This window comes from Mesoplodon densirostris, chromosome 6, assembly GCF_025265405.1.
Source record: "Mesoplodon densirostris isolate mMesDen1 chromosome 6, mMesDen1 primary haplotype, whole genome shotgun sequence".
Lineage (NCBI taxonomy): Eukaryota > Metazoa > Chordata > Mammalia > Artiodactyla > Ziphiidae > Mesoplodon > Mesoplodon densirostris.
The window spans coordinates 2,269,448-2,407,637 of NC_082666.1; the positions used below are offsets into that span (position 1 = coordinate 2,269,448).

General features: G+C 58.4%; 4 protein-coding genes across 4 annotated transcripts in view; 2 read left to right on the forward strand and 2 right to left on the reverse strand.

Annotated features, from left to right (window-relative positions):
• Positions 1-12,768: 12,768 nt before the first annotated feature.
• On the reverse strand, positions 12,769-21,007 carry MYMK (myomaker, myoblast fusion factor). The gene is made up of 5 exons (XM_060101552.1): positions 20,873-21,007; positions 17,183-17,297; positions 16,178-16,326; positions 13,558-13,674; positions 12,769-12,918 (listed from the first exon to the last, which is right to left on the reverse strand). Exons 1-5 carry the CDS (start codon positions 21,005-21,007, stop codon positions 12,769-12,771), a joined length of 666 nt encoding a protein of 221 aa, XP_059957535.1.
• Positions 21,008-31,407: 10,400 nt separating this feature from the next.
• On the forward strand, positions 31,408-63,757 carry ADAMTSL2 (ADAMTS like 2). The gene is made up of 18 exons (XM_060101524.1): positions 31,408-31,497; positions 32,057-32,199; positions 33,022-33,097; positions 34,236-34,338; positions 34,854-34,999; positions 35,133-35,256; positions 38,299-38,379; positions 40,742-40,917; positions 45,921-46,269; positions 47,692-48,064; positions 53,202-53,299; positions 57,175-57,301; positions 58,464-58,677; positions 58,843-58,998; positions 59,415-59,585; positions 60,292-60,468; positions 62,723-62,867; positions 63,639-63,757. Exons 1-18 carry the CDS (start codon positions 31,408-31,410, stop codon positions 63,755-63,757), a joined length of 2,868 nt encoding a protein of 955 aa, XP_059957507.1.
• Positions 63,758-67,489: 3,732 nt separating this feature from the next.
• FAM163B (family with sequence similarity 163 member B) lies at positions 67,490-68,685 on the reverse strand. Its single transcript, XM_060101555.1, has 2 exons — positions 68,593-68,685; positions 67,490-67,888 (listed from the first exon to the last, which is right to left on the reverse strand). Exons 1-2 carry the CDS (start codon positions 68,683-68,685, stop codon positions 67,490-67,492), a joined length of 492 nt encoding a protein of 163 aa, XP_059957538.1.
• A 50,190-nt stretch (positions 68,686-118,875) lies between these two features.
• Positions 118,876-138,190, forward strand: part of DBH (dopamine beta-hydroxylase) — a 20,558-nt gene continuing 1,243 nt past the window's right edge. Inside the window, exons 1-11 of the mRNA XM_060101532.1 lie at positions 118,876-119,193; positions 121,487-121,633; positions 122,928-123,185; positions 124,150-124,326; positions 124,954-125,056; positions 128,939-129,105; positions 132,290-132,433; positions 132,917-132,955; positions 133,485-133,544; positions 137,436-137,563; positions 138,034-138,190. The exon at positions 138,034-138,190 is cut by the window's right edge and continues 3 nt beyond it. Of these exons, the coding sequence (XP_059957515.1) occupies positions 118,876-119,193; positions 121,487-121,633; positions 122,928-123,185; positions 124,150-124,326; positions 124,954-125,056; positions 128,939-129,105; positions 132,290-132,433; positions 132,917-132,955; positions 133,485-133,544; positions 137,436-137,563; positions 138,034-138,190 (1,698 nt within the window). The remainder of the gene's footprint in view (positions 119,194-121,486; positions 121,634-122,927; positions 123,186-124,149; positions 124,327-124,953; positions 125,057-128,938; positions 129,106-132,289; positions 132,434-132,916; positions 132,956-133,484; positions 133,545-137,435; positions 137,564-138,033) is intronic.

A 138,190-nucleotide genomic window follows, 5' to 3' on the forward strand; every position in this document is an offset into this window, starting at 1 on the left:
TATGATGGCCAAAGAGAACAGGCTGTCTTCTCATTTTGAATTTGGAGAATTGAGGTCCTTCTATCCTCATAGGTAAACCAGAGCATCATGGTTTTTGTTTTTGTTTGTTTGTGTGGCTTCCTTTGTTCTAAGGAACAGAGGACAGAGCAGACAGGGAGCGTGTTGGGGACCCAATAGAAGATGACCTCCACGCATCCAGGGTTCCCAAGGGCTCAACCTCAGCGTCCAGGTAAACTAGAAGACCCACCTGCCCTCTAAGTAAGGCTTCGGCCCTGCTACCGCAAGCCTTGGTGCTGAGGAGAGGAGGAGCAGGTCTCTAAGAATTCATAACCACCATCCGGCCCTCAGGTGCACGTGCAGCCTGAATCCATATTCCCTCAATTGTCCCCAAACCTCAAACAAGGGATTTTCCTTTAAAGCCTTCTCAGACTGCCAGCACTCTCTAAAGGAACCTACCTTCGTCTCAAGCTTTAGAAACATTTCACAAAGGCCCACAACCAATGAGCAGTTCAGAGTGAAGATTCACTACATACCCAAGAAAATAAGTCACCATGAGTGAGAGCAGACAGAAACAATGGACAGTAGAGTCAGATGGGCAAGAATTCGGGTATTAGAACTATCAGAGCCAGAAAACGAAGTGAGTGTGTTTTATAGAAGAAACCAAAGGGACTTGAATACATTAGGAAAGAGCAAGCCGACTCCTAGAAGCAAAAAAAAAATACATAATACTTGAAATTAAAAACCAAAGGATGGTTTAACAATGGCTTAGACACAGCTGAAGAGGAATTAGTAACCTGAAGGACAAGGTCAAAGAAATTAGGAAAATTGCACCTGGGAAATGTGAAAAAAACATGGAGGTTGGAGTGAGAAGGTAAGCATCTTGCTAACTGGAGCTCCAGAAAAGGAAGAGAGAGAGAGAATAGGGACAGAAGCAGTATTTAAAGAGGATTAAGGCTGAAACTGTGCCAGATCTAATGAGAGACAGCCCCCCCCCCAATATAAGGAGCCCAAGGAATCTCAAGCAAGATAAGAACAAGGGATCCACACCTCTTCACTGCAGAGTGAAAATGCAGAACACCAAAGGCCAAAAGAAGACCCGAGAAAGAGTCAGAGAGGAAACACAGATCGCCTTCAGGGACGCTTACGCTGAGAGCCTACTTCTCAGTAGCAACAATGGGAGCTCAAAAATAGAGACGCGATGTGGTCAAAATGCCAAGAGCAAAAGGCTCCCAACCTAGAAGTCAACATCCAGTGAAAAGTGGCAAAATAAAGACAGTGATAGGCAAATAAGAATCAATAAAATGTTCCACAATTCGCACTTGAGGAAGTTTTAAAGGACATATTTGAGGCAGAAGGAAAGTAACCCCAGGTAGATGGCAGGAATGTTAGAAAGGATGGAAATCAAAGACATTGTTATACATGTGGGCAAATCAAAATAAATGTGGATGGGGACCTCCCTGGTGGCACAGTGGTTAAGATTCTGCTCTCCCAATGCAGGGGGCCCGGGTTCAATCCCTGGTCAGGGAACTAGATCCCACATGCATGTTGCAACTTAGAGTCCTCGTGCCACAACTAAGGAGCTGGTGAGCCGCAACTAGGAAGCCCGTCGGCCGCAACTAAGGAACACACCTGCTGCAACTAAAGAGCATGCCTGCTGCAACCAAGACCTGGTGCAACCAAATAAGTTTAAAGAAAAAGAAAAAGAAATGTGGATGGTAAAAATGGCATGTTGGATTTAGATGAAGACAGTGCGAAAACACAAGGTAATACTGGCCTTAAAGGTGTGGGGGGAGGTAAGTGGAATGAAAACGTTCTAAAAAAGAAAGAAAAAGTATTAATTTAGGATCGACTTTGATAAGCAACTACTAAAAGAATAGAAATAGAGTGTGTAAATTCTAAACCAATGGAGAGGAACATAGAATGAGAAAACTCAAGAATCCAAAAGAAGGCAAGAAAGGAGAGAAAACAACACATAAAAAGACAAAAGAAGATGGTAGAAATCAGTCCAACTATATCGGTAACTACAATACATAGAACCTAATAGAATAGTTAAAAGTTATAGTGAAAGACAACGATTTCGGGCCAGATAAAAAGGACAAACTCCAGCTGATATTTATAAGAAATATATCTAAACATAAAGATACAAAACGATAGAAAGGAAACATTTATGCAAATACTAAGCCAGAGAGCCCTGGAAAGACTATCTTCACATCAGAAAAATACACTTTAAGTCAAAAAGAACTACTAGAAATAGTAGTTCATTCTTTGCTTAATAATAAACAAAAATCGATTTATTGGGAAGATATAACTGTTCTTCCTTTGAATGTACCTAATAACAAAACCTCAAGATATATTATAATGCAAAACTTGGCAGAACTACAAGGAGAAATAACAAATCCACCATTGGGGTGGGAGATTTTTTTGAAAAACAGGTTCAGATATATAATTTACACACCATAAATCTACCAGTATTAAATTCAATCAGTTTTTGTAAATGTACATTGGTATGTAACCCTCACTACAATCTAGTTTTAAGCTCCTTCCCTAAATTCTCCTGTGCCCATTTGTAGCCAAGTCTTTCTTCCTCACCCCCAGTCTTAGGCAGCCACCAATCTGTTTCCGTTTCTCTAGTTTTACCTCTTCTAGAAATTGGAGGATTCTATCTGTATGAAATGTTGTCGTTATGGGCTTCCCTGGTGGCACAGTGGTTGACAATCCGCCTGCCAATGCAGGGGACACGGGTTCAAGCCCTGGTCTGGGAAGATCCCACATGCTGCGGAGCAACTAAGCCCATGTGCCACAACTACTGAGCCTGCGCTCTAGAGCTCGCGAGTCACAACTACTGAGCCCGCGTGCCACAACTACTGAAGCCTGCGCTCCTAGAACCTGTGCTCCGCGCTACAAGAGAAGCCACCGCAATGAGAAGCCTGCCCACCGCAACGAAGAGTAGCCCCCGCTCACCAACTAGAGAAAGCCCGTGCGTAGCAACGAAGACCCAACACAGCTAAAAATAAATTAAAAAAAAAAAAAGAAATGTTGTCATTATGATTACAGCCATGCTAGTTGGTGTGAAGTGGTATCTCGTGTGGTTTGATTTGCATTTCCCTGATGTCTAATGATGTTGAGCATCTTTTCATGTGCTTATCGGCCATTCATAAATCTTTGGTGAAGTGTCTGTTGAAATCTTTTGCCCATTTTTTCTTGAGCTGTCTATCTTCTTATCATTGAGCTTTGAAATTTTATTTATATATTCTGGATGCAAGTCCTTTATCATGTATACGTTCTGCAAATATTTCCTCCCAGTCTGTTTCTTGTCTTTCTAATTTTCTTAATGATGTCTTTTGAAGGGCAAAAGTTTTTAATTTTGATGAAGTCTAATTTATTGTTTTTTTTCCTTCGGATGGATCACATGTGTGGTGTCATATCTTAGAAATCTCTGCCTCACCCAAGGTCACAAAGATTTTCTCTTATGTTTTCTGCTAGAAGCTTTCTGGTTTTTGGGGTTAATTTTTGGGATAGGGTGTGAGATAAGGGTTGAGGTTCCTTTTTTTGCTGTGGACATTCATTTGTTCCAGCATCATTTGTTTTAAAGGCTGTCCTTTCCAGAACAGGAGCTTTATTACCCCTCTCTCAATAATTGACAGCTACTACTTAGTAAGGATATAGAAGATTTAAATAAAACAACCAGCACGCTGGATCTGATGGACTCCTCTAGAATGTGACCAGCAAATATGCTTTGCAGGCTCCCACAGGGCAACTGACCACACATTGGGCCATAAAGTGACCGTAGCCCACTTTGAAGCATTGGCTGAACTCAGGACCAGTCAGAAATCTGTAATAATAACAACGGTAAAATAGCTTGAGAATCCCCTTATCTGCAACTAAGCAAGAACACATCATTGTGGAAATCAAAACAAGGGTGAGCACAGAGCTTGTCTCAGAGGGTTGAGCGGCCCAAGAGTCAATATATGCACAGCAGCACATGGAAGTTTCCGGACGGCGCGGTGAGAGCCAGCGCTTGGCCTTTTGTTCCCTCTGCCTACTCTCCTTCGTGCTTCCTCTCTGGCTCACGCACTGTCTGTTTGACGGGTGCTGCCTGCATAATCAGTCCTGCACCAGACATGAGGGAGACGGCCCAGAACCCCCAGCCAGCGGGGGAGTCACCCGTGCGCAACTGGGGCCATGAACCCAACAGCCAAGTTCCCCGAGCTCTCACAGCAGGATGCAGCACCCAGTGGCTCAGCTGGTCTGCAGTGAAGTTTCCGTGCCATCAGGAAGCAGGACAAGGGGGGCCGTGAGGTGCAGTGGACAGCAGGCAGGACTGGGAAACCCCACACCAGACGGGGTCACGTCTCAAATCTATCAGTGCGAGATCTCAGCTACACCCACACTCATCCGTCCTCCGTCTTCCAGTCTGTGCACGGTGATGGCCAGGAGGCATTAGGACGAGGAGGTGATCACAGGTGTGCGAGCCCCGTCCAGGCTGTGGAGCCCAGTGCGGGGGTGATGACGACCGTCCATAGGACATGGGCATCTCGGGGCCCATTGTAGAAGAGCGGGCGTTTGTGGGGGAGATAAGCCAGCCCTTGGCGGCCTCTGAGTTCACCTTTTGGGCCCTGCTGCGATGTGATGTCTGGAACTGGCTAGAGGCCTGAGGCCAGAGAGTGCCCCCGTGCCCTCTGCCCCTCTTCGCCCACCCCTGGCAGTCAGGGCTGTCGGTCTGAGGCCGGCAGCTTCCCGGAGCCGCAGCCGGTGGCGGGAGCTTATCAGTTGTTGCTTTGAGGCTGGTGGCTTCGGTGCGGGGGGCCCAAGGCTCTGCCACACCTCTTCCAGATGTGGCTACGGCTACCCGCTAGCCTGCCTCTGGCTGGGGCTCTAGGCCAGCAGCCCTGTTAGCCGAGCTTTTAGGAAAACAACCCCAGTGAAGGCACCAGGGGCCCAGCTTCCCTGAATGGAGAGAAGCGGGTAGTTAGGCTAGGGGCACAGTTCCAGATACGCGCTGGCTTTTTCCTTCCCTGCGGCCCGCTCAGCCTGGCCCTGGACTTGGGGTGGTCACAGCCATCTGCTGGCTGGGGACCTCAGTCTCCCCGGCTAAAGGGGCTCCCTTGAGGGCTGGATGGAGCTGTCATCCTCTGCTTCTCCACAGTGCACGTGGGTGGGTGGTGCTCGACAGTATGGCGCCTGTTTGCTGGTGGATGGAAGGCCCTGTGCGCCTCTGCAGGCCTTCCTGAGCCAAGATGGGTGGTCTGCAGTGGGGACCCATGAGGGAGGTGCCGTTTCCTCCAGCATCCCATTGGGTGGCCCCAGCAGGATAAGCAGGGGTCCCTGCCTCTAGAGGTGCTGGGAGCTGAAGGTCACCCAAGGTCACATGGCCCCTGGGGAGTGGGCACTGCAGAGCCAGCCCCTTTCCTGGCCCCTGGGCTCCATCATCCTGCTCATGGGGGACAGGTCAGCAAGGGGTCAAGCTAAAGCCTCGGAGGTCACAGGCTAGCCATTTATCACATGTGGGCTCTTCCAGGAGCCGTGAGCCTGCCCGTGCCAAGGCAGACACAGAAAAACCCACCCATTTATTGCTCTGACCTACATTTTTTTTTTTTTTTTTTTTTTTTTTTTGCGGTACGCGGACCTCTCACTGTTGTGGCCTCTCCCGTTGCGGAGCACAGGCTCCGGACACGCAGGCTCAGCGGCCATGGCTCATGGGCCCAGCTGCTCCGCGGCATGTGGGATCCTCCCGGACCGGGGCACGAACCCGTGTCCCCTGCATCGGCAGGCGGACTCTCAACCACTGCGCCACCAGGGAAGCCCTGACCTACATTTGTTAGGCAAGCGCGGGGATCTGGGTGCCGACGGGGTGCTCTGGCCAGCACGGAGCTCCCAGACTTCCGGAGGTCTCAGACGCCTCCTGGCCCCTCTGGCCAGGACGTCGGCGTGTGTGGTGCCCGCTGCCCTCTGGGTGCCTCACCTCTCTGTCTCCACCCCACAAAGGATGCAGGGGTACAAGGGACAGAGGACACTGGGGGTGACCTCGACTCTACGCAACTTTACAGAACCAGTGGGCTGTTCGAAAGCTTTGGACAACTTACCTTGACAACCCTCCCAGATGAGGGCAGCACCCTCCCGCCCCTGAGCATGCAGACACACCTCCTGCAGCCTGAGGGCAGCCAGGGGCGCCGGCCCTTGTTCAGGGCCACCCTGTCCCCCATACTCCCTTCCTCCGCCCTCGCCAGGACCCACGTTGCCTCCTCTGGTCTGCTTCCCAAACTTTGCCCACCTTCTCACAGCAGTGGGACCTGATGGTGAGGCCGCCCCCTCTCCAAATTCTCCCACAGCCGCAACAGCCTTCTGGACCATGGGCACCCAGCCCACCCACTTGCCACTTAGCCCCGCCCGAAGCCGTCCACGGGCACTTGGGCCCTGCAGTTCCCAGATGGACCCTGTTTGACCTTTCACCCTCCCCCTGGACTGCCGCCCCTTTCTCCTTCAGGTCAGTGAATGGTACCCCCTTTGCAGAGACTTTCCTGACCTCCATCCCTCACTCCTCATCCCTGTCTCTGTGGCCCCCGCTAGACTGTGGGAGCTGGAAGGTCTGGCTGGTCCCAGGTGAATCTGAGGGGCTGAGAAGCCTGCTTGGTGACCAGCCAGGAAGGAGGTGACATTTAACCTGGGCCCAGGGCAGCCGGCTTCTTCCTCCACCTCTGGACCTTGAAGTCACCAGGCCAAATCGTCTCTCTTGTCCTGGTGCGAGAGACATGGTAAAGGGACAAAGCAGCTGATTAAATAGTTAATCCCACTAGGGGATTTTACGTAAAGAAGAAAAGTCCAGGAGACCCCTGTAAGTTAATGATCACTCAAGAAAGCAGGTTTGCTTAACCACAAAGCCAAGCAGACTTGCTTAGTAACAAAACCATGCAACAGAAGCATGAGACAAACTCCAAAACAATAAAACAGTGGTGGAATGAGACCCACATCCTGTGCAGTGAGGTCAGTAAGTTACTGATTCCTAGGACACGCTCCTCTGCCCACACGAAAAACAGAAGTATAAGGAAAGGGTGACATTATACTGAAACCTGAGATGATTTACCATTTTTAGTATGTGTTCCTGCCTTTTTGCTCATTTCCATTGCGCCATGACAGTCCCGGCTTGACCACGTAGGGACAAGAAAACTCCTCTGCCTGACATGGAAGAGGAGGTGATCATGGAAGCTTGACGTCTACTCAACAGTGAGGAAGCAGGTGGTCCTCTCCCGCTCCCCATTTTTCCTTTGATTATAAAACAGTAGCCCACTAAATTCTCGGGGGTAGCACCCTCTTGCCTGCCCACTTGTAAGCCTCACAAGTGTCCTATTCTAATAAATCACTTCTTATCTATCACTTTGCCTGTCACTGAATTCTTTCTGCACTGAGACTTAGAGAACCGGAGCTCCTTGGAGCCCCCTGAGATGCATTTCAGCCGTTTTAGAGGCACTCATGCCAGCAGTGGAAGCAGGGACAGCCCAGCCGTTGGCATCATCTCTCCATCGGGTCAGCGGTGGTTTTCTTGCTGCTGTCGGGAAAGGTGCAGGAGCTCAGGGAGATGGTCAGTACACAGGGGACGGTCAGACTCAGAGCATGCCTCACAGGCGAGGACAGACAGCCACGTGTTTGCAGGCTCACACAGTTCCGTCCACTTGGCTTTTCTAGTTTCAGTCTCAAACCTGCCTCTTCCAGGCAGCCTGCCTTGCTTAATTCCTTCACCCATAATAAGCACTTGGTTGGAAGCATTTTGTTTCCTCTCAAATGGGGGTGTTTGAGGGTGAATGTCCCCTGAGGGTAAGGGTCCCTCTACTACATTCTAGAGACTCCCTTGCTTGCCCATGACCACTGATAATGAAAGTAACACTGATGCCATTAAAAAAAATGCCATTTAGGGCTTCCCTGGTGGCACAGTGGTTGAGAGTCCGCCTGCCGATGCAGGGGATACAGGTTCGTGCCCCGGTCCGGGAAGATCCCACATGCCGTGGAGCGGCTGGGCCTGTGAGCCATGGCCGCTGAGCCTGCGCGTCCGGAGCCTGTGCTCTGCAACGGGAGAGGCCACAGCAGTGAGAGGCCCACGTACCGCAAAAAAAAAAAAAAAAAAAAAAAAAAAGGCCATTTAAAAAATACTCTGCTAGGGACTTCCCTGGTGGTGCAGTGGATAATAATCCGCCTGCTAATGCAGGGGACACGGGTTCGAGCCCTGGTCCGGGAAGATCCCACATGCTGCTGAGCAACTAAGTCCACGAGCCACAACTACTGAGTCTGTGTGCCTAGAGCCCGTGCTCTGCAACAAGAGAAGCCACTGCAAGAAGCCCACGCACCGCAACGAAGAGTAGCCCTCGCTCACGGCAACTAGAGAAAGCCCGCGCGCACGGGCTTTCTCTAGGCAACGAAGACGCAACGCAACCAAAAATAAAATTAAATCTTTAAAAGAAAAAAATACTCTGCTAGTGTTCTGTATTCAATTATCTCATTTAATCTTGGCAAAACCCATGTGAAGTGGCTCTACTACAAACGGACAAACTGACGCATAGAGGAGTTGGGAGAACGCAGCGAACTTGCCTGGGGCCGGAGCGGGAGAACTACAGCCCAGGCCCTGACACCCCCAACTCCTCCCGGCCCCGCCTCTTGCCTCCTGCTTCTGCCTTTTTCACTTTCCCAGGATCTTTCCAGTCCAGCCAGCCTCTGACTTAATTCACCCTAACGGGCCTGAGTGCCTGGCGGGGAGAGGCAGCCGCTCCCAGTCAAAGGTGGGGGATCCGGGTGCAGAGATGGGAAGGGCCAGGCCCCAGGGCACAGAGCCTCGGGGAGGTGGGCGGGACAGCAGCCAGGTCCCCAGGTGGCACGTGCCCTGGGTCGCTGCTAACCAGGGTGCTCAGCTTGCTCTGCTCGCCAGCGAAGCAGCCAACCCCGGGGCTTCCAGCTGACTCTGCAGAATCGGGCTTGCCCACATACCTGGCCCTCCTCCCTGCCGCTCCTCCCGCCAAGACCCTGCGGCTGAGACCAGGACGAATTCCTACCACGGTGCCCAGCGCCCAGCGTGCCTCCCTAATTACAATCACAGCAGCTCCGAGAGTGGACCAGGATGAGGCAGATGGGGAGCTGTAAAGCCTTTTTTAAAGGGGCAATAAAAGTTTTGGGTTTCAGATGGTCTTACTGGGGAAGAGAATAACAGAGACAGGAAATTTCAGTAGCAGACACGACAAAGGCCACAGCACGCAGACTGCCCTCAGATGAAAACACCTCTGCTTGTGCAAACAGAGGACGTCCTGGCGGGGGCCCAAGCGCTCCCCCCGCCATGCCAACCTCACCCCAGCTCCTAGGGGAGGCGGAGGGGTCGCTACAATAGACTGTTTTGTCTACTTGTTGTAAATGTTTATAATACTTCTCCACCGGGGCTGCTGGAGGTGTGGGCCCCCCCTCCCCCTCGGGGCTCGGAGTGTGTGGGCGCCGGGAGGGGGCGTGTGCCTGGGCCTGGGGCTCGTGTGTGCTCGGGCCAGGGCATCAGCTGCTTCTTCTTCTTGCCCTGCAGGGTCTGGAAGCCAGGCCCAGGCCCAGGGAGGCTATTGCAGGGCTCCAGCGCGCCCCCCGCCCCCATCCCCCACCAACCACGCTGAGGCCACAGCCTCAACTGGGCGCTGCAGCCCCTCTGCCTGTGTCGCTTGGTTTCACCCAGGATGCCCAGACCCGCGTGTCCAGGGAGCTGCCCATCCTTTTGTGTTCTGTAGATGTGCTGCCCCATGGGCAGCTGCTAGCCACAGGGGCTAGATGCCGCATGAAATACCAGACGCTGGGTTACATTTGAACTTCTGAGGAATAGTGAGTCATATTTTAGTATGTCTCCTTAAGTATATCCCAAATTTAAGACGTACTGAGGCAAAATAATGATCTATTGTTTATCTGAAATTCAAATATAACCAGGCATCCTGTATTTCATCTACAACCCTCCACATGTGGCTATTTACATTTCAGTTCATTAAACTCAACTGACATTTAAAGACTCAGCTCCGCCAGCCACATTTCAAGTGCTCACCAGCCTGTGTGTCAGGCGACCGCCGTACAGGACGCGTAAACCTCTCCACTATTAAAGCAAGCTCTGTTGCACAGCACTGCTGTAGGCTTCCAGTAACATCTAGGACTACGTTTTCAGGGTCTCAGCCGCAGAGATCTCGGGACTCAGGGGCCCCTGGTCCTTCCCCCATCAGGGCTCGGTAGGGAGGGCAGTCCTGTCTGGAGCCCAGGATGGCCTCAGAGGTGCTTCCCGGCACCAGGTGCCTGAGTCTCAGCTTCCAGGGACAGGAAGGCTCCAGGGCTTGATGACACTGGGATTCGGAGGTGTTTGAGTCTGAAGACCGTGACCCTTGGCCCTTGTTAGTCTTGAGGTGTCGGGGTGGCTGCCTCCCTTTCCGTTCCCTTTCCTGGGCACTCCCCTCCTTGCCCTTGGGCAGAGCCCCCAAGATGCCAAGTGGGCCTTTGAGCCAGAGGAAGATGCCTCTGGGGTGACTGGCAAGACCCTGGGCATGGCCACCAACTCAGTGGTCAGTGTCCAAGGGATGAAGGCCAGCTGCCAACACCCCTGGCCTTCAGTGTCCTCATCTGCAAAGTGGGCTCAGGACCTGTACCTGGACCCGCCAAGGGGTCTCCGTGGGGGCCCACCCTGTTCAGGAGGGGTGCAGTCGGGCCCGGAGCCCGAGAGGCAGACAGGGCTGAGGGCTGCAGTGCGCCTCCTAATTGTCCATGACTTACAGACTTGGCCAGGCTCCCAGACAGCCGCATAAATCAGCGCGGCCACAGTGAGCAGCCTGTTGGTGCAGCCCTTACGGCTTGGCGGGCCCCTTGCCTCTCCCTGCTCGGGAGCATCTGCGGCCTCCAACTTTCCATGTGCCGCAGAGCTGGAGGTGGGGTACTCGCTGGGGGGGATGGGAGGGGGGCAAGAGGGAGGTGGTGGGCGAGGAGGGGGTTTGGGGAGGGAGGTGGTGGGAGAGGGCTGGGGGAGGGAGGTGGTGGGAGGGGGTTGGGGGAGGGAGGTGGTGGGAGGTGGTGGGGTGGGGGAGGGAGGTGGTGGTGGTGGGGTTGGGGGAGGAAGGTGGTGGGAGGAGACCAGCCACCTCGCAGATGCCGTTTCTGGAGTAGTGCCCCCTGGCTCCCGCCATCCCACCGTGGCCCCAGAGTCTGCCCCTTGCCTTACCACCTGGTGCTGAGACAGGAATCTCCTCTTGTGGGTATGGGAGACGGGACCAGAGGGGAAGTCCCTGGTACAGGGCCCAGGTCTCTTCGTGTGTATGTGTGCGTGGCGTGTACACGTGCGTCTGTGTGCTCACACCCCAACAAGAAGACCAGAAGCCCATCGAGGGAGCACTTGCACCCCCTTCGCCGGGCACAGAGCTGCTCGGTGGAGAGGCCCCTCGGGGCCCCGTGCCCTCCCGTGGGGACAGGTCTGGGTGATGGCCCTGAAGCTGTGAAGTCTCAGCTCCCGCCCCCCGCCCCACCATGGCTTGTTGAGGACCCTGATTGCTGGTGGGCTGCTCTGTCATTAACAGGCTGTGGGGACAGAAAGGGGCTGAGCCGGGGCGAGGCTGCCGGTGTCCAGGGCCCTAAGACATGGGACGGCTGGGCACTCAAGGAGGCCGACAGACGCCGCCCCGGTCAACGGGTCCGCCTTGTCCCCAGCCCTCGGTGCTGGAGCCAGATCCCTCCCGGGCCCCGACGTGTGGAGGAGGTGACTTCAGGACAAATCCTGGGCCATCCCACGCGTTGGGTGCGGATGTGGGTAACTGCACCGTCTGGAAACACGAAGAGGCCCCAGACAGGTGTAGGGAACTTCCTGCCTGACAGATGTGCCCGGATCGCTCTGCAAGCAGGAGGCTAGTGCCTGTGAGGTGATGTCTGGGAGGCCTGCTCCCGCCCGCACCCCTGGGCCGGTGTAGACAGGCCCCGGCTGGGAGCAGGCTGACCTCTGCCCTCGGCGGAAGGCGAGCCCTGCCCCGTGAGGCCAGCCCGGGGGGCCCGCTGGCCTCCGCTCAAGGTCCTGGCACCCAGGCCCACCTTCCCACGCTGGGCCGGAGCTCAAAGGCCCTGAGGGCGCTCCCACCTCTTGCTTGGGTAGCTCCAGAGCAAAGTGACTGGTGTGGTGTCAGAGCAGGGGCAGGGGGCTGGGGTCTGGCTCTGGGCCTCGAATATGCCATCATCCCCGACTTGTTTTGAGCATTAGCTGAAATGACGAGTGTGAAGAGCTTGCGCATTCAGTACATGGAAATGGCTTGATTCAGGGACCCGGCTGGAGGGACGCCAAGGGGCAGGCAGGCCTGGGGCGGGGACAGAGTGGCCCCGCTGGCCCTGGTGCACTGAGCCTGAGGGCAGAGGTCAGGAGTGGGAATACCTGTTTCCAAGGGAAGACAGGTGGCGTGGGGAGCACACGGGACTGGGGTGGCGGCAGAGCCCTTTTGTGGCTGGGACTGGGCGAAGAGGGAAGGGGCTGGGGGAGACGCTGGCTCCAGGGTTCTGCAGACATACCCACTCGTCAGGACCTTGGCCTAGGAGAAGGGAGAAAGTTCTTTTCTTTCCAGCATGGTGCTTAGAACCCAGTAGAAACCTAATAAGTGGATTCTCAAGAAGCCTCAGCGGGGTGCTTCCCACAGCCCTGGAGACCTCTCAGGATCTGAGGAGGGGTGTTTCTTCAGGTCGGGAAGGACGGAGGACTCTCGCCAGGCCTGGGATGGGGCAGGGCAGGGGCCTGGAGCCGGGGATGCACAGTTAGATACAAGCACAGCAGAGGGTGGAGCAGTGCAGCTTGGCGGGGGGCCCCGCGCTTCCAGCCTTCTTGTTGACCTTGGGCAGGAGCAGGACGAAGGCCATGGCCAGGGCACAGTGGTAGAAGCTGTGGACGTAGGTGTAATCCCAGTCCTGCAGGGGAGAAGGAGGACCAGTCTGTGGCCTCAGCCCCCGCCCTGAAGCCCATCTTCCCTCCAACGGCCCCTGCCCTGCCCTGGGTCCTCGACTCTGTGCCTCGGCTGCGGGCCTGGCGTGACATGGCACCTGCCAGTAACAGGGGCTCCTCCCCGACCCCCTGGCTTGTCCTCGGGAGTCTGGCCAAGTCCTCTCCTCCAAGAAGCCTCCCCTCACTGTCCAGCCCGTGGTGGTCTTTCCCTCCACCAAAGCCCTAGATCACCGAAGGTCTGTGCCAATTCACTGGGCCTTTCATGATGCGGCTGGGGCTCCTCCCTCCCCCCTCCCCCAGCACATCCCTTCTCCCCGTCTCCCCTCTCCCTCCTTCCTCCAGGCGTGCCTCCTGGCCCAGACCCCTTCCGGGCTCTGCACCTCATCAGATGCAAGTCCTCTGTACTGCCCCCCGACACAAGCCTGCGATGCCAGGGGTGCCAGGGTAGGACCAGACCGTGACTGGAGGGAGGCGCCGGAGTGGGGTGCTGCTGGAGCCCCCAGGAGGGGCGTGTCCCCGTTCAGCACCCGGCCACTGCAGGCTGGTGCTGACCTGCTGACTGGAGCCCTTGTGGGTGGGCTGCTTCCCAGTCCCCCGCCAGGTACCTCAAAGAAGAAGCGCAGCATGAGGGCCAGCGCCCCAAAGCAGAGGCCGGGGCCTATCTGCTGGGTGTACACGCTCTTGTCAGGATACAGGCGCCTCGTCTCCTTCATCTGCTGCAGCTGTGGGGAGAGGGGCCAGGGGAACGCTCTCAGTTTGCAGCCTTGGGCACTTGCACCCTGGGCATCCTCAGGTGGGAGATGGGGCTCAGGGAGAGGCCCGGATGCATCTGGTCCAACGGCTGCAGGACCCAAGGGAGACCCCACCTGGGTGATGGGCTGTGGATGCCCTGGGCATTTTGACCCCACAAGGACCCCCAGCCCCGTCTGCCTCTTGGGGTGAAAGAAGGCCACCCTTTCCAGCCAGAGGAGAACCCGAGGGGACCAGACACGCGGTTATCTACAGCAAAGGGTTGGCGGTGTGGAACCTGCCCGCCAGCATGGCCATGGTGGGTGGGAGATGAGTGTGGCCATCCCTGCGAGACCTCCAGTCACTTTCAGAGTCGACAGACTCATCGTAGCATTTATTAGACACACCCGACCAGCGTGTGAAACCTGCCATTCCTCAGATGCTGATACCTAGAGTAAGGCTCAAGTAGGAGTTTAAATACGTGGGTTCACATACACTAAAAAGATGAAGTAAATGCGGGTCCACATCCTGAAAATCCAAACCTTTGGGGCCAAGGCCTTTCAGCGCACAGGATGTTTTGGATTTCAGCAAGGTAAACGGTTGCACACATCGTAGATGGTGGATGCCCCGGCGGGTAGGGCTGCTCCCCATAATTGCACCCCCCCCACCACCACCAGTGGATCACACAGAGACCATGAGTAGCTTCATGCTGGGTCAGGGCAGGTTTTGTCACCAAATGAGTTCTGAAACGATGCCTGCTTTTTCAGTTTTCTGAAATTTTCCATTGCTGATGAGGAATCAGGACCTGCAATGTCGTGGGTGGTGTGTGGGTGCAGCTAAGGGAGCGTGACTCTGGGGGCAGCCGGCTGAGGCCCGGAAGCTGTCCTCCAGCCAACCCTGCCCCAGGTGGCACCCGGGCCCCGCTCCGCAGCCCCTTCACCCATCTCTCTCCACTTCCTGTCCCTGAGAGTTGCTCAAGAAGGGACAAGCCTCCGGGAGAAAAATCAGCCCTCATTCCAGGAAACAACTGCCCTTGAAAAGCCAAAATAAACTCCACATTTAATGGTCTAGAAAACACAATTTGAGCCCCAGATGCAGGGAGCCAGGAAGCCCTCTCGGTTCCCGTGGTGCTTCGTGGGGACACTGGCGAGTGACCGCTCTTCTGGCTAATTAGAATCCAGCCCAGATTCAGCCCTGGCCAAGGTCTGCTGGAGGATCGGCCTTCCAGGGCACAACTCAGAGCCTTTATCCCACTTCCTGCCAGGGAGGGAGCGAATTATCAGCACCGAGAGCGCTCTGTGTTTACGCATTCCAGAATGTTAATTAACGTGGTCCTTCCTGGTCCAGACAAGTCAGACCCCAGCACACTTCCGCCCCTCTCCGAGGGGCCTCCTGGGTCAGCGCGGGGCCAGCTTGGCTTCCCCAAGATGTGGTGAGAAAGAGGCTCCTTCCCTTCTGCTTGGAGTCAGGACCTGGCCTCACGCTTGTCCTGCCGTGACTTCTTGTTAAATTGCTGACCTCTGAGCCTTGGTTTCTTCACCAACCAACTGGCAAACCAAATCCTCCGCTCTCTGGGCGGAGAGAGGAGTGGGGCGAGTTTGGAAAGCTCACCACCAGAACTTTATGTTCCCTCCCCAGTCTGCACCTTCTGCACCAGCTGCCCAGCCCGACCTCTTTCCCCTGAGAACTGCCCTCCTGCTTCCCAGGGCTTTGTTCTGGTCCCTGCAAGGCTCAGTTCCTTCCCTGCCCTGGGGGGCCCAGCAAGTAGGCCTGGGTGCACCCTGCCCGAGCATCCCTCTTTCACTTGGGCTAGTCTGAGTGGGTTTCAGTCCTTGCAGCCAGGAGGGCCTTGTTATGACAGAGGGTGCGGGGAGGCCTGGGGACCACGTGTAGAAGGCCTTGAGGTGCCAGGCCCCTGGGTGCCCAGCGAAGGGCCATCAGCCTGACTCAGGCTGCTTCCATGCCCACGAGCAGTTCCATCTTCCGGTCGACCTCACAACACAGCCTCCCTCTTCATCTGAACCAGGCTCAAGCCTCAGCCCCTCCAGGACGTCTTCCCAGATTATCCCAGGCCACTTCCGATTGATGTTGCATCTCTAAACCAGCCATTCTCTTCAATAATAATAATAATGACCAGAATAAATAGTTCAGCACATTAGAAGCCAGGTTCTGTGCCAGTCCTTACGATGCATTATCCCAATTAATCTGAGAACCAACCCTATGAGGTAGGTACTGGACTGTAACACCCACTTTACAGATATGGAAACTGAGGCAGAGAGGTTAAGTAACTGGGGTCAGGTCCAGAGCTAGTGAGTACAGACGTAAAACAAACCCGGTTTGCATGGCTGGGGCACCCGACGGTCATTTTCTACGTGTTAGCTGAGGCCCTGTGTCCAGCCTGCCAACCCACGCGGCGGGAGGTAGATGGAGACCCCAAGGTGGAGGAGTCACCGTCAGGGGAGGGTGCCCCTGACCGTCGGCTCGCACAGTACGCACCCACTTGGCCGCGATGATGAGCACGGCTGTGCCGATGGGGCCCGAGTACACCCCGTAGCCCCAGCGGTCATGGTAGATCCGCACAGCGATGGTCAGGACGCCAAACATCACTAAAGTGGACCGCTTGGGCTCATCGAAGTCAGCCAATGCTGCCAGGGAGAGAGCCGGGTGAGGTGAGGGGCCTCCCGTGCCCCTCCTGGCCGCTGCTCCCCCACGGGCCCTCCCTTCGGGGTCCGGGTGTGGTGTCCCCTCAGCCAGGGAGACCCCATGGCCCAGCCTGGGCCCCCCAAGGTCTGAATTGCAGCTGTTTTTAAAGGACAAGCCAGCTGCTGCTTTCCCGTGGACAGAGCAGCCTGGGTGAGGCTGGCAGGAAGCTGCTCTAACACAGAGATCAATGTGCGGGTGTCCGGGAAGGAGTCTCTCCCATGGGACCACTAGGACGAAGACACAAAGACCACAGCTGAGATATGAGAAAGATCTGGGTCCTTCACAGGCCTGCGCCCGTAGCAGGGAGTCCCCCCGTCTCATGGGGACCGTGCGTCCTGACTTCGCCACGAGTGCACAGTAAGTGAAAAACAGTCACAGAACCATGTGGCTTTGAATGATCCCATCTTCATAAAAACCCGAGCTAAAAATTGGGTGTGAGCCTCAGGAACAGTCTTGGGGGCGCAAACTCTGAACCGCGAGCGGCGGTTCTCCGGGGGAAAAGGAGTGGGCCGGGCGCTTCCTTTTTTCCTCTGTACGCCTCTGCTCAGTCTGTCAAAACAAGCCTTTACTAAATGTGCAATTTTAAAAGGTTACGGAAAATGGGAATCAAGGCACTTAAGTGCTGCGCCTACTTTTTCAGACTGAGCACCACTCTGAACCTCAGGGTGAGGAAGGGGGCTCTCAGAGATGAGAGGGGCCGGGGAGGCCATCAGCGGGCTCGGCTGGCTGAGTGCATGGTGGGTGGCAGGGGACCCGGGTCCTGGGCGCAGGGCTGGGCTACCGGGGGCGGCCACTCACCCATCAGCGACACCCACATGCTCAGGGCCGTCCCGTAGACGCTGAAGTACTCCAGGATGTCGTGGCGCAGGAAACAGAGAACCGACAGGCCGGGCCCATTGCAGGCGTGGTAGAGCTGCCGGGAGACCCACAGATGGTCGGTCAGCAGGGAGAGGAGAGCTCTGGAGCCCTGGGGCCAGACCTGGGCCCTGAGCCACGGCCCCGTGAGCTGGGACCTCGGGCAAGTCACTGAATGGCCCCATGGCTCTTTTCCCCATCTGAAACACGGGGGCGCAGCGGACTACTCCCCCATAGGGTCTTGCGGATGAAGCCCGCCGCGGTGAGGACCCTCCCATGTGATCTACATATCCCTCAACACCCAGGTCTGCTGAGACCGGAGCCTTTTTCCTTGGGTACCGGTCTGCCCTGCACAGGCCAGTGGGGCCTTCTCTCCCACAATTTACTCCTCTGACTCCCGGGCATCTGAAGCCCTGGGGGGCTTGCGAAGACTCAGGTGCTGAGCCTGCCCTGTGAGTTGCCCCGTCAGCAGGTCGGCGTTGGGGGTCAGAGACTTGCTTCTTTAAGAGGATCTTGGGCTGATCTCGGGATGCCGCCAGAAGGGAGCCCGCTTTGAGAATCACCCGCCTGCAGCCCTCAGTTTGTTTCTCTAAAGTGAGGACAGATCGCAGAGACACCCCCGCGCCCCCCTCACTGGGCAGGTGCTGAATGCAGCCTCCTCTTTGCCCCCCTTCCTCCCCCACACTCCTATAGCTGTCTGCCAGATACCTAATTTAATAGTAATTTTAAAGCAAAATGTCTGTATTTTCAAAGCTGTCAACTTATTTCTGGACAACCGTCTCCTTTCGCTTACACATTTCATCATTTTAAGTAATATTTAATGACATGATATAATTACTTTGACAAGCTCAAGGGCATAAACAAGCTTGGAGACCAGCACAGTCGACTCTTGGTTAGCCCAGCTCAGCTGGATGGAGAGGCGTGCAGGAGAGCAACCCACATCTGGAGGTGCCAGGGATGCTACGGGTGTGGGGGGGTGAGAGCCCTGGGTCATCTGGTGAGTTGAGCAAGTTGAGGTCGATTTAGAGCTTCCACTTGGCTGCAACTTCACGTGAACTAAAGCTAAGGTGCACCTAGGAGGCACTAACAGAGATGTAGTGTCCAGAACAGGGGAGGAGATGGTACTGCTCCTCTCTGTCTGGTCAGACCCCGCTGGAGAGCTGAGTTGAGCTTTGGATGCTGCACCCTTTGAAGTGCCACTGGCAAAGAACAGGTTGGAGGAAAGGAATCAGGCGGTGGATATGACTGTTTAGCTCGGCAAAGAGAAGCTTCAGGTGGGGCACGATCAAGGTGCTCACATCTCCAGGATAGAGGAGGGAGAAGGACACTTGTTCCCCAGGGCTCTGGCAGGCAGCCAGGCCCTGTGAGTGACAGGGATTCTCTTCTCCTGCCCTCCTGCTCCTTCCAGGACTACTTCTCCCCCACGCCCAGCTGAGCCCTGCTATCTCTGAACCCACTGTCTCTCTTACGTAGCACAGACCACGATGTACGATGAAAAGCTTAATCACTGTGAGATTCTGGACGCGGGCTGTGCCCTGTCACCCGCCTCGTCCCAGCCTAGAGCTGGCTCACCATCGGCCAAGCGTTTGCCTATGAACGCAGTGTCGGGGAGGCTTTGGAGCGGTTTGAAGGAGAGCTGGCCCAGGAGGGGCCTTTCCCCCCAGGCCCTCGGTTCACCCCTGCTGGAGAGGTGGGGCAGGTGAGACTCAGGGGGGAACCACCTGCCAAGGAGCAGGGCGAAGCAGCAGTGGGCCCTCGGCCCCTGTGCCTGCGAGGCCTCCCTCCCTCTTCCGACTGAACAGACCTGGTTCTACGCGGTGCTGGTCGGGGGCATGGGTGGCAGGTGGCTGGGCGCCTGGCTGGAGGCCGGCCTGGCAGGTCCCGGCCGTGAGCTCTGACAAGCGGCTGACTGCCCCTAGGGCTGGGGTGGAGGGCTCCTGTCAAACGGGGACGAGAGCCCCTGTTCCGTGGGGTGGGCCAGGGCACTCCACGTGACACAACACACAGCCCGGGTCCAGCAGCTGTCACAGGACGGTCCCGGTGGGAACACAGAAGACTCCACACAGGAGGCAGAAGTGGCGATGGTGCCGCTGGGGGCTCTGGGAGAAGGGGCCTGAGTGTGTCTTTAGACCGGGGACACTTGTCACCAGACGCAGCTGTCCCTGCCACTCTGGCTGGGCGGGGCAGGGCTGGGTGGGCCTCTGAGGCCAGCCGCAGAGGCAGCTGTGGGGTCCGCTCAGCCCCGGTGGGGAGGGGTGGCCTGGCGGTGACTGTGGTTTCGGGGGTGGGGTCGAGCATAGGCCTGGAGGACAAGACCCCGGCTCCTCTCCCCGGCCCTGGGCCCTTGTACCCACAGAGAAGCCCCCTGTCTGCCTGGCTCAGGTTTCTCATCTGCCGGGCAGACCTCCTGGCCCTCACCCAAGCTGGGGTCCCGCGAGGAGCAAATGAAATGGCTTTCGACAAGATTCCTTGAATGAGCCAGGAGGCCCTGCTGCCTGGGGAGGGGGGCTGCCCGGGGTTGGGGGGGGCCACGCAGGGCTGGCACACTGCCACACAGAATCCGGGAACCCTCACCTCCCCCGAGCATGCTTCATCAGGGAGTTGGGTTTAAATCAAGGCTGGGTCTGATGGAAGATGATGGGGGAAAAGAGAGGGGGGCCCCTCTGGGGGTCCAGCGGTGAGGGTGGGTGGAAGGAGCCTCAGAGGCTCACAGACAGGGAGGCAGGAAGGCACTAAGATGTAGAGAGATGATGGATGGATGGGTGGGGGGATGGATGGATGGATGGTTGATCAGGCAGGTAGAGAGGTGATTGATTAGATATATGTATAGATGACTGATTAGAGGGATAGTACATAGATAAGTAGACAGACAGACAGACAGACAGAAGCTAGAGGATGGATGGATAGGGCCAGAGAGACACACGAGGGCAACAAAGCTAGGGAGGGACACCAAGAAATTTAGAAAGAGAGTAAATTCTGTGGGGATATGGCTCCAGAAATCAAGAGAGAACCAGACACAGAGCGAGCCAATATGAGAAACACAGAGGGAAAGAGACCCACAGGGAGATGGGGGAGGGGCAGAGAGAGAGAGGGAGAGAGACAGACAGCCAGACATATAAATAGAAAGAGAAAGAAGGACTCAGAGAGAGACGTAGGCCCCAAGAAGGAGAGACAAGCCGACGTGAGCAGGCCCTCCTGAACCGAGGCCAGCTGCAGAATCCTGGAACCAGATTCCCCTGGCCCTACACGGTCCCTGAGCCCAGCTAGCCCCCTCCTGGGCCTGGAGTACCAGGGAGAGTGGGGGCGGGGGCGCGGGGGTGAAGAGGGGGAGCTGGAGCCAGGAGAAGCCTTGGGTGGTTGGCAAGAAAAGGGGGACCCTGGAGGGGCTTGTGCCTGGCCCACTGTGGGCTTGGCCTCACTCACACCAATCCCAGAGTGACTTCCTGCCACAGTTGGGGAAACTGAGGTCCAAGAAGGTGAAGGGGGGCCCAGAGCCCTCTCTCCTGGACTACTACTACCCATCATCGCTTTTCTTCATCACCCAATACAGCAAAGTGGTGGAAAGACAGCCCCTGTCTTCCGTCTCTGGGAGGGGGCCCTGGGTGGGTCCTATCCCCAGGCTCCCGGACTTACCGCCACGAAGAACATGGTGAAGAGGTAGACCATGGCCTCCATGTGGAACTGCCTTTTGGCAGCAACGCTGACCGTGGGGAGGAAGGCTAGGCTGCTGAGCGTGGGCAGGAGCAGTTTGGCCACCAGAGTCCCCATGGGCTGGTGGGGAGAGGTAGGTGCCGGCCTCCCGGGTCTCCAGGGCAGAGAAGCGAAAGGGAGAAGGCCCGCTCCTTCCACCAGGGGCTCCGGTGGCAGCTGTAGTTTAAATGCCCTGAAGAGAGGCGGGGGTGTGCGCACACATGTCCAGTAGCACATGGAGAGGGTTCAACAGCTGATGTGCCATGTGATCAGCACTTGTCTCTGATTTTTTTTTTTTTTTGGATAGGTCAGAGTTGTTGATTCAAGGAGACGGTACTTCTTTTCTCTGAGGCAGAAACTTCGGAGAAGAGTCCCCATGAGCACAATCGCCGATGTCCAGCCACTTTCCATCCTGGCCCCCGGCCCCTCCCCGAGGTGCTCAGGAGTCCAGAATGAGAAAAGAGCAGACTCTGCTGCTTGAGTCACGCGTCCATAGGGGGCAAGAGGTTAGAGAACCCCAGGTTCAGCCGATTCTAATCACTAAAAGGACCCTGTAGATAAGTTTCACAATTTACCAGCCCACAGGCATGTCTGACTCCCCTGCTCTTGCCCCAAACAGGCTTCCTTGGTAACTAAACAAATGAAACTAACATTCTTTTCTATTTGGTTACATAGTTTCAAACCTGAAGTACATAGAACGGGACGATCTCTACCAGTGTCCCCAGCGCAAGGCTGATGCTAGACCTCTCAGCATTCCTTGGCCTTCGGGAAATAACCTTCCTTTGTTGAAGAGGCCTGGGGGAACTGCCCAGCAGGGTCCCCCCTACACCGCCCCATTATCCTCTGGCCAAGGAACATGGGAGTGTGTGAGCTACCCGGGCCAATTCTCTCTCCCTGGAGGGACTGCTTGATTAATTGCTTGACTGATTAATTCTTTTGTTTATCTGTTGCCAGCAAAAGAACAGCTTTTATTCCGTTTTATTTTTCATCATGATATAATGGTGTCGCCTACAACAAAATGCACAGATTTATAATGTACAGTTTGATGAGTTTTGACATGTGCTGTGTGTGACCACCCCTGCGTCCCCGTGACTCCAGGACAGCCCTCGAGTCCCCAGCAGAGGCAGCCACTGTTCTGGTTTCTGCCACACACTTGACTTTGCCTGTATAAATGGACTCATGCGGTGTGCACTCTTTCGGGCTGGCTTCTTTCACTGCCCCGGAATGTCCCTGAGATTCACCCACGTTGTGTCCAGTGGCTTGTTCCTGTGGTCGCTGGGTGGCTACGCCGGATTTTGTTCTCCTGGGAATTGGAATCTGGAGTACGGGAACAGTGGGGGCGAGGCCAGGAGGTGCCCATGCATGGCAGCGCCTCAAGGAGAGGCTGCCGGCTTGTCCCACGCCCCCTGGGCCCGCTTGACCCACCTTTCCTTCCATCTGGGAGCTCCCTCACACCTTTCCAGAAGTCTTCTATTTTATCATACGTTGGCTGGGGGCCATTTCTGCCGTTTGCCATGAAAAGTCCTATTCAGTACATGTGGTCACGTCATTCTTCTGCTCAAGCGCCTTCCAAGGCACCCGCAGCCCTCAGCGTGAAGTCCAAGTTCTCTGGGGGATCGTGGGGCCACCCCCGCCCAGCCCTGTCCCCCACAGCACACCCCAGCCTCCACGGTACGCTCGGACCCCGACCCTCCTCCCGGCCCGCCCCTCCCCTGCACACACACTTCCCCCTCCTCTGACATCTGTGGGGACGGGTCCCCACCCGGCTCAGGCAAGCTGGGATGCTCTGCGCTGGCCCCCAGCACGCCACTCGTTCCTGTCCGGGACTCCAGCCCTCTGTGCCGTGCGGTTGGTGCGGGGCTGCTTGGGGTGTGTGCCCACTGTTCAACTGGCCAGCTCACCACCCAAGCCCGGGGCCAGGCCTGGCACGTAGTGGGTGGTCAGCAGACACTGGCTGAATGAATGACTCTGTGAAAAGAATGAATGAAAGGCCAGGGAGGCGGGGCCGCAGGGCATTTCAGTCTGGCACTTAGGAGCCCCGTTCCCTCTCCAAATGGGAAAACCAGATCGTGCCGTGTGTGCAGCTCTGGGTGAGAGGCAGGCGACCCTCTGCAAGCTGGTCGTGGGAGCCCTGATCATCCCGGCCCGCCTCTCCACACCCCGCTTCTGCCCAGAGCCAGCCCCCAGCCCCAGCTTCCAGGAGGAGTAGAAATCGTGTGGTGAGGAGATGGATTAGAGACCAGGTGCGAGGAGAGAACTCTCCGGAGCCGTAAGCCCCACTCAGAAGCAGGAACACATTCCACAGTTGGTTTTGTGCATGACTCTGTGTGTGTGTGTGTGTGTGTGTGTGTGTGTGTTGCAGCTGTAAACTCCAGGGCCGGGGCTGCAAGCTTGGGGAGGGGAAAAAGAGAAGGAGGAGGTGATGGAGGAAGCAGGAGAGGAGCCGCACATGTGCTGTAACGATTAAGGACCAAGGGGGCCGAGAGGGGCTGCCCCAAAGCAGGGAGACAGGTGGCCAGCCTGGGGGCGGGGATGGCCCAAGGACCCCCCCCTGCAGAAAGGCTGGGACTTGAGCAGCCCTTTGTGGGGGGCAGAGCGTAGAATGGGGGTCGGGGTGCAGCCTGTGTGTGGCTCCCGTTGGAGACCCGGCCGCCTGGAGACAGGCCAGCTGGCTCGGGGGGAAGGCGTCCAGCTCTGAACAGGACTGAAAGGACCCTCGGTTCTCACTGGGGCCAGGGAAGCGATTGGCCTGGGGGGCTGGGTGGGGCAGAGTGGAAGAAGCAGGCCGGTTGCTTTGGGGGTGTTGTGCCCCCAGGCACAGGGTAGGGGGAGCCGGATCGGGCGGGGCTGGGACTCAGCAGAGACGTGCTCTGGCCTCCCCGTCTTCCGGGCTCCGGTGGTCCCGCCCGCCGACCAGCCGGCCTCCGGTACACCCTCCACCACCCTCACCTGCTGGTGCTTGGGCCAAAGCGGATGCCACAGGCGGCGCGCCCTCCTTCTGCCAGGATGCCCTTGCCGGGCTTGCCTCCGCGTTAATATTGTAGCCCTGGGCCTCTCCTGACCCCTGGTGCGGGAGGGCTCTCCATCCGAACCCCTGTGTGTGTCTTGAAAACCATTTACACACACAGACGTTCATTCAGGGCCGGCACGTGCCGAGCCCTCTTCCTACTTGGTCCCTTTGGGCCGTGTCAGCAGCTGGAGGCGGGGGGCGGGGGTGGGGGTGGACGTCTCTCTCTCCCCATTTTACAGAGGAGGAGACTGAGGCCAGGAGAGGAGGGGAGACTGGCCCCTGGCGTGTGCTCCTAGCCAAGGCCCCCAGGAGCATCCCTCCTCTCCCCAGTAGGTGGCGCTGGTCTCAATGGGACCTGGCAGGGCCTGTCCCGGGCAGGGTGGGGGCCGCTGGCGGGGCAGCCACAGCCTGGGGAACAGGGATTGGGAGCCGACCCGCCCACCCTCCCCTCCCTCGGGCCCCTCGGCATGGAGCAGGCCGGTTTTATAGAGGTGCTGAAATGCCCGGAATGCCACACGGCTCCCACCTCCCGGACAGCTGTCTGTCTGCTCAGCCGGCCCAGCAGAGCAGGGCCAGCTGCTGCATTTGCATCCTCCACGTTTTGAACACCCGACCCACAGCTCCAGATCACAGCACAGCAGCCCTTGGCTCTCTGTGTAGGGACCCACTGAGGCCCTCCTGCCCCTGGTGGGAGGGGGTCTGGGTATTGATGCTCCTGATTCCTCCCTTGGGGTCCCCAGGCTGGAGTACCATCCGGGGCCTCTGCAACTGGGGTTGCGACAACATTCCTGTTGTCCTCAGCTAATGACTGAAAATGAGCAGCTCCAGCTGCCTCTGGGCCCCTGAACACCAGCCAGGTGAGCCGGGTGAGGGCCCCGCCCCTTCCTAGCTCTGGGGCCTTGGTGTACCCTCTGTCCGGTGAGCCTCAATCTCCTCATCGGCAAAATGGAGCACCCCGTCTCTGTCTCATAGTGTCACGGAAGGCATAGGGACAGGCCCTGTGGCAGCTGAGGGGCTGTCCCGCAGGAGGTGATCCCCGCACAGCTGGGCTAGGCCTGCACGCCTGGGCAGGCTGTGAAATTCAGGAGCTCAAGGACGCAGCTCCCGCCAGCCCCACTGTCCCTTGCCTGGCGGTGGTCTGTCCCTGGAGCTCCCGCATCAGGCTTACTTCCCAGCCCTGATAGGGCCTCCCGGGGCCCCATCCTTGCTCCAGATTTGGGGACAAAGGAGCCTCTTTCTAAACACCCCAAGTCCCCCCACTTGAACCTCAAGACTTGGCCTAATAGAAAATGCCAGTGCTGAGAAAGAGGGAGGGGGAGAACTCTGTTTTGTGGTCTGGCCTGCTGACCTCCAGTGGTCTGTGGGGGTGGGTCCTCCCTGACGGCCAGCCCGGGGAGCTCACGGGGAGGGACTGGCTGCTGGGCCTCCCTCTGGAGCCTGGTCCTCTTCCAGTCCTGGCCAACCACCTCCAAACTGGCCACATGGTCCCTCAGTGGCCCAGTCCCTGTTGGGTACAAGAGCTCTGCTGTCAGAAGGTGCCCAGGGTTGCCCCAGGCTCTGGGTGGGCAGCAGGACATCGGGGGACAGGGTAGAGGTCATCACCCTCCAGGCCGTGCTGGCCGGCCTCTGGGTGCCAGGGTTGAGGACCCACTTCACAGGGGCTCTGGCTCTGGTCCCCGTCTTTCTGAGCTCTGTTTCAGACACTTGGCTGTACGGGACAGGGCCCAGCTCCCGGTGTAACTGTCCAACCACTGGGACCTCCCAAACTGGTCATCCCACGGCCCACTGCACCCCTCCCCCACCCCGTCCCGTCTCTTCCCCAAGTGGACTCTCCCCTTCCGCCTTGTTTTCCCACGCTTCCCCTCGCTTCGCCTCAGAAATGTGCCCAATTTCCTGTTTGCAAGCTCTTCAGACATCCAGAAAGCTCTGGTGGAAAGATAATCTCCTTCTGAAAAAACAGGTGTCCACAGCATCTCTAGCCAGGGTCACACAGAGAGTGGCGGGGATACCTCACCGTCACCCCGAAGGACTGCCAGACAAATCCACCCTTCCATGCACTGAGCACCTGGCTAGAGATGCTGGGCCCTGGCAGGTGCTAAGATACAGTGTGAACCAGGAGGAGCCCCCGCTCTGTGGGGTCGCAGCCATAGCCCAGGGAAGATCCCGCTCAGTGCGAGAAGCCAGATCAAAGTGCTGGGCCACCTGGTGGGCTTCCTGGAGGAGGTGTCCTCAGAAAATCATCTGGAGGGCCAAATCAAAGTGCTGGGCCACCTGGTGGGCTTCCTGGAGGAGGTGTCCTCAGAAAATCATCTGGAGGGCCAAATCAAAGTGCTGGGCCACCTGGTGGGCTTCCTGGAGGAGGTGTCCTCAGAAAATCATCTGGAGGGCCAAGCATGTCCAGATGGGTGTGAAAGAAGGGCTCCAGAGAGGGGACAGCGGGAACCAAGATGGGGGCGCCAAGCCATTTCTTTCAGTGACTCTCCAGGGAGCCCCGGGCACCATCAGAGCTGGGAGGCAGCAATTCCGAGGGCCGCTAGGTGACCTGTGGGGCTCAGTGCAAAACGGGGAGCCCCTTGTTCACCAAGCAGGACAAAACTTTCTCATTCCTCCAAGGGCCTCTCCCGAACAATAGGAGTGTTTTTATTTGCTGTTAATGTCGTGCTCCTTTGGGCATGGGGAGCTCGTGGAGTGAGTGCCTGGGACCCCACCAGAGACTCCGTCTGATCCTGGCTCCCCAGAGGGCAGAGGGCAGTCCTGAGAGGTGCAGGGGGTAGGAGGTTCCCCAGTTGAAGCTCTGTCTCTGCATCACTCCATCACCCCATTCCAGTGTTGCTCCGAGAACACGAATTGTAAGATAACACGATTAAACCTTCAACACGGTGACGGCAGAGCGTGGACCCCAGGCATGGCCTCTTCTGAGCCTGGGATGCTCTTCCGGTCACCCACTGTGCTGCTGGTTAGAGGCTTCTTAGATACTCTGGGTTCTGCCGTCCAGGCCTGGCTGCGACCCCATGAGGTGGGTCCCGAGGGCATCTAAGGCCCCGCCAGGAGGCCCAGACTGACCAGTTCTCCAGAACTGACAGTGGCTCTGCGCTTGGCACTTGACGAGGCCTTCAGAGGCACCTCCTGCCTGTGCTTGATTCTTTTTTTTTTTTTAATTTTTATTTATTTATTTATGGCTGTGTTGGGTCTTCGTTTCTGTGCGAGGGCTTTCTCTAGTTGCGGCAAGTGGGGTCCACTCCTCATCGCGGTGCGTGGGCCTCTCACTATCGTGGCCTCTCTTGTTGCGGAGCACAGGCTCCAGACGCGCAGGCTCAGTAATTGTGGCTCACGGGGCTAGTTGCTCCACGGCATGTGGGATCTTCCCAGACCAGGGCTCGAACCCGTGTCCCCTGCATTGGCAGGCAGATTCTCAACCACTGCACCACCAGGGAAGCCCCTGTGCTTGATTCTTTATCACCAGCCACCCCCTGCAATTCCTAGGGTCTTCAGGGGCCCTGGGGCCTTCCCTGACCCCTGATGTCTCCCTCCGAAATCCCCAGACCACCAGTGGACCAAGCAGTGGTCACAGCTCCCTGCGGGTCTGGAGTCTGGGGGCTCGCTGGAGTCCTTCGGGGTAGGGGAGCCCCGGTCGGCTTCTGGAGGTAGAGGGTGGGGTGAGGGTGGACATGTGGCCCGCCCAGGTCACACACCTGCTAGAGGTCCCAGAGCTGGGGGTGGCAGCCCGCCTCCCAGGCACTGTCCCGTTGAGCTAAGAGGAGGCGCTGGGGTGTTTGCGTCAGCTGGCTGTAGGGTCCCTCCCAAGGGAAACCGTTAGTCACCCTGGTGCTGGCTGGACGTGGATCCAGCAACGCCGAGAGGGCTCGGGAGTGTGCCCGGGGATGCAGAGCCCTGGCGCTCGGCGGGCGGGGCGGGGGTGGGGGCAGAGGCCCCAGAGTGCGAGTGACCAGCAGCGTGTCTGTGAGGGGTCGGTGAGTGTGTGTGCCTGTGTGTGCATCAGCGTGTGCCCCTGTGTGTGCCTGTGAGGTTGCGTGTGTGCGTGCATGCACGTGCACCAGTGCCGCGTGCCGGGTTCCATCGTGTCTGCGCTTCAGCATGCTGACCCCAGGGGGCAGCGTGGACCTGGGTTTGAGTCTTGGTTCCACCCAACCACCCAGGGGCCCCAGGGGGAAAATGAGATGGATGAGACCTGCCTCCCAGAGGGTCTGGGGAGGGTGAACGTGATATAAGAACCTCTGCCAGGTGGAGAGGACGTGCTCAAAAAGGACGCTGGGGTCCCTGATGCGCCACCACCAGACGTGCGACCCCGGGCACCACCCAGCGGTCTCGGAGCCTTAGTTCCTCCATCTGTAAAATGGGGAGAGCGAAGATGCTGACCTCCTAGCTCTCAGCACAGAGGGAGAGCCCGGTGCAGGGCAGCAGGCGTTGCTGGTTTCAGGATCATCTCTGGTTGCTCTCCTCCCCGACCGCTCCTGTTGGTGGCAGAATCTTCCCAGGGGTGGAATGATTCTCAGTCGCCCAGGGAGGCCACTGGCGGAGCTCGCCACAGTTCCTTCCGGCAGGGAGGGTGCAGGGAGGGGGCGGGCTTTCCAGGCGCCGCTGGGAGCCAGCTGCAGCGCAGAGGCAGGGGGATGGATGAAATGGCTTAGGGCCACCCCACTTCCACCCCCCCACCGCGTGGACGTGCTGGGAGGGTGGGCTCCAGGGAGCCTGGTGTGCGGGGCGGGCGCCTGGCGGTGTTTCCGGGGCACCTTGCAACGTCTGGGGTCCTCCCCGGGCGCCCGGGGGCCGGAGTGCGTGCCGCCGGCTCCACGCTCTGACTCAGCAGGAACACAGGCTGGAGCCCCACGCCGGCCTGCCAGGGGCTGCCCAGCTGGCCCGCGCCCAGCCAGGCTGGTGCTGAACATCTGCGGAGCTCCGCGCACCTCCCCCCACTGGCTCTGGCCGTCCTCGCCGTCTGGCCCGCAGGCCGCGGGCACTTCTGTCTCTTCCCCGGAACCCTCGGCTGAGCCTCGCTGAGTCTCCCTCAGTCCCTCCGCCTGCTCAGGCCTCCGTTTCTCAGGAGAATCTCTCCAAGGCTGGCTGGGTGACCTCAGAGCATGCTGTCCCCTCTCGACCTCAGTCTTTCCGTCCGTAAAACGGAGCTATCGGATTGGATGCCTCAAACATCCCAGACTCCATTCTGGGGAGTGGCAGAGACTGGGCCCCCCTCTGGAAGCAGAAATCCGACGGACCAAGCCTGCAGCTCGGCTTTGCCGCCGCCAACCTCCCCTGTGACCCCGGGCCAGTGGGCACTCCGTCTGGACACCCGGACTCGCAGTCCCACGTTCTGGACCTGGGAAGGCGGCCTCCCTGCTCGTGGCCGCGGCAGCAGTCAGCAGGCAGCTGGGCCGGCCTGGCCAGGCTCCAGAGGCGCGGAGCGGGTTAAAGTGTGCGCCAGGCCGGCCGGCGGGCGGCGGGAGGGGGGAGCAGCCTGGTGGGAAGTGTGAGTTCCTCCCTGTCTGCCTGACAGCTATAAAGGCCGCCGCGCCGCGGAGCTGCCACTGGGCTGCGCGCCTCCCGGGAACCCCCTCTCGTGGGTGCTCTTTGAAGTGGAGGAGGGAGGCGGCGAGGGGGAGGAGGAGGAAGGGAGAGAGGCCCAGCCCGCAGCCCTCTGCGCCCCGAGGCTCCCCCGCACCGCGCACCTGGCGCCGCCTGCCCGCAGCGGAGGCTCGGCCCCTTTCTTCCGAGGACAACCTGCTGACCCCCGGCCAGGTAGGCCTCCTCTCCACCGTCTCGCTTCCCACCGCAGCCCTGCCAGGGCACGAGATGCAGCCCCAAGTGCATGCATGGCATCCCCGGGCCCCTCGGGGGAGCCGTTATGTAACAGGAGCAGGGCTGGTGGGGAGGGGTCCAGACCCTCCGAGCGCGGGCGCGGGGGGCCCCTCAGCTCCTAGCCTACCGCGCCTGAAGCCCTTGTTTGCACGGCAAGTCTCTCCCGCCGGCCGGTGGCTGTTTTTGGACCCCAGGGAGGGATGGATCCCGCGTGAGCCGGGCCTGGCCTGCAGCCAGCGGCGTCTGGGAGCCTTAATGAAAACCAAGTGTGCAGCCGCTCAGCACCTGTCTTCAGCCTGCAGGCAGGAGCCGGGGCACAGACTAGCCAATGGGACGCCGAGGGGCCTCTGTGCCTGCAGGAGGCTGGGGGTGCGGACGGAGGCCTGCGGGGGAGGGGCGGCAGCCGGCTGGAGCGGTGGCGGGCCGGCGGCCGGGAGGTGCGGATCTCACGGGCTCTGGCTCCAGGCCCTGGGGTGTACTCTGCGGCCTCGCCTGGGGCAGAGAGAGGGCAGAGACATTCTTGGGGTGTGAGGGTGTCATTGGCCCGACTCTTGAAAATGTGCAGGTGCTGGAGCTGCGCGGAGAAGGGGGCAGATGTGGACTTGGTTTCAGGGCTGGCAGGCGTGGGGGAGGGGGGCTTTCCTGCCTTCTTTCCCTGGAATGAGTCCCTGAGTTTGCTCTGGGGGCTGGGGACTGGTCGGCCACCTGGCTGTATTGCTTTGGGCAAGTTGGCTCCCCTCTCTGGTTCCAGGCTCTAGGGAGATGGGCTTGATGGCTTCGGAAACTCCTCCAACCCTCTGGCCAGTGACACTCAGGACCTGAGACAAACCCTGGACAGAGGCCACTGTAGGCCCCACTCCTCCTTCTCAGGGACAGACAGGGGAGGCTGAGGGCCCAGGAGGCTGCAGACTCCCCTCGATTTGACCCCTGGCACGGAGGTCCAGTAGTGTTTTGGGCTGAGGGTGCCGACTTCTTGGGAGACAGCCCTGTGGTCATAGGCCACCCTCACCCGAACACTCCAGAGGCACAAGCTGTGTGTCTTCTCTTGGGAAGGAGGGGGCACAGATGCCTGGGCTCTGCCCAGCGTGGGGTCCCTCAGGGTGGGGGGAAGCTCCCCCTCAGGAGAGGGCCTGGCAGAGTCTGTGGCATCCATGGCCCCCTCCAGCAGCTCCATGTAGCCGATGGGAAGGATCGTTCTCCCACGTGGCCAGCAAGTGCTGAACAGATAAAAATCCCAAGGTGCTCTTGCTTGGGTGGGGTCTACCTGCCAAGGTAACGGATAGACCCTCAGCTCCTTCATCCAATGGAGGCAGCCTGGGCCTATAGGTGTCCCTGGGTTTCTCTCCAGGCGTTCTCCAGACAGCTCAGTTATTCAGAGGCAAAGCGTGGCCCATGTCCCCAAATGCCCTCAGATCAGGTGGTACAGGCTTAGCGTGCACACCACCACCCTAGTGTCTCAAGCCCGTGCAGGCATCTCTAATCATTCATCGAGCCCTCCCAACAGGGCCACCAGGCCGCCACTACCAACCAATCCCAGATGACCTCAGGCCTCAGCACTGGGTGGGCTCCGGGAGCTTTTCCCCAAAGCGGACTCCAGCCAGCTGCAAGAGGAGCTGGACCTGGCCTGGCAGTGACTGTGCCCTTACTTCCTAGGATGGATGGCAGATGGCAGCCTTCACGCTGGGCCTGGTCCCTACTGGCTCTAGCACTTGTGGCTGGGGGTGCATCGTCCACAGGGGCCATGGTGAGTGGGGAGCACGGTGCTCCGCCCAGGTGGGCTGACGCTGAGGGCTGGGTGGCAGACATGAGGCGGGGGTCCGGGGGTCCTGGAGTGCCTTCCCAGAGCCCCTCCCACTCCCAAGAACGTGCCTGACAAGCCAGTCAGACCAGCCCCTGAGGGCAGGGCTCCGGCCACTCCAGAGTCCTCGCCGATTCGGCAGGACAGGGGCTGAGTGCTCACCTTCTGAGAGAAGCCCTGGAGTGTGGCGTGTAGACGGGCAGGTTTGGGTCCTGCAGAACCCAGGCCGGGCCCCAGCCTGCTCGGGGGAAAGAAAGGATGGTTCGGTTCAGCCTCAGGGTCCCGCCAAGCTCCCAGGATATTCCAGATCCCCAGATCGAGTAGGACCTGAGGCCCACAGCTCCCTGGGAGGTCCCCCAGAGACCGCCCGCCCTGGAGATCTGAGCCCAGGCTTCGAGCAACCCACCCAGGGGGCTGTGTCCTCCTGTCCAGGGCACGGGGACGGCAGGCCCGTCCAGCCAGGTGCTCCAGCCTCCTTCTAACTGTCGTGGGGCCTCTCACCCAGGACAACAGCCCAACATCCAACAGCCTGGAGGCGGGCACCGATGCCACTGCCTACTGGTGGGGAGAGTGGACCAAGTGGACGGCGTGTTCCCGCAGCTGTGGGGCTGGGGTGACGTCCCAGGAGCGGCACTGCCTGCAGCAGAGGTGCGGGGCTTGAGCACGTGGCCCTGAGGGGCTGACGTGAAAGTGGGGCCGCCTGCACGGGAAAGGGAGGCCTGGGAGGTGGGGGCTGGGTCTCGGGCTGGGAGGGGTCTTCAGTTTGAGGCTGCACAGGCCAGGTGAGCAAGTCAGTCTTTTCATTGGCCTCCTTTGGGGACGTGGCTTCTGTTGGGTTCTAGGCAACAGTGTCCTGGGGTTCATCCTGCTCCATTTCTAGGGCTCTTTCAATGAGGGGTCAGGCCCAGCCTGGGCTTCTCTTCTGAAGACCTGAGTTGAATAAACATGGGGAAAGCATAAGGTGCAGTGGTTACTGTTGGCCAGACCTGGGTTCAAATCTTGCCTCGGCTACTTCCTCGCTGTGTGACCTTGGGCAAGTCACTTAACCTCTCTGAGCATCGGTTTCCTCACCTGTGGAGTGGAGATAATGCTCAAGCCCACCTGACATTTCTGAGAATACAAGAGACAGTGTGTGTGTATGCACGGCAGCACAGGGCCCATACATGGTAAATGTTGTTACTTTATTACTAACTCTGTGTCCTAAGACCCTCTGCTGTGTGCTGGGGATAGAGAGGTGAATTGGATCTCACCCCTCCCCCTAAGAAGGGGCTAAGAATCACCCTCAAACTACCTGAATACCTGTGACATGAGAGGGCTCTGGTGCAGCAGCGGGGCTTGAGTGAGGAGGAAGGAGGCCTCGCTCAGAGGCATCAGAGCAGGCTCGGGGGCGGGCAGAGTGGTAGACGGCAGCCCAGAGGCCGCCCAGGGGCAGGAGCAGGGTCAGGGCTGCAGCCCGTGTCCTCCCGCCAGGAGGACGTCTGTCATGGGCGCTGGGAACCGGACCTGCACGGGTACGTCCAGGAGGTACCAGCTCTGCCGAGTGCAGGTGAGGCTCCGCCAGCCGGGACCCCCTCCCCCTCCCCCTTCTCTGGCAGGTCTCAGGGCAGCTTGCTGGTGGCCCCGGGCCCTCTGGACACTCTGTCCTGGGCCTGCCACTTACACCCTGTTGAAGAGAAGGGTGGTGAGGGCCCCCGGGCTCAGAACTCCCCCTTCCTGCATCAAGTCAAATCTGTGGTGCCCACCGCGGGCTGCGGGCACCTGAGGGGAAAAGGACCCAGTTCTGCTGGTGGAGCTCCAGCACGACCCCAACACAGGCACACGCGGCCCCTGCGCTCAGCGTCACCCTGCTCGCGGTTCTCCCCGGGGGACTGAAGTCACCGGCCACCGCCCCTGTGTGCCCGCCTCTGCTCTCTGCACCCTCAGCACCCAACCTTCTGTGTCAGTCGCGTGCCGCACCAAGGTGGCCGGGTCTGGGCAGGAGGTGCCGACTCTGGCTCAGCCTCCGGTCACCTCTCGATGGGGCCAAAGCCAGTCTGCACCGGACCCCCGGGACGGGGAGCAGGGCAGAGAGATGATGCTGGGCGTCCCCATGTCCCTGTGTCCAAGTGTCTGTGTGCCTGTGTGGGCACGCGTGGGGAGCTAGGGGCTGGAGGGAGGCGAGCGGCCACGGCCTCTGTGCTGGCCTCACCGGTCAGCTGCCCTCCTGACGTGAGCTCGGGAGGGAGCCCTGGCCCAGTTCGGCTTTTGGCCGCGGCGTGAGCAGCTGGGCCCCGCACAGGCCCCTCCCCTCTGCCCCATGGGCTCCTCTTCTACGAAGTCAAGCCCATGCAGTCAGTGCCCGTGTCCCAGGCACTGTGGCTACGGCTGCGGACACGCAGATGGGCCTCTGCCCGAGGACACGGGGAGAGTGGGGACCCCGCGCGAGCACAGCCGAGGCTGGTGTCCCTGCTGCTCCATGTGCAGCCGGGGAGAAGGCCAGGGCGGTGGGGCTGAAAGGATCCAGCCCAGAGCACGGGGAGGGCCAGCACACGTGGGTGCCGGAGGCCTGGTCCTCCCTCCCTCCTTCCAGAGAGCCTGGGAGACCGAGAGCAAGGAGGAGAGCCACTTCCTGCTCTGCCTGGACAAAAATGCTTTTGTCGGGCGGTCCCTCCCAGAGCCTCCCGCCCTGTCTTCCCGCTTCCCAGGAGTGTCCGCCGGACGGGAGGAGCTTCCGCGAGGAGCAGTGCATCTCCTTCAACTCCCGTGTGTACAACGGGCGGACGCACCAGTGGAAGCCGCTCTATCCCGGTACTGTGGCCCGGGGCCACCCAGCAGGGAATTCTCTGGCAGGATCTATGCCTGATGGTCACCTCCTCGGGACTGTGGGAGGGAAGGTGCTCATCCAGTGGGCAGGCAGGAGGGGAAACAGGCCCAGAGAGGGGGGGATCTTGTCGAAGGTCCTAAGTAGTTCAGGCGGCAGCGTAAATGACTTGGCCTCTCCCGCTCACCGGGTAAGTGCAGGGTCCCCACAACCGGCAGCCCAGGGCCATCAAGTCGGCTCAGACCTCCTGCAGAGGGGACACTGCCCCCCCACTCACAGGGCGGCAGAGGCTGGACTTCCAGAGCCTGGGCTGGGCCAGATCACCTGCATCCTGGTCCGTTTCTGCCACTGAGACCCCAGGCAAGTTCATTCCATTCTCCAGGCCTCCGTTTCCCCGTCTGAGCCATGAAAGACGTGCTGCCCCAGTGCGGGGGAGGGGAAGTCCCTGACTCTGGCCGCTCCCCCCACCCCGGCCGCCCTGAGACCCTGTGTCCCCCATCAGATGACTACGTGCACATCTCCAGCAAGCCGTGCGACCTGCACTGCACCACCGTGGACGGCCAGCGGCAGCTCATGGTCCCCGCCCGCGACGGCACGTCCTGCAAGCTGGCCGACCTGCGAGGGGTCTGCGTGTCTGGAAAATGTGAGGTTGTTCAACATTGTAGCAGAAGTACAGCCGGTCTCCTAGCGCCGGCCGCCCACCTGTCCGCCCAGGCAGTGGCGGCCCCGGGGCCCGGGCCTCAGCGCCCTCCCAGCAGCCTCTCCGCCTCTCTCCCTGCAGCCCATCGGCTGTGACGGCGTGCTCTTCTCTACCCACACGCCGGACAAGTGCGGCGTCTGCCAGGGGGACGGAAGCAGCTGCACCCACGTGACAGGCAACTACCGCAAGGGCAACGCCCACCTGGGTAAGGGCCCCTGCTGCTCTGGGTCCAGGGCCTGTGGGATCCTGCCGCCGGCTGCTAAGTGACCGTGCAGGGTCCTTCCCCTCCTGGGCCCCCCGATCCCCCACCCAGGCCCAGCAGGGCTGGCCAGTGGCTCTGTAAGGCCCCCATTGGCTATAGGAAGAGGAGCAGCTCTGTGTTGAGTGCCTGCTGGATACCAGGTGCCGCAGTGCTCACACGGCTTGGAGACCACATTTGACCCAAGCGCAGCCTTCGGGGAGATGTTAATACCATTTTTAAAAGGGGGAAACTGAGGCACGTGTTCCGCCCTCACCGATGATATGAGATGGAGGTCTGGGCACACAGATTCTGGGGCCTAAGCTCTCAAACCCGAGTTTCAAGGGCTGAAGGGGTGCCCAGGCTCCCGCCAGCTGCGGGCCGACCGCAGCGCAGAGCCAGCCCCTTTCTCCCCCAGGCAGCGGCTTGTCAGTTTTCGCGGCTGTGCCCATTTGGCTTCATGGTTTTTTTTTTTTTTTTTTTTGCGGTATATGGGCCTCTCACTGCTGTGGCCTCTCCCATGGCGGAGCACAGGCTCTGGATGCGCAGGCTCAGCAGCCATGGCTCATGGGCCCAGCGGCTCCGCAGCACGTGGGATCTTCCCAGACCGGGGCATGAACCAGTGTCCCCTGCATCGGCAGGCGGACTTTGAACCACTGCACCACCAGGGAAGCCCCTTGGCTTCATGTTTGCATGCAGCTCTGGTCCAGCCCTCCTGGGGGTTGGGGGAGGGGCGGGCAGGTGTCTGTGCCTGTGATAGGACTTTGCACTTCTAGAAGGATGTTGCTTATAATACTCAGTCTTGAACTGAATACATTTCTGGGTCTCAGTTAATGCTTGTGGGATTAAACTGGGTTATCACAGCCTCCAGACTGGGAAAGGTAGGGCAGCTTGAAACCCATTTAACAGATGGGCAAATTGAGGCCCAGGGTGGGAATTGCCGGCTCGAGGTCCCCCAGTGAGGCCAGGCGCATCTGGACTAGAGCCAACCCCTTGAGAGCCCCCCAAGGACCTGGCTGTCGGGACCCCACGTGTCCTGGAGGTGCAGGGGATGGACAATTTCGTAGTTAGAGTTATAGGGCTTGGACGAGGGACCCAGGGATGGACATGCCGACTGAGCAGAGGCAGGGTAAGGAAGGGAGGGGTGTCCTTAGCGGAAGCCCAGCCGGACAGGGGTCTGAAGAAGGCATGGCGAGCACAGTGGGCAGAGGCCGCTTTCTTCAGAGGCCTCGCTATGGGAGGGGCACGGGAAAGAGACATCGCGCCTTTCCTCCCTTCCTTTCACAAACCTGCTTTTGGGGCCTTCTGCCAGATCCTGGGGCGTGGAGCTGGCAGAGGCAGGGTTCAGAGGGTGCGTCTCTATCTGAGCACCTCCTGGGTGCCAGGCGCTGCAGTAAGGTTCATGCCCGCCTGGAGCTCTCAGCTTGGGGGCCCGGGGCTGCCCCTTAACCAAGCCCACCTATAATTCTACCAAGTGCACTGCACGGGGCCAAGTGCAGCACGGTTAACTGGCTCCCAGCTCTTGACTCCGGGCAGGGACTCTACCACTGTTGTCCTTTTACAGATGTGGAAACGGAGAGGTTAAGAAACTAGGTTAAAGTCACATAACCAGAAGAGGCAGAGGTGGGTGTGAACCCAGACAGCCTGCTCCCGGGTCTGTGGTCCTAAGCACTGACCCACATGCTCCCCTGGTCGATGTGTGCGAGGTAGCTATAGTGAAGAATCTCGGAGCTGGGCACTAATATAAAAATTAACACATACAAACCTTCATTTAAGTAAATGATATTTAAGCAAAGTCATCATTTCCGAATCGTTTTACCTCTATAACTCTTGTGTCTGTCAGCTGGAAATACTAGGGCAGCAGGTAAACGACTGTGTCCCTTTTCCCGACTCTGCGCCCAGCGACACAAGCTGGCAGCTTGACATCGGCCACAGTGGGTGGAAGCGCTTGTACTCCGGAAATCGGCCAATACAGCAGGTCACAGCTGCTCCTGCCCTCTTGCGAAGAGAGCCAATGGTTAAGCATTTAGGGGCACCCCGCTGGCCGGAAGGACCAGCTCAGGGTCTTCAGGGGGCCGTAAAGGGGGGCGGCCGGCAGGAGCGGCTCACCTGGCAGGCAGGCCCACGTGCCCCTCGGGTGACTTGAGCATCGGCCCCAGCAAACCTGATTCGAGAACCCCCTTGCCATCTTCTCCCGGAAGGCTTTTCATGCTGAGGGCTTTAAAAAATCTCCCTCCTTCTCCCAGCAAACCCTCTACCACCTGCTGGCAGCATGGTCCCTTCTTCAGACCTCCGCCCCCCAAGACCCGTGGTCCCTTTGTTGGGGGCTCTGTGAGGGTCTCCGTGGCTGCCGCCCCACCTGACTGGGGCCTTCGATGACAGGCCCTGAGCTGGGGCCTCGTACTTTCTCGTTTACACCTTTGAAAGTAGCAAGCCTTTAAAGTCAACATGGTATGACAACGTGAGTTTCTAAAATAGCACCAGTGATGGCGCCCTCAGGGCCAGGCTCTGTGCTACCCAGAGTCTCCTCCGTCATCTAGAGTGGGGGCTGTCATCCCTGTACAGGCGAGAAAACTGAGGCCCGCGTGCTCCAGCAGCCTGCTCAGGGTCACCTTGGCGATAGTGGCAGAACAGGACCCAAGTATGTTGACTCCAGCAGACTTACGGTCCCTGTGGCCTGTGGTGTGCCTCGGGAGGAACAGGGCAGGTACCAGGGAGTATCACCCTCAAGCCTTGGTAGGAAAGTGTCTCGGAAGCGGGGAATGCTGGGGCCGTGCCGGAGCGGCGGGTCAGCTGTCCCGTGGCAGGGCGTGTTCCGCCAGGTCTTGGACTTGCCTCTGGAGCCCCAGGTGCACAGCTCTGGCAGGGGGGAGGGGCTGCCCTTAGACACTGCCCCTCACACACACCAGGAGTGCAGGAGGGTGGTGACTGCCGTCCAGCGTTGCCTTTGCAATCGAGAGGCAGTGGCCACAGCCGGCCTGCCGCTCACCGTTGTTCCGTGTCCCCCAGGTTACTCTCTGGTGACCCACATCCCGGCCGGCGCCCGAGACATCCAGATTGTAGAACGGAAGAAGTCTGCGGACGTCCTAGGTGTGTATGTGGGGCCTGGGTGGCTTCACAAGGGCTTATGGTTTTGCATGGGGTGAAACGTGTGGGTTATGTGTCGACAGGGGGCACTTGACCTTGGGTCCCTTCTTGCAGGAGAGGGATGGCCCCAGAAGCCAGAGCTTGACCTGGGTGGGTGCATGTGTGTAGCATGTGGCGGCCGGGGGGGGCGGTCGTAGGGAAGCTGACCTCACCCCCATGTGTGCAGTGGTCTTGCACTCAGAGTTGCTTAATAATGGAGGGGGTCATGACTCACGTAGTGAGTTCCCTGTCCCTGGAGGGCCAGGCACCGGCAAAAGCTGGAGGTGCTGGCGGTGGCCTCTCTGCTCCCCCCGCTGCCCCCCAGGTCCGGGGAGTGAGACTCGGGGGCTGAGAAGGTTGAGGCACAGCGAGAAGGAGCAGATGGCCAGTCTGAGGCCAAGGGTGGCGAGAAGCAGGGCTGCGAGTCAAACTCCCGTCTGGGGCCCTCGAGGTGATGTTTTGGCCACTGGACTGTGTCTGGTGGGAAGCTGGATTCAGTAGGGGTCCTTGACGTGAGGATTCTGGAGTCATGTGCATGGTGGCTGAGGCGGTGAGGCCCCATGTTGGTGACAATTTCTGGAAAGGCTCCCTGTGTAGTGGGAAGTTGGCGGGGCAACGCACCTTGTCTGCACCCCCGGGGGAGCCCCTTCTGGCCGAGGAGGGCAGGTACTGACATCTGTGAGCCGATCTGCGCAGGGCAGGTGGGGGACCCGGGCAGGGCTCACCTCCCTCCCTCTCAGGGCAGCTTCTCGGGGACCAGGGCTGGTGGGGCGCGATCACCCTTCTAAGGGGACGCTGGGGTGGAGGGTGGGTCTTTGCTAAAGGTCCTCAAGGTTGAACCCAGCACGGGCTCTCAGCCCTTCAGGCCCCGGGGGCCCCAGTGCCTGGGGCCCTGAGCTCCAGCCCCCAGCCGGCGGGTCTGCACGCTCCAGGCCCCAGCCCCTGCGGCCCGAGCACGGGGGCCAGGCCTCTGCCAGGCCGGTTGCTCTGTGGCCCGCTGGGAGGGTGGTGAGGCCAGGAAACACCGTGTTCCCAGAGCTGGCTGCAAAGCCATGGTTCTTGAAACAGACGCGTGGAAATACCAAGGGCGGCCTCGGAGCACTGGGAAAGCCGCAGGAAGGAAGGTCATTACTGTCAGGAAACAGGTTTTGGACTCGGGCCGGGGATTTAACCCTGTGCACAGACCCAGCCCGTCCGCGTCCCCCTCGCCCAACTCCCGCTCTTATCCCCGTTAGTTTTCGACATCGCCACACGGAGGGTGTTTTTCCAGCAGACGCGTCCTGCTTGCTGTGTCTGCCCGATAATAAATTAACCGCCCGTCTCCTCTGCTTGGAGTTGCATCAGGAGTTTTGGAAGCTGAACTCTTCCCCACCTTCGGGCCAGTTCCTGGAACGGGCTCTAAAGAAACCCTCTGGAAGACACACTGTCCCTGAGGTGGAGCCCCGCCCCCCGGCCCCGGGGCCCCCAGGGAGGGCCAGCCATCCCGCCTCTGGACAGATGTCCCAGCCCATTGCGGGGGGTTGCATGTGCGTTCCCGCTGTCTGGGCGTCATCGCGCTCCAGTTCTGGGACTGGATTTCCTTCTGAAGTCCTTGGTTCCAAGTGTCCACCGGCACCCTGCCTCAGAGAGAGGCTGACTGGCAGCCACACCGGGGAGAGTGGGCCGATCCGGCAAACGGTCAGCCGGGTCCCCCGGTCTGGGCGGCAGAATGTCATGCTCCCAGCAAGAGCACGGAACTGGTCAGCTTGGGGTCAGGTAGGGCCTGCTGGGGCCGCTGGGACAGGGCTGCTGTGTTGCTCGGCGTGGGCCCTGGCGGGGCACTACGGTCCCCTCCCCATGTCGGGGGAGGGGAAGCTGGAGGTGCCAAGTCACCCCGGCTCACACGGGGAAGTCTGTAGCAGAGCCAGGCAGGGCGGCCCGGCCCCAACCTGGCGGACACCAGCTGTCCAGCGTGTGTCTCGACCTGGCCGCTTGGTCCCGCTCTTCATCACCTCTCAGCCCCAACCCCTTCGGAGGCGGCCGGAACGGCAGGACCAAGTGGGCCCCGGGCCAGCCATCCTCAGTCGTCCAGACAAGCCCTTCCTTGTTTATTTTAGGCTGATAGGAAGGAGGACCCACATCTCCCTGGCCAGGGCCACACGCCGTGTGCAAACAGAGCGTCCCACTCCCACGACGTGGAGTTTCCTGTCTTTGGGTGTTTGGAAGGGGTCACAGGGATCCACAGGCTGGCCAGAGGCCCCGAGTGCGAGGTCCTGCTCCCCGCCTGCCCCTCCATCCCCGCTCCGGCCGCTCCGGCTCAGGTGACCAGGCAGCTGTGCCCTTTCAGCCCTTGCAGATGAAGCCGGCTACTACTTCTTCAACGGCAACTTCAAGGTGGACAGCCCCAAGAACTTCAACATCGCCGGCACCGTGGTCAAGTACCGGCGGCCCATGGACGTGTACGAGACGGGAATCGAGTACATCGTGGCGCAGGGGCCCACCAACCAGGGCCTGAACGTCATGGTGCGTGGGCCGCGGCTCCGGGGCTTCCCCAGAAGCCGGCAGCAGGCGGGGGCTTCCGGGCCAGCGCCCCCGTGCATCTCGGGGTGGGGGCCTCATCCCTTCAGTCCCTCGTTCACTCACTGAGTCTCTCCCTCAACCCAGCCCTCACTCAGATTTTCATTCCTTCACTAGTCTCCCATTTACTCATTAATTCGTATACCTGTTCACTTGCTCACCCAAGCAGCTGCCTGCTCACACTCTCACTTGTGTGACCCTCTCCCTCCCTCCCTCCCTCCCTCCCTCCTTCCTTCCTGCCTTCCTTCCCCCTGTTAGCACCCCTGGAGGATGTGCACAGCAGGAGGTCCTGTGCAGGGCATCGGGAGCTGTGTGGGGAGGTGAGGACAGAAGGCTGGCTGGGGTCCAGGGATGCAGGACCCACTCCCCACTCCACAGGTGGGGGTTCAAGCCCCCCACGGAGTTCCCTACCCTCGGCCCCATGGACACTGTGGCATTCCTGCCAGGTCCTCGATGCTGAGGGACCATGGCAGTGCTCCTCACGGCTGTCCCCCTGATGCTGCACCCAGGATGCTCATGGCTTCTGGGGGGAGTGCATGGGGCGTGAGCAGAGGGCAAGAGAGTTTGGCTGGTTATGGCCAGCTTGCCGGGACTTTTCCCGTGGCTACTGTCTAGAAATGAATGGCATTGCCGCTTGGTGCCCCAGATCTGAAAATGCAGAGGAATTATCACTGAAATCAGGTGATGTCAAGAGGCTCTTGGAGGCCTGTCGGCTTTCATGGGGGCTGAGGGACACGGTGGGGACGGAGCCCACCCACCTGACCAATGCCAGAGGTTGGCCCATGGCAGGCGGCAAAGACGTTCTATCTCTCACCCGGTTGTTTCGTGCCCCTCCCAGGGTGGGCGTCCCGTAGTGTGCATTAACAGGTGATCCAGAGACCTTCACATGTTATGTGTCCTCCACTGATCCGACCACGCGTGTCTTCTCCAGACCTCCTCATCCCCGATCTTAAAGTCTTTTCTATCCAGGCTCCTGGCCAATCGGCCAGGCCAAGTGCACTGCCCATGAGTCAGTATTTATTCTCACTTAGGGCCACTCTGCCTTCCAAACGCATTGGGTGACCACCTTACATGTACTGCCTGAAGCCCTCTGGGAGGATTTTCCTTCACAGCCACTTTTCAGGGCTACGCTGAATCAGATCCCGTTTTCAGCTCGCGCCCCGGACCAAGCTGACCCAGCTCAGGGTCAAGTTGTGCCATTGTGCTCCTCTCCGTCCTCATCCTAAGGGTACTCCGTGCAGCCGCAGCTGTGAGCTAAGACAGGGATGCTGGCACAAGAGTCTTGGATGCTGGGAGATTGGGTCACCTGCTGATGAGCTTTCTGTCCCTCTAGCCCGGGATTGCTGCTGGGCCCTCCTGACCCCGAAACTTAACGGAGTTGAGAGGTCTCATGTTATAATGTTTGGCTCTGGCTGTGTGGGTCACTTGATGTCCTGTGGTCAAAGGGTCATCTCTAGTAGGGCCTGATAGCACACCAGGAGCTTTTATCAAATAACGTCTATTTATTTTAGGTGATATGGCCTTCCTCTAGGATACTAGGGGTCTACGTTATCATTTTCTTAGCAAAGTTTGCCAGAAACTCCACAGTCCATCTTTCCCCACCACAGACACCTTTATTACTGCAGGGGCTGCTGGGTATTACAGCCCAGGTGGTGGGCTGCTTGCACCACAGCCTGGACCTCCTGCAGAGCCCTTTCTCCTCAGGACCCCACTCAAGGCAAATCCAGTATATGGATTGGACCAATATTCCCTGATGTGGAATATGTTGTGTCCAAAATTCATCATGACTGGGGGTATGAGATATGATAAGTTTGCCTTTATTTTCAAGATGTCTTGTCCTGCCCTAGACTACTGGACCCTGAGATTTTCACTGACGTGGGGCCAGTCTTCACAGGGGTTAATCTCCGATCCTCTGGAATACGTATATTTTACCAAGGCCTCCAGTGCCCCTTCCTGCTTATCAGGTCTGATAAACATGATGTTGTCAGTGTAGAGGACCAATGTCACGTTCTGTAGGATGGTCCAGCCCCGTTTGTACTGTGTTATGACGGGAAGCGGGAGAGTCACCATACCCCTGGGTCAGAGCTGCTTCTGCTTCTTCTTCCTGATGGAGGTAGAAAAGAATTTGCCAGATGGATGGCCACATATGGTTAACGTGAGGGCAGGTTAATCTGCTCTAGAAAAGATGCCACATCAGTCCCAAAGCTGCAACTGGGGCTACTGCTCGGTTGAGCTTGCAGGAAGTCACTGTCCCCCTCCTGGATCTGTCTTGCTTTTTTGTTTGTTTGTTTTTTGCGGTACGTGGGCCTCTCACTGTTGTGGCCTCTCCCGTCGTAGAGCACAGGCTCCGGACGCGCAGGCTCAGTGGCCATGGCTCACGGGCCCAGCCGCTCCGCAGCATGTGGGATCTTCCCGCACTGGGGCACGAACCCGTGTCCCCTGCGTCGGCAGGCGGACTCTCAACCACTGCGCCACCAGGGGAGCCCCTGTCTTGCTTTTGTAGGGGCCAAACTGTTGAATTAAATGGGGGCTATGATGGGATCAGCACCCCTGCATCCTTTAGGTCTTTGAGCGGCACTAACCTCTGTGTTTTCCCCCCAGGATGCAATATGGTTTCTGATTTACTCCCCGCCCAGGTCAAGGAGCCAACAGGAAAGTTCTGCTGACTCCCAGTTATGCGTTTGGGGGCTGGGTGAGCCTTGGATCAGGCAGATAGACTGTCAACCAGACCTGGGCCTTGTTTGGGTCATTACTTGTCATCACGTGCTCTCACCGTAATGGGGACAGTAATGATGCTTTGGGTCCCTGGTTAACAATGACAGCTTGAACCCTGGTCCCACAATGTCTACCCGTTTCTCCACTGAGCAGCTCACCAAGTAAATAGCTGTGGGCTCTTTCGTGGGGGAATCATGACCATATTGACTAGTTCGGGAATCCTTCTTCCCGGGGACCTGGCTGTTCCATCCTTCAGCAGATTCTGGGTCTAAAAAGTGGTCCAGGAAACTGGGCAGGGACTGTGACTTGCATGTGGCAGCTGCCCTCTGCTTTGTGACCATCCACCCCGATTTCTTCTGATCATACCGATTGAGAAGAACCCTTTCTGGGCCCGTGCATTTGTCCCCTAGGAGCCCCGTGTTCTGTTAGCCGCGTCCAAAGGTGGCTCAAGCTCCCTGGCTACCGTGTCAGCCATATTGCTTGTTACAGGACCCGAGCCCCCTTGTTCCGATTGCCATGGACAGTTCAGCTCTGTACTAGCACCTCCTGCCACGGGCCCTGGCCCATGAGGACACCCAACCCCATCCCTCTAGGTGCCCCTCTGAGTGATGCTGATGACTCTTCACCATCACGCTTCCTTTCACTGTGGCGGCCGGAACGTCCTCCAGGTGATTCTGCAGAAAATAGTCACCTGGCGGCTTTTCCAGCCTTTTCCTCCCTCTTCTGTCGTCTGCTGTGGTGGTGCCAGCACGGGTCCTCCCCTTAGTGTGTCGGCCTCACCTTCTCCGGGGCGCTTGCAAGCGTGGTCCCTCCTCCATCCTGAGCCAGGGCTCCCATAGGAGAGACTCCCCCACATCCAGGCTCAGCTTCTGCTGTCTGCCGTGGCTGGTTCTGCAGGGTCATTGCCGATGGCCCCTTCTCCCCCGAGCAGCCCCGGGGCTCCCCTGAGTAGGTGAAGAGGGCACTTAACGTGAGCCATGAGCCAGGTGGCCCGGGGAGGAGGTGGGCAAGGCCCTCAAGGAGGTAGAGGTCTCCGTACCGTCTTCAGGTGAGGGCCAGGTGCTGGCCTTAACAGTGAGGAATGGCCACTTTTTAGGCTCAAAGATTCAGGGGAATCTGAGATTTCACAGGTTTTAAGCAGATTGACTCAGACCCCCACGCCCCAAGTCTCCTCCCGATCGGGCTCTTGGCGAGGTGGAGAAGCCAACATGCCCGGCTCTCTGACTGTCTTCTACCTTTTCTGGCCCTGCTGGAGGACATGCGATTCTCTGTGTAACACCTAGGAGGCCCTCTGGCTTGGCCTTAGGTTGGAGGTTTGGTGGTGATGTCACCCTAGCCTTTCACTGTCTATCTCCAAAGCGCCACATTCTGAAGACCTTTCTCCTTTCTCAAGGTGCACCCCAAAGGTGCACCCCAAGCCCAGCCAACTTCCAACACTTGAGACATGGCACCCAAAGCGCATTTTCTTCCTCTGATGTCTCATTCCAGCCTGACCCCTGGGGGGGTCTCAGGGGTCCACGTACCACCAGGGAGGGCTCGCGTCACCCCTGCTGGTGGGGGATCCCGCTCCAAACTCCCATTTAAGAGCTGCTTCCTGGGGCTTCTGACACCAGCTGACTTAGGCGGCGTCCCTCAAAAAACCCACGAGCACTCAGTCGGGGGAGCAGGACAGGCAGGGGGAAAAGCTGGGGGGCGACGCAGTCTCGACAGAAACCTCAGCCCATCCCCCAGTCAGCTCTGATGCTGGGATGGTCCTCAGGGGCCTGGGCCCTGGTACTTCCGCTTGGCTGGCAGTGGGGGCCTCCGGGGGGAAGGTGGTGGGGACAGTGCACTCTTACTACTTGGGATTTCTGGCACGTGGTGATAGTAAAATGCAGGTTGGGTTTTAATTGGTTTGATTACCTTTAAGACGTTCTCTGCACCCCGCGCACCCTTCGCTCCCTGTGCCTGGGGTGGACGGCTCCCTCCCGGGCCGTGTTCGCCCATCTTTGGACATGGACTGCCCCGGGGGCCACGCATAGCCTTGCGTGGCTGTGGCAGCGTTCTTCGGTCAAGGGTGAGTCCCTGGGAAGGACTCGGCTGCAGGCCGCAGCAGGAAACCCTTCTGCAGCTCAGGGACAAGTGTCTTCTGTCCTCAAGGGGCTTCTGGGCAGTGGCCTCAGCACCCACTCAGGCTGGTGGGGAAGGGGCTGGGGTGAGGGAGGGCCGGGATCCCACCTCTTCTCCCCCCCCAGGTGTGGAACCAGAACGGCAAAAGCCCCTCCATCACCTTTGAGTACACGCTGCTGGAGCCGCCGCATGCCCACCGCATCCAGCCCATCTACTACAGCTTCTCGGAGCCCACCTCAGACAGCACGGAGAGCCAGGAGCTGGACGGGGCTGGGCTGGTGGGCTTCCTTCAGCACAACGGCTCCCTCTACGGCCAGGCCTCCTCGGAGCAGCTGGGCCTGGACAACCGACTGTTCGGCCACCGGGGCCCGGGGATCGAGCTGGGTCTGAGCAAAGGCCAGGAGACCAACGAGGTGTGCGCGCAGGCCAGCGGCAGGGCCTGCGAGGGGCCCCCCAGGGGCAAGGGCTTCCGAGGTAACCAGGAGGAGGGGCGGGGTGGGGCGGGGCTTCCTAGGGAGAGGGGCCTCGGGTGAAGGGTCTTCAGAACCCGGCACCTGCAGAAGAGGGTGACAGAGGTGCCGGTTCCGTGCAGGCTGACTGGGCAGGCCTAGGGCCAGCCCTTAGCAGACACCCTCTGCACATACCTTCTTCCAGGTGGGTATGGTTATCCCCATTTGACAGGTGGGGAGACTGAGGCTTAGAGAGAGAGGTCTTGCCCACGTCACATAGTCCACCACAGAGGAGCTCGGGGCAAGTCCAGGATGGTCTGACCCCATAACCCGTTCTCTCGCTCATTCGGTGGAGACAGACAGACAGCATAGCGTGCGAGGTGTGACCAGAGCCCTGGAAGGGAATGACGGGCAGCTGAAGGGCACAGGGAGGACCTCGAGGTCTTGGAGAGGGTGACCCCTGACCTGAGGGCTCCAGAGCAAGTAAGGGTTAGCCAGGGGAGGGTATAGGAAAGGGGCGGGGGTGAGGGGACCAGCAAGGGCCAGCCTGGCGGGACAGGCTCCAGGGGAAGCCACAGGAGGTGCAGCTGAAGATGCAGTGGTGGGTCATAGTCCCTGACCCCATGCTGGCAGCTTGGCTATGCTCCTGAGTGCTGTGGAGTGACTCGTCGGGGCTGGGGTGGACCATTGGCCCTGCTGAGGGGTGGAGGGTAGAGCAGACTTGAGAAGAATCCCCTCACTGACTTGGGGGGCAAGTTTCCAAGACCCTCAGAGTCTTCAAGTAGGAAACACTTTAGAGGCGGTATTCGTTCCCTGGGGCTGCTGCAGCAAACTACCACCAACTGGGCGGCTTAAAACCTCAGAAACATATTCTCTCCCCGTTCTGGAGGCCAGAAGTCTATGGAATAAAATCAAGGTGTCAGCAGGGCTGTGCTCCCTCTGGAGGCTCCAGGGGAGGGTCTTTCCCGCCGCTTCCAGCTCCTGGTGGTTCAGGCATCCCTTGGCTTGTGGCCGCATCACTGCAGACTCTGCTCTGTCTTCACACGGCTTCTCCTCTGCGTCCGTGTGTGTCTGCGTGTTCTCTTCTTAAAAGGACAGCAGGCGTTGCAGTTAGGGTCCGTGACGATCTCATCTGGAGATCTGTGTGGCTGTGAAGGTCTTATTTCCACATAAGCTCACATTCTGAGGTTTGGGGCAGATGTGAATTTTGGGGAAACTCTATTCAACCCGCGGCAGAGGTCAAGCAGGCTCCCCAACAAGAGGTTGTCCAGACCAGCTCGCGAGCCTCTGCTGGATGACCTGTGCCCGCTCATCGGGCGGAAACCTGCCTCTGGACGCTTCCCGGTTCAGGTCTTTGCTGCAGCCCCCCTGCTCCGCCCCTGCCTAGGGCAGCCCTTGCCCCTCCAGGAGGGGGCACCTGAGGTTGAGCCCCCCATCTCCCCAATAGACGGCAACGCCACCGGGACGGCTCTCGCGGGAGACCAGGATGACCAAGAGGCCGACGCCCATTTTACCTCCCAGGAGCTCCTCTCAGCCAACGCCATCTCCGACCAGCTCCTGGACACGGGCTCCGACTCCAAGGAGGTCCCCCTCAATGAGACCAGCAACAGCATCTTTGCACAGGGCGCCCCGAGGGGCTCCCCGGCCGACAGCCTCTACGTCGAGTACGAGGAGAACGAGGGAGCTGGTGCTTACCTGCTCAACGGGTCCTACCTGGAGCTCAGCACTGACAGAGTGGCCAACACCTCCTCCGAGGCCCCATTCCCCAACGCCAGTGCCAGCCTCCCCGCCTTGGCTGGGAACAGGACGCAGAAGGCCAGGTAGGAGGCGACTCCCCAGTCCTCTCTGGGGGCTGCCGGGTGAGGGCTGGGACGGAGGTAGGTGGGAGAGAGCCGCCCCTGCCCAGGGCCCCCTCGCCTCACCCCACGGATCTGAGCAGGGGGTCAGAGGCCTGGGTTTTAGCATCTTTTCCACAAGTTAGGTCCACGGGCTAAAGCTGGTGCAGAGTGCCCATGTGTGATGTGATTCCGGGAACCGGGGGGCAGAGGGGGAGGAGGTGAACAGTTCTGAGCACTTGGGGCTAAGTGTTCCGTGTGCACAGAGACATGTTCTCATCACAGCCAGCCTTAGCGTTAGGGAGGGGTATTGGGCTCAGAGAGGTAGGTAAGCGATGTCCTTGGGGCTCAGAGACTGGAGGCTTGGGGTCCTTAGGTTCTCAGTCTGGAGACTCACTGCACACATGGTCGTTGTGCATAAGGTGGGACAGCTCTCGCGGGAGACCATAACGTTCCCCGAAGGCGGGGTGGCTCAGGACAACCTTCCCTGCTGGCCAGGGAGGAGACTGGGGGACGGCTCAGTGGGGTCCCCAGCCAGGGGCCAGGCCCCGAGTCAGGCACTAGCAACAAGGCCTTCTGCTGTGGGGCTGGAGCTGCCCTGGGACGGGCCGTGGGAGAGAGGCCAGAGCGAAGGACATGCTGGGGAGGCCTGGACAGTCACACCTGGGGACGCTTGAGTCGTGGCTGGCCCTGGAGGAGTCTGAGGCCAGGAGCCTCCCTGGGTTGGGGTCAGCTGGGAGCAGGGTGGCTCCAGGCCTCCACTATCCCTACTAGAGGACAAGTCCCTGGGCCGATGATGACGCCCCTGTTCTCCAGGCTAACAGGGCAGCAAGGCTGGTTTAAACAGACCGAGCCAGGCTCAGCACCCCTGCTGGCGAGTGGGTACTGGAGGCAGGAACAAGCCCATTGTTTTTTTGTTTTGCTTTTTGCGGTACGCGGGCCTCTCACCGCTGTGGCCTCTCCCGTTGCCGAGCACAGGCTCCGGACGCGCAGGCTCAGCGGCCATGGCTCACGGGCCCAGCCGCTCTGCGGCATGTGGGATCCTCCTGGACTGGGGCACGAACCTGTGTCCCCTGCGTCGGCAGGCGGACTCTCAACCACAGCGCCACCAGGGAAGCCCGTTTTTTTTTTTTTTTTTTTTTTTAATTAATTAATTTTTAAATGTTGGGCTGCGTTGGGTCTTCGTTGCTGTGCATGGACTTTCTCTAGCTGCGGCGAGCGGGGGCTACTCTTCGTTGCGGTGCACGGACTTCTCATTGCGGTGGCTTCTCTTGTTGCGGAGCACAGGCTCTAAGCGCACGGGCTTCAGTAGTTGTGGCTCACGGGCTCTAGAGCGCGGGCTCAGTAGTTGTGGCTCACGGGCTCTAGAGCGCGGGCTCAGTAGTTGTGGCTCGCGGGCTCTAGAGCGCGGGCTCAGTAGTTGTGGCACATGGGCTTAGTTGCCCTGTAGCATGTGGGATCTTCCTGGACCAGGGATCGAACCCGTGTCCCCTGAATTGGCAGGCGGATTCTTAACCACTGCGCCACCAGGGAAGTCCAAGTGCACTGGGTTTTATTTTATCTTGTTTTCTGAGGACCCACCCAAACCCCTTGGCTTTAGACACCAAGCCAGTGGAACCCTAGCCAGGGCTGAGGATGCAGAGGTGGGCATCCTTGGGGAATTGAGTTTGATGGAAGATTTGGAGTTCACTCTTGAGGTGAGGCGAGTGGAGGCGACTCTCTCACCCTTCCCCGGGGACGAGAGCAGGGAAGCTGGGCCCCTGAGCCCACAGGAGGTGCCCCCCTCTTTCTCAAGCTGCTTTCCGAGGTCCCCATGAGATACCCGGGGCACATCCGGGGCAAGTCTGAGGCTCTGGGTGGAATTCTTTGCAAAGGTGGACAGAGTGGGAGGTCTGGAGCCTTCTGTGGTGGCCCTTCTTCCCATAGGGTCCATCTAGGCCATCTGCTTGCCTGACCCGGGTTCAGAATGCAGGGAGAGGGCCTCGGGGGTGTGTGGCATCCAGCGGCTGGAAGGGCGAGACAGGCTCTGAGCCTGAGAGGGGCGTTCAGAATCAGCCGGCACTTGCTTGGGTGATCCGGGGCCAGTTACTTAGGGCTCTTCTCACCCCCAGGGCTGTCCAGAGGATTGAATTCTAGCTGGTGCTGAAGCGCTGAAGGCACCTAGTGAGGACCCAGTAAATGGGAAAGATCATTAATACACGGAGCCTCCGGGGTGGGGAAGGGGCCCTCCTGGGACCATGACCCAGTGTGAAGAAGGCTAGCTACCTGATGGTCAGCATCCCTCTATGAATGGGTTTACCAGGGCGGCACACGGCTGCTGTTTAATTTGGCTTAAGGCATGGAAAGTGCCAGTGGGTCCCCATCCCCTCCCCGCCCCGTCCCCATGGGACCTGGACCCATCGGTGACCCTCTCTGGTCCTCAGTTCCCCGTCCCTGAGCGAGAGGCTTGTCAGACGATGCTTCAGGGCCCGCCGGCTCGGGCACTCAAGGATTCTTAGGCCAGGTCATGGCACAAGCTTTTGGGTCCTTAGGTCACATTTTAAAGAATGTCTCCTGTCCCATCCCAGTTGACTCCCACCCCACCCCTGGGCCCGAAGGGGAATGATTGGGTTTCCGGTGCCATGGGGGATGCTGGAACCAGTACAATGATGGTCAGCACTCAGAAAGTCCTGACGTGGTGAGATGGGCGGCTCCCCCACTGGCAGCTTCAAAGGATACCTCAGACCAGAGACCAAAGATGGTCTTTGGAGATAAAGGGCTGAGGGAGGTGGCGGGGTGGGGGTGGGGTGGGGGGGAAAACCGCCAGGCCAAAATAGCCCTGTCGCAGCGAGTTGTCCAAACACAGGAAGTCGCGTCTGCTCAGAGAGGGTGAAATCAAAGGGGCAGCCCAGAAAGGAAAGGTTATTTTCACCTTCTCAGAACAGCCCAGAACAATCAAGGGACGCCCCGACACCAGACGCTGGCGTTGGGAAAAATCGTCTGAGACACAGAGACACAGGGTCCCTCTCTCAGCCTGGATCGGGGGTGGCGGGGAAGCAAAGCACTTTATGAGCCTTTTATAAACAAACGTGGCGGTCCTGGGGAAAGGGTCCAGACGCGGGGTCTGAAGCATCCCAGGGCTGAGACGGTCCGAGCCTTTCAGATCAGAGGGCACTATCTTCCACCCAGATGGAGGCGGGTGGAGGGTTGGTGGTTTCAGCGATTTCCTGGGTGTTTTTCTCCCCAGGGCCCCACTTCTGAGAACAGAGTCTTTTAGGCGTTGCATTGTTGTGCAAATACATGTTTCGAGAGGCAGGAGAGGCGTCCATGCGGTGCTCCCCGAGCAATGCCATGTGGGCAGTCCCCCCAGAAATACCTTTGGTGCTTAAAACCCAAAGGGTTATTTTGAACTGCTTGCTGTCTCTCCAGAATGAGTCACGCTGCCTGCTGGCCCAGGAGGGTGTAATTAGATAAAGATGGCACGGCTTCTCCATGGGTGGGGTGGCCGGGCAGGGGCTGGATCTTTTCATCCCCTTTTGTTCTTGGGGAGAATTTAAAGCTGTTGAAAGGAGGGTGGGGGACCCAATCAGCACATTTCAGAATCAGGCTCTTCCTCCCCAGGGAGGTTCCACGGGTCCCGTGTTCTGAGATGCTTGGGTCTTGGGTGGGTGGAGCGCCCCATCTTAAAGTTCCCGCTCACTTTTAAGGAGGAGAGAGGGAGGACCTTCCCCTTACCCCGTATGCGTGGAAAGGCTGGGGCAGGCTCCTGGTGGTGAAGCCACCAGGTGAGGGGTCCCAGCCGCCCGCCTGTGGCCGGCTGCCCTCGGCTTTCCCCTCCCTGTCCTCACCTCTCTCCCTCCTTCCTGGGTTAATGTAGCCACATCAGTAAATTCGTTACTTAAGGTCCGTGGGTAGACTATTTCCTGGTTCTCAGAGCATGATGTGTCTTCAGGGCAACATTTATGCAAAAGTAAAATATAAGAGCCATTCTCATCCACTTGTGAAATTCCAGAAGTTGGAAGACAAACAGTAAACTCCCAGTTGAATCCAAACCAATGTCTCTATCACAGAATTGACTGGAAAGCCTTTTAGAATGGATGCCCTGCACCCCTCGTCTTAGCCTGGCCTCCAGGGTGACAGAAAGCCCCACGGAAAGGACCTGCGAGTGTGCTCTGTGAAAGGGTCTTAGCTTAGGGTGGTCTTCAGTCAGCCCCTCTGGGCAGGAAGGGAAGTGGTGCTGGGCGGTGGGGTCTCAGGGGTGTGCCGTCCCCCCGGACCATGGCACCACGTCCCTTTGCCGGCTCTGGGGGTGGCAGGGTTCCATGGGCCGCATTCAAACTCAGCCGTCTGCATCTCAGAGCAGATGCCCGGGCTCTGGGGGCTGCCGCCACCTCCCTCTGCCCCTGACGAGTCCAAAACGAGCCTGCACGTTGGATACGGAGGTTGGGCCCCAGCACACCGACTGGTTCAAAGAAGCAAACAGTCCTAACAATAGTTGGCTGGGCCGTCTGAGTTCTGGCCAAGAATCCTAGCCCGTCGCTGGCGGGGACCCAGCCCGGCGTTCCCTTGCACAGCAGCCCTTGCAGACCTGGGCAGAGGCGTCTGGAGGGGACGCGGCCACTCCCCCGTCTGCAGCTGAGCTTTTCTATTTTGATCATCGGAGGCCCAATGGCTAGTGTGCCCCATTCAGTCAGAATCCCAGCTGAGGCAGGCCGTGGGAGAGAATTCTGGCACCTTCTCAGCACACCACGTGCTTCTGCGGTCCCTTCCCGGGGAGAGGGCAGGAGGAATCTGCATGACCCTGCTAGAGGGTGACAGCGAGAAGGCTGTGTGTGTGGAAGGAGAAACTGCGACGCTGGGGAGCCCCAGCTCCTTCACCCCCAGCCCCCGAAGGTGCTCTGACAGCTGCAGGGCAGTGAGCTCAGGCAGTCATCGAGAGGGAAAATGCCACCATCCGTTCCGTCCTACAACCCGCCGCCCCATGGGTGCTGCTTCCCTTTTCTCTGTTCTAGACGGTGGGCACTGGGACCCCGACAGGTGGCGATTCTGCCTGGAGCTCAGGACAGGTACACAACCACGCCCCATGGACGAGACCACATCCTCCCATGAAACTCACCCCCTTCTCTGCTTCACCTGCTTTCAGGACCAGGCCCAAGACGCGCAAGCAAGGCGTGAGTCCCGCGGACATGTACCGGTGGAAGCTCTCGTCCCACGAGCCCTGCAGCTCCACCTGCACCACAGGTACCTGTGACGGGTGCCGAAGGGCGGCACCCGCTGAGCCCACCTCCCCGGTGGGTGTGAGGCCGGGCTTAGGGGGCCACGCACTTGCTTGTAGCCCCACATTGCCCACAGGGAGCTTATCTAGCAGTTTCCTGACCCACGAGGCAGTGCGATGAGGTGGCAGTTTGGATGTCCTTGTGCTTATGATGTGCTGGACCACGGTAAGGTCCAGCCGCTTGGGGGTCATGCAGCCCCCCAAAGGCTCCCTCGTCATTCTCCATATCATAGCTTTTTAGAACAAACATCCTTCTGGTTAAAAAGTAAGAAATCTCGGGTGGTGAGGATTTTACTTTTGCTTACAGCAAATGTAGGAGGGGGAAATAGACCCACGTGGTCTATGGCAGAGGGAACTGTTGGGATTGTAGGACCTCATCCAGGGAGGAAGCAGGAGAGGAATGGAGACCCCCGGGGTTGCCTGGACAGATAGACACATGGGGTTAGTAAGTGTCAAGCTGGAGTTTGAACCTATGTCTGCTCACATGGCTGGATGCCACCACAGCAAGCTTCTGGCTTACAGCCCAGGGCCTGGGGCTCCATCTGCTGCCAGCTCTGGTCCCCTCCCCTGGGGACTGCTGCAAGGTCAGATGCCAGACCCAGGTCCAGGACCTGTGGCAAACGTAGGGAGACCCTGGGTGCCACCTTATCTATACCTGCAACTGCGTGTTTGGGTTTGGGCAAGACTGGAGCTGCTGCCACTCAAAATGTATGATGCCCCCGACCCTGCCCTTGCACTCCCACCCCAGCTGGCCAGAGCTTTGGATGTCCCCTGCATGCTCTGGCCAGTGTGGAAGAATTAGCAAGCCACTGACTGGACCCTGGGCAACCGGTGGTCTGGGCGTGGTCACACCTCCTGCAGCCCTGGTTGGCATCTCAGGAGAAGGGCCCGAGGGAGGAGCTGGGGAGGTGGCCCTGCAGGGCTCTGAGTGGACCACAGGCCTCCGTCTTGGGCTGGAATCTGGGGCCCCCTCCTTTTACATGCCCCTCCCCCAGCAGGGCATGGGACAGGCTGAGTTTGGCCCCCTGATATCCTGGAGGGCGAGAGGCGGGCTTTGTGGGGTATGTGGTGAACGCTTGGGATGTGCTATTTGGTCCACCACACCCCATGCCCTTGGCAAATTGCTTAATCTCTCCACGACTCCACGTTCTACCTGTAAAATGGGATGTCTGCCTTTCCAAACGTGGTTCCAGGGCTAGACACGAAGCGACAAGTAAGTTGTCATGGCCAAAGCTCAACAAGCGGGCGCCACGGCCAGCACCGCTGCTGCTGGTTTCGGGAGAGAACAGGGCTGAGCGCTGGGATGGGTGTTGGAGGAGCCTGCTTTGAGGGCCTGCTCCCCAGGCGCAGGGTCCTGTTCTGAACTGGGAGCCCCGATGTCATCCCTGGGACCCCACGCATGCCAGGACTGTCATAGAACACGTGACTGGGAGCGTCTCCTGTTCCTCCCGGACACATCGCTGCCCGGGGAGGTGACATGGCTTGAGTTCCCTCCAGGATGAAGCAGCCTCTGTGGCGAGGGGTCTGAGCCTGGCCCTGGGTGACAGATGGTCCCCAGGGAGGTCACGGCACCATTTCTCAACACCCACAGAGTGGCCGGGCAGTGTATGGGCAGACCTGCCCTGGCTGGCCCGAGGAGCAAAGCAGGACGAAAGAAGAAAGGACGCGAGAAAGACAGGTTTGGGCTCTGCTGAAAGGACGCGCTCTCCTCTGGACGAGCCTGTCCGGGACTGGCGTGAGCGGCCCCGACGCGGAGTGAGCTCCCCGTCACCGCAGAGGCACCAAGCTGGGCACAGGGGGCGCTCGGCAGAAGTGGTGGTGGAGTCGGGTCCCTGCTGAACGGGACCTCCGCACGCTCTGTGGCTGGCTCTTCTCCAAATCCTACTGTACCGGGTGCTGAGGCTGGGCCGGTGTTGGGGTGGTTTACAGACCGTCCGTGGCCCACGGTGTCTGTGCAAACATCCACAATGTCGCCGGCACACAGCAGCTCTCCTGTGTCCATGGCAGCAAGCAATCTTTCCTTTCCTTAAAGACACTCCTGGGAGCGGTAGAAATGTAGGTGAATTGGTTTGGACTCTTAGCTTGAGCCTCAGGTGATGATTTCCAGCTGTTCTTGGCACCTCCTGGGCGCAGGCTGAGGGGAGTGGGGCGGGCGGGCCCTGAGCTCACGCACCTCAGGCAGAGCAGGCCCCCCTAGTGCAGTGTCGGGCTTCTCTGCGCCTTTGATTTAGAGGAAGGGCTCGGTTTGAAAGGGCTCAGTAAGAAGGTTTGAAAAGCACAGCATTCGAGACTGATGTAGGGAGGTGGGTGTCCAGACGACTGGTGCTCTGACTCCCCTGCATCCCTGGGGGGTTCCCACTGTGGGGATGAACAGCAAGCCGAGGCCCAGAGAGTCTGACAGCACTCACGTCACCCCCACCCCACCAGCGAGAGACTGGGCTGGGACCAGAATTCCCGTCTCTCTTGATCAGGACCTGCTGTGTTTCCACTCGGTGACGAGGAGGGAATGAATAATCAGGCACTTGCTGAGGGGCTGCGAGTCCCTAAACTTGGACCTCCCTGGGCCCCAGAGCTGGTGTCTCTGAGGCCTGGAACATTCTGAGCAGACCTGGCCAGGAAGCCAGTCTCCCCCTCAGCGACGGCTAAAGACGACACAGCCCAGCACTGGCAGAGAGGCACCAGTGATTGCAACCTGGCTCGTCCCTTACGGAAAAAAGAAAAAATCCCCATGTGGGCTGCTTCCCAGGCTGTTTCATTCCGTCCAGGGCTGGGGCTTGGAGAGGCAGGAGCCGCCGGCTCTCAGACACGCGCCGCTGGGAAGGGAGCGCAAGGTGGCTGGGGCCCTTGGTTTACGGGGAAATCGATTTCCCTCTGGGGGAAGGGTGACCCCAGTGAGGAGGGTTCCGTTCCCTCCATCATTCAGGAAGGGTGGGTCCCTCTCTCTCTCTCTCTCTCCCCCTCCCTCTCTCTCTCTCTCTCTCTCACACACACACACACACACACACACCCCAGTAATAACAACCACCACAAACCCTAACCTCACCTGGGGACTTCACCAACGTCAGCCCAATGCTAACACTCTCCCTGAGTCACCCTGGCTCTTTGGCAGGGACCCACCCACTGTGTAGCGACTTTGGCCCATGTGCCAGCTTGGTACTGAGCACGGGGTGCAGGGGAGGAAGACCAGAGAAGCAGAAGGTGGAGCTGGGGGTCAAGGAATTAATCATTTTAGTTGAGGGCTGGCCCTTTACATACTGTCCCCCGATGGGATTTATAGAGTACCAGGTATTTAATCACAATGATGATTAAAGAAAGTTTAAGAGGGAGTTTGATAAGGACTAGGGCATGCCATGGGAGGGCAGGGAGGTTCTGAAGATCCAATATAACATCTGAGGAGTCTGGAAAGGGCTGGAGTGGTTAGATTATCCATCCATCCACCAATCCATCCATCCATCCATGGATGGGTAGTTGTTGAATGAATGGAAATGAGCGACACTTGGCTGGCTTTGCCTCTGTGCCTCTGTGAGGGCCAATCTGAGTTTATTCAAAACCCAGGGTTTGTGACACATAAACTGGGTGCCCAGCCTGGGCTGGATGGGGTGAGGGTGCAAAAAGAAGAGGTCAGGCCACGGGACGTGGACGGGGAGAGAGTTCAGATCCACAAAGCCGTCCTCGCTGGGCTCCACCTGCAGACCTGTCAGCTGGTAACTGTCACTATCCCCGATTTAAACCGGGAAGCGCTGAGCGGTCGGGTGACTCGCCCAGGGTCACATGGCCTGTCTGCCGGTCTCCAAGGTGCTCACAATTGGCTCACCTGGCCCTTCCCTTGTCCTGAACCCAGGGGTCATGTCGACGTACGCCATGTGCGTCCGCTATGATGGCATCGAGGTGGACGACAGCTACTGCGACGCCCTGACCCGGCCTGAGCCCGTCCAGGAGTTCTGTGCAGGGAGGGAGTGCCAGCCCAGGTACCTGCCACCCAGGCCCCGAGCCGGGTGTGTGTGGGGGGCGGGAGGCGGGGGCCTGGGGCTCTGCTTTGCCCCTGCCTGCGGGAGGGGCGGGAGTCTGCACCTTGCTCCGTCACCCAGGCGGGCCGCAGGTCTGCGAGGGGGACTGCACCGGCCTCCTGTCGGTCCCTGCGTCATTTCCCACGGTTTGCGGTAAAATCTATCACTAGGCCTTGTACACAGTTGGCGCTCAATCAGTGACTCCCACCGCAGCTTGAGAACCATTCTGAACATGACTCTTTGCTCCCGCCGCCCCCAGGTCTACTCGGTGCATCTAGAATTTTAAGAAGCCCAAAGGGATTCTTCCCGAAAGTCCAGGCTGATGGGTGTCCGGGCTGCGGGGGGGGCCCCGTCTTCCCAGCCCCCCAGGCCTCCTGGGCTGCCTCACAGGCGGTCCGAGGCTGAGCCCCAAGCACGTCCCCTTCGGGTCATGATCATGATGGTCCCAAGATGAGCCCAAGGGTGGCCGGCCTTGGAGGCCAAGTGGATGCTGCTCTGACGCAGCTTCACACCCTCTTGTCTTCTGGCCTCTGCTCCGTCCCGGGGCCTCTGCTCCGTCCCGAGGCCTCTGCTCCGTCCCGGGGCCTCTGCTCCGTCCTGGGGCCGCTGCTCCCTGTGCGTTTGCTCCTTTGTGAGAAGCTGGGCGTGCGGCCATGGGGGGTCTGCTCTTCCCCTCAGAGAGAGCCCCCATGGTGGGGCTCGGGGCTCCAGGACACTGAGGCAGGATCCCCAGTTGGAGGAAGATGGGTGCAGTGGCAGGAGGGGAAGGCACTCGGGGAGGGGGGAACAGCGCCCGCAAAGGAACAAGGCCGGGCCTTTGTTTCCCTCAAGTGGCTGGAGGTGGTCTGGAGGTGAGAGCAGGTGGAGGCTACGAGGGCTCCTGGGCAGGCCGGCCGGCCAAGCGCAGGCTCGGGTGCCCACTCACCACCCTACCCGGGTGTTTTCTACAGCGGGGGAGGTGGGGGTCGTCACGGCAACAGCTTCCCTATGGGGCCTGGCCCGCTTCCTGTCCGACAGCCCGTGGTGGATCTGGACCCCACGAGGGAAGGAGGAGCTGGGCCGTGGGGTCCCGGCCAGCGGGAGGAGGGCGGGGTCGCTGAAGGCCGTGCCCGTCCCGAGGCAGGTGGGAGACTAGCAGCTGGAGCGAGTGCTCGCGCACCTGCGGCGAGGGCTACCAGTTCCGCATCGTGCGCTGCTGGAAGATGCTCTCGCCCGGCTTCGACAGCTCCGTGTACAGTGACCTGTGCGAGGCGGCCGAAGCCGTGCGGCCCGAGGAGCGCAAGACGTGCCGGAACCCGGCCTGCGGGCCGCAGTGGGAGATGTCTGAGTGGTCAGAGGTGCGCATGCGCAGAGCGCGCCGGGCCGGGCTGGGAGGTGGGGGGCGTCGGGGGGTTGGGGCGTTGGGTGGGGTCGGGGGCTTGGGGCACTGGGGGCCGGGCGCAGGGCCCTTGCGCCGCTGCTCGGGCAGCCGCGGCCCCGCCCTCACCCCGGCTTCCCCGCAGTGCACGGCCAAGTGTGGGGAACGCAGCGTGGTGACCAGGGACATCCGCTGCTCGGAGGATGAGACACTGTGTGACCCCAACACCAGGCCTGTGGGGGAGAAGGACTGCACGGGGCCCCCTTGCGACCGCCAGTGGACAGTCTCCGACTGGGGGCCGGTGAGGGCGGGCGGGCAGGGGGGGCGGTGCTCGGAGGGTGTCCCCGCGCGGTTATGAGGAATCAAAACCTTTATCCCAAAACAAGTGGTCACATCCCGATGCCCTTTTGTAAGCCCCCTGTCTGTCTGTGTGTCTCTCTCTCTTGCCTCTTGCCTGGATGAGACATTCAGATGCTCACTGGGGTCCCCTCTGCGTGCTGGGTGTACGGATGAGCTTTTCAGGTGTCTCAGGCGTGCTTTTCTCTGTGTTTTTCATTGAGCATGCAATCCTTCTGTAATTAGAACAGAAAATGTTATTTAAAGCATGGTTACCATGGCAACTCCTCCCCCTCCCCCCAGCTGTTCTTCTCTCTTGGGAATGATGTTTGGGGGACCTGGGAGGGGGCTCAGCCTCTAACCCCGGGTGTCCCCTTGCAGTGCAGTGGAAGCTGCGGGCAGGGCCGCATGATCAGACACGTGTACTGCAAGACCAGCGACGGACGGGTGGTGCCCGAGTCTCAGTGCCAGATGGAGACCAAGCCTCTGGCCATCCACCCCTGCGGGGACAAGAACTGCCCCGCCCACTGGCTGGCCCAGGACTGGGAGCGGGTGAGTGCCCCGAGCCCGAGCCGGGTGGCAGGGCCCCCTCCGTCTGGGAGAGCATTTGGCCGAGAGCCAGGCGGCCAGAATGACGGACTGGTCAAACGAGGAACTAATTGGAAATTAGGACGACACAATTCACTAAACATTAATTTGAAACAGAAAAAAACAAAAAAGTAAGAAAACAGCTTAAAACTTCCCAAATCTAAATAGCAAATGTTCAACGAGGCATGCAGGGCTGGTATAGTTCCCACGACCCCATGTTCCTGAAAGATGGAAACCCAGGGTTGGGGGTCCTTCGGCTGTACTTGCTCTTGGCTGGTGGGCCCTGTACATCCCTTTGTTCTCACGACCCCTAGACCTGTCAAGGTCACCAACTTAACAATTTCAGACAAATTGTTCTCAACCACATTGCTTTCAACTGCTTGTTTCCGGCAGATCACTATTCGCTAAATCATCTGAAGTCAAATTGTCATTAACCATTTTGTTTCACAACAGATGGTTTTATGCTAAATTGCTTGTCATCAAATCTGTTTGGGGCCACGTGGTTACCGACCGGAGAGTTCTCAGCCAACTTGCTATTGATCTAAGCGTTTTCACCCACTTGCTGTTGACCGAGACGTTATCACTGGCCTGGCTCTGGGCTCTGTGCTCTGGTCCTCCTGGCCTCTGGCCCTTGACCCCTGACCCGGCCCCGTCTGTCCCCCTGCCTCAGTGCAACACCACCTGTGGCCGAGGTGTGAAAAAGAGGCTGGTACTGTGCATGGAGCTGGCCAACGGGAAGCCGCAGACGCGCAATGGCCCCGAGTGTGGCCTGGCCAAGAAGCCCCCAGAGGAGAGCACATGCTTCGAGAGGCCCTGCTTCAAGTGGTACACCAGCCCCTGGTCTGAGGTAAGCGCCTGGCTGGCCCCCGCTGAGGCCACCTGAGGCCAGGCCTGAGTTCTGGTCCTGCCAAAGTACCTCCTCTCCCACCCCAAGTGCCCCTCACGTCCCCGCTCTCAGCCTCCGTCAGGGCTTTTCATCCCTGGAAAGACGGTCAGTGCTACCAAGTCAGCTGGTGCAAAAGCCACCTCCTCCAGGAAGTCCTCTCAGACCTCACCTCTGGGATCCCTGCCATGTTCGTCCTGGGCCTTTTTGGGGCCCAGGTCACTTCCGGCCTTGCACTGTAGCCTTTCAGTCATGCATTTGACAGCACGTGTGCCTGACACCCAGCACGGGGCAGACAGATCCCAGGTGGGTACTGGGACTGTGTGGGGCTGACTCAGATATGGCCTCAGTCCCGGGAGCCAGAGTCAAGGCAGGAGGGACACAGGGTTAGAGAGGCAGAGGGGATGGCAGGCCATGTGCACTGTGGGCAGAGGGAAGCCAGAGGAATGGCCGCCGCCGCCCTGACACAGGCCTGGCCCCTCCACGGCCCTGCGGGCTCCTCGGCCTCAGGCTGGCGGGTGGCTTGGAGCCGAGATCTCTCTGTTCTCTACAGCCGGCAGAACCCTCACCTCCCAGGCCCCGAGGCCCCTGTGGGTGGGCCGGTCCCAGCACTTTGCCAGACGGGCTCCTTTCCTCCGCCCAGCAGCACCACAGGAGGGGGCTCCTCTTCCCATCCCACGGGGGAAGAAACTCAAGTTCAGAGAGAGAGCTGACCCCCAGCTCCTGGGGCGTGAGCAGACATTGGACGCTGCTCCGGGCTGGCTGAGAGATCTGCAGAGTGAAGGGAGGCCCTGAACCAGCCCACATCCCAACGAGAGCAGGGCAGGGCGGGCCTTGAGGCGCGGGGGGCCGGCCTGAGGAGGGGGAGCAGCCCTGGTCCGCAGACCCCACCCCGCCCCAGTTCCCTGGCCGAGCAAAGGGGGTCCATTAACTTCTGCTTTTTCTCTTCCGGCCCCTTTCCTGTGGAGGCCTCCTGGCGGGATCCCAGGGCACCCGTGGGCTTGTTAGCATCCTTCAAGCCTTTCTTACAGCACAGGGGCGGCCATGTCTAGACTTGGGTTTTTACTGATTCATGCCATCTCCCCGATGTCTCCTTAGCAGCACCATCAGTCCTGTGCCCCAAGTCCCCTCTGCACTTAGTGGTGCTGTAGCTCCCAGGAGGGAGCAAGTGGGGAGGCCCACAGTGGTCTTTGCACAGGAGCCTGGGAGCATTGGGGGAGGGGCACCCCTGTGTGGCCCCGATGATGGTGGGTGGGCAAGGGGTGACCGGCCCGTGGGAATGTGGACCTCTGTCATTTTGTCCCTCGTTGGGGTGGTGTCTGCTTCCCCTGTGGCTGCTCCTTCCCGGGATAGGGGCTTACTTAGTAAGGGTGCATCCTCCCAGCTGTCCCATCTACTCAGGTGCAGAGGTGTGTTCTCTCTGGGGCCGAGGGACAGCCAGAGGTTCCTCAGGGCACCCATCCAAGGCTGACTGTTATCTGTGCTTGGTGCCTCCAGACTGGGCCAGCCCCCCAAGCCGGGAGCGGGCATCGGGCAGGCAGCCCTCCCTGTGCCTCTGCGAACAGAACCAGAGGGTGGGCCCAGGGCCAGGGCCTCCCACCCCAGACCCCACTCAGGAAACCGAGGGCTCGGGTCCCAGACGTGCCTGGGTGACGTGGGGTCACCCACATCAGGGGCAGCCAGAGGGAGCCACCGCCTGTAGGATCTTGGCAGGAGGACGGCAGGGTAACTGGGGTCAGCAGATGGCCCTGGTGTTTTGGGTAGCTCAGCGGGGTTTTCCAAGGGGAACATCTGGACCGGGAGCCGAGGGTGAGGCGGTGGCTTTGGAAGATACATTTAATTTGTCCACTACAAACACAGCTTTTTATTGGAGTGGGAAACCGGCGCTCTCCCTGGGCCGTGGCCCCATGTGTCCTGAGCATTCTGTAGCACAGGACCCAGGAAAGCTAGAACCAAAGGACCCACCCAGTGCGGGGTGGGAGAGGATAGTTGAAAGAGGAGAGGGCCACACCCTCACGGTGCAGATGGGGAAACTGAGCAGCACCGGGGGAGGGGGGGACAAGCATCAGCATCTCCTGGCTGCCAGCCAGTGCCCTTCCGTGTGTCGCGTGTCGGTTGAGACTCAGCAACCAGGTGAGGGGATGGGGTCCCCCCACCTCTGGCCAGAACCCTCGCCCCGCCGGTGGGGGCTTTGGCCATGCCATCTCTCCCCGATCAGTGCACCAAGACCTGCGGGGTGGGAGTGCGGATGCGAGACGTGAAGTGCTACCAAGGGACCGACATTGTCCGAGGCTGCGACCCGCTGGTGAAGCCCGTCGGTAGACAGGCCTGTGACCTGCAGCCTTGCCCCACGGAGCCCCCAGGTGAGGGGGGAGAGGCTGAGGGCGGAGCAGGGGCTTTCCAGGGAGAGCAGAGGCTGGGCTGAGCCAGGGCCTGCGGGATGAGCAGGCATCGGTCAGGGTGACCGGGAGGGTCTAGTGGCTACAGAGACCAATGCATGTCGGGGAGTGAAGGTTCCCTCCTGGAGTGGCTGAGTGCAGGCTGGGAGGTGAGGGTGGGAAGGACGGCAGGTGAGAGCTGACTGGAGCTTGGGGTCCCCAGGAGCCATTGCCAAGACCTGCACTTTGGAAAGAGCATCCGGCTTCAGAAGATGGGAGGGCAGCTGTGGGGCAGGGGACCAGGGATCCAGGAAGACTCAGCCAGAGCACCCTAGAGCTGGGCACGCAGGAGCAGGGAGACGAGGGCTGAAGCAGGGTCTCTGGCTCGGGCACCTAGAAGATGCATGAGGGTGCTAGGCTCCGAGGGGGCACCAGGGCCAGGTGATGAGCTCTGCTTTGGACCTACTGAGTGGAGGGGGCACCTGTGGGCCTCCCGGGGATGTTCAGGCCTCCGGGGGTGATATCAGTGGCTCTTCCAAATCCTGGGCCCCGGGCATTACCCTTCCCTGCGCACCGTTCCCATCACTTGGTGGGGCCCGTGACATCCCTGCAGTGGGGCGGAGGCAGAGAAGGAGTGGCAGAGACGTAGAGCTCAAGGAGAGGAGGTGGTGGGGTGGGGCGGGCGGGGGTCCTGTCGAGTCGTCACCCCTGACCGCCTCCTGATGCCCTACGCCCCCCGCCGTGTCCCTTCCCCAGACGACAGCTGCCAGGACCAGCCGGGCACCAACTGCGCCCTGGCCATCAAGGTGAACCTCTGCGGCCACTGGTACTACAGCAAGGCGTGTTGTCGCTCCTGCCGGCCCCCCCACTCCTAGGCCCGGCAGCCGCCCCTCAGAGACCGAGCACCCCATCCCTGGGGCCGCAGCAGCCCCTCCACGGACACCCTCCCTGCAGGGCGCCCCGGCTGTGAAGACGTGACACTGAGCCCCTGCTCTCTCCCCGGGCAGGAGAGCCCCTCCCCTGCCCCCCACCCCCCGAGAGCGCCCGTCGGCCCTCCCAGGACAGAGCCCGGAGGACTGGCGCGTTTGTGGTTCCCACCCAGGGGCCTGGGAACGTCCTCTATCCCTCCAGGACTGTGGGGGTGAGGAGAGGGGGATGGGCAGCCAGGGAGACGGGGCGCCTGGGATCCCGATGCTGTTTAGGTGACTCTTTCCGGAGAAATTTTAATCTCACGACGTAGCATCGCTCGCCTCCCTGATACGAAGCTCTTGGCACGGAGGGACCCACCGCACTTTACACCTGGGAAGAGGCATCTTTCTCATGGCACCATGGCTGTGTTGTCGTCCGTCAGTACTCTCTGTATGTTAATAAAGTGGTCCTATTTATGGCGGCATCGTGGGGTCTCCGGGGCTCTGCCAGGCAGGGTGGGGTGGCCGTGAGGCTTCGGGAGCCGGGGTCTCTGTCCAGCTCGCCCATTCGGAAGGATCTGCTGCGGCCTCAGGTCTGGGACCGGGTGGGGCTGGGGGCCGGGCTGCAGCGTCTCCCTGAGGAGATGACAGGGGAGAGCAGACAGAAGGTGACAAAAAGAGTGGGTGGCCTTCGGGGAGGGGTCTCAGGGGCATCAGGACTCGGGCGCTGGAGTCAGAACCGAGCCAATCTCACACCTCCCAACTGCTGTGGGGCTTGGGGGACAGCGGAGCCCAAGGGAGCTCCCTCACCCGAACCACGGGAGGAAGAGGTGGGGCAGACAGGGTGGGAGGTGTGGTGTGGGCCCACATGGAGTGCTCAGGAAATAGCCATCACTACTGTTTCTGGGCCTCTTAGAAGGGCTACTTAATCTGGACTCGTGGGTGCCGGGACACAGGAGGGCTTCCCAGGGGAGGCGATGTTTAGGCTGGTCCAGCCGCAGGAGTTCTTCCAGATGAAAGCGGGGGGGTGGGGGTGGAGTGTAGAAACGGAAAGCTTCCAGGGAGAGGGTGGGTGCGGAGGATGCTGAAAGCACCTTGGTGTGGCTGCAGCGGAGGAGGGACGATGGGGGTGTCCACCCGCCAAGGGACAGCGAGCTGGCACAGGGCCGAGGATGCCGCAGGGAGGGTCTTTGGGGACAGGGAGCAGGGAGGCGAGGGGCTACCTGACTGCTTCCCTGGAATGCAGGGCCAGCCTGTCCCCAAACTGGGACCAGAGCAGGGTCCACCACAGTGTTTAGGACGGCATCCAGGGGGCTGCAGGTGGGTGAGTGGCGCTCCAGGTTGGCTGGGGCCTGTGGGGTGAGCTCCCCCAAGGTCAGCGGCTCAGTTCCCGTAGAGGTGGGTCGCCGCACTGCAGAGGTCGGGGGCTCCCTGACGCACCGCACCGCTGTGCCCTGTCATTTCCCCCCACCCCCATCTTCTCTCTCCTTACGACCTTCCTCCCCCATCCGCCTTTCCACCAGCGCTTTCTGTGTGCATCCTGTACGCCAGGGTCTGTGCCCAGTGCGTTATCAGCGCTGCCCCTTTAACCCTAAGAGCCCTGTGGAGTCGGTGTCATTGTCACCCATCGTGTTGATGCTAAGACCCAGGCCCAGAGAGGTCAGCCACTTGCCCCAGGTGGCTCAGCCTGTCACCCCCCACCCACCCTCCAGGAGCTCAGGGTTTAGGCCAGTGGCTTCCAATCGTGGAAGACTGACACATCCACCCCGGGAAAATCAAAACCAAACACGGCTGCGGCCGGGAACCTTTGGGCAGTGCCTTGACCCCTGGGGCTGGACGGGAGAGGAAGGCCGACTCTGCCCAGTGCTGGGCTGGACACGGCCCCACCCAGGAAGTGCCGGAGAGGGGTCTGGGCTCGCCTGGAATGTCAGGCAGACCAAAGACAGCGCATATGGTGTCAGGAGTTTTATTGGCTCTGGATTCTGAGAGCAGGCAGCTCCCCGCAGGTCCCCACGGTGGAGCCGGGGGAGTTCGCATGGATGGGTGCGTGTTGATGTCAGATGGATCTAGGAATCTACACAGAGGCCAGAGACCAGAAAAGGAAATAGGAAACCGAACAGAACAGCCGCAGGAAGTGCCACCTCCTGACCCTCACCACCCCGCCACCCCCGCCCACCCCGCCAAGCTAATGCACCAGAAACAAACTCATGGGCTTTGACAAAGGAAGGGGAAGCTTGGGGAAGAATTCCATTAGCGAGTCCAAACTGAGGCAGGAGGAGAAAGGAAGAAGGTGGGGGGCGAAAATCGACGATGCCAAAAATAGTAAGCCTTCCTAACTCTGCTCACGTCCGGAGTCACAGCTCAACAGCACTTTGGAGAAAGAGCAAGAAGTGTGGTGTTCAGGCCGCCCACAGTTCTGGGAGAGGCACGTGCCCCAAAGGTTTGTCTTTTAGGAAAAGGTGGCTTAGCTGGGGAGCCTGGTCCGTCTCCCTGGGCAGACGGGGCTGCCCTACCAGGGTGGGGGCTGGCTCTATGGCTGGGCCCAGAGGCAGAGAGAGGCCCGGAGAGGGCAGGGGACTCTAGGGGCCATGCTGCCGAGAGGAAACGGTGCCTCTGCGTGGACGGGGCTGCGTTCCCCGCGGGCAGTGCCCCTGGGTTTGGGGCATTTCTCTAGCTGGACAGCGGGGGAGCCCCTAGCCCTGCTGCGAGCGTGCGCACGGGGCCGGAGCAGGGAAGGGGCAGCCTGAGGCCTTGCTCCCAGGTCCTCCTGAGACACTGGGCAGGTGGCAGAGCTCGGGGTCTACGCCCCGGGGCACGAAAGCAGGAGGGCTCCGCGGTGGGGCTGAGGCCCAGGAGTGGGAGGGCCCGTCCCAGGTCTCACGGGGAGTCAATGGGTCATTTAGCCCCAGGTCCATGGCTCTGTCCGCCCTACCGCATCAGGGCTGAGGACCGGACTGGGTATTTTAGTGTGGACACTGCCGAAGCGGGGGGAGCAGCACACGGCCTCCTCCCCACTCCATTTTCACCAAAAAGCCAGTCGGGGCTGTGCATCCCAAGGGAGCTCCCCCTTCTAGGGAGATCTGCCCAGCTGGGGGCCAGCTCAATCAACCAGTGTCTCAGCCGCGGGCCGCTTAAAGCCAGGGTGTGTGGGCGGGGGGGGGGGAGGCCCTGTTCTGGGACGGGGTACTTGGTCCCCAGTCGCCAGGCGAGGCTTGTGCTGCAGGGCCCCTAGCATCGCGGCTACCACCCCTTCCTTGAACAAGTAGGTAGGCTGAGGCCCAGGGAGGGAGAGACATGGCCGGGTGGTGAAGCCGGAGATGGCCGACTTGCTGGGGCTGAGACGGAGGCCACCTTCCACTGCCCCCTCCCTAACGGCAGCATTGGTATCAGCGGCCTGGCGTCTGCTCCAGAGCCCTACCTCACCCTGCAGCCTGCCACCCGGATGCTACCGCTCACCGGTGCCCGCCTCTTGCCCACCTCCCTTCCAGACCCAGGCCCCGGGGGCCACCAGCCGGGGCGGCCACACTCCTTTCACTGGGTCTGATCCCCGCAGTGAGCCCCGGAGCTCCCCAACGGGCCCCCGTGGGGACGCGGACGTGAGGAAAGCTGGGCCGAACCCGGGTCCGGGCCCAGGGCCAGGCTGGGACGCCGTGGGGACCCCACCATGGTCTCAGGAGCTGTCGGCGGCCGGGGGCGCCCTCAGACGTCGGTGCTGATGCTGCGGCTCCGAGCGAAGGCCTCCCGCATGGCCGAGAGGCGGTTAGGGTTGAGGGCCTGCAGGGCCCCGAAGCTCCCGGGCGGCAGCTCCGCGTCCTCCCCGCTGGCGCTCTTGTAGGAGACGCGCTCCCCGCCGTTGCGCACGTCCTCGTCCTCCTGCAGGAAGAAGGTGGGCGGCTCGTAGTGGGAGCAGCTGCGGCAGAGGGTGCGGGCCTGCGGGGACTTCTGGCTGAAGGCGGCGGCGGTGGCGGCCGGGTAGAGCGCCGGCCCGTTGGTCAGCACGAGGCTGCGGTGCGAGTGCAGCGGGGGCAGCTGCGAGTGCACGGCGAAGTCGGGCTCCTCCTCGTCCTCCTCGGACTCCTCCTTCTTGCAGCAGTAGTACTGCGGGCAGAGGGCCACTGTGACCGCCAGGTCCCCAGCGCCCCTCGCTGCACGCGTGCGGCGCCCTGCTCAGACACCCGCGTCCCCGTCACCACCACTTACGGGAGCTCGTAATCCAGGCGCCCCGGACTCCTGGGATCCCTAAGTGAGGGATCTGCTCGTTTCAGCCCACAGCAACCAGGGGCAGGTGCAATGGCCAACTCCATTTTGCAGGTGGGGAAACTGAGGCACAGGGGGTGCAGGCAGCCTGAAAGCGGCAGGGCTGGGATTCGAGCCCAGGCAGTCTGGTCCCAATCTAGTTCCAGGGCACCAAGCCATGCCGCCTTGCCCTATGCACGTGGCTTCCTCTCCTCTCTCAGGAAGAAAGATGCGGGGGACCTAGGACAGCCCTAGAGTGTGGGTGGGGCGGGGAGTGCACAGGGGGTGGAGTAGCACCGCCCAAGGGCTCACCCCTGCTCCCCGCTTGGCAGCTGTGTGACATCGGCCAAGGCCCTTACCCTCTCTGAGCCTCAGCGGACTCGCCTCGCAGGGAGTCTGGGGAGCCGTTATCACTGAGCCCTCACAGGTGGCGTCCGGGGGTGCTGTCTGCCTTGCACCTTCTTGGAGACCTGACTCTTCCGCCTTCCTGGGCCCTGGCTCCCTCCCTCTGCAGGGCCCCCTCCGGGCTTCCCTCCCCCACCCCCCACCCCCAGCTCCCGGACTACCTGGAGCCGGCAGTAACACAGAACCGCGATGATGCAGAGCAGAATCACAGTCGCCAAGATGCCCCCGGTGATGACCACAGTCCCGGCTGTCATCCGCCCCCTTCTCCATCAACAGCCTGCAACACACACCACCAGCTTCACCACATGGCCCACTCATTGCAAAAGGAAGCTGTTCTAGGTTAGGAGGTTGAGGAAGCGCTCCGAAAGGGAAAACAAGAAATCCTACTGCGTGCAGGAGGCAGGGGCTGGGCCTGGGGGTCGGGCGGGACATCCCCCTCTGCCTCTGCCTCTGCCAGCAGTTTCCACATCTGTAGGAGAGGATGCTAACAGCACACCCCCTCACCCTCGGGGCTCCGTGAAGGTTTCTTGAGCACGTATGCGAGCGCTCAGCCTAGCACACTTTCAGCCTGGGCGACAAGCTCACTCATTTAAAAATTTACCGAAACGCAGTCAGGCTGAACGTATGGTTTTGAACCTGCTTTGTCACTTCCCCAGCTCATCCTTATTTTTCCTTATCATTCAATTTTCTTCTGTAACGTAATTTCGAACCATATTCCGTTTTATAACATAACCGATCCCTTTTCTTTAAAATTTCAAATCGCCAGTAAAATACACGACATCAAATTTACCATCTTAACCATTTTTAAGTGTACAAGTCAGTCGTGTTAAGTATATTCACTTTGTTTGCAACCGACTTCCAGAACTTTCTCATCTTTCAAAACTGAAAACCAAACTCCTTTTTGGTGTTTAGGCTGTTGACATTAAAAAATAAATCTTAAGCCAATGTTTCCATAAATGTTTGCGTAGCTAAAAACTGAAGCCACTTGAATTACAGGACCGACTTCAATGACCTGTCCAGGATAAATTCTTAGACGTGGGATTTCTAGGCCTAAGGATGTGCCCCTCGTAAACTACTGTGGAAAATTTCAAACACACACAAAGTAGAGAGAATGGACAATGCTGTCACCCGTCGTGCTCTTGTGAGCGCTGTCTGGCCGGGTGCTGATAAACTAGTTCTTGGAGTGAAAGCACCCTGACCTGTAGCATTTGCTGATGCTTGTGCTGTACATATTCTCACTGTGGCCCATTTCAAGTGACCAAGCTTTAATAACTGCCTTGCCATATCCCTGGACGGTTAACAATCATCTCTCAGGCACCAGTTGTTGCTGAGCACACCCTGCCTCAATTTCCATCCCCTACCTTTTTTTTTTCTTTTTTTCTGCCAGGGGAATAGCATGGCACGGGCGATTGAGTTCACTAAAGGAAATCCCAGGGTGTATTAGTTTACTCATAAATCAGTGCAGAATCTGACAGGTGAGGACCTTTAAAAAACCTCCAGTCATCTCCACAATGTCTTTTTACAGTTGGTTTGCTCAAATCAGGATCCACTTTGGCTCGTTTGACGGTAGAATAGTTCCCATCCACTCTCGCCCCTCCCCGCCCCATGGTGTTTATAGAAGAAACTGGGTCATTTATCTTACAGAATTTTCCATGTACTAGAACTGGCTGCATTTCTCCCAGCACCATTTCACATGTTCCTCTATCATGGTTTTGCCCTCTAAACGGGCTTCCCATCACTTCACTTTCAGGGCCCCAGGCTGTCCTTCTTGTGATGTTGAGATTGGTCAGTGGGTTCAGCTGCTGTCAGCCCAGTCTTCCCACCGTAAAATTCCCCATCAGCCTTCCACCTCGTCCTTTCGGCAGCCGCTGGAAACCATAGCCTACGTCTGTTATCTCATTAGGAATTGCAAATAGCGACTTTTCAAATGCTATCATTTCTTCTGCATGTATCAGCTCTGGTTCTTCTCTAAAGAACCTTCCCCATGACCTATCCAGTACTATTAAAAGACAGTCTGCAGAGGAAAGGCGTAGACGCTCAGTTCGTAACTTTTTCAATTTTCAAAAGAAGTTGGCGCCCCATGAGGTTTGTGGTTGTTTTACAGTTATCATTGTGATCTCACTGACTTATATACATCTGATGTGTTTTAAGCCACTGCAGTCATTATTCTTTTTGATGTTCAAATGATCCCACTGGGACTGTGGGTTTGGAAGCACCTCCAAGTTGACTCCGGTGTCATTTTCGTGGGACCCCACTAACCCTTCACAGCATGTTGCTTTTAGGCATAAGATGTCCCAGCTTATCTCCTGGGACACCCTGGTTCTCTTGCTGGGAAGTGGTTCTAGAGAACACGGTCTGGGCACTAAGGGTGCTGGCTGCTCCTGGGTTTCCAGGCTTTTCCGGTGGCCAGAGCTCAGAAAGACTTTTTTTTTTTTTAAGGAACAGAAAAATGAACATGAGTTTATACTGATATTTCCCTTTAAAATGAGAGATGAGGGCTTCCCTGGTGGCACGGTGGTTGAGAGTCCGCCTGCCGATGCAGGGGACACGGGTTCGTGCCCCAGTCTGGGAGGATCCCACATGCCGCGGAGCGGCTGGGCCCGTGAGCCATGGCCGCTGAGCCTGCGCGTCCGGAGCCTGTGCTCCGCAACGGGAGAGGCCACAACAGTGAGAGGCCCGCGTACCGCAAAAAAAAAATTTTTTAATAATAATAATAAAAATAAAAAAATAAAATAAAATTAGAGATGAAAGGGTATTTACATGTTAAAAGGTGATGTCTATGTGACTTTTACAGTGCAAATTTTATTTCCTAATAACATGCACTTCATTATTTGCTTTTTCCCATCATATATAATAATTTAAAAGTAGTGTTACCAATGTTTTTACTAACAAGTCTACTGAATGGAATTTTTTTGTGTGTGCGGTACGCGGGCCTCTCACTGCTGTGGCCTCTCCCATTGCGGAGCACAGGCTCCGGTCGCGCAGGCTCAGCGGCCATGGCTCACGGGCCCAGCCGCTCCACGGCCTGTGGGATCCTCCCGGACCGGGGCACGAACCCGCATCCCCTGCATCGGCAGGCGGACCCTCAAGCACTGCGCCACCAGGGAAGCCCTTTATCTGTTATTTCTTTTGTTCTTGTCCACTTAGGGATGTGTAGTAGAAAGATTGTTTCAAAGTCACTTGAAATTCTTAGTATGGTTTTCTTTCCACCACCTTGATATTCAGGTTCATTTATTCTACTTAGTTTGTACTTTCTTTAAAAAAAAAAATGATTTAGCTTTGCTCTTTAATTGTAGAAAACATTTGGTTCCAAAGTCAAAAGCATAAAACCAGGTGCATTCAGAGAGGTCTTACTTCCTCCCTGCCCACTCCCCGCAGCCACCACCCACCCTACTCTGCCCAGAAGTAACCATTTCACTTCGTTCTGGGCTTATCCTTCCATTGCTTCTTTCTACAAATATAAGCAAATATAGATTTCCTTCTCCTCCTAAGTGAAAGTGGCATTCTATCCACACCCTCCATACCTTCCCTTTTCACCCAGTGGTCTCTCCCCAGATACACCACGTTTCCCAAGGGGCGGGATTATCCCCAGGGGCCCCTAGAGCTCGCCCCTCTGCGTGGAGGGGCCCCACTCAGGCCCTGCGGGCCGGGATTTGCGTTACTTCCCACGTCTTGCAATTACAGGAACGTGCCGTGAAGAGCTTTGTGGTGTGCACGTTTCTAAAGCTGTTGATAAGCCTTGCCAAAGACTTGCTGGAATTTGGGCCGATTTTTTCTCTTCCAGGAATGTGTGAGAAGAACTGACAGACGGGGTTTTCGTTGGGAGACTCGGGGGGTCTGAGCGGTTGGTGGGTCAGGAGTGAGGGAGGCTGAGCCCCGCCTGGTGAGGTTGGCTGCTCAGTGGTTCCCCGCAGGCTCGTCTGCAGGGTCAAGTGGCCTGGCAGGGAGTGGCCGGGCAGGGATGCCGGGGACGCTGGTCTATAGGTGGAGGAGGACGTGGACGTGTGCTCACAAGGAGGGGGGTGGGGGCGTCTTGCGTCAGAGGCACAGCTGGGATGGGAACCCAGACCCTGAGCAGACAGACAGATGGACTGAAAGGTAGATCCAGACAGGCCCAAAGCGACGAGACAACGAGACCCAGACTCACAGACAGCTCCAAATTCAGAGAGACAGAGGTGCAGACAGGCAGATCCAGACAGCTGGACCAATAGGGCCCGGTCAGGAAGACACAGTGCAGGCCACACAGACAGAGCAGGAGCCCCAGGGACCCCTGCATTTCTGGGCGCCCTGCCGGGCAGCTCCAACCTTCCTCGGCCCCCAGGGTGGCTGAGGCCAGCTGGCCCACCAGCCCTGCCAAAGGTGCAGGCCGACCGGGGCCGGATCCAGGGAGCTGGGTGTGCAGAGGAAGCAACCAGTGGGGGACGCTGGGCAGGGCCAGGCCTGCTGTCCAGATGCGTTTCACACTCTTCACAGAGGTGAGGCAAAGCAAAGCACGCAGCTGCTGCCGGAGCGCTGCGCCTCACGCCCTCAAACCCTTCCCTCCTGGGGGCTCACAGGGACAACCCGGCTTGTCTCAGCCTGACCCTGGAGTGGCCAGAAAGCGGGCGGCGGAATGGACCCCTGACAGATCTCCCTGGTCTTCGTGGCAGCCGGGGGAGGGCAGAGCAGGCACTGGGACCCCAAATTTGCAGATGAAGAGACCAAGGTTCAGAGAAGGCCAGGGTCACTCCTGGTGATCCAGCCAAAGCCCAGCCCCCGATTCAGGGCCACTGATCCATGTGTGTCATTCTGGCTAATGGGCCCGTCGCAGCTGAAAGCCACATGTGACCCACCGCCTGCCACGGGAAATCCAGGGCCTCCCAGGCCCAGAGGGCTTCAGCAGCCTCCGTACCCCCTGCTGCTACTCCTCTGGCCGCAGCTTGCTGGGGCTGGGATGGAAAGGCACCAGCCTCCCACCCCCACAAGCTGGGCCAGCCCTCTTCTCTCTCCCAGGAAGTGGAACTAGGACCTGGAGACTGGCGGGTCCCTGCTGGTCCCTTGACCTTGGGTAGAGACATGGGCGCTCAGGCTGCAGCCAGGGCGGCATGTGTGTGGAGGCAGGGGAGTTGGTCCAGGGGGAAGAGAGGAAGGACACAGGTGCCCAGCGAGGGGTGGTCCCAATTCATGGGATTCCATTTCCCTCCCTGAGATCCGCAGAGTGACTCTTGCTGTGAATACATCTACCTTGAGTGTGTTTCTGCCATCTGTACCCCCCAAAAGATCATTATGGCCCTACTTCATGGATGAGGGAACTCACTGGGCTTGGGAAAGGTCAAGCAGGAGGTCAAAGTGCAGGAGTTAAACTCAGTGGCCCCAACACCCCAGCCGGACGGACCCCTGGGGGCCAGCCTGGCTCTGCCCCCAGTTAGCTGCAAGCGTGGGGCTTCGAATACCTCCATTTCTCTGTGCCTCAGTTTCCTCCTCTGTAAAACGGGAGAACATGGAGGATTCCACCACGCGGCAGGTGTGCTGTGCTCAGTTTGCTATTGTTACTGTGTCTCCCTCTCTGCATCTCCACCCTCTATCAGGTCCCTGAGGGCGTGGCCGCGGAGCCTCTCCCCGGGTCTGAGACACAGATAGCCCCTTCCTCTGCCCGGCTCTGGGTGGGGGGCCTCCAGCCACAGGCAGCCTGGCGGCGCGATGGGAAGGGCGCCGGCACCGGCCAGGCGCCCAGGACTGTCAGCAGTCACAGCTCCAACACTCTTGCCCCGTCCAGCTGGAGCGTCTCAGCCTCACTCTGCAGATACACGCACGCCGACGGGCAGCAACGCCCGAGCCGGGCGCCGCTCCCGGGACCAGGCCCGGGCAGCAGACGTGCACGCACACCGCTGGCAGCTTCGCTTAGGCCCCAGCCTGACATCCGTCCACGGTCAACTCCGAACAGCCCCCGAGAGTGACATGGCCTCCCTCACCCCACCCTCCAGCCACCCCTATGCCCTTACTGTGCCCCACCCCAGGGATGCTCTTCCCTCTGCCTCTCCAGGCCTTCCCCTGCCATCAGTGCTCAGAACATGCCTTCTCCTCCGAGAAGCCTTCCTGGACTTCTTTAATGCAACTCACAGAACCTTGAAGTGCCAGTGCTGGGAGGGACTACGTCCCACCCCTCTGTTTAATGGGTGGTGTAGGGGGAAGCTGAGGCCAGTGCAGGGGTGGTGACCGTTGCGGGGGAGACATTCGTGACCTCACACAGCAAGTTAGTGGAAGAACGGCGGCCAGAGGACCCTTTCCCCAAGTCCCATACCTTGCTGCCCTGGCTGAGCTGTCGCCTCTCAGACCTCCTTCCTGTGCCTGGGGACACTGCCCAGCTGGACACTGAGGTAACCAGGCCTGGGGGGTCCTTGTCCTGCCCTCGAGGGTGGACAGGAGGGGGAGTGTCCTGCCATACACTTGCTGGTAACCCTGGGTCTCAGGCTACTCTCTGGGCCTCAGTTTCCTTCTATGTAATATGGGTATGGGAGGATTTAGAAAACCAAGCCCTGCCAGCTCTGGACTTGAAGGATCTAGGTCTGTATCTTTAACCAGCCCTGCCTGTGAGGAGGGGTCCGGATAACTGAGATGCATGACAAAGTTTCAGAATCACGAATGTGAAAAAAACGCCAGCTGCTGGTCCAAGCAATAAATCAGGATGGCATCCCGCAAGGGGGGCAGAGAAGGGGAAGGACTACAAACACTTCGATAAACTTGCCTGGGAGATTAGAGGGAAACCGGGCTGATCCAGTGTCCCCCTGGACACTTGTGTCCCGGGAATGGCTACGCCGAGTGCCCAGAGACCAACAGAGGGCTTTGGGGCTCAGGGGGCAGTGTTGCGTCAGGGGAACCGTGGAGGGCTTCCTGGAGGAGAAGGCTTCTGAGCCCGTCCTGGAAGGATGGCCATCTGGTGGGCCGAGCCGGGTCGGGCCGGGAGAGGAAGGAGAGGTACAGCGAGGTGCCGGCAGGTCCAGTGACAGCCTGGTGGAGGCTGCCGCCGCCGTTCCTCCTCCAGCTCCCTGGCCCCAGCCCCCGCCCCAAGTCTCCGCGCACCACCAGCCAAGAGGAGCTGGCGAGGATTGAGCTGAATTGTTAATCTGCCCCCCGGGACCATAAACGGTTTTAAAGCTTTATAAAGGGCTTTGCTTCCCTGTCCCCGCCCCCGATTTTTACAGGGACAGGCTGTGAGATGGGGCCTCCCTGGGCACCCCCAGCCCCAGAGTCTGTGGAGGGGGGCTGGGCGGGCCACGGCCCCTTCCGAGAGTCCTGCGTCTTGTGGGGAGCTGCCGCTTTTCGAGCTCCGGTCGCCTCCCGTGGCGTGAAGATCCAGTGGGGTGGGGGGCAGGAAACACCTGGCAGCGGGGCAGACGCCGGCCCACCTGCCTCCCCCTTGCCCTCACGGAGCCCCTCCCCTGGCAGAGGGTCTGTCTTACGCCCCTCCAGCCATCCCGCCCCTTCGCCTGTTCACCTGAGATGCCTGGCGCCCCTTCTAGGAGCCAAGGAGAAGCCGAGCCGCGCAGCCTCCACACTGGCCGGGCCTCAGGCTCAACCGGTCCAGCGACTCCTAAACCCTCCAGGGACAGGAACCCGGGAAATATGCAGAGGCCCAGGCCTCAGGGGGTCTGAGTGGGGCCCCGGAACCTGCTTGCTTCACAAGCAGCCCTTCCAACCGAGCCTGGGGCAGCAGAGGTCAGAGCTGGGCTGGGGACCCAGGTTTGCTGCCAGGCCCTTCCGCATCCCGGTGCCTCGTCGAGGCTTATGGACAGCCAGCACGCTTTTCCTCCACAAGCATCTGTCTGGTTACCAGAGCGCTCCTGCTACCTGGGAGCCCAAGGGCCCCGTCGTCCTCAAGCGGGAGTGGCCCGGAGTTCCTGTCTAGACCTCCTCCACATTTGGTCCTAATTTCACGCTCCGCGGGCTCCCAGATTCCTGCGTTTGGTAATAAATAGACGGCGAAGTGCTCAGCATCGCTGGGGCTGGCCTCGGAGATATTATCCAGAGCCTGGCTGGGGGTGGGGTGACGGGAGTCGGGCCCTGGGGCCCGGAGAGGCAGTTCCCAACAACACCTGGAGTGTCCTCCCTCCAAGCTCCATCTTCAGCGCAGATCAGCTCGGCCCTGAGAGCACTCGGGCCAGCCAGGTGCGGGGGACCCAGTAAGCCCGGCCTGTGCCCACCTAGGGTTCCAAGGCCGGAGGACGCCTGCAGCAGGGGGCTTGGCGCTGCCGGGTGGGCTGGATTGCTGATGTTCAGGAAAGGCTGTGGATGCCTCTGGCTGGCTTTGTGGTCTGGACCCCTCAAGGAACCCCAGAAAGAGCACAGTGGCTGTGCCATTTTGCCAGCCGTTTCTGGGGTTCACAGAATTCCAGAAGCTCTCCCCATAGCCCTGCTGAAGAGCCCCTCGGGGTGAGCAGCGAGAGAGCAGGGCCCTACCTGGGGTCCACTGCTCTGTTCCTGAATCCCAGCCCAGAGCAGGGCCCACGGGAGGGACTCAGCGCCGACTGCGAATGAATGACCTGCCAGGGTCCTCGAGCTCTTGAAGGGTGAACCGGAATTTCCTAGTGGGGCCCTGGCAGAGCTCTCAGGGGGGCGGGGAGGGAGGCTGGGGGTGCGATGGGGGAACAGCAGGCCCCTCCTTTCTCTGGGCCTCAGCTCAGCAACATCAGGGTTAATGAGAACAACAGCATCAGTGCATGGATCTCATTTCTCCCTGTGACCGCCCCAGGGTGGAGGGTGGGACACACCCACTCTCCCAGGCCACGTGGGAAGCAGGGCTCAGACGCATCTCTTTGCTCGATTACCCCACTCACGTTTTCTAGGGGTACACTGAGGCTGGAGGAGTGAGTCAACCCACCAAGTAAGCGGAAAACCCGATTGGATGATGGACACCCCATCTTTGTGGCCCTGCGCGGCCCACCGTGGATATGGCTGGAGCCAAGCAAAGGAGCTCGCAGCTCTGTGGTCCAGGAGGGGAGGACCCAGGGCAGACCCCAGGGCCTGGTGGCTGGGGCGTGGCCAGGAAACTGGAGGGAGCAGGGCTCTGCCCCACCTGGGTGGGCCAGGGGGCTCAGCTTCCCCACTGCCGGGGGAAAGAGGGCACCGCCAGCTGGGTGGCCTTCCTGCCCCCTCTGGCATGGTCCCCAGGGAGTAGCAGGAGAAGCCCCTCCTGGCCTCCATCAGGAGCTGTGCCAAAGCTGCCCGGGGCCTCCCTGGTCTTCTGGGGCAGCGGGTGGCACCTGGGAGGGCCCTGGTCACCCTGGGGGGAGGCCCGGCCCAGAGGGGCCTTTCGGGAGGCAGGCCCTCGGAACCGGCTCCAAAATTAAATCCTCAGCTGCTGTCTGGCCTGGAGCCCCTGCCCTGCTCATCCAGAGGAGCAGAAACTCGGGGTGCACTGAGGTGTGTGGTCACACGAAGTTGGATCCCCCAGCTCCGTGGGGGCCTGGCCGGTGGCGCGGAAGTCCACAAACACGTCTCCACCCCTTCGCTGTGCAGACGGGCAGCTGTGCCCCAGAGAGGGAGCCTTGCCCAGGGTCACCCCGACCTCTGCCACAGAGCGAGAGCTGGGCACAGGCTAGCGACCTGGACCGCCTCCCTGGGTCCCAAGGTGGTGGCGGGAGGAGGGGAGGGGTGGGAGGAGGGCGAGGCCCCCCGTTGCCGGACGTTGAGCTCAGCAGCTCCCAGACCTCTCCTGTCCGCCCTCCTCGTGGTCTGAAGTAGTATGCACGGCTGTGGAGCAGCTCACGGTTCACGCCCATCTCTCCGGCCGGCCCTCCGGCTGTTGACCCCAGCACGGCACAGAGGCTGCCGGGGAATCCCAGGACCTGGGGTTCCTGCCCCGCCCTCCTGCCCATGCTGCGCCACGGGGGTTCCTGAACCGGAGTCTGGACTGGTCACCGCCTCCCTCTAACACCTTGCGTGGCTCCCCAGTGCCTCACAACAGCAACAAGCGCATCATCCGGTCCTGAGCACCTCCTCTGTGCCAGGCGGGGCACAGCACCCTTGACCAACGTCTTTAATCCCTAGGAGAGCCTGGGCAGGGTCACCATGACCCCATGTTACTGACAAGGAAACGGGGGCAGAGAGCTGCACGTGGCTCACACGATTAGGCGTGGAGCAGGGGGTGCAGCTGGGTGCGCCTCCCGAAGTCAGCGTCTTGTCTTCTCCCTCCTTCTCCCACCCCGCCCCAGCTTGCCTACGGGAGTCAGGGGCAGGGGTACACGTGCCTCCTTGCCCCCTGCCCGACTGGAAGCCCCGTGAAGGCAGGAACCTGGCTGGCGCCAGTTCTGCGGTCCTCCTGCCACCAGGGGGCAATAGAGCGCAAGGACACAGTAGTGGCTGCAAAATGCGGGCAGATGTGAACTGAGTCGGGGTCTGTTGGGCAAGCCTGCGCTGAACAGGCCCCCTGGACGTGGGAAGGGGAGGCACGGGGCCTTGCGCCTGTGGCCCCCACCTCCCGCACTGCCTTCCCGCAGTGCGTCCTGGGCAGGTAGTGGGTGCTGCAAGCCAGGCCCGCTTTGGGGTACCCGTCAGAAGGAAGGCAGCTGGCATGCGCCATTCCGGAACTTTCTGGGCTGTGGTGGGAACTTTACGGGAGGGCGGGTTTGAGACCCCGAGGGAGCCCCAGCTCAGCTGCAGATGCTGCGGCCTTTTTCTCTCCCTTAAAATAACCACGTGCAGAAGCTGGGTGTGCAAAACCCTTTCTGATCCTTGACGTAACATTTTTCGCCGTTTTTTTCTTTTCTAACTTCCTCTTCCAAGAACTGGGCACGGCCCCTGGTACCAGCTCGGAGCTTGGAGGGCGCACAGGAGGGGGCTCCAGGCCAGGGCTTCCTGGGACCATCGGAGCTCTGTTCATTAAGCACAGACCACGTCCGGGCGCTGGGCAAGGGCTCTCCCCTGGGTGTTTCACTTCGCCCTCACGGTCACTCTCAGCACCGGCGAAGAAACAGGCGCCGGGGGTTGGGGGTTGGGGGGCTCCGCGTCTGGAGGGGCAGGAGGGAGGAAGCACAGGCAGGACCCCATTTGGCCTCTGCCCATCCCTGCGGCTCAGCCTTGACGTCCATGAAACCCTCACGACTCAACCAGACCCAGGGGAGCAAACAGAGGCTCAGAGACTCAGCAGGGACGCCCAGGTACCAGGTGATTCAAGGACCACATGCCAGCGCAGGCTGGGCTCCTGACCCCTCGGCCACGCGGCTGCCCCGAGCATGGGAGAGTGGGCTTTTGGGGCCAGGCGTGACCATGGCTCCACCGTAAGAGGGCCTGCCTGCCGAGGGGCTTTCTTGTGTCCACAGAGCGCTGGCCACTGCCCAGGCCTGAGGGAATGACCGTAACGTGCCCCCCACCCCGCCAGACCACTAAGGCATCCAAGTGAATCAGCCATCCCACTTACACGGGGGCTTCCCACCCACTGCCACTGCCTGTCCTGGCCACTTCCCTGCCCGTTCCTTTGACAAAGCTGGTGTCTGTTATGTGCCGGTGCTGACCTCAACTTCCGAGAACTCCTCTCTCTGCCAGCGGCCCCTGGGTGCCGAAGGGCCAACAGAGCAGTACCATTCTGGGTTAGGGAGACCCCCAGGCCTAACCTCAGGGCGCTGTCCCTCTGGCTGTGTGTCGCGGTCAGTAACCGTGGCTGAGACAACACCATGGCCTCAGTGCTTCATCCTGTCCTGTTCCCGCCTGCCTCGCTGCCAGAGCCTGGGCCAGGCCGGCTCCCCAGCCAGGGCCAGCCCCCTCCGGGGCCCCCATCAAATTGGAGATTCTCACCTGGGCTGCACCAGCTTCCCCGGGGCGGGGGGAGGGGGGGGGGCTCTGGACTGTGGGGATTCCCCTGGAAGTTTCTGCCCAGAGGTCCAGGTGGGCTGAGAATGCTCATCTCGACAGTTCCCAGGGGATGTTGAGGCTGCTGGACCAGGGACCCCGCTTGGAGAACTACTGTCCCAAAGGATGGGCCCCCCCAAAGCAAGTCTGGACCAGCAGTGGCTTCCAGTTGGCCCTGAATAAAGCCCACGCCCACCAGGACCAGCCCAGATGCCCCACCTCTGCTTGAGGATGGGACTGCGGTGCGGAGGTGCACGCTGGCCTCAGGCCTGTGCTTGCCCCACGGTCCCTCGGCTTGGGATGCCCCTGGGACCATGCCCACCTCCTTCCAGGTGGCCGATTCCTTCTGATCCTAACGGCCGTGCTCAGGCCTCCCCTTCTGCAGGAAGCCTGCTCTCTCCTCTGTGCACCGGGCTGTCCTCTCCATCCCTTGCGGTTTCATCCTCAGCCGCTTTCCCGCTAGTCCCCACAATGCACTGGGAGCCCCACGAGGCCTCACCTTGCTGCACAGACCGTGGTAAACAGCAGGAGCTCTATATACACCTGTGGATTGAGTCACTGGCCAAAGCAGAGCCCCTGGGAGCTAAGCACTGGGGGAGGGGGAGGGGGCCTTTGGAGCCATTGATGAATTTACAGGAAGAAGATCAAGTTGGCTGTGAAGGGCTCATGCAAGAAGGGTGAGGGGAGGAGGGATGCTGAGCCTGTGAGCCCAGGAGACCCCAACCAAATCTGTGCCCGCTCCATGCCTGCAGTGTGACATGGGAAAAACCCCACTCGGGTTACCATCTGTGAGAGCTGGATGGGGACAGTGCCTGCACTGGCGGTGCTCTGCAGAGAACGCGCGCATCACTCCCTTTAAGCCTCGCCATCGTCCTAGGAGTCCGAGTTATTAACCCCATTTTACAGATAAGGAAACTGAGGCTCAAGGAGATACTGTCACCTGCAAGGTCGGTGACAGGCAGAACCTGGGGCCAGGCTGGGGGTCAGGAGGTTTTTTCAGAAACGCCGGCTGCCTCTGGCATCTCACAGCGCTTGGACAAGCACCCAGTCAATCACCAACAGCCAGTCCCACTCTAGGACCTGGACGGGGTGGGGAGACTCGGCAGCAGCCCTGTGCTCCAGGGAACAGAGGCACGTGGTGGTGAGTGTAAGGCAGCTCAGGGCAGAGGTCACGGTCAGCGCAGACTTCAGCGCTAGGGAGCAGCTGGCAGTGCCGTGTGTGTGGGGCGTGATTTCCCTATTAGAGCATAAATACCTCCCTCTCCGGCCTCAGGACCTGCCTCTGCCCACTCTTGGCCTCTCTCTTCACCCTGCAGCCTCGCCCACAATCACTGGCCTGAGCTGCTCCAGGCCTATGATTTCTTTGCTCAGAGCAACCCCAGTGACACCCAGGGACTTGATGAAATGCAGAGTCCGGTCCCGCCCAGACCCACCGAGTCAGAAACCCTGGGAGTGGCCCAGCGAGCTGTGCTTTAGCCTCAGGCAGCCCATCAGGATCGTCCCCCAACCATGCCCCCCAGCCCACCCCAGGCGAAGGACATGAGACTCTAGGGGGTCCAGGTGTCTCCGATGTGCAGCTCAGGCTGAGCTGGGAACACAGACATCTATGGATGCAGTGCTGGCAGGCCCCGAGAATCCTCACAGGGGCTGAGGGACCTGACTCGGGCTTCACCCCATAGCCCGCACGAGTCCTCAGAGCCCTGTGTGGTTGTACCCGGTGGCAGGTGAGGCAACAGCGGGATGCACCTTGCCGCAGTGCAGCTCGCAGGGGGCAGACGCCCCCATCTCTGGCTCGCCCTGCTCAGCGGTCCAGGCAGGATGCTGCAGCCAAGTTCCCACCAATCCTGCCGGGGAGTTTCCGGGCGAGCTCTGGAGCCCAGAATTGGCCACTTCAGTCACACCCTCTGCCATCCCTGGGCTCAGGCCACCCTCAACCGTCTCATCCGAGCAGCCGTGGTTTGTTATATACGTTCCCTTGCAGAACCTTCAATGCAGCCCCTGAGGGATTCCTGCCACCCAGAGGCTTGGCTCCGATGCAGCCCGGGCTCGTGCCTGGCGGTGCCGGCTCTCTCTCCCAGGCCTGGTCTATCTGCAAGTCAGAAAGACTTGGGTGTGAATCCAGGCTGTGCCAGGGTGACCATGGGCATCAGAGTCCTCATCTTCAGAGCGGGATGTTAATGCCAGTCTCCCGCCCTCCTCCTCCCCCTCCTCCCTTTTTTCCACAAGCATTTATGGAGTGCGGGATGTGCCGTGTGGAGGTCACAGCAATGAATGGGGCCAGGGTCCCTGCCTCCTCCTGGTCCTCAGGGAACAGGACTTCCGGGCAGCCTGGATGCACACCCCAGCTCAGAGCCTGGTCTGGAGATGCTGGTAGCCTCAACGGAGCCCCCGCTGACCTCCTCGCCTTTGTATTTTGATTTTTTTTTCTTTTTTAAACAAAATGAGCCCATTCCATATAGACTGTGCTGAGGTTTGTCTTCCTTCAGGTCAGCACATTCAGGCCACGGCTCTCCCTGCAGACCACCCCAGCAGTGCAGCCAGCATCCCTCTGGAACGAAGCTCTGAGCGTGACTCTCCTGGTCCAGGCCCCAAACATCTGGTGTTCCGGGCCCGCTGCACTTGTCCCTGATTTGCCTTTCCAGCCTGGTTTGCTCTCCCTGCAACGCTCCCTTAAACGGGTCTGGCTAAGGTGTTTGTTCCCGGGGCCTTAAGACCACACACTTTGCATTGTCTTGCCTCTGGGCCTTTGCTGGTGCCATTCCATGGCACCTTGAACTCCCTTCCACCTCTGCTTATGAAATCCCCAGCCAGCAGTCTGCACGTTCCTTGAGAAAGCCTTTCCTGACCCCCAGCCCCTGGATACGACTCCTTCTTTGGGATTTAATAGCACTCACTGTCAAAACTAGGCACCTGGCATTTATAATTTATCAACAATTCAAGGCAAAAATTCACTGAGCTCCTGCTGCGTCCTGGACTCTGTTCTGGGTCCCTGCCTTTGTGGAGTTTTCAGTCTTGTTGGGGGACACAGATGGGGCGTACGAAGGGAGCATTCCGGGTGCTCGTTGGTGGGGGGTGGGGGCAGCTGGGAGAGGTGGCTCCTAGAGAGTGACCCTGGTGCTGGGACCTGAAGGATGAGAAGGGAATGACGGGAAAGAGCATCGACAGAGGAAACAGCACGTGCAAAGGCCTGGGGGCAGGCAGCGCGAGGTGGTCTCAGGAGTCAGAGCGTACGAGCAGGAGGAAGCACGAGGACGGGGCGCGGGGGGAGGTCAGCAGGGACCTGGCTGCGCAGCAGGCTCCGTCTGCCCTGTCTGCTCGGCCTTCAAGGAGCCCTGGTCCTCACGTGCCCGCCTGCTGCAGCTCGGGGGCCCTTCCTCCCTGAAACGACTCCTACATCGGCCGTCCTCACGTTTGGATGTGCATCCAGTCGCCCGGGAAGCTGGTGAAGCAGCTCTGACCAGGGGTGTGGGGCTGCTGAGATGCAACACGGTTGTTGTTGTTGTTGTTGTTGTTTGCGGTATGCGGGCCTCTCACTGCTGTGGTCTCTCCCGTTGCGGAGCACAGGCTCTGGACGCGCAGGCTCAGCGGCCACGGCCCACGGGCCCGGCCGCGCCGCGGCATGTGGGATCCTCCCGGCCCGGGGCACGAACCCGCGTCCCCTGCATCGGCAGGCGGACTCCCAACCACTGCGCCACCAGGGAGGCCCCGGACCACGTTTTAACAAGCGCTGGGTGGTGCTGGTGCTGCTGTCCCGCGGGGCACACCTGGGGGCAGGGCGCCAGAGCCCTTAGCTGACGCTGATGCTGCCGGACAGCTCCTGCCTTCCCGGCTTCCTGTGCGGCCTCCTCCCGTCTCCTGACCTCTAAGTGTCCAGGGCCCGGGGGTCCAGGCTTCACACTCCCTCTCCGGTGCACAACCGCCCACGAGGTGACCTTCCCAGCTCTCCACACCGCTGGACAACATCCAGTTGGTAGCTCGGCCCAGACCTCGCCCTGCTCCATGACTGCCGGCCGGCCTCGGCCCCTGCACGTGCAGCGCAGGAAACACTGGCGTGCAGGAAACCCATCTCCTGGTGCGCCTCCTGCAGCGCCCCCATCCCAGGGAATGGCATTGACACCCTTCCAGCTGCTCAGACCCCAAACCCCCTAGTCCCCCGGGTCCCCTCTGTGGTTCTCACTTCACACCCGATCTGTCAGCAGATCCTCAGACTCCACCCGGAGTATTACCACTTCCCATGCCTCCCATGCCTCCTCCTTTTCCAGGCCCCTCCCCTCAAGCCTGGGCTGCTGCCTGAGTCCCCAGCCCCACTCCCACCCCGGCCGCCTGCTCTCCACACACAGGCTTCAGGCTGGAGCTCTCCATCCTCTTCTCAAAACATCCCCGTGGGCCTGTGTCACTAAAAATAAAACACGACATCATTGCATTGCTGCATCCGCAAGGCCCACCAGCCCCGCCAGCCCCTCTTGGACCACGTTTCCTGCCTCTCTCCCCTGCTCACACCAGGCCCACTGCAGCCTCAGGGCCTTTGCACTGCCTGTTCTCTCTGCCTGGGATGCACTTGTCTCATGGGCTCTTGTCCTCGTTCCATGCAGGTCTCTGCTCAAATGTCTCCTCCTCAGAGACCTTCTCTGACCATCTATCCAAAACAACCCCCTCCGTAACCATGGCTGCCCTTTACCCAGTGAGGCTCATCCTTCCAGGAATGTGAGTCACCGATGACAGGGGCTCCATGTGTTTTGCTCCTTGCTGTATCCTGGCGCCCAGAACAGTGGCTCATAGTAGGCACTTGGTAACTGTCAGTTGAGTGATGAATGAATAAATGATGCCAGGGGGAAGGCATGGAAGGGTGCTGACAAGGACGGTACCTGGGACAGTTCTGCTTTTTTTTTTTTTTTGCGGTACGCGGGCCTCCCACCGCCGCGGCCTCTCCCGTCGCGGAGCACAGGCTCCGGACGCGCAGGCTCAGCGGCCATGGCTCACGGGCCCAGCTGCTCCACGGCATGTGGGATCCTCCCGGACCGGGGCACAAACCCGCATCCCCTGCATCGGCAGGCGGACCCCCAACCACTGCACCACCAGAGAAGCCCATTTCTGCTTTTTAAAAACACCTCTGTGGCTGCGGGGTGGGTGAGAGGGGCCGTCCAGAGGCTGTTGTAGGCATCAGTGACAGGAGAGGGTGGGGCTGGAGAGAAGGGGAGGGGAGGGGGTGACTGGGAGGGAGAACTAGCAGGACTGTGGAGGCAGCATGGGGAGGTGGAGACGGGGAGGAGTCCTGGGGACCCCGAAGCTTCTGGCCTGGGCAGCTGTGTGAGAGGCGGTGCGGTGTAACACAGGGCTGGTCTCCAGCTGCATCACCCTGGCTAAGTCACTTAACTCCTCTGTGTCCTGGTTTGCTCAGTGACAAAGTGGGGGGGACACTGGGATTCCCCTCATAATTGGGAGCACTAACCCACATCATGAGGAGCAGCATTAGCTAATCAGAGTCCTGGTCAAGATGGAGGAGCAGGGCCCAGATTTATCCCACAGCCTGAAACAACTAAGCATCCAGGACAAAAATCTATGAAATAATGGCTTCCAAGGCACTGACATCAGATGATGAAGGACCTTCCTCAAGAGATGGGCAAGGAATGAGGTGAGCCCAGGACTGTCCAGGCTCCCCACCTGGTGAGAGTCTCCAGGCTCCCCGCCTGGTGAGAGTCTCCAGGTTGCAGAGCAGGGGAACCCAGGTGGGGCCTGCCGGTACCCCCTGAGTTGAGGAGAGAGAGCTGAGAGTCCAAGGACGCTGAGTGGCCAGAGTGCACAGGGCAGGGTCCTGGGCAGGAGGAGCTGCACAGAGAGAAGTACAAATCTCTGCAGAGGGTCCCCTTGAGTAGTCAGCTGAGTACTGATCAGCACACATGTGTGAAACTCCCAGAGAAAGAACTTTTTTTTTTTAAGAGAAAAAAACATTTGAAAGGGTTCTAGGGAACAATACTGGAAGCTCACACAGATCCGGGAATAGTTCCTGCTCCTATCAGAGAGGAAAACTTCATAATTCCTGGAGCATTGGGTAAAGAACTCAGAAGGGCTTTGGCTAAATGTGCTCTGGTCTTGCCTCCCAAAGCACGACAGCTGGGGCTGAAACAAACTGTTTCCAAGTAACAACCACACCCCAGAACAAAGCTCACAAATATATACAGGGGTCTAGCACCCAACAAGGTAAAATTCACAATGTCTGGCATCCAGTAAGAAATTACTTGGCATGCAAAGATGCAAACAAATACAATCCACAATCAAGAGAAAAGTCAACTGAAACTAACCCAGAAATGGCACAGATGATAGAATTAGGAGACAAGAACATTAAAATAGTTATTATAACTGTCACCCACATGTTGAAACACTAGAGAAGAAATTGGACACATTAAGTAGAAACATAGAAGATGTTAAAAGGAACAAAACCAAATTTCTTGAGATAAAAAAGCTACAATGGCTAAGATGAAAAATACACTGGATGGGGTTAACATCAAATTAGATATTGCAGAAGAAAAGATAGGTGAACTTAAAGACAGCGATAGAAACTATCCAAAATGAACACAGAGAGATAAAAGACAAAACACAAATAAGTAAGCAGAGCTTCAGTGAGATGTGGGAAACTTCAAGTGACCTCATATATGTGTAACTGGGACCCCCAAAGGAAGGTGGATGCAGAAAAATGAGTAGAAGTACTGGATGAAAATTTTCCAAATTGAGTGAAAACCTATGGACCTACAGATCCAAACAGTCAATGAAACACAAACACAAGAAGCACGAAGGAAACGACACCAAGGAACATTATAATCAAATTCCTTAATACCAGCGAGAAAGACAAAATCTTAGAGAAAAAGTTACATGCCATGTAGAGGAACAAAGATAAGAAGGGTGGCTGACTTTGCACTGGAAACGATGAAAGCCAGGAGACTGAAAGAAGGCACACGAAACTAGAATGTTCTATCCAGCAAAAAATCTTTGTGAAATTAAGATGAAATAAAAGACAGTATTAGTATTGTTCCCCCTTCTTGACTATGATGCCCCGGAGGGTAGGGCTCATGGCTCAGCTCCTTGCCAGGGTATGTACGTTATCTGGACCTATTACTGGAGGAGTCTTATTTTCTCACTGGGTTTGGGTCCCCAGTGGCCTTACCTGAGCAGTGGGTTGGGGAGCCATGTGGGAAGTTCTCTGCTCATGGGGGACTGGGTGGAGTCTGGCTTGTCTTGGGGGAGACCCATGTGGAGGGGGCAGTGGCCCTTCAGGGGCTCTCCCTACTGAGGACCCCAATTTCTTGGACCCAGGCCCTGCCAAGTGAGCACAGGGGGAGGGGCCGTGAGGCATGTTTTTCACGACAACCTTGTGCTTTGTATTCCCCTCACTTATCCCTACAGGAGTGTAAAAGTACAAAAGAAATCTGTATAATGTTTTTAAAAACAACCAACCAAAAAGTATATAAATTTTAGCTGTTCACAAGGTTACAGGAAGTTTCCATGGCTACCGCTGCAAGCTGCGTGCACTGAGATGAGGAGGTGGGGCTCCACTTAACCCAGCGATTTAGGGCACTTGCCCAATTTCTGCCCAGGAACCAGGTGCCTGGCTGCTGGACTGGAGGGAAGGAGGCAAGCAGGGAGCAAGTGAGAATGTCACTGCCTCTCCCCACTCTCGCCCGGCACTGATTTCAGCGGCTAATTAGAATAACACCTGGGTCTTAAGCTGAGTTTTCAGGTACGGCATCTCCCGAGCGCAAGCAGCCCAGTGGGTTAGGAAGACCGGATTGTCCCCTTATCCACATGGGGGCACAGAAGACCAGGGGCCGGATCACCCAGGCATCTACAGTCAGTGAAATGAAGGCCTGGGCTGCTGGTTAACTTGTAAACTCCCAGGACGCCTTTCTGTGTCACCACTCAGCACACCCTGGGCGGCCCTGAATTCCCGCCCCTGGAGACAGCCCAGAGCGGATGGAGGGGCCAGGGCCAGCTCTTCCTGCTGAGTCCAGGCAGTGCCATCTCACCCCAGGGCTGTGTGTGCGGCAGGGGGCGGTGGTATATGTGTATGTGTTTGTATATGTGTACATCTGTGTGCATGTGTCTGTGTGTACATGTGTGTATCTGTGCATGTGTGTATCTGTGGATGCACGTATGTGTATATGTGTTCTGTGTGCGTGTGCATATGTGTTGTGTCTGTGTATATGTATGTATGTGCATGTATGTATATGGGGGTATATGTGTGTGTACATGTATATCTGTATTAATGTATGTCTGTGTGTATATGTGTATGTGTGTATGTGTATGTTATGTATATACATATGTGTACGCATGTGTGTTCGTGTGTGTATATGTGTGTCTGTCTGTATGTGTGTGTGTGTGTGTGTGTGTGTGTGTGTGTTCATGGTGCTAATGGTGAATGAAGAGCAGATGAACAGGGGCAAAGGTGAATCAAGCCACCTGGTTGTTCCAAAGACAATGACTGGACCGTCCAGCGGTGGGGGAGGGGTGTGCTACCACCCCCCTCTCCGGACACACCCTTTAAGTTCCAGGGACCCGCCTGACCCTACCCTTGTGTGAGACCAGTGCAGCTCAGTTAAATCAGGACCAGCTTCTGCCCTGCGGCTTTAGGGAGGGCCTGCAGCGGGGGTGGGGCTGGAGGAAGGTGGGGGGCAGGGGTGAAAGGGTGGGCGGACGGCCAGGGAACCCATGGAGTGGGTGGGGCAGAGGTGGATCTAAGGTGGTGGAATCAGGGAGTCCCAGAATCTAAGCACCCACGTCCCGGAGTCCTAGAAAATCAGAACATCCGAGCAACAGATGCTTAGAATCTGAATCCTCCGAATTTTTTCTCCTCCATGCAGAAGGGACTTTGGACGTTACCTGGCCTAATCACCTTCTGGGTGAACAATAAGGGAACTTTCTTCATCTTGAAATCACAATTCACCCAAGATGGTCAACCCGAGCAGTGGGACCTCCAACTCTCCCTAGGGAGGGAGGAGGGCAGTGCGGCCTCTGACTCCCAGCCAACTTCCAAGCTTTCTGCTCCTCCCTGGAGCCGCCCCAGGTTCTGTCCCAAGGACAAGCCTACCTGCCTGTGCACCTTCATTCTGGGGGCAGAGGCCTCCAAGGGCAGCGGTCAGCCCCTGGTCCGTTCCCCACCCCTCACCCTCTCACTCACCTCTTCATTCATCATTCATTCATTTACGGAGCTCGACTGCCTGCTGGGTCTGCCGGCACCAAGGCTGCAGACTTGCTACTAGCCCTCTTCCCCACCTCGGCCATTGCAGCTGACTCAGAGGCTCCCTTCCAAGCTTCTGGGGGCAACTGAGCAGCCCTGGGCCGTCCTCCGTGGCCCAGGCTCCAGCAAAGCCCCTGCCCGGAGCAATCTGTTTACATCTATTTTCCTTTTTTAAAAAAATTGGGCTCAGCCATGTTTAAGTGAGTGTAGGCGTGTTGTTGAAAGGGCCCGTCTTGCAGATTAAATGATTTTTTCAAACCCGGGAGTCGCTGTCAATGAACAGTGGCAGCATTAACCCCCCGGGCCTGGCCAGGAGCCGAGGTCTGACCAAGTGAGGCCGCCAGGTCCAGAACCACCAACCAACACTTCATGTGATGATGACATTCCCACACTGCATGGAACGGAGGACGGTGGGCACTGCCTAGGACAGACCCTGCTGATGCCCGGACCCGCGGGCACTGGCCACGCTCCTGCTCCGCTGGCTGATTTCCCATCTCTGGGACACTCTGAGCCCCTCCTTTCCTGAACAGGTTTGGATTGTCTGGAAGAGAGACCCGGATGGGAATATAGACGCCGTTTCTGGCTCGAAACGCGGGGTGTCTCAGGCCAGGGAGAGCCGGGCAGAGGTCACCGGCCCCCCAGCAGATGAGGTTGGCCCTCAGAACGGCACAGAAATATCCAGCCGTCTGACAAAAATCTACAAGTACCCCTACCCGGTGCCGGCCCCGAGCCAGCCCTGGGCTCCTGTGGAGCCAGAAGGACAGGTACCATTCTCGACGGGCTCCCAGGCCGTGTCCGGAGGGAGGCCGGTGGGAACGAGCCACAGAGCTGGGTGTGGACGGGCTGAGAGCGTGGGCACCTCGCGAGGTGGCGTGAGGTCAGGGATGCTTCCCTGAAGGGCAGACCTGTGCTAGCCTGGAGGGATCTTTCAGGCGGGGAGGTGAGGAGGTGGGAGGACCCCCAGGGATGAAGGGTCTCGAGTGTCCCAGAATTGGAAGGAAGCAGGGCAGGGGAGAGAGGCGAGTGATAAGGCTGGGGGTGGGGGCTGGCGGGGTCTGTTCCCTGCAGGGCCCCCTGGACCATACCAGGGGTCTGGGATCTAGCCTCAGTGGGGATGGCTTTTAAGCAGGGTCCCCAGCCACCCGTGACAACAGAAAACCTGAGTTCCAGCGCGACGACCATTCCACAGCCTCCAGCCACCAGGCCCAGAGACCCCAGAATCTAGCGCCAGGTTGCATTTGTCATGCTCCTCTGGGTGTGCAGGGTCTTAGCTGGGTGATGATGAATCCTCACGACGAGAGGGGTACAACCATCCCCGTTTGTGAGGACCAGGAAACTAGGACACAGAGAGGTTTAATCACGCGCCTAAGGTCACAGGCTGGGAGGAGCCCTTGCCGGGGGCTGGGCTGAGCTGCGGGGTCCTAACCCTTGTGCCTGTTCCGCGCACCCCGCTGGATCTGCAGCCCTGCTGGCCCCCTGTCCACCTCCCCCTACGCCCTCCTCCTCGCCCTCCCCGCCCCTCATCCTCACGTCTCATTGTACAGATGTGGACGATCCCAGGAAAAAAAGGGCAGGCAGCAAAAATCAAAACACAGCCCAGTGGTGATAAAAACCACCACAAAAGTGATCATTCAAGAACCATGTCGTAAAACAAAATATGTTTTGGAAATAGAAATCTGTTTAGTAATTAGAGGGACTGCTCGTGTGGGAAGTTCCATGAAGGTACAATTGAAGTTGAGTGTATTTTTAATTTTGTAAATGGGTTTGCACTGAGCCAGGAGCCTCCTGCACGATGAGCGTTTTAACCAAACAAACCCTGAACACGGGTAAATGCCAGAAGCTCACAAGTCGACAAAAGAGAGGCTGCTATTCTCTTCTGGTGAAATATAAGACTTGTTTTCACTGTCCTCCTTCAAACCAGAATTGGATCATCACATCTTGGGATCGGCCCTCTCAAAGCCGTGACTGGTGTTGCAGTGTTTCGAGGGGAGACCATGGCAGGAAAAGACACGTGGTTTCTCCCTCTAAATGTGGGTCCTTCTCTAAGCCAGCGGCTCTGCTGGGCTCCGGGAGCAGTGGCCGGTGGGGCGGGAGGGCCCCCTGCAAAGAAAGGCTGGGGTGATGGATTGTGTGCTCGCCTTGAACTGGAAAAGGGAGCATTTTTATTTTGTCTTAGGAGAGAGTCCCTGAATGTACGTACGGAGTGAGGGTCATTTGCCAACGCCAAGCGGAAGAATTTGGAAGACAGGATGTAAAACATGGCTCTTCAAACTGCAAGGTGAGGCCCTCGACAGTGTTCCGGATAAACTACTGATGCTTCCCTGGCTGCCTCCTTCCTCTGCTGGTTCAGACACATTCCCCGTGGTCCCCGCTGCAGCCCCAGGCTTTCCTGCCTCCTACCACGCTTGGCAAAATAATACCAGCTGACACTAGGGGACGCGTTGGCAGCAGCTGCAAACCCGTCTGGCAAGGCTGGGCCCCGGGGCGGGGGTGGGGGCTCTGCAGTGGGTCCTTCCTTTGACTGCAGCAAAATCCCCTCAGCACAGGGGGCGGAGGTGAGCTTTTTTAAGCCTGGCAGAGAGACCAGAGGATGACAGAGGGGGCAACGAGTGGGGAAACCGACTTCAATCACAGAACAGATCTGAGTGCTCAGAGCCAGTGAGACCACCAGGAAGTAGCCCAGCTGGTTCTCACAGGCAGGAGAGAGATGGGGAAAGCCGGGGCATCTTCAGTGGGTCACCGATTACCAGCCAAAGTCAACAGACGGTGCCCCTGCATCCCCGTGATGACAGAAACGCCCCACCTCTCCAGTACGCCTGTTCCTCCCCACTCCATATGTGTCCCTCAGGGCTTAGCTCAAATTCCACCTCCAGGAAGCCTTCCCTGACTGCTCTGGCCCACGGGGCACCTCCCTCTGAATCTGGGACACCTGCCGCCTCGCACCCAGGTTACAATCCACCGAGAACTGCCCTTGCCTTGCCATCTCGTTCTGTTCATGACTGCGTGTCCCCCCGCCCCACCCCCCATCCCCGGCCATGAGAGCCTTCCCTGTAGGGATCACGTCACTGAACAAATCTGTAAAAACTACACAACGCAGAAAACCCGGATGACCTACATACCTGTTTACGGGTCCAGGTAAATAAATGAGAGAATGGGGCGCTGGTATGGAAAGATGCTCCAGATCAGCTGATTTTAAAAGGACAAGGGAGGAAGACAGGCAGAAGAGCCCTTGGTGATGCCCAGTGTGGCCACAGCAAATGGCTGACAGCTAACACAGGCGTGTGGGCTGCAGCTGGAAACGGGGGCTTTTACTTTGTGACAAACAAACAAAGCTGGATGTCTTGGTTTTTCTTTTACAGCAGGCTTGCACTTATTTTATTTAAAAACCCTTGAATGTAGATTAAAGTGAATAGATATTCATTAATAATGTAAGTAGCATAGAGGAGACAGTCACCTACAATAGCTTCCCGCGGGTAGAGCCCTTTTTCTGTTTTGGTGTAGGGTACATTTTCTAGAACAGTGTGATTCAAACTTCACTGAGCAGGAGAATCACCCAGGGAGCTTTTTTTTTTTTTTTTTTTTTTTCCTTTTTGCGTTATGCGGGCCTCTCACTGCTGTGGCCTCTCCCGTTGCGGAGCACAGGCTCCGGACGCGCAGGCTCAGCGGCCATGGCTCACGGGCCCAGCCGCTCCGCGGCACGTGGGATCCTCCCAGACCGGGGCACGAACCCGTATCCCCTGCATCGGCAGGCGGACTCTCAACCACTGCGCCACCAGGGAGGCCCACCCAGGGAGCTTTTAAAGCAGGTCTGGAGGGGGCCTGAGAATATCTGCATTCCCAGCAAGCTGCCAGGGATGTCAAGGCTGCTGGTCTGTGGAGGCCCGCTGCTCCGCATTTATGCTGTACAGGACGTGCAGCTAAATACGGCCAATAACCATAAAGATAATAATAATACAGAGAAGACTATTTTCCAGGCCCAGCTGCTAGACAGGACCAGCCCGGGAGTGCCCCGAAGGGCCGCCTTTGCCACTGCCATGGCGTGCATAAACCGTGGACCTGGTCGGGAAGAATCAAGATGCAGGTGGCGGTCAGGGAACCAGAGTGGTCCCAGTGTAGGGTCTGCCTGCTTGTCAGGGGCAGCCCCCAGGCCAGCCTGTGGCCAAGCCAGGAAGTGAGCACCAGTGGGGGCTGCCCTGGGGTAGACCTGGCCCAGAAGAGAGGTTTTTGCTAGGGCTCATCACTGCATGGACTCCCCTGCCCGATCGGCTGGAACATCCTATGAGGCGGATGTTAGTCCTTTTATTGTTGTTGGATGTAATATTGTTGTTTATTTTATTGTTATTGGATGTCATTGTCATTTTATTAATGAAGAACCTGGGGTCCACAGAGACCAAGTAACTTCACTAAGGACACACAGCTTGGACACAAACACAGCTCCGGTCAGCCCCAAAGGCTGTGCTCTTATCCACTTGGCCGCACTGCCCACCTGTCCTCAGTAGTCAGGGGCTGTGGCAGGCCAGGCTGCAGCTCCGGGAGCCTGACTTGTCCTGGGGCCACTGCCCAGGTCCCTGATCGGCCTCCACCTGGGTCTCCCAGCTGGTCCAGCCCTCTCCCACCTCTGCAACCTGGGAAAGCTGAGCTTGACATCTGCCCACTTCTCATTCTCCTGGTCCAGGCCTCCCTTGTATCCCTTCTGTCTGGATGCAGCGGTCTCCCCCAAATCCTCCCCTGCTTCCAGCCTCACCTCCTCCAAGGTCCCTCCATGTTGCACTCTGGGAGCATTCTCCAGAGGCCATATCTGGCCGAGGTCCTCCCAGGCTCTCCCTGCCTGTGGTTCCTGGGGACCTCGGAGAAAGCCCACCCACAGAGCTGGGCTTACAAGCCTTGCCTGATCTGACCCCCACCTGCTCCCCACTTCCAAGGTCCCAGGGCTCTCACCAGGATTGTTTATTTAATCCTCCAAGGCCCCCAGGGAAGAAGGGGCCACAGTCTCCACGTCACAGCCCAAGAGCCAAAGGCCCAGGGTCCCAGGGCCAGGAAGCAGCAACACTGGGCTTGGAACCCAGGCCTCCGTCTGAGTTTGGGGCTCTTGCTCACCCTCCACCCAGGACAAGCTGGCCCATCCACCTGAGAGTTTCCCCTTGGAGCACCCTCCATCCCCGGGGAGACACCAGCAAGGGGGCGGGGCCGAGGCCTGGAGGAGGGTTCACCAGCTTGAGCCTGTTCAGGGAGGGGACCTGATTCCAAAGGGAACAAAGAGCTTTGCAAAGAGAAACCAGCGCGCACTCCGTACCCAGGAGCGTCTCTGCTCAGTAGTGGAAGGAGAGGAGCTGGCAAACGCCGAAGATTCTGGGCTTCTCAGATCCCCTCTGGAGCAAAGAAGAGGGACCGACACACCGCCAGGAAAGCCAGTGCCGAGGAAAGCAGCAGAGCCAGGCTGAGAAGCCCAGCCGCCGTGGCCTCGGTGGAGCAGACCCCGGGACAGACTCCAGGTGCCAATGCCGCCGCCGGCCAGGACTCTCAAGTTTTCCCCCATGTGCCAGTGGGGAAGGCAGAAGCACCCCCTTTTTTGCACATGAGGAGGCTGAGTGATTTGCCCAGGGTAGCCCGGAACCCTCTCTCTCTGCCACACAAATTGCCTTTTTACTGATGCACAGGACGTGGACTTGCTACTTTGGAGAGAGTGGCGGGGCTGGGAGCTGTGTGGAGGACAGGACGAGGGCCAGCTGCCACTCTGCCTCGCCTCCTGCCCGGTTACTGAGCCGTAATAAATCTCCCCCGCAGCTCCGCCTGCCCCCTCGCCCCTCCTGAGGGCTGTAATTATTCCTCGTGGATCCCGCTGCCATGACTCCACAGCGCAGGCCCACGTGGCAGGAGCCCAGAGCCTCTCTGCAGGAGCGGGTCCCGGGGCTGCGCCCACCCAGAACCAGCACCGGGGGTCAGCAATTTACAACCAGCCCCCAGACATGCAAGGCCGGGGTCCTCCCCGGAGTGGGAAGTGGGGCTGGTGGGATTGGGGGCTTGGGCTCACGTCAGCCCTGAGATTTCAAAACCCCGGCAAACTGTCCCAACACTGCAGCTCTTGCCAGCCTTACCCACTCCATTCGGGGCTTAGGTGAACAGAGCGGCAGTGGCCCACGGGGGACATTACATGATTCACCCCCTCGTGTCACAGATGGAAACTGAGGTCTAGAGAGGGGGAGTGACTTGTCCAAGGTCACACAGAAAGGTGGACAGAACTGGGCAGATAAGTCTCGGCTCCACCAGCCGTGCCTACCTTTCCCCGAGTGCCCTTATTCATGTTGGACCATCGTGCTGGCATAAGCAACGTGTGTCTGGGGCTCAAAGCCTTGGAGCCTGGGGTGGGGGCTCTGGGATGGGCGCTCTCCCCTCCCCATGCTGGAGAGGCAAAGATGGAGAAGCTGCAACCCTTCCGTGTGCCAGAGCCCGGAGGAGAGCATCGGCTCCCTCCAGAAAGGCCAGCAAGGCTCCCCAGAGTCCCCACCCTGACTCCTGTGCATCCCTGGGGCGCCAAGGCTGGGAGAGCCTGGGGATCCTTTACAGACCCCAACCCCTTCGGGAAGCCACTTCCAAGCTTCCCAAGTGAATCCGGACCAGTCAGCCCCACTGGAAACGCAGTCAATGGGAAGACCAGAACTCAGCAGGAGTATCACCCTGTCTTTTTCATCCTGTTCTGCAGGTGCTTAACAAGCCACTACCAAATAAAAGAATGAATGGAGAAAACCCCACATTGCCTTGAGCCCCCGGGTCAGGAGCAAGACAGATTTTTCACAAGTTCCCAGCACGCAAGCTTCTTTAGAAAGCTTGTGGTCAGTGCACATAGGGTTAAACAACCTCTTCTCCAGCACAGGAGGTGCTTGCACCCACCTGCTTAGGTAAGAAGAACTCTGGTCACCTAGACTCCACCCTCAATGCTGCCAGAAAAGGGGGAAGGTGGGAAGATGAGCATATGTGCTTGCCTGGCAAGCCTGAACTTTTGGGGGTTGGAAGTTCTCATTGCTCCTGGAAGCCCCCCAGAAGCCTGGCCTGGCCTGAGTGGAGGGGATCGCTGGAGGAAGGCTGGCAAGGTGTCCCTGTTGGCATTCCTGAGCCAGCTTCCTGGGGAACGTGCAAGGGGGCACGCTGGGGCTGTGGCCTCCAGGACGCCCCCTTATCTTCGAGAAGGGTCAGTGAACTCGACCCTCAAGATTCTAGTCTCAGAGCTGCGGGGGGCTGCACGCTGGCAGGACTGCTCATGCCACGTGGTCCCTGGCCTTGGGAGTGCAAGACATGGAGTGGGGTGAAATGGCAGAGCTGGGGTGGGGGGCGTGGACAGGACGCCTCTCCTAGATTTTTGGTGTTTGGAGAGTCTTTCCGTCCCCGACTGGAAAAACCCAAATGCCAGTCTGGTGCTTCCCTCCCCCACTTAAGCTGAGATTTCAAATACATAAAGATGGGTGTGAGGCGGGTGGCAATGACAGAGGCTGGCATGTCTGAGGCCAGCTCTACCACTTACTGGCTGTGTGACCTTGGGCAAGTGACTAAACTTCCCTGAGCCTCAGTCTCCTCATCTGTCAAACAGGGCCAATGTCCCCCTCCTCACGGGCGTTGGGTGCATTGAATGGATGATACCACAGGTCCAGCACCCAGCATGGTGTCTTGCAGAAGGCAAATCTCGGCAAAGAAAGGTCTCAGCCCCCGGCAGCAGAGAGAATGGGGGCCAGGCACCCCTTGGAAACTTTCCCTCTCCAACATCCCTCCTCCCTGGCCGGGAGAGAGACGAGGCATCCCTCCGCACAGTGGGTGCCCCTGCCTTTCCCTCAGGCCCTCACTGCCCACTTCGGTCTCTGTCCACAGCCTCCTCGACAGGGGCGTACTTTGAGGGTGGCCGGAGATGGGACGGGCTTCCCGGGCTCCGGCAGCTGCCTGGGACAGGGACCTGGCGCAAGGCAGCCCAGGCAGGCTGCGGTGGGCGCTCCAGACGAGGTGGGCACTGAGCCGGGGCTTCCCCGCTTGCGTCCTCTGCCGCCCACGCCCCGTGACCCGCGCGCCCGCTCGGCCCTTACCTTGAACCATGGGAACGGCGCTGCCCCGGCCGGCCGAGGACTTGGGCGCACGTGACGGGGCGGTCCGGCGTCCGTCCCAGGCCGGGCGCAGCTAGTAGCGGCCGCTCACGCCCAGGCCACGGCTGCGGCGCCTCCTGGGGCCCGGCGGGCGAGGCGGGCGCTGGAGAGGCCCCGGAGGTCCGCGGCAGGCGGCTGCGTGCCCAGGCGGGAGCCCCCTGCCAGCGCCGGCTGCGCCGCGGCTCCAGACGCCCAGGCTGGCTCCCGGCGAGCGGCACGCGCGCGGCTCCAGCCCAGTCCCGGGCGCGGGGCGCGCGCGCAGGCGGGGAGGGCGCGCGCCCGAGCAGGGCGGGAAGCGCGCCGCCGGCCCCGCGCGCGCCGCCGTCGGGGGCTGCGGGGAGCGGCCCGGGAGCTGTCCCTGGTGCTGACGGCTCGTCCGCTCAGGGCCGAGGCTCGCGACCTCCCGCCGGCCTGGGGGCGACCCCACTCCCGCCCCTCGCCTCGCGGGGCTCCCGTTGCTCTTAGCCTGCTTTCCTGGCGCTCCCCGTCTCCACAGCGTTGGGATTTGGAGTCAGGCCGAATCTGCTGTTTACCAACAGTGCAACCTTGGGGCAAATCCTTACTCAGGAAGTCTCTGGTTCTCATCTTCAAAATGGGCCTAAGAGCAGTGCCTGTAAGGTTGGTCTGAGGATGAAATTCAACGACGTCTAGGGGTTTGGCACACAATGAGTGCTTAGTAAATGCTTGCCTTTATCATGGTCCCCACCCACCCACCACCACCACCGTTTTCTTGTTTAGCAACCACGGAGCAAGTGAGAGAAGCGGGCAGTGCTGCTTCTGGGCTGGCCTGGCCAGTGCTGGGGGCTTGGTAGCTGCCTTTGGACCTCTTAGGGCATCCATAAGGAAAGGGAGTAGACTTCATCCTAGGGACTTCAAAGCACAGACTTAGGACCAATGGACAGAAGTGAAAGCGAGGCGGATTTGGGCTGGGTACTTTCTGATGGAAGGTCCTTCCGCCTGAAATGAGCGCTCCGTGACCTCTGTCCTCACAGGCCTTCAAGAGGAGGCTGCAACCAAAGGGACCCTGAACTGAGAAAGTTCTGGAATTAAAAGGGCTTTGAATCAAAACATGTTAAGCAATAAAAACCATGCCAGCACACTGAAAGCACGGTTTGAATGTTTGCTTTATTGACCCTGAAGTTCTCTATAAGAAGCTATACCCTGGCAGGAAGAACGTGTAACTTCACCCCCATACTAGAGACGAGAATACTGACAACAGACAGGGGAAAAAGTGACCTCCTGGGAGTCCATTCCCACCTTACAGATGGGCTGAGGACAGAAGGGTAAGCAACTTGCCCGGAGCCACACCTCAGGGCCAAGGGACCAAACGGACAGACTCCAAATGTCCAGCCTGCTGTCCAGCCTGCCAGGTCCCCTGGCAAGGGTCACAGTCTACTTTTCCAGAAGTATTCAAGCTATTTTGAGTCTGGAGAGCTTCCTTATAACAAACCAGGCAAGTACTTTATTCCTCTTAACTAATGGGAAGAGCTGGTGCCTGCCCCTTGTGTCTCCGTCCCTTCCAAGCAGGATAATTAAACGTCACCTGCCTCATTTCCCAGGGGACCAGTGGCTGCGTTTGATTCATTAATTAACTGTGAGCTGTACCTGCTTCCACCAGGCACTTATCTCATGATAAACATCACTCATTGTGTGCTTAATATGTTCTAGACACAAGGCTGAACACTCGTCCTGCGTTGTTTCGTCTAGTCTTCTCAACAGTCCAGTGAGATAGATACTGTTGATACCCTGAGTTTGCAGCTGAAGACTTTAGGCTTAAGAGCAGTAGACTGGAGATGAGCTGGACCAGTTCTCAGGCGTGTGGTCCGAACACTCTTCTTGCAGATTTTCCACGTTTTCCCCAAACTAGGAAAAAAGATGGAAACATTAATAGAAATTCCATATAAGGAGTCAGAGAAAGAGAGGGGGAGGGGGAGGGGGAGAGAGAGAGAGAGAGAGAGGGAGAGAGAGAGAGGAAGAGGAAGACATGAGAGAGGTGCAAACTAGCCAGCCAATCAATGCTCTAGGAGTCGGCATAGGAATCCTTTAAATCATCATTTCCAGTCAAAATCCCCGTTATGACAACTGAGCAACTTTTTTTTTTTCAAGATTTCTTGGATCCTAGCAAATGTGTGCCAGGAATTTTAAAAGGAGCATCACTGCCAAACCCTCTTTACCAACCAGCTCCCAGGCCCTTCCCCGTCTTCCCATCCCTACTTTTCATTCACACTCTGCAGAATTTCACAGCTGCGGGTCTGGACACCTGCAGACCTCTGAAACCGGTTCAGGCTCTGGAGCTCTTGACCTCGTGAAGCACTGGTTTCTTTCCTGTGCTGTGGAAAGAGGTGGACTCCTGGCGCTTGTGATGACATAATCGAGCCCATTTTATTGAATCCAGACTGAATACTTCCTCCCAACAGGTAAGGTAGATGCCTTTCTTATCTTCACTTTACAGATGGTAACAGAGGGGTGAATTGGCTCACCCATGGTCACACGACCAGCAGGAGGTGGCTGAATGGATTTCGTTTAAACGGATAACGATGTCCCATAGTCACCACCAAACTTGTTCTTTGTGTGACCAAAGTGTGGCTTGATTTTAAGCAAAAACCCCATTTCCAAAAATAAAAATGGGGTGGGGGAAATGAAGAGACACTGGTCTGACTTTATAGAAACAATTCACCATCAGATTTCCTTAAATAGCACTTTCTCCTGTGCATGAAAAAAAGGATTTGAGCTACACACAGTTCTTTCAGGTTGGCCAAAAACAAGCCTGGGGGTGGGAGGAACGTCATGGCGCCACCCCACTGGTGTTCCTTCCACTACAATCTGCTTTTCAGTTGCATGGCAACTGCAGACTACAGCAGCTACTATGTCCCCGGCACCAGCATCTTTCCACAACGCAGAGCTTCATGGGTATAACTCAAATCCAACAGATGGCCAAGTTGGGTGCAAAAATCCCAACACGTTGGATCATGCGTGGCAATTTACAAAGGTTCATTTTCCACTGATAGCAAATGGAGCTTTTGTACGTTGAGCCTGGCACAATAAAGACGGGACCTTTATGGCCACATGTTTCTTGTGGGCAAGTGTGGCTAGCCTGTAGGGGAGGGACCGTGGCTTGACCGTGGGGACTCAGCCTTCTAATCACAGCCACACAATACACACAGTCACATATAAGTTCAGGTGGAGTGCATTAAGTTCTTGAGAGCAAAGGATATTTACCCAGCTGCTATTTCTGATCCGAGTCTGGTCCTGCAGAGAGACAGAGAAGCAGAGTGCTTGGGGGGTAAAGTTTCTGCCGGGATGTGAGAATAACAGCCAAGAGCCTTTCCAACTCTCTTTCTGGGAACCTTCAGGAGGGAGTGAGTTTGCCATCTCCAGACGTGTCCAAGCAGCAGCTGGTCATCACTTAAAGCAGAGACGAGAGCTTCCCTGGTGGCGCAGTGGTTGAGAGTCCGCCTGCCGATGCAGGGGACAGGGGTTTGTGCCCCGGTCCGGGAAGATCCCACATGCCGCGGAGCGGCTGGGCCCGTGAGCCATGGCCGCTGAGCCTGCACGTCCGGAGCCTGTGCTCCGCAACGGGAGAGGCCACAACAGTGAGAGGCCTGCATACCGCAAAAAAAAAAAAAAAAAGCAGAGACGAACTGGCCAAGCTGACCCCAGGAACCCTTCCAACCTTGGAAGTCCGTGAGATTTCAGAAGGGGCAGCCGATGGCTGCTCAGAGGGGGCGCCCCCTTTCCCCAGCCTCTGTTTCAGCTGCCCAGTGGATCTTGGGGCACCAAAAGGGGCACCCGGTTGAGTTTTCCAAGTTTATGGGCGCTGGGCCAAATGACAGAAGTGGCCGCTGTTTCCACCAGTGAGTACTTATGGAAATAGCCTGTACCTTTGGGCAATCGCTAAATTAACCTTTGTTTGGTCATTGAATTGTTTTGTTTTCCCCATCTGCACTCCTAAGGGGTTCCGCCTGATTGAATGGGCTGGTGGCAGATCCACTGATGTCACTAAATCTATGTCTCCAAGCCAAGCCCATTTAGAAAACAGATTAACTAAAATAAAAAAGTTGTTTGATGGGCAACACCATGACACTGTGATTATTTTGTGATGTAGGCTAGCAGAGTGTACTCACATCCTAGACTAAGGACTTTGGATTGGGTGTCATTGGGACGTGACCAGGAGAATAGCAAGGCATCAAAGTGTGTGAGAGAGAGAGGGTCAGACAACCAGGCGTGCAAGGGGCCAGGAATGGGCGGGTGCGCGGTGTGTGTGCCCATGGTCAGGCACACGTAGTGGGTGGGATGATTCCAACTGCCCTGGTCGGAACAGACAGCCTGGTCTGTTTGAACAGAAATCACTGATGGTTTTTAATGACTGCAACGTTTTAAATCGTTGTGACAGCAAGCTTGATATGTCTGTTCTTTAGGAATCTTCAAGGTTGCTGGACAAGGAAACCATGGCGATAACTGAGGTGCTTGGCACAGCCAAGGGTCCCTCAGGGCTCCTTATGTGAATCTCAGGACAAGTCCTGCCGAGGCTGGGGGAGTGAGATGGGGCCCCAGGGGATTCTTATTTCCTCCATCTCAGAGATTTGTTCCTTGCTGAGAAGCAAGAGCTCTTGGGATCTGGTCTTCAGTTTCCCAGCCAAACCTTCCCACAAGAAGAGCAAACCCAGGCAGTGCATTCATTCACTCATCCATCCATTGACGTGCCGCGCCCTGGGGAGGGGTGCAGAGACAAGGGCAGAAGCCCCTGTTATCTGGGAGCTCAGAGGTGGGGGAGGTTTCCAATGAGACAAGGTTCCCTGCATCAGGTGGAGCTGGACCCGGGACTGTACTGTGATTAGCTAACACTGAGCCCCCCTGACAGCCCTGAGAGATGAGAACTCTTCTTTTATTTGACGCATTTGACAATAAAGATCCTGAGACTTGGAGAAGGGAATGCCTGCCTGGGCTGTGCCATGGCCAGGATCCCGCTGGCCCTAAGTCCACACTGAGCATGTCCCATGCTGCTGGGGGCCCCCCCGCTAATCCTGCTAAAAAATAGGAGATAGGGCTTCCCTGGTGGCGCAGTGGTTGAGAGTCTGCCTGCCGCTGCAGGGGACACGGGTTCATGCCCCGGTCCGGGAAGATCCCACATGCCGCGGAGCAGCTGGGCCCGTGAGCCATGGCCGCTGAGCCTGTGCGTCCAGAGCCTGTGCTCCGCAACGGGAGAGGCCACAACAGTGAGAGGCCCGCGTACCGCAAAAAAAAAAAAAGGAGATAAAAATAAGAGATTGCCTATTTGGACTATGTGAACCTATTGTGAACGTTTTCTAAAAGGAAAGCGATCTCCTGTCACCTGCCTGCTTCTATTAGCACAGGCTGCAGAGAATGCTGAAAACTGTTCATTTTAATAAGATATGAAGACGGAGGCCCCTGTGTGACTGACACTTACAACTGGTATGACACGACAATAAGGTCTACGTGAGGTTGGAGGCCTTTCATCCCAATAGCTAGGGAGCCGTTCCTTCCCTCAGGAGGGTCTCCGAGGTGTCATGTGAGCTTTAGCCACCACCCAAGCCCTACAGCAGATGACCTTCTCTGGGGCACAAAGACCGGAGACATGGACTTGGCCGTGGCTCTCCTGTCGGAATCCATTGCTGCGGCCAGCTCCCGATGGCAAGTTTGGTGGGGGATGAGGAAGGGGGAGGGTTGGGGGAGGAGGAGGGAACAGCGAGGTTAAATGCGGGGAAGCGGAGCTAAGCACGTGTTCCGGGGTAGCGGGGCGCAGGGGTGAGGGGTGGGCTGTGCCGAGCTGAGGCTCCCTCCTGCCCTGGCCTGGCCGCTGCCCCCACCACCCCCCACCTGGGGGGGCCTGGAGCGACCTAAAGAGCATCAGCTACGGTTCTGTGCTCAAGCACACTGCTGCCCGAGTCAGTGCCCACACGGTAAAATGGGGAGATATGGGTGGTGGTTTGAATTCCACTAAAGACGCTGGGAGGACACATTTCATCCTCAGCCTCCCTCGCCAGGTCCTTCTCTATCGGGCGTCTGCTCCCTTTCTTCGTGGCCCTGGTTCTCGGGCACTGTCTCATCTATGGTTCCTTCATCCTCTGCCTCTCTGTACCGGGAAGGAAGGTCCATGAGGGCTGAGTTTTGTCTCTCTCGGTCTCTGGCTCCCAACCCCAGCCATAGCGACTGTTTGTTGAATGAATGAAAGACCTTTGCATGAGAAAGCATTTGTCTGAGGCTCTGTGCTGGTCCCAGATTCTCAGCCTTCCAGACTAGGAGCAGCCAGACGCCGAGCCTCCCTCTGCTCCTGACGCCCCACTGAGACCACTGGCCGTGATGATCCTTCCTGTTGGATGGATGAGGAAACCGAGGCAGTGAGGGGCAAGTGACTGCCGGATACGGAGCTGATGCACAGCTCAGGGGTGTGCCCAGAGCCCCCTCGTCACCAGGCTCCCCAGAGAGAAAAGGCAGAGCCCATCTCAGCCCATCTGCCCTGGGGACACTTGGACCACTGCAAGACCCCTAAGTGGAGCCTCCCACCCCACTCCCCACGACCCCCATCCATCCCACGCACGTCTGGGTCCCTCCCCAGCAGGAATTCCCTCTTGGCCTCCCAGATGGAGTGCAACCTCTGCAGGGCAGGCCGGTCCCACCACCCTCCTCAGACCTTTGGCCTAGGACCACCCCCTGGTTGGCTGATCCCAGGTGCCTCACTGCCATTGCCCATGCCAGTGCCTCTGCCACAGATGCTCTTTCTACCCGTCACCCTTGGACGAACTCCTACACACCCTACAAGGCCCAGCTTGAATGATGCAGCCTCCAGGATACCAGGAGGATCACGTAACACTTTGATCAAAATTCTAATGTCCCCTTTTCTGCAATTGTTTACCTCTCTTTGAGCAGGACCGCCTATGCCAAGTCGGACTGACTTGTTTATTGAGTACCTACTGTGTGCAGCACGGGGACGGGTGCTGTGATGCAGGGGTGGACAGGACAGGCCCAGTCTTGTCCTCTCAGAATCTACCCCTGGGTCAGGCTCGTGGTCTGGGCTGGTCCAGAGTTTGGGTTTGGACCTGTAGATCTGGTCACACTGCCCTGGGGCAGCCCAGGGGGAAGACAAGGGCTTGGAGGTGGACAGAGCGGGCTCGACCCTGGTCCCCGGCTTCCTAAGTGGGTGAACTTGGGCCCTCCGCTCAGCCTCAGTTTCCCCATGTGCGGCTCTGAGCCACATGAGTCTGCTTACCTCCCAGGTGAGGGTGAGGCTACCCCCACCCCGCCCCCTCCAGCATGGATGCTCTGTGAGGAAAAGACTGTGGCCTTCCCAGCAGCAAGGGCTGCGCTGGGCATGAAATCCCACCTGTTCCTCCTGGTGGTCCGGCCTGGCGCCTGGGTGCTGGTCTCTGGAGCCCCAGTCCTGCCGGCTTTACCCATCCTAGTTGGGGGGGTGGGACTTGGCCAGACAGCTTCCTTGCCTCTGATGGAGCCTGGAGGGGACTGGCATTCCACCCTCGGCCCCAGCCCAGGGCACCGCCCGCCGGCTGCCCCCTGAGCTGGGAGTGCTTCCCTCCACAGCCCTGCCCGCGGTCCTCCCTCCTCTGCCGGCTATGGAAAGGCCTTTGCACGCTTGGTCTGTCCCTTGGCAATGATGGTACCAGGAGGCTGGGGACAGGGGGCAGCATGTGCCAGGCCGTGGGAGAACATCTGGGTTCAGTAGCATGCAGTGCTGAAAACCAGGCCTTGTCTCCAAACCAGGGCCAGTGGTGCGCTGGCAGCAGGAGACATGGCAGGGAGGGAAGGGCCCGCCTCGGGCATCTACCACCGTCCTTGGTCTTCCCACCGACCCATTGTCGCTCCCAGATGGGTCAGTCTGGGGGCACGAGTTCTCTCTGTTGGTGGCTCCTGTCCCCACCGCACCCTCCTTGCCCCCTTTCTCAAAGCCTGGGGTGCAGTGTGGCTCCCAGGTTGGGGAGGGACCCTGGGGCTGCTGTCCTGTTTATGAAGCTAGAATCACCCACGAGGATGCTGCTGCCCTTGCCGACGCCTGCCGGCCTCTCCCGCTGCACAGTTTTCACCAGCCTTGCCGTTTGTGTTCTGATGAGAAGTTTGGGGTCGTCGGGCGACCTTGTGCGCTCTGAGACCCTGCCGCGTTTGTGAGACGTGCATCGCCCCTCGGAGGAGCCTGGGACGGCCGCACTCTGATGCCACCAAGCCTGCCCCTCCCTTGGGGGCTCTCACCCCGAGCATCGGGGGCTTGGCCCAGAGTGGGCCTTGCTTGGCCTGAATGTCGGTTCCCTCCCTTTTACGGGGGCACGGCACACGGCTCACGAGGGTAGGTGAGAAAGCCGTGTGTGAGAAGTGAACACAGCTGCTGCCTGTGTGGACGCCGGCGACAGGCACCTTCCAGTCTCCCCCCAGGCGTGGTCAAGGAGGGGACATGGCAGGTGAGCAAAGGCCGAAGCCGGGGGGGCTCTACACCCCGGGCCCCGTCTCTGTAGGGTTGCATCTCTCCATGTCATGCTGGCTCCTGGGACCCAGCGCTCTCCTTCTGGGGCCTCTTCCCTTCATCCCAGCAGTAAGAACAACAGCTCCTTCCTGCCCTCCACCTGGGGCCTCTCGCTGGGCCCCCACCTCCTCCAAAAACCCCTGTTAGTAAACCCTCCTGAGCACCCTCATCTGAGTGACCTGTCATGTCCCCTCCGGGACCCTGCCCGATGCTCCCTTCTCCCAGACACACCGGGACCCATACTGGATGTGATTAAATTGCACGATTTCTCGGCGTTAAATGACATCTCTTTGGTTGACTGCGCCTTTGCCTGCCTGCTGCCGTGGCTGAGAATCCTTTCTTACATCTGCTCATTTCGTTGGCCCATTTCTTCCATTCCTGAGTCTTTCTGTCTTCATACTGATCTGTGGGTGCTTGCTACATATTCAGGATATCAATCCTGAATCTCTCTTATGGGTGGCAAATATTTCCTCCCCACTGGTGTCCGTCTTCATCTCTCTTTATGGTCCATCATCATGCTGAAGCTGAAAGTTTTCAAGCGTAGATCTGTCGGGCTTTTTCTTTAGGGCTTCTGGGAGGCTGATAAAAGCACATGATATTTTCCCTACTATTGGCGCAATTTTGACTTTGATGCTTAGTTTTTAGCCCATTTAGGAATTTTGCAAATGTGAGCCAGAGGTTTGCTTATTTTTATTTTCATTTTGTTTTGACACATGAATAGCCAGGTGTCACCTGTTCACTATTGAAGTGAAAATCACATCCATCGTAAATCTCATTCCATACACGCAAGGGTCTGTTTCTGGACCCTTTGCTCTCCTGCTTGCCTCTCTCTTCCCCAGCATGTGACAGATACAACTTTTATGGCTCTGTGGAACCACGGTTCTCGAGAAGGGCAAAATGCCTGTCAATGGGGCTTCCCTGGTGGCGCAGTGGTTGGGGGTCTGCCTGCCGATGCAGGGGACACAGATTCATGCCCCGGTCCGGGAAGATCCCACATGCCGCGGAGTGGCTGGGCCCGTGAGCCATGACCGCTGAGCCTGTGCGTCCGGAGCCTGTGCTCCACAACGGGAGAGACCACAACAGTGAGAGGCCCGCGTACCGCAAAAAAAAAAAAAAAAAAAAGCCTGTCAATGTTCTTTTATCTTGCTGTCAAATTTTTCTTAAGTTTTTTCCTCTTCTGAATTATGTGTATTATCAGCTTGTGAGGTTGGGAGTCCTTGGGGGGCTTTAATTAAGATAGAACTGAATTACAGATTAAGTTGAAGAAACTCAACCTCTGGAGAGTGGAGCAGAATGGTAGAACCCCAGGACCAGACAGCCTGGGCTCAGTCCCAGTTCTGTCACTCCCCAGCTGTGTTCCCTTGGATAAGTTGCTTGACTTCTCTGTGCCTCAGCTTCTTCTTGTGTAAAATGAGGTAATAATCACACCAATATTGCTGGAAGCATTAGTGTAAAAAATAAAAGAGCTAAGATATGTAAAGCACATATGAAATCAGACATCATCTGTTTTAAGATAAATCATTATTGAATTTATTACTAGGAAGGAAAAAGCTGCCAGTTAAGCTGTGATATGCCCTTAATTGTAAAGTATATGTCAGTTTCAGAGAGGTTCGAATGTGGAGAATATACTTATTACAATCAATACAGGAGAATATTATCTGTACAATGTTACAATGTCTTCCCATCAAGCAGCCTGGTTCTTATCGTTAAATATTTACTGAGATTTTCATTTTCTATCCTTCAGTAAAAAAAAAAAAAAAAATTGGGCCTCCCTGGTGGCGCAAGTGGTTGAGAGTCCGCCTGCCGATGCAGGGGATACGGGTTCGTGCCCCGGTCTGGGAGGATCCCATATGCCGCGGAGTGGCTGGGCCCGTGAGCCATGGCCGCTGAGCCTGCGCGTCCGGAGCCTGCGCGTCCGGAGCCTGTGCTCCGCAACGGGGGAGGCCACAACAGTGAGAGGCCCGCATACCGCAAAAAAAAAAAAAAAAAAAAAATTAAGTGCTTTTATTTTTATTTATTTATTTATTTTTAAATTAATTAATTTATTTTTTGGCTGCGTTGGGTCTTCGTTGCTGCACGCGGGCTTTCTCTAGTCGCGGCGAGTGGGGGCTACTCTTCGTTGCGGTGCGCGGGCTTCTCATTGCGGTGGCTTCCCTTGTTGCGGAGCACGGGCTCTAGGCACGCGGGCTTCAGTAGTTGCAGCACGCGGGCTCAGTAGTCGTGGCTCACGGGCTCTAGAACACAGGCTCAATAGTTGTGGCGCACGGGCTTCATTGCTCCTCAGTATGTAGGATCTTCCCGGACCAGAGCTCGAACTCGTGTCCCCTGCCTTGGCAGGTGGATTCTTTTTTTTTTTTTTTCTTTTTGTGGTATGCGGGCCTCTCACTGTTGTGGCCTCTCCCGTTGCGGAGCACAGGCTCCGGATGCGCAGGCCCAGCGGCCATGGCTCACGGGCCCAGCCGCTCCGCGGCATATGGGATCCTCCCAGATCGGGGCACGAACCCGTATCCCCTGCATCGGCAGGCGGACTCTCAATCACTGCGCCACCAGGGAGGCCCGGCAGGTGGATTCTTAACCATTGTGCCACCAGCGAAGTCCCTCCTTCAGTTAAATTTTATAGCATTCTTCATATGAGTTCTTTAGGGTCTCCAATAATTTTTAAGAGGGTGAAGGGGTCCAGAAGCCCCAAAGTTTGAGAACCGTGGCTCTGCATTAACAGAAAGGCAGGGAGACCTTAGGATCATCTTAACAGATGTGGACAGGGCAGCTAATCACAGTCAGCATCTATTGCTGTTTGAAAAGAGAAACTTGCTCACCTAGGAAAGGGTATCTGACGACAATTGATGGCAGGTATCCTGCACTTGGGGAAATACGGAAAGTGCTCGCGGGAGCAAGCTGAGCTGTGCACCCTCGCGCGCCAGGGTCTCCGCCGCCAGGGAGGCCTGCATGACAGAAACGGAAATAAAAGACACAAATATTGAACCGCCGGAAGCTGAACTGTGACTACTCACCAACACTGGAAAATTCCACTTGACAAATCCAAGTGAACCCAATGAAGATTTATTAGGACAATTACAAGTTTAGCAAGTCGGCCAGCTACAAAATAAACGCTTTTAAAAATCAATGTTTTTGTACCCATTACCATAATCCAAGTAGAGATGTGATGAAAAACTGATTCAATTTGAGGAGAGGGACAAAGGGAGCTTAATTGAACATGTGTTACTTATTTATTTTGTAAAACTAAAGCAAACATGGCATGATAAGCATACAGAAGATGTGAGTGGTGAGCCCGTGAATATCTGTGACAACATTCTCTCTATTTTTCTTATACTGGAAATACTTTAGAGTACAAAGATGACAATGGATCCCATTCCTGACGACAACAAAATTACCCAGACTTCACCGTATGCTGACTTTTATCTTCCCAACATTTCTTCTGTCCCCTGTCCTCCTTTTTCTTCGGTTAAGATTTTTATTTCGTCAGAATACACCCTTGAGTAATTCTGTCAGAAAGGAGGGTGGTGGCCAAATTTATGAGTCCTTGCATGCCTTGAATGTTTCAGTTTTGCCCCGAAAGCAGAATGCTGGATTTGTAATGGTGGACTTAATAACATCTCTCAGAATTTTGGAGGAGAGATCTGGGTCCCCTGTCATTTTGTGTTGCTTGTAGGAAAACTGGCAGTGCTCTAGCATGCTCCTCCACAGGGAAGCTTTCTCTCCCTCTCTTACACTTTTTTTTTTTTTTTTTTTTTTTTTTTTTTGCGGTACACGGGCCTCACTGCTGTGGCCTCTCCCGTTGCGGAGCACAGGCCCCGGACGCGCAGTCTCAGAGGCCATGGCTTATAGACCCAGCCGCTCCGCAGCATGTGAGATCCTCCCAGACCGGGGCATGAACCTGTGTCCCCTGCATCAGCAGGCGGACTCTCAACCACTGCACTACCAGGGAAGCCCCTGTAGCCACTTTTGAGGGGGGTGGGTCTTAGAACAATAGAAATTTATTCTCCTATGGTTTGGGGGCTAGAAGTCCGAGATCAAGATATTGGCAGGGCCGTGCTTTCTCTGAAGCTTCTGGGGGAGAACCTGTTCCATACCTTTCTTTCGGCTTCTGGAGCGGCCAGCAGTCTTTGGCATTCCTTGGTTGTATGTAGATACATCACTCCAGTCTCTGCCTGCATGGGCCCGGGGCTATCTTCCCTCTGTGTATGTGTATCTTCAAAGGATTCTCCTCTCTCTGTGTCTGTTTGTGTCTCTCTCCTCTTCTTTTTTTTATTATATATATTATTTTATTGAAGTATAGTTTATATAAAATATTATGTAAGTTACAGGTGTACAATATAGTGATTCACAGTTTTTAAAGGTTTTACTTCATTTATAGTTATTATAAAATATTGGCTATAGTCTCCATGTTGTACAATATATCCTTGTGGCTTATTTTTTATTTTTGCGGTACGCGGGCCTCTCACCGTTGTAGCCTCTCCCGTTGCAGAGCACAGGCTTCAGACGCGCAGGCTCAACGGCCATGGCTCATGGGCCCAGCCGCTCCGCGGCATGTGGGATCTTCCTGGACCGGGGCACGAACCTGTGTCCCCTGCATCGGCAGGCGGACTCTCAACCACTGCGCCACCAGGGAAGCCCCCTCTCTTACTCTTTTTCTCAATTTTTCTCTCAAGTGGAAGTGCTCACTCTCTCTCTCTCTCTCTCTCTGGGAGCCTCTTCACTCTGTTCCTGGTGCTCTTTCTGGCCGCCCCAGGTCAGCCGGCCTGTGTTCATTGGCTCCGAGTCTGAAGATGGATGTGTTTCCGTAGCTCTGGGTCATTTGGCTGTTTTCTTCCTTCCGTCCTTGCTGCTCCACTTTGGGATGTCCCTTAGGTGGCTGTGGGGCATCTGGAGCTGTCCCCCAAGTCCCCATGTTTCCCTCCTGTTTTCCATCCCTTTGCCCTTTAAGATGAATTCCTCCAGCGGTGCCTGGCCTGGTCTTCCAGCTCACCAATCTGCTCCTCATGTCTCCTTTCTGCTTTCAGCCTGTCTATGTTAAATTTCCAAGATCTCTAATTAGTTCTTTTATATCCAGGCCCATTCTTGCTTCATGACTACAATAACCCCTCTTATCTCTCTAAAGATAGTAATTATACTTATTTTAAAATCTCTCTGCTTACTCAATCAATGCCGCTTCCCAGGGAGTTGGGGTTTCTGTTTCTGAGATGAAGCCTCTGTGATGGGGTAGCTTTTCCTCACTCGCTTGGTCTGGTGGGCAGTATGCCTATTTTTACATTCGATCTGTCTGCCGCTGCTGCGTCGGTTTCTGAGCCTCTGACGGAAGATGGGGTGGTACGAGCATCCGGGCAAGGTGGGTGGGGAATTGCTCCCTTGGACTGGGGGGGGTGTCCCTGTGTTTCATCAGGAACAGTAGTTCCCTGGTCAATGTCCTGCAGTGGTGACCACTCTCTGCTTTAATCTGGGGACTCAGGGGCTCTCTGCTGCTTATCACATGGGGGAGGAGAGGCTGGTCATGGGGCTGGTCCGTGGGCAGCAGCTCGAGGAAGCACGCTGACCATCCTCCCACCCCACCACGCGCCTTGTCTCCGTGGCTCTGAATCTGGGGCTCCAGCCTCTCAGAGCCGTCCTCTCAGAGCACCTGTTGGTGGTTTCCTCTAATTTTGTTTCTTTGCATCTTTCTGTGATTCCTACAGAATTCTGATCCCCTGAAAAGACTCTATTTTTTAAAAAACCAATTCTGTGATGAATTTTTTTCTTTTAAAAACATCTTTCTGACACTTGGTAGGATTTTGGGGGTGGGGAGTATGCATCGCTTCCCATTTGACTGAAGCCTCGGAATGTTAGTCAACACCCCCGAAGAGCATGTTTTGCCCTGGGTGCCCCGCGGCCCCCCTCCAGGGCGGGTGAGGCACCAGCAGGTCCTGGGTACCAAGTACCGGCTCCCAAGCTGCAGCAGCATCCCTTCGTTTTGGATGATGCTTTTGGATTGAGACTAAAGTCTGGGTCTGCTTGACATTGTGAGACCACACAACAGAAAATAATCCAACTGCTGAAACCGCAGAGGTTATTGATAACTTCCAGGGCCTTCCTCTGAGCTGGGGACGATGACATCTACATCCCAAAGGAGACACCAGCTTACGTGGAGTTCCCCTTCGTCCCTCAAAGGGCTGTCCTGAAGCTTCTGTTTGTTCAAATGTAAGAAAGGTGGTTGATGTTTTGGTTTTAAAGGACACCCCTCTGTGCTGAGATGGCGTCAGTGGCAACAGAGGATCTCAGCCGGGGGTGGGGGGGTGGTAACATCAACCAGACTAGCCAAGGAGATGCCATGCGATGGGTCCCTCGACAGGCCCCTGGAACGTACATGGGACCCTCCGTGCTCCCACCATGCAGGGGACTGTCAAATGCAGACCTGTTGTCCAGGGGTGGTAACACCCAACCCAGCCCCAGCCCTACTGAGACATCTTGTCACTCTAGATATTGACCAAGCATCCCCCGGAAAGATGTTCCCGTCCGCACCTGCACCGGGTCACGCCACCTCCTCACCTACGTGTAGCATCATCTCTGTTCCGACGTTTAATTCGCTTGACCCCTGCCTGTTATTGGGCAAGTCTCTGCATAACTTGATCAGTGGAGAGACAATTGGATCAGGGTGTGCAGATCACTGCCCCCCTCTTACCTCGTGAATGTCAGAGGCCCCCGGGCACCGGGACCTGCTCCTTCCAAAGTCTCATCTTTGAAAAGCAGATGGCGAGCCTCAGGCTTTATTGAATTTGTGTTTATGTATGTGATGCATTTGACTGTAGCCGGAGGGCGGCTGCCCGGCCCAATAGCAAATTTGGCCCGTCAACAAGGTTAAAACCTACTTACCTGTAAGAAACTATTTGTTCCAGGGAGGGGGTTTTGTCTTTGGTGGTTGGCTCCCGACCAGTGGCTGACAGTCTTCCTTGAGGAAAGCCTTTTGGACCTTGGGAGTGACTTCCGTGAGGAAGCCCAGCTGCCTGCCTTTAGCCCCACCATTCCAGTTCTGGGGGCTGATCCTAAGGAATCACAAGCACGAGAGCCTGAGGATGGATGTGTGTGACCCTCGATTGCACTGCTGTTACTATCGCTTTAAATGAGAAAGCAAACAGCCCACATATTGACCAGCAGGGGGTGGGTTCAATAAGTCAGCACACAATCACACAAGGGAATATTGACAAAGGAGAGAGCCTGCGTGCCCAGCATCCTCGGAAACAGATGCTTCTGCTCTGTGCAGTCTGTGCCCCAAGCGGGACCTCAGACGTCGCTCGGCGCTCAGGCCAGGTGGAAGCTCCACTGAGCCGGGCAGGCGCCGCCCTGCAGCATCTCTCAGATCTGACCTCCAGATCTGCCCTGCCCCAAGGTGGGCGGGACCCTCTGACCTTCAGGCCGGAGTCACCTTTACTTGGCTTCAGCTTAAGGAGGGGGGGAAAGTCAGAGGGTCCTGGACTGGGTGGCACCAGCTGACCACGGTGCTGGGCGGCAGCTGGCAGAGACTGTTGGTGTCACGGGAGGTATAGCAGCCCCGAGCTTCAGGACCACGGGACGGTGTGGCCCTTGACCTCTGAACGGGGTATAGAGGGGCTGGTCATCCGAGGAGCACCGTGGCCGGGCAGCTGAGTTGACCGCTGCCTGCTGGCTCCCTTGTCAAGGCCATCGTGTGGGCGGGCAGGGCCTGCGTGGAGCTGCCTGGAGGATCAGGAAGGCCCGCCCTCTCCTCCAGCCTCTGTGAACGCCTCCAGCCTGACCGCCACTGCCTGTGGCCTTGCCTGTATCTGCCTGTCTCTAGTCTGGGGTCCTCACCTGTGACGTGGTGGTGGTCAGGGTTCTGAATGCTCGAGAACGCCCCGCACATGCAGCCTCACATCAGAGCCGGGCAGGGGCTGGGCTCAAGCACGGAGCATCTCAAAGCATCAGGACCCAGACCCCAGCAGCGTGACAGCTGTCACCTACCTGGATTGGCCAACTCTGGGCCAACAGCAGGTGGACTGACTTCCGGGTGACGTGGTGGCTGTCCTCAGAGGTGACTGGGCTTGTGGACGTGAACTAGAGGTAGGTGTAGGCCTATGGAGGCGAGAGGGGCAGCCTCGGGAAGAGGTAGAATCAGCAGCCCCCCTGCCAAGGTCACAGCCAAGTGTCAGCACCGGTCCCTGGGTGCTCACCCCGCTGGGCACTGTTCCCATTCTACAGATGAGGAAAGTGAGCTTCAGAGCACACAGCTCCGTCCTGACCACACAGCAGTCAGGCTTAGGGCTCAGGCCCCTCTGGGGTGGGGAGTGGTCTGGGTGCCGCCTGAGGACCGGCCACCTTTCTGGCAGTGGCCCCTTCGGAAAAGCTAAAGACACAAAAATTGTGCACCCGCACCTGCCCCCAGGGTCCCCAAACTCAGGAAAGAGGACTGTGTCCTCATCCTTTCGGAGGATGCAGAGAGCAGAACCTGAGGATGTTCTCCTGGTAAGATTCCTCAGGGCCCCGCAGGCCTCACCCCAGGTGTGTGTCGTCACCTCCAGACACACTGGTTAGGGGTGTGTGTGTGTGAATGTATGAGTGGCTGGGGTGCAGACCTCGGATCCGAGGACAGGCAGACTGAGGCCCCAAGAGGAGTCAGGAGACCTCACTGCTGTGGCCCAGGGAGCTCTGGGACCAGTGGGGGCTCTGGCCCAGCAGCCAGGGAGGGAGTGGGCGGAGGTTGGAGCTGAGATGGCCCGGGGTGTTCTGGGCTCCTGTATGCCCCCAGCCCTCAGGCTGTGGCCACCCCACTTGATGCCCTCGGCCCTGGGCATCTCAGGTCTTGGATGTGCCATCCTAACCTCGGGGCCACCAGCTCTAATGGGCAGACACGGGAGAACATACTGGGGCGGCGGATGGATTAGCTGGGAGGGCGTGCTTCTTATACCTTCACATCACAACCAACCATGCTCAGGACAAGGGACAGAGACGTGCCCCCCGGGCATGGGGGTGGGGGCGGTCTCCCTCTCCGGCAGCCCCCAGCAGCCCTTCTCAGCCCAGCTTTTGCCCAGCTGTCAGCTAGAGTGCTGGATCTTTTGAGGGGTGGGTGCTGCCTGCAGCCACCCTGGGGTCACAGGGGAGCGGCCTGGCCTGGCCTGTCTGGGTCAGGTCCCCAACTGGCTTCAGTCTGGTTGCTGTGGAGCCCGCCGGAGCGGCCTCATGTGGCAGAGGCGATGGGGGCTTACAGCGTGAAGCATGACAGTGTCAGAGAGATGCGGGAAAGCGAAGGGCTTATTAAAACGCTGAAATTGCTTCCAAATGAGGTCAGCCGTCGAAGCGCCTTGGAGGAGAGCCAGGCACTGAGCAGTGAACAGTGTTTATTTCCTGACAGGGTGGCAGCGGCGCCCTGGGTGCCACCCCCCCACCCCCGCTTCTGGAGGGCACAATGCGCCCAAACACCAGAGCAGAGCCAGGCCGGGAGGGCGGGTGGGAGCAGGGGGGCAGCACGCCCACCCCCATCCTGAGAGCGCCTGGGGTGGGCAGGTGTCTCACTGACATGGGCGGGGGCAGGACTGCTGAGTACTGCTTCCTTATTCCAGGTCGGATTGCTTGTTTTTTAAAATCCATTAATGCAAGGAACGGCACATCGTGGCAGAGGCCACCTGATTGGACCAGCTCCCTCCCACCCCCGGCTGAGCCCAGAGCCTCCACAGTTTTTCTCCCTGCTTGAATTTCTCCTCCGAGCATCCCTTCCTTCTGACTCCAGTGGAACTTCCCTGACCTTGGCTGTCTCCGGGTACAGCCCCCCTGGCTAAGAGTGCCCTCTGGGGTCCTTGATCTGGGCGCCAGGCCGGCCCTGTCCCCGACGGCACGATGCTGCCCGTCTCTGAATCTTCATCTCGTGTCTGAGGACAGTCACAGGTCGGGCACCCAAGGCCGGTGGGGCTGAAATGAAACAAGTAGGTGAAGGAATGGCCGTGGACACGATTTCTATCTCCTGTTAATTACTAGCATTTGGTAATTTTCATATCTGAAGTCAGCTGAATCCGTTTTGTCAAAAGCAGGAGGAAGGCCCGCGTTCCAGCCCAGTTCTGAGCTGGAGAAAGAGAATGTCTTTTGAATCCTGTTAAAAATAAACATGTGTTCATAGCGCGCTGCTAAAAGCCACGCAGACCTTTTCTCCTCAGCTCTCGGAGCAACTGTTGATCTCACCTGCATCCAGAGGGGAACGCGCCCGAGGTCCGCCGCAGGGCTGCTGACTCCAATCCTTTGCCCTTGCTCCCAGGCCTCACACCTCTCAATCCCCAGCTCCCTGGGGGTGAAGGGAGGAGGAGGGATAAACTATTGTGTCCTCCAGCTCCTCTGTCTCCAGATGGGCTGGGGATCTGGTGGGAAAACGCTTCTGTGGAGAGGCCCAGCTGGGACTCGGCAGGGGTGGAGCGGGGTTCAGACCCAGAGCTCCGACCCTTTGGTGGTGCAGGATGAGTCCTTGGGGTCCCACTACCCCGGGAGAGAGCTGGTGCTCGTTCTGTCTGTCTTCTAGCCAGAGCCACGTGGATGGCCAGGCGGCCCACCCAGAACCAGAGCTGCCATGGAGCCCAGTCACCCTCGCTATGCACCTGCTGGCTTTGTTCCCCCCGTGCCTACCGGGAACACGGTGCCCGCCTGAGCCGCCTGTCTCACCCCCTCCCCATGGCTGCTCCCTGATTGTGGCGGGGGGTGGTGAAGGTCCATAGCACCATGGGATCTCAAATGCTACACGCCTGCTTAGGCACCACAGACGAGGAAGTTTGGGCAACATTTTAAAGAATGAGGCGGTGCCCTGTGGGGCGAGGCCTTCGGAGCCTGGTCTGGGGTCTCCCCTGGCCCATGCCCGCCTGTCTTCTGTGCAAGACAGCATTACCTAAAGGCCTTTGGGATTGATCCTGTAGCCTGACACCCCTGGTGCCCCCCCAACCATGGGAACACCGTCCTGCCAGGCTCTACCTGAGTCCCTGCCCGGGCTCCAGGAAGCACACCTGCCACCCCAGGCCGAGGGACATCCCTGGCCTCTGTGTTGTCACTTGTGCCGAGGGTCTGAAGCTTCCGCAGCCCCAGAGGGCCTGCTCTGGTGGCCCATTATCCTTCCATATCTTTCCCCAGGCCCAGGACGGGGGGGGGGCCTCTGGTGGCATCCTGCGCTCATTCATGTATTCATCCGCTCATTGGCTGATTCACTCACTCAGCCCTTTATTTTGCTCCAGCTCTGTGCTGCCCTGGGGAACGGGCCCCAGCGGTGGGTGGGCAGGCAGTCCCTGCCCCGTGGAGAACAGCTATTGTGGTGTCAGCTCCATGAGTGACGTGCCCTGTAACACCTCCACCCTGTGTGCAGTCAAGGGGGCGGGTATCCCACAGCCTTCTGTAGCATCTTTCCTTCTTTGGCCCTGTTTGCAGGGCAGCCCGGCCCCTGGGAAGCAGAGACCAGCACCCACCAGGCCCAGGGGAGGGGAACTTACTCCAGATTTCATACTCATGCAGAGACACAGTCATTCCTTCCTAAGGAACAGAGTTCAGAGCAAAACCAGAGCCGCCTGCTGCTGCAAGCTCTGGGCCAGCCTTTGTCACTATTGGAGGATTTGTGGGTCTTTGAAGACGATATTGGGAAACCAAGTTCTTGGTTTCTCCAGAGAGAAGAGGAATTGGAGGAGGAAGAAGGAAGGAAGGGAGTCAGATTCCTGGAAGGAGGAGGCCAGGTTCAGAGCAGAAGGCAATCAGGGACAACTTCCTGGAGGTGACAGCACACGTCAAGTGCACTCTGCACAGAGAAGGACAGGAGCGAGCTGGGATGCAGAGAGACGGACACATGAGGCTTGTGGAGCTGTGAGTCCCAGTGGGCCTGTGCAGAGGCTCTGTGTTGTGTGTGGGAGAAAGCATGCAATTGGCTGGCTGCCCTGGGAGGGTTCAAATTCAGTCGGGGTCCACTCTAGGCTAAAGGACATTGTGGGTTTTGGAGCTTTGGAGACGGGGAAGCAGGCCTGTCCCTCACACCCCTTTCTGCAAAGTCCGTTTGCCCCAAGAATTGTGCCCTGCCATCTACCCCTCGGCAAGGCATCCATCAAGAAGTCTGCTCCCCAGCAATGTGCCCTGCTGCCTGGGGCCCCCAGAAATCCACCTGCAATCTGCCCCCACCCCCAGCAGTACACCCACTCCTTCTGGAGCAGCTGTGGCACCAGCTGGAGCCTGTGGGGAAATCGAGAGAAGACAAAAGTGGGAACAGCAGGCCACGGAGAGAATGTTTAAACACAGGGACTATTTGGGGCTCGTCTTTTATTTTTAGTTTGAAATCGGTCCACCCTCCAGTATTATATCATAGAAGCAGCTCCCTGAGCCTGCAGCAGGGAGGTCTCACTACTCACTGGTCACCCTGGAAATAACCCCTCGGCGCCTCAGTCTGCCCATCCACGGGTGGAGCAGCATGGGCCCAATCCATCAGCTCTGCGGGGACGGGCCCAGGCAGCCGGCCTGGTGGTCAGCCCAGTGCCTGGCTGGAGGCCGTCTGCAGGGAGGAGCCCCTTCCGGACACCTCTCAGAGACTATCCAGGGGGAAGGAAGCCAGCCTGTCTGCTTCAATCCCCGCTGATGATGTCCATGTGTTATTAGTGCCAATTAGGAGAAGCAAGGGCAGCAAAGCGTTTGGCCTGGGGCCCGGCCTGGTGGGAGGGTCACTGGGACAATTGAATTCCCCACCAGACAAATGTGATTACCGGTGGAGCCCGGGCCCACCCCCTGTGGGGCCGAGACATAAATGGCCAGGTGGGGCGGCCAAGCTCACCCAGCCATGCAGGTCCCCAGCCCCAGCGTGCGCGAGGCGGCCTCCATGTACGGCACAGCGGTGGCCGTCTTCCTGGTCATCCTGGTGGCCGCACTGCAGGGCTCGGCACCCCCCGAGAGCCCCTTCCCCTACCGCATCCCCCTGGACCCTGAGGGGACTCTGGAGCTGTCGTGGAATGTCAGCTACGTGCAGGAGACTGTCCACTTCCAGCTCCTGGTGCGGGAGCTCAAGGCCGGCGTCCTGTTTGGGATGTCGGACCGTGGCGAGCTGGAGGACGCCGACCTGGTCGTGCTCTGGACCGACGGGGACAGTGCCTACTTTGGGGTGAGTCTTCCCTCCGCGGTGCTCCTGAACTTGCCTTTTCCTCTACACTCACCATCCTTAACCTGGCAAAGGAAGTCTCCCTTCTGCCTCTCTGGTCACATTTATTCTGAGCATCCCTTGTGTCCCAAGCTTGGGCATCTCGGGGATGCTGATGTAAGGACAAAATGGGAAATAGATGACTTCCATGGTCCTTGACTGCACACCCCAAATGACAGAGCTCCACGTGCCCAAGGAGCACAGCCGCACACACACGAAGGACACACTCGCCACATAAACACACGTTCCCCACCACACCTGCCCTCGGGAGGGCGGCCCCCACGTACCCACCCGCACAAACAACGCCCAGAGGTCACTTGCGGCCAAGCACGGTGGCTGGCCTGCCTGCCCACTGCCAAGGACGCGGTGCTTGTACACGTGGGTGACCTGAGCAGGTGCAGACTCCCCGGCCCCCAACCCAGGCGTGGAATGAACCGTCCGTGGAGCTAAGCCAGGACGCTGAGGGCGTGCGCCTCACTCCACGCCTCACATTCACACCCATTCTTGCCAGAAAGGGCGAAGGAGGCGGGGAGGCTTCCCTTCAAAGGAGAGAGGTTTTGGGGGCCCTCGACAAGCTGAAGGGAGGCCCTCGGGGTTGGGGGAGCCTAGGCATCTTGCCCTGAGCTGCCACCCTACAATTCTTCCACCCTGACCTCTCTGGGGACCGAACCCAACTCTCTCATGGAAACAGACGCAGGAGGGTTAAAATAGTTTTTAAGTCAGGAGGCACTTTATCTGTGAGCAGAGAGGCTCTTACTTCAATTAAGTGTGGGAATCCAGCAGGAGCACCGAGCCAGGGTCAGGATAGGGCCTCGCGTAGCTCATCTGCAGAGTGGGTACAGTAATCATTCCCCACCTTCTTGGCATGTGTGGGTTCACACGAGCTGGTCTTTCTGGAACCCGGTGGCGCTCTGTCCGACCCCTGCCACAACTCTGCAGGCAGGAAGCGGCTCTGCCCACTTCCCAGGGGAGGGTGGGTGAGCCCGACCACCAGCCGGGCGGGGTGGGGCCTCCTGGGCCCCCGGGCTGTCCCACCTCTCCTACACCAGGATGCTCAGTGGCTACGGGTCACGGCCAAGAAAGACCTGGGCAGTGCGGTTCTGAGCCGGTCCCAGAGGAGCCGCCAAGCCCGGGAGCAGCTTCCCCGGCTGCCAAGAGAGCAGGGGTGACTTGGTCCTCAGCACAGGCAGGATTAATTTGCACAACAAATTCCTGTGCAAACAAATGTCAGACGTGTTTTCCTCCTTTGGCAATATGTTCAACAATTACACTCTAGATTTCCAGCCGAAGGATCACAAGCTGACGTTCTGCTTCCGTTTAAAATGTGTCCTTCTGTAGTTCAGCAGTGTACCCCAGCACGAGCTTCACTGTGGTGCTTTTCTCTAGGGAAAATTTGGCCAAATCTTTTGCAGGTTTCTTTTTTGCTCAGGGAAATGAGGAAAACATGCTTTAGCCCTGAATGCAGGGTTTAAGACAATCCTAAGGCCAAGGACTGGTGGTCCCGTGTTGTTCCTGAACTGGAATAGCGGCCTGCTTGTCGGGGGCAGGGTTTCCCTCACAGCCTCCTTGCCAGGTGGACGGCTTTCCGGGCCCTGGTCTGGAGCCCCAGGGTGGCCGAGCCTTAGAGCCGGGTGCCAGGGAAACAGCTAGGGGGAGGGGAGGGCAGGGTCTGGCCAGGACCACCACCCTCGGACATCCTGGGGAAATGCAGCGGGTCCGTTTCCTCCTGGGCCTCGGTTTAACCTCTCCGGGCAAGGCTAAGACTAGGGCGAGGTGGGCAAGATGCTGTGGGGGGGGGGGCAGCGTTTCAGGCGGGCTCACTCTCAGGGGTGTGCAAGTGCGGGGTGGGCCCCCCACACCCTCTCCGAGGCTCCGTGGGCTGTTAGGGTCCCTCCCTCCACAGACCAAAGGCGGTGCTTTGTCTAAGCCTCCACATTCCCAATCATGGCACCTTCTTTGTGATACAGGCTCCTGGGTCCCATGCAGAGGTCTGGGAACCTGCATGGCTAACCAGCCCCAGTGAGTCCTGGCTGGCGTTTGAGGCCGTGTGTCAAGGGCACAGAGGAAGAGAGTGGGGTGGGAGGTCAACTCCACTGTCTCAGGCAGACACCGAGCGTGGCCGTGACGCCCACCCCGGGCAGAACCCCAGGAGCCCCAGGGCGAGGTGTGTCCAGGGGCTGCACCGCGGGCGGCCAACCCTGAACTCTGGCCCCACGGCTCGGCCCCTTGTGCTCCGAGCCCGCCCTTGCCTCTACAGGACGCCTGGAGTGACCAGAACGGGCAGATCCATCTGGACGCCCAGCAGGATTACCAGCTGCTGCGGGCACAGAGCACCCGGGAAGGCCTGTCCCTGCTGTTCAAGAGGCCCTTTGGCACCTGTGACCCCAAGGATTACCTCATCGAGGTGGGTGGCAGCCCGCTTGCCCAGGAGACCGTGGGCTGCACGGAGCCCTCTCGCATCCCAGGGCAGTATCCCTGGGCCAGCCGTGCACAGAGAGCGTGGATTCCAGAGGCGGCCGGGTGGGGACAAGGCAGGTTGGCAGAAACCAGCTCTGCCATCGGCGTCTGACCTGGCAAGCAAGCAGCTCTCGGTTGACACGTAGCTGACATGTTTCTAGATGTTGGTCTCGCCCCAAAGCTTTCAGACAGGGACCTGAGTGGTCTTCCTCCTGACTAGTTCTCTCTTCCTGGTCCAGCATCTTCAGTAGAATTCTGGAAAGAGCCCAGGAGGCTTGGTTTCCCAGACTGGCTCTGTGGCCAACGGGCTGTGAGGCTCAGGGCAGGTCCCCTCCTCCTCTGGGCCTCAGTTTACTTGTCTGTAAAAGGAGAAAAGGGAATTAGACCATCTGTAAGGCTCAACCTGCTCTGTCTAGTAATTCACAGCGGCAACAGATCTAAAAATCCTTAGGCTTCTCACGCTGCTCCAAGACCCTTAGGGAAAAACAAACCAGTTATCTCCTGAAGACAAAATCCTTTCCACTTTCCAATGCACCTTGACACCCAAAGTCTGTGTTATCTTTATGGCGTGTCAGTGACATGGGCTGGCCCAGTGCTACACGAGGAAACTGAGGCCAGACAGGGCAGGACTTGCCCAGGGACATGGCAGAGAGAGGACAGAGCTGGAGCCAGAAGAAGTGTCCTTCCAGAAGGAGGTCTGAGTCCTCACCCTCCTGGCTCACCTTCCCCATGGACAAGGGCAAGGGCAGGCAGAGGACCCTCTCCCAGAACTTTGCATGGCGTCTGGTGCCAACGTGTGCTCAGCTCAGAGCCTCCAGCGTGGGTGTGGGGAAGCCTCCTGCCTGGAGCTCTGAGACACCTGCGCAGAGAACAGCCCTGTCCCCAGTGACCCTGGGGGTGGTGGAGGGAACACATGTCCCAGGTGAGCCAGCCGGCCTGGTTCACAGCGACCCAGCAATGGTTAGTTGAATGGATGCTAAGCAAATGTAGATAGAAAGCATTTAGGAAGACAACATGTATTAATGGCTGGTACAAACCGTGGGCTCTGGGGGTGGTCGGCGTTGGATTTAATCCCAGCCAGGTCCGCACAGAGCCTCAAAGCTCCCCTCCTTCAGGGAGGTGAGAAACGGGCATGTCACCAGCCAGGCGAGGGTGGGTAGGGACCTGGCGTCTCCCCGGTTACCAGAAGCCCAACTCTGGGGGTGTGAGTGGACGAGTGCCGGGCCCTGTCTCGCCTGCAGGACGGCACCGTCCACTTGGTGTATGGGATCCTGGAGGAGCCGTTCCAGTCGCTGGAGGCCATCAATGTCTCCAGCCTGCAGACGGGGCTGCAGAGGGTGCAGCTGCTGAAGCCCAACATCTCCATCCCAGCCCTGCCCTCGGACATGCGCACCATGGAGATCCGCGCCCCAGACGTCCTGGTCCCCGGCCAGGAAACCACGTACTGGTGCTACGTCGCCGAGCTCCCGGACGGCTTCCCTCGGCACCACGTCATCATGGTTTGTGGGCCTGGTCCTCATCCCAGCTCTACCTCCCACCTGGGGCCTCAGAGGTGGCCTGTCCTGGGGCGCTGTCCATGGTCCTGCTTGGACCAGTGACCTCTGTGGTGTGGACCCCAGGCAGGGTCTGAGCTTTCTGCAGCCACAAGTGTGCTCTGACCCCCCGTCGCGCTGCTCACTCCCCGCCCTCCCGGGGCTGCTGTGCCCCAGCTTCCCAGCCTGGACCAAAGGCAACTGATGTCTTGATTTTTGCATCTTCCCCTGGGACTGGAGCGGCTGTCTAGCTATTTATCTGTCCGTCAGGACACCCTCCTCCTTCATGAAATAACAACTCAACTCAGAGCTCAACTGCTCTAAACACCTTCCTGCAGATATAACAGTAACGACGGTAGCTGTTGACTGTCCCCTCTTTGCCCGGCCTGGGGAAAGAGGAGGCGGTTTACCCGCTCCATCACCGCCATACCACACACACAGTGCTGATATTATCACTCCTATTTCCATTCGAGGACATGCAGCCCAGAGAGGTAGTGTGAGCTCCCAAAGTCACACAGCAGGAAGCGGTGGGCCTGACTCACAGCTGCACCTGCCCCCTAGGCTCAGCCTTGCCTTGGGCAGTCTCCGTGTGTCTGTGCGCCACTGCCACGTTCACACGAGGGCTGCTGCCTTCCTGTCCCCCAACCCCCTTATCGGGAAATGACTCGCCTGGGTCCCCTTCCCTTTGCTCCTGAGCTCACTGTGAGCTTCTGGCAGATTCTGCCTGGTTCCAGGGTGGTGGCTCCACCCCCAAAACCCTGAGCCCCAGAAGCACCCCTGGAAATCTCCTGGCTCAACCCTCCCATTTTACAGAGGGGCAAGCAGAGGCCCACGGAAGGGAGCTGCTGGGTGAGAGCCCCACCGGTGGGGGTGAGCAGGTGGGTGGGCGGGGTCTGCTGTCCCGGGTTCAGTGGATGCTCCACTCCCACAGTACGAGCCCATCGTCACCGAGGGCAATGAGGCCCTGGTGCACCACATGGAGGTCTTCCAGTGCGCAGCCGAGTTCGAGAGCTTCCCCCACTTCAGCGGGCCCTGCGACTCCAAGATGAAGCCGGAGCGGCTCAACTACTGTCGCCACGTGCTGGCTGCCTGGGCCCTGGGCGCCAAGGTGCGTGCCCTTCCCGGCATCTCCCCAGGGGGCCCCCACTTATGCATGAGAGCCTCCAAGAAGGGAGCGCTGGAGGGAGGCTGTGAGGCCCCCAGGGCAACCCAGGGCCCGAATAACCCCGTCTCCCCACCACCTGTACGTTGTTGGAATCCCATGGCTCTTTTGAGCCACGAACGCCTTCTCCAGCCTAGGTTACTTTCCTGTAAAAATGCAAGAGCCCCACGACCTAACATTCCTCGTGGGAATCGCTCTCATTTCCCCGATCAAGTTCCGCTGGACTTGGAGGGGTCTGTGCACAGGGTGGTCCCGGGGCTGGCCTCCCTGGGCTGTGTCCAGGGTCTTCCAGCAGCTTCCTCCACCAGCTCAGAGGAGGGGCTTGGGCGGTGGGCTCGCCTTGGGGCATGAGCTCTCCCCACTCCCTGACCCCGAGTCTAATAGGAATGTTGCATGGGCTGGTAATGAGCTGCCCATCAGGGGGAGAGTCCTAATCTGGCTGCCCTACCAACAGCACTCACTGCAGCTCAGGCCCCAGCACATGGGTGGGTATGCCCTGACCGCCCCTGAACCCCTCTCTTGACACCCCAGTCTCTCTGCCTGGACTGACCCCACCCTCCCTGCTCCCTGCAGGCCTTTTACTACCCAGAGGAAGCCGGCCTTGCTTTCGGGGGCCCTGGGTCCTCCAGATTTCTCCGCCTGGAAGTTCACTACCACAACCCGCTGATGATAAAAGGTAGGGAGCTCCGAGGTGTGCTTCCAGCATTACCGTGCTCCCCTGGGGAACCCTGGGCGCGGCCATACCCAGTTAGGAAGATAGCCGGGCTGGCGGGGCTTAGCACCGCATCCCTCTCCCCGCAGGTCTAGCCTCCTTGTCACGTGGCCCACCGCGGCCTGCGTCCCTCTTGTGTCTCTTGTTCACTGCACATCTCCTGGGCCTGCGGTGGGTTCCCCAGGCAGAGTCTCACTGGCTGGCTCAGTCGCACAGTGGGGGCCCAGCGTCTTTACCCCTCCCCCTTCATAAACACCAGCTGCCATCAACACGACGCTGTTCCAGGTACCACCTGGGAAAGGCAGGTAGAGGTTTCTTGTGTGCCTATTTTGCCGAAGAGCAAATTAAGGCCAGGGGTAAAGGGACACCTCCAGGGCCGTGAAGCGAGTAGGAATTTAGAGCCAGGAGGTCTGGTCTGACCCGTCTCCGTGGCCTCTGTGGTGCAGCCGTGCTATGGCTGAGCCCACACCTGAACCTGGCAAGCTTGGTCTGATTCTGAAGCTGTAAGGAATCACTTAGATGTCGGGTCCATCTGAGTAAAGACAGCTCACCCCTCCTCCCACACCCTTTCCTCATTGGCACCCGACAGAGCAGAAGGCTAGCTAGCATCAGGGTGTGCCAACCAACGGGGTCACAGACAATGGAGTGAGGTCACAGGCTGGAGTGGTTCCACGTGCCGTCTCCCCTGAAAATCTAACTTCTGTGAGGCTGCTCAGACCAGGAGATGCCCCCCAATCCCTGACCTCCACTCCCCAAAGGGGTGACTCTGCAGCACCCATGGGAGGTGGCTTTGCCGTCCCCAGAACAGGCTGGGCCAGGACAGGGCACCTGGCAGGATGGCAGGATGCCAGCCACTCCAGAGCCAACATGATCCCTGCCTAGATAGAACCCAGCCTCCAATGGTTTGACCATTGGGAGGCACGGCCCCAGGACTGTCCTCAGGACAAGGGGAGTGCCTGGCTCACTGGGGGGCGTTTCTGGCTATGAACATCCCCCCTGCTTCTCAAAACCTGTCACAACAGAGCAAATGCATGCCTGGAGTGTGAATGTGTCGATGGGATTTTATTTCCATGTGTTCTGGTCAGGGTGGCAAACAGGTTCTGCTCACCGGGCTCCTCTGACTGACCCTCAGCTGCAGCCCCAGATCCCTGCTGGAAAGGTAGCTGAAGGCTGTACTGGGATTGATTAGCGATGTCTGCCCTGGGCGCTGGAGGGGTGGCTCTCGTTTGTTTTGTGCTGTTGAATTTATACTAGGCAAGCAGAAATCCACAAGACCCACTCCTGTGAGATGCAGGATCATGTCTCATCCCCCAATTTACCACACCAGACCTTACATCCAGAAAGGTGCAAAGGCTTTCTAGGAGGGAGACACGAGCAAAGTGCCAGAAAGTATGAAAGGAAGAGTCCACACAGCCTGGGTGGCATCATGGCGGCTGGTGACCTGGGCCTCGGGGGACCAGGAGCATTTTCACAGGGGAAGCTGACAGGTGCTTCATTCCAGATGGAGGGAGAGACTGTGCTGTTCACAGACACGGAGGAGGGAAAGGGAGACAGGCGGTCCAGCCCGGCTGCAATGTAGGGGCTGGGAAAGCAAGGTGGGGGCAGATAGCAGGGACTGCTGGATCATCCCGTGCCTGAAGGTGGAACAACCAGGGTCACTGTTTAGGGTAATGATGCCAGTTGATACTGTATCAGAAACTGAAAACCTTTTCCTCTGTTTCACCAGCATCTTCTGCCATAGATTGCCACATAGCCCTCTTCCTCTCACTCACTCTCTCTTTTTTTAAATGACATTTTTCGTTTGTGTAAGTGAGGGGCAGAAATAGTCTGAGAGATTAGACATCAGCTCCAGGCCAGGTCCCAGCCTGTGTCTCCCTAGCTGCGTGACCCTGGGTGGGTGACCCCTACCCCTGCCCGTGCTTCCTGACCTCCCTCAGCTGTCCTGAGTCTGGGAAAGCTCGTGCATGTAACGCTCCCAACTGGATGTGGGCACCGGGGTGTGCTCAACTAATAGCCGCTAGCAACTTCTTCCTGGCTGCATAACTAATACTTTCTGCCACCGCTGGAATTATCTACAGAGCACCCAGAGAGGAGCATAAGTCAGCTTGGGCCTTAGCATGATACGGGATTTATTGCTCATTTAAAACCTGAAAGCAAATGGATTTTTGAAAACTCCTTAAGCATCAGGGAAGTCTGTCTCTTCCTGATTATCTGCTTGTATTTACAGATCTTTTGCCAAATATAAGGACGCTCCTGTCACTTTGCAAATCTGGAGAAGGGTCTCTTTTCTATAAATATCAAAATTCAACAATTATTTCACTATTTAATCCCCATCTGAATTTTAACCAATTGCATCTCCCTTTTTATTATGATCCTCTGATGTAATCAGCCCAGAGATACAGAGGCGGAGTTTGGACATTGCGGGAGGAGAATGGGGCAGGGAGGGAGGGAGGTAGGCAACGGCAAGACGGTGTGTCCTCAGCTCCACCTCAGGGCAGCGGAGCAGGGAGACAGCCTGGGGTCCCAGCTCGGCCACGTCCCAGCCCTGCGATCTTGAGCAGGGTCTTCAGCTCAGGTTCCGGGCCTCAGTTTCCCCGTCTATAATTGCGGGAGGATGATTCTTCAGTTACACGGGCTCCCCCGCCCAGCTCCCAGCTCTCCTGCCCACTCCGAGGGGATGGGCCACGTCCAGCCCTTAATCCTCCCCCAGGGGACCAGCCCCGAAACGCTCAGGGCCTCGCTGACCGACTCCTGGCAGGGAAAGGGATACTTGAGACCTGTGGGTGCCGGCATCCCCAGACCTCCGTCCGTCAGCTTCGTATGACCACTGGGAGGCTGCCCAGGGAGCCGTGTACTCTCCAATTTGTCGACTACAAGAAGACCTGGCAGGTGTGGCTGGAACACGATGGGCAGAAGCACCAAATTCTTCTTTGGAAGAGGTCCTTGACTTCGAGCCCAGAGAGGGACAGCAACTTGCCTGAGAACACACAGCACACTGTTGAGCTGATGGGACCCAGGACGGTGTGTGAGCCGGGGGGCTGCACCCTTAGTGCTGACCCTGCTCCACGGGTCCACGCTCCTCCTTAGGTTTCTCCTGTGATGTCCTCCCAGCCTACGCAGCCCCTGGGTCAACCCTGCAGGACAGGAATCAAAGGAGGAAGGAGGATGGCCACTGAGCCTGTGCGTCCGGAGCCTGTGCTCCGCAGCGGGAGAGGCCACAACAGTGAGAGGCCCGCGTACCGCCAAAAAAAAAAAAAAAAGAAAAGAAAAAAAAGGAGGAAGGAGGGAGAGAGGCCACAAGAAGGATGTGCCTTAAACGCTTCTTGCTGGCTTCACCACACAGACTCACGCTCACCTGCCCGACGGGGCCAAGGCTCCTCTGTGAGGGTGGCCATGCCCTGCTCTCCGCCCAAACCTCACCGACAGGTCGTCCTGCTGGTCAGTTCCAGCTCAGAGCCCTTTGAACCAGCAGGAAGAACATCAAAGCCCTTCCCAAGCCCTCTGAGGTGTTGGCGAGCTTCCTAAACCCACTGCAGGCATCTCACCCGACCCGGTTCAACAGCACGGTTTTCGGTTTTCTTTTGTTGCCTTAATCAAGTCTTTCCAAAGCATTCACCTCGTTTTCACAGAAACAATGGCTCTTGCTTTGCACGTGGGAATGGCACAGGTGAATTGGTCCTTGTGGTAACCATGGCATCCGCCTGGGGTAAACAGGTTTGGGAACAAATGCAGGTGGGAGCAGGTGTGTGACTGGCGCCTCCTGGTTGAGGGTGGCTAGGGTCGTCCGTGTGCCAGGCGGGGGTCGGGGCGAGGGGCTCCGCTCACCTCCGTCCCTCCTCCTCCCAGGCCGGCGCGACTCCTCGGGCATCCGCCTGTACTACACAGCCACGCTGCGGCGCTTCGATGCGGGCATCATGGAGCTGGGCCTGGTGTACACGCCCGTGATGGCCATCCCCCCGCAGGAGACGGCCTTCGTCCTCACCGGCTACTGCACGGACAAGTGCACCCAGCTGGTGAGTGGGCCGGACATGGGGCTGGGCCTGGCACCGCCCTGCTTCCCTGGCTGAGGCCCCGAGGGTGGGGGCCGAGGTCAGTGGCTTGTGGCTTTGCTTTCCCCACCCTGCAGCTCCACCAGCGCCACCCCCCCTACCTCCTCTGGATGCCGAGGGGCCTTCCCGCCGGCCGGTCTGCGTCTGCACCGTCCTCTCAGTAATAACTGGCTCCCATTTAGTCCAAACCTGAGCCAGTGTTTAAAATATGTGTTCATCCTGTGAATGAGATAGACACACATTCACCATGAGAAATGCAGGCAGTGCAGCTAACACCCCTTGGTCCCAGCAGCCTCTCCTCCTCCCCGAGATAGCCAGCTGCTGGATCTCTTGTGCCCCTCCGGACTTTTTCCCTACCTGTTTCTACAAGCCCTTACACGCGGCGTGTTTAAAAACACACTGAATAGTGAACGTTTGTCCGTGACTTGCCCTTTAACCGACGCACAGCACGGATTCAGCAGGGACTTCACTGGCGCTGGACCAGGTGAGGCCAGCAAAGTGCCTGGGGCGCAGGACACAGGGGAGCACTGGTCCCCAGGGCCACTGTGCGAGGGCAGGTGTGGCACAGGTAGTGCTTAGACTCGGGAGCAGATGGAGGGACCGAGCTTCGGGAGGAGCGGAAGTGACTCCTCCAATTCTGGGCCCTCGGTTCTCCCCGGCCTCCCCCAGTCCCGGCCTGTGCTGAACTGTCCCCCCGTCACCAGTATCCAGCCTGCTGTCAACTTCCCACTGACAGGAAGAAGCCCTCAGGGAAATTCTGTGCCCACGGGAAATGTCTATCAGGTGTATTCTAGAGGTGGAATTGCCACGCACAGGGATGTGAGCTTTAATTTGAATAAATCTGGCAAAACGCCCCCCAGAAAGCCCATTCTGGGGCTTCTTCCCCCCACAGTACCAGAGGGTGCCTGGTGCCCCAGACTTAATATGACCCACCATATTATCAATGCTTAAAATATTTTCTCAATCACTTGGGAGAAAAGCATCACTGTTGTTCAATTTGAATTTCCCCATTTGTAGAAGCTGAGGATGTTTGCACCTGTTTCTTGGCCATTTGCCCCTCCTTTCTGCGAATATCTGTTCATAACGTTGTCCAGTGTTTCTAGTGGGTTGTCTGTCTTACTATTGGTAGAAACCGATAGTAAAAGGAACCAAAAGTTATTTTTATGTGGTGGGTGTTACGGCATGGTCTGTTGGGAATGCTGCAAACACTCTCTCCCATGAGGTACCTTTGCTTTTCACGATGACCTGCAAGGTGAGTGTTAGCGTCCCCACTTCACAGATGAGGAGACTGAGGCTTGCCGGGGCCACAGTGCCTCCAGTTGCAGAGTGAGAAGTCAAACATGGGTCTCTGACGTCACACAGCAGCCTGCTCTGTGATGCGGTTTATATGCGGATTTGTCTTCCCAGTGAATTGATTCCCTGGGATTTGTTCTTCCCGGGAGCTCCCTGAGCCTCCAAGTCTTAGGCGAGCAAAGGGCCCTCGAGCTGAACAGACAGAGCTGTCAGACTGCTCTGGCCTCATCTGCATCCACGGTAGGTCAGCTCTTACCTGAGACCCGGGGTGACAAACCGTAACCACACCAGCATCTGACACTTCCCCGTGTCCCCAGAACGTGGTGACACCTTGCCGTGTGAAAGTCTCTGTGGCCTGAGCCTGGAGCTGGGGCTGCAGACTTACCGGCCAAGAGGGGCCCCAGGCCAAGTGACTGACCTTTGCCAGGGGTAGACGGGTCGTGTTGACCCGCTGACCTTGAGAATGCCTCTCACCAGCCTGGGAACGCAGACCTGCCTTCTCTCACCAGAGTCTCTAAATACTTTACAGCACAAAATAAAAATAACTCCGTTTTCTTGTCCCCCTTTAAATGGTACATTCTTTGTGAAAATCGCATCTCTGTGGACTCTCATGGAAGGGCCTCCGGCAGAGTGGGGGTCTCATCTCCGTTAGCAGACCTCCGAGGGGCGTAATTTCTGCAGTCGGAAGTCTGGCCTGGTCTAGGTATCCTCACCGAAGACAAGCCAAGAAGAAGTACAGTGTTTTGGACCATAGGCCCCAGGACAGCAATCCCCCTGCACCTGTTACACAGCCACGACTCTGGGCCAGTGGTCGGCCTCTGGGGACCAGACGAGAGAAACCCAGGGCCCCATTGGTCAGCAGGTGCTCCCAGGCCTGGCCCCAATTGTCACAAATGTGGCCACAAGGTTTCCCAGTCCTCAGATCATTGCGAGGGGGCCAGAAGGTATCCATAATGACGAGGGCAGGGGACGGTAGCTGGAGGAGAACAAGATAGAAGCACAAACGTGAAATCGGGTGACCTGCAGAAGTGCAGCAGCAGCCTGGGGTCACTCAGTGACGGGGCGAGGGCACCAGGACCTCCCTGAGCAGCCGATGGGGTGGACGAACACGGCGGTGTGTGGTCAGGGAGATGGCCACGTCGAGGAGAAAAAGCTTGACATGTGTAATCCGTTTTAGGAAACATTCTGTCTAAATCAAGTGAATGTTAACGCAGGGGAAACATCTGGAAAATTGCCGTCTGCCCTGGTGGTGATGTGAGGGCTGGCCTGTTTCCTCCGTGCTGCCTGCCTGCACCACGGCTGTAGTACCAGGTGACAGTGACAGCAGGGAACAGCTGCCTGGCTGTCATGCGGATGAAGGGAGGTCATGCCGAGGGCAGCTGGGGACATGCCAGTGCTGGAGGCTGGCAGAGGCTGGACAGGACGGCCCGGCACTGCTGTGCCACGTCGCCCGCCGGACGTGAGGACCCTAGTCTGTGGAATAAATGCAGAATGAACCGACCAGCCTTCGGGGGCTCAAGAGAGGACCCAAAGGGAAGCCATCGGCAGCCGGACGAGCCTCGGGCTTCTCTCCAGTTGCAGAGCGCGGGTTTAGTTGCTCCACGGCATGTGGGATCTTAGACCCCCAACCAGAGATCAAACCTGCATCCCCTGCCTTGGAAGGCGGATTCTGAACCACTGGACCACCAGGGACGTCCCTCTACTGAGTTTTCTGATGGGGGTTTCACCGATCCGGGAGAAGGAAGGGCCTGGGTGATGCAAACGGTCCCGGGAAGTAAACTCACGTGGCCGTTCCGTGGCCCTGGGGGGTGCAGACAGCCACGTGGCCAGGCCCTGACCCCCCCCATCCCCGCAGGCTCTACCTCCTTCCGGAATCCACATCTTCGCCTCTCAACTCCACACGCACCTGACGGGCAGGAAGGTGGTCACGGTGCTGGCCCGGGACGGCCGCGAGAAGGAGGTTGTGAACAGGGACGACCACTACAGCCCGCACTTCCAGGTAGGGACCGCCACCCCACACCCCTTCCCCGCCCCGCCCCGCCCTGCTGGCCCGCGCAGGACATGGCTGTGGGCTGTCCGACCCTCCCTCTCCCAACGGCCATAGAAACGTCCCCATTCCGGGGCTCCCTCTCCTGGGCCAGGCCCAGACACCCGAGGAGCACACACAGCCAGCCGGTTCCTCTTGCGGATTTCATCTGGGGGAGGGACTCCGGTGGGGGATTCTGGTGTGTGGCCGACTGCGGGATCTGGGGGACCCTGGCAGCTTGATGGTAACATCCATCTTAGATGACCACCTTCTTGTCATCCGTTCCTGGCCAGAGGCCAAACTTAGCCAGTCCTGGCTTCCCACAGAGGGGTCGGGGGGCTGTGTCTGCAGTACTCTGAAGTCCCCCCTCCCCCCTACTCTGCCCCTCCCCCCTCTTCCCCTCCCCTCCCCTCCCCCCCCTTCCCCTCCCCTCCCCTCCCCCCCCGCCCACCCCAGGAGATCCGCATGTTGAAGAAGGTCGTGTCTGTCCACCCGGTGAGTGCCCGGTTAGGGAAGGGGGGCCAGGAGGGCCATCCCCAGAGGGGAGGGACAGGAAGCAATGGGGGAGGGCAGAGGCCGTGGAAGGCCTTCCAGAGCCAGGTCCATGCTGGGCAGGGGCTGGGGCTGCCCCACCGTGACTCACCGGGACTACACAGAGGGGCTGCCGAGGGGCCGGAACCAGACGGCACTTGGGGTGACAAGCATCCTCCCGCCTGATCAGCTGACCGCAGACCCGAGAGCTTTAGGGACAGATGAGGGCATGGGGGTCACGGTGGGTCCACCCATCCCCAGGCAACCACCGGCCGGCTCTGGCCCATGTAGGAAGGGGCCACAGAGGCCGACGAGTAATCACCCCCTGGGGACACTCAGAGAGTGACCCTCACGTGTGGGGACCCAGGGCCCACTGCTGGGTTCCTCAGTAGTGGATTGACTACCGCAGTCAGACACCAGGTGGGACGGGCCCAGTGCACCTGGTACCCGACGCGGGCAGGTGCTGATGGGCCTCTGTCGGCTTGGTTCTCAGGGAGACGTGCTCATCACTTCCTGCACATACAACACGGGAGACAGGAAGCTGGCCACGGTGGTAAGTCACCTGACTTCTTGCCACCTGCTGCAGAGCACGTGGACAAGTCTTATCTCCTCTAGACCAGAGGGCAGGGCTGCCCGTCCTTCATTCATTCAATCAACCAGTGGCTCTCAGGGTGTGGTCCCTGGACCAGCAACATCAGCATCCCCTGCGACCTTGGTAAAAAAAACCGATGGTAAACCCATTGGTTCCTCCCCAGACCTATCGAGCTGGAGCTGGAATTTGGGTGGTGATACCGGTGACCCGTGGTTTAACGAGCTCTCTGGGTTATTTTGATGGCTGCACTAGGTAGAGCGCCACGGCAATACATATCAGCACTAGAGCTGGTGCTGGGGAGCGGCCACAGGCCTGCCACCAGCGACAAGCAGAGTTGGGATAAAACTAAAGACGCGGTGGAAGTGCTGGGAGCAGGGCCAAGAGAGGCGATTGTCAGACAGAGATCAAGGAGGGGGAGAGGCGGGGGGAGGGCCAGGCAGAGGGGAGGTGGGCAGGCAGGCAGAGGACAAAGGTCATTCTCACACCTTTGGTAACAAACCTGCAGCTGCTTTTCTAACAAACTGTTAATCAGCAAAAATAAAGGGGCTACAGAAACATTCATTGTTACGCTGTCCCCTTTTGGGCTTCATGTTAAGATAATCCTGTGTAAATGTACAGTTGACTCTGCTCTGGAGGGATAAGACAGGGGTTCATCTGGGCTGGACTGTGGGCAGCCCAGGAGGAGGATCTGTCCAGGGGGAGACTGTCCTCAAGGCTAGGTGTGCAGGCAGTGCCAACAGATAGGTGGTCACATGACGAATCGAACAGCTGGGGCACCTCTGAGAACAAAGGGCGACCCTGTTAACAATTATGCCGGGTCAACAGGCACAGACCAAGACCGCCCGAGCGCGCCGACCACTTGCTGACAGAGTCACTGACTGTCTCGATAGTCAGCGTAGGTCCCAGGAATCATCCTGGGAATCACGAGGTTCCGAGTGGACCAGACCTGGTGTGGCATCCCAGCCTGCGCTGTCCCCTCCCCTACCCAGGAACTCTGGTCTGCACCCGGTGCTGCTCTGTCTTTTCATTCAGCTGACATTTATGGAATGTCTACTCTCTGTCCCATTTAGTTTCCTTTAAAATAGCTTTATTGAGATATAATTCACACACTGTACAATTCACCCACTTCAAGTGTGCAATTCAATGACATTTAGAATATTCGCTACGTGCAACCGTCACCGCAGTCAATTTTAGAACATTTCCTGCCCCCAAAAGAAACCCCAAATCCTTCAGCCCCATACCCTCAGCCCCAAGCAATAACGGATCTACTTTCTGTCTCTGTGGATTTACCAATTCTGGACTTTCAGATCAACGGAATGATATAACCTGTGCCCTTTTGTGACGGGCTTTTTTCCACTCAGCGTCATCTTTTCAAGGCTCATCCAAGCTGTAGTGTGAATCGGTGCCTCATTCCTCTTTCTGGCTGAATAAGACTCCATCGTGTGGGTGGACCACAGTTGTTTGCCATTCACGCGTGGATGGACACTGGGGTGTTTCCACCTCTTATTTAGGGTTCACACCAGTTTCCAAGGTAGGAATCCTTGTCTCTGTTTTCATGGGTGAGAAACTGAGGCTCAGAGAGGGAAGATACTTGCTGAAAGTCACACACCTGACAACTAGGGCTGAACAGGCATTTAGCCCCGGGCTGTGTGCCTGCAAATTTCCTGCCACGTGACCCCTCCCTCCATCTGGACTTAAGGTGACAACTGCTCTGGGTGGGGGGGGGCCAGGAGAGCTTTGCAGGCACGCAGCCCTGCCCTAAACCCCAGCACCTTCTTCTTTTTTTTTTTTTTTTTTTTTTTTTTTTTTTTTTTTGCGGAGCGCGGGCCTCTCACTGCTGTGGCCTCTCCCGTTGCGGAGCACAGGCTCCGGACGCGCAGGCTCAGCGGCCATGGCTCACGGGCCCAGACGCTCCGCGGCATGTGGGATCCTCCCGGACCGGGGCACGAACCCACGTCCCCCCCATCGGCAGGCGGACTCTCAACCCCTGCGCCACCAGGGAAGCCCGCCAGCACCTTCTTTATGAGACTGCAAGGGGGGGCTCAGCACATAACAACAGCCGCTAACGTGGAGCGCCTCCTAACCCTAACCCTTCTCCACGCGGAGGACTTGCTATAATGACTCAGCCTGTCTGTGCGTAGGAACGCTTGAAGCTTGGCCAGGACCCTCTGAGGCAGCTGTCCCAGGACACAGTGAGATGGAGCAACTGGGGGCACCCAGCTGGCAGGGAGCAGGGCTGGTCCAGGCGCCAACAGTGCACGTGCCTCTCGGTAGGGGGTTTATGAGCTGAGCAACGCCCCAGGCGGGACTGCAGCATCGCCTACTCTGTGGGCGAGGCCACTGGGGCTGAGGGTGGGAGATGTCAGGCACCTGCTTGGCATCCAGCCAGTGAACGGGGAAGGGGAGCCCCCCAGGCCAAGCCCCGCTCCCTGCCCCACCCGACCTCATCCAGGAGAAATGGTGTCACGTCCGTCCGGGGATGTTCTGGCCACATGAGTGCTCTTGACGGCCTCAGGCCACCGCCCCACGCCCTCCTTGGGGAGGTGGCCACGTCACCAGGCGGGATGACAGCGGAAGGCAGCAGGGACTTCCCACACTCTGACAGCCCCGGGCCTGAAATGTGCCTTCCATCCCAGGGTGGAGACAAAGGGAGGGCTTCCTGAGCGGAGCCCGCAGAGGGTCGGGACTCTCTCTTTTGATGTCTGAGACAAGCAGTAGGAGGCACAGGAATCTGTGGAATTCCAGGAGGGAGGTTATCTCCGTGATCTGAGGCCAGAACAGAACAGGTGAGGAAAGGAAATGGGGGGTCAGAACCAGGGAACAATACAGGTGAAAACCCTCCCCAGAGGTGCCGCTCAGGAGCCGGGCAGCGGCTCCTGGGGAATTTCCTTTTTAAACAGTCATCCTTGAGCAGAGCTGCCCCCGCTCCTTGTCCATTGCTTGGCATGAGCCCTCAGCTGGGCTTTTTACAGCGCTTTTGTTCTGCCATAAAGAAGCAGATGCCTTTCTTCCCTCAAACTTTCCCACCAGCCAAATAAAACCCCCCAGGCCCACTCCATGGTTCACAAAGTGCTGGGAGCCTGGGCAAAAGGCAAAGGTGGGCGGGGCCATGCACCCAAACCTGCCCCTGCCCTGCCGGGGTCTGAGCCGCTGCCAGGCGGACCTCCGCTCCCTGCAGCCTGGCCCTTCTGCTGCCGGGTTCCTCCTCTTCCTGGGTCTGGGCTCCATGTCCAGTGGCTCTGAGACCAGGGACCTGGCCAGGGGCTTAAAGCTGGTGGCATTCTGCTCCCTCCCAGGATGACAAAGCCACAGGTTTCCCTGGGTGGCTTGTGACAGCCTCTAGTCACCGGCTTCTCTTCTGGAGCCCCTGCTCCTCCCAGAGCTGAGTTCTGGAAATGACGGGTGGCCACGTGGTGTCTTCTGTGAGGGGAGGCCTCCCCTGCTGTCCCCAGTCCCCAGGCTCACACCGCAGACTGAGGGGACAGCTCCCCAGCCAAGGTTGGGAGCCTGCATCCACTCAGGCCTTGCCCTTTACCCTCCCTGGGACTCAGTTTCTGCATCCATAAAATGGGTACACTAATACCCCTCTCGGGTGCCTCTGTTGTAGTTTGATTCCTAACAACACTTACCACCAACTGAGACGAACGTACTGGCTGACGTGTTTGCTATTGGTCTCTCCCGCAAAGGCTGGGAATTCCAAGAGGGCAGGGACTTTGCTTGCTCAGAACATGGTCTGGCACCGCGTGATGAGGGAACGAATGAATGCATGAATGCAGTGAATATATGAGATGTTGAGCGGCAGCGTCCAGGAGTAAAGCGCCAGTGCTGACGGGCGTCATCTCCGTCCCGCAGGGGGGCTTTGGGATCCTGGAGGAGATGTGTGTCAACTATGTGCACTACTACCCCCTGACACAGCTGGAGCTCTGCAAGAGTGCCGTGGACCCTGGCTTCCTGCAGAAGTATTTCCACCTTGTGAACAGGTGATGGCTCCAGGGGAGCACGTCTGCTGTGTCTTCCATCCCTGGTCATGGCAGGGGAACCCCAACCCAGAAACCCCCAGGCCCTGTTAGGCAGCTGGGTGAAAGTGAGGAATCCAGGAGCAGGGGGAGCACAAATGTGGCAACCATGTCTCCACTCCCCCTTGAGGTGTCTGTGGCAGGCATCACTAATCGATCCCCGCACTTGTTTCCTATTGAGTCTGGACTTGGCCTGAGAAGCCCCCTCCACCCAGCCCTGGAGCAGCCATTCCCAACTGATCCAAGCTGGAAGAAGAGATGAACCTATTAGCCATCGCCAGCAGGGAGTCAGGGCCAAGGCAGTATGTTAGGAGGCTGGTGGCCTGACGGCTACTCTGGGGACCCCACCCATCTACAGGGAGGCGTCACTTGCCCTGCTGGGCTCCCCTCCCCTCTGCCATACCCCACTCTGGGCTGTTTCTTCCCCCAACAAGGTTCAACAGCGAGGAAGTCTGCACCTGCCCTCAAGCCTCTGTCCCTGAGCAGTTTGCCTCTGTGCCCTGGAACTCCTTCAACCGCCAAGTGCTCAAGGCTCTGTACAGCTTTGCCCCCATCTCCATGCACTGCAACAAGTCCTCGGCTGTCCGCTTC

Bases quoted from the DNA above. Each gene is read 5' to 3' on its own strand.
- MYMK (XM_060101552.1), bottom strand. From the start codon at position 21,007: ATGGGGACTCTGGTGGCCAAACTGCTCCTGCCCACGCTCAGCAGCCTA. The intron at 17,298-20,872 runs GTAAGTCCGGGA...GTCTCCCGGCAG, and splicing joins TCACCATGTTCTTCGTGGCG to CTCTACCACGCCTGCAATGG. The intron at 12,919-13,557 runs GTACCTGGCGGG...TCTCCCCTGCAG, and splicing joins TGCTGCGCTTCTTCTTTGAG to GACTGGGATTACACCTACGT.
- ADAMTSL2 (XM_060101524.1), top strand. From the start codon at position 31,408: ATGGATGGCAGATGGCAGCCTTCACGCTGGGCCTGGTCCCTACTGGCT. The intron at 31,498-32,056 runs GTGAGTGGGGAG...CCTCTCACCCAG, and splicing joins CATCGTCCACAGGGGCCATG to GACAACAGCCCAACATCCAA. The intron at 33,098-34,235 runs GTGAGGCTCCGC...CCCGCTTCCCAG, and splicing joins ACCAGCTCTGCCGAGTGCAG to GAGTGTCCGCCGGACGGGAG.
- FAM163B (XM_060101555.1), bottom strand. From the start codon at position 68,685: ATGACAGCCGGGACTGTGGTCATCACCGGGGGCATCTTGGCGACTGTG. The intron at 67,889-68,592 runs GTAGTCCGGGAG...CTCTGCCCGCAG, and splicing joins TGTGTTACTGCCGGCTCCAG to TACTACTGCTGCAAGAAGGA.